The 144179-nt window shown below is 44.6% G+C and overlaps 1 pseudogene; it reads left to right on the forward strand.

Moving 5' to 3' along the window:
- The first annotated feature begins 139533 nt into the window (after positions 1–139533).
- LOC124614204 lies at positions 139534–139651 on the forward strand (annotated as a pseudogene).
- The last annotated feature ends 4528 nt before the right edge of the window (positions 139652–144179 follow it).

The following is a 144179-nucleotide window of genomic DNA, read 5'->3' on the forward strand; positions in this document are numbered from 1 at the left end:
AAGAGTTCAATACAAACTTAATTTTGTACGAGGGTAAGCCAATTATTATCCGCAAACTAGTTATAAAATTTTATTGTAATTGTAGTGACTTGGCAAGACAGCCAAGCCACTCGGAGGTAGCCGAAAGGCACGCGTTAAGCTCACGCAGGCTGGCGTGAGGTCTGGAACATTACAAGGAAATGAGAACTTAGAAAAACGGACGCAGTTGCTGTAATACTTAACTTTAATCCACAATTGTAGAACATCTCTCTTGACTGTGCATGCTTAAAGATAAATATCTAATGCTATGGCGCCTTGCTAGGTCGTAGCAAATGACATAGCTGAAGGCTATGCTAACTATCGTCTCGGCAAATGAGAGCGTATCGGTCAGTGTAGCTTCGCTAGCAAAGTCGGCTGTACAACCGGGGCGAGTGCTAGTAAGTCTCTCTAGACCTGTGTGGTGGCGCTCGGTCTGCAATCACTGACAGTGGCGACACGCGGGTCCGACGTATACTAAAGGACCGCGGCCGATTTAAAGGCTACCACCTAGCAAGTGTGGTGTCTGGCGGTGACCCCACAGTAATCAAATAGGAAACTTACAAGGATAACATTTTTCGACATAGTCTCCTTGCGTTTCAACGCACTTGGTCCATCCTTGTATAGGCTTTCTGATGCCCTCATAAAAGAAGGTTCTCGGTTGAGCTGCGAGCCAGGAATGCATCGCTTCTTTCACTGCTTCGTCCGAGGTAAATCGACGGCTCCTTAATGCCTGTTTGAGTGGACCAAACAAGTGATAGTCAGAAGGGAGAGGATCGGGACTATATGGAGGATGATCCAGTACTTCAGAATTGAGTTTCTGGAGCGTTTCAGCAGTGTGGGCAGCAGTATGCGGACGGGCGTTGTCGTGCAACAACACAACTTCTTTTAACAGCAATCCTCGGCGATTGCTTCGAATTGCAGGCTTTAGCCTGTCAGTAAGCATCTCACTGTAACGTACACTATTGTTGTGCCCCTGTCCCCATAGTGTTCCAGTACTGGACTTTGTGCGTCCCAAAAAACCGTAAGCATCAGTTTTCCTGCGGATGGTTGGGTCTTGAACTATTTCTTGCACGGCGAATTTGGATGTTTCCGTTCCATACTCTGCCGTTTACTCTCCGGCTCGTACTGATGGATCTATGTTTCGAGCCGGCCGAAGTGGCCGTGCGGTTAAAGGCGCTGCAGTCTGGAACCGCAAGACCGCTACGGTCGCAGGTTCGAATCCTGCCTCGGGCATGGATGTTTGTGATGTCCTTAGGTTAGTTAGGTTTAACTAGTTCTAAGTTCCAGGGGACTAATGACCTCAGCAGTTGAGTCCCATAGTGCTCAGAGCCATTTTCTATGTTTCGTCACCAGTAATGATCCTGTCTAAAGAAGCTGTCCTATTCGTTACCGTAGCGATCCAAATGTTTTTTGCAGATGTCCAAGCACGTTTTTTTATGCAACTGTGTGAGTTCTTTTGGGGCCCATCTTGCATAAAATTTATGAAACACAAGTTTGTTGTGGATGATTTCGTAGGCAGAACCGTGACTAATTTGCAGACGATGTGCCACTTCGTCAATAGTTAACCATCTGTCTAAGAGAATCATTTCACGTGAGCGCTCAATGGTTTCTTCATTTGTGGTGGTAAACGGTCGTCCGGCTCCTTCATCGTGCGTAACACATGTGCGCCGGCCTCGGTGGTCTAGTGGTTCTAGGCGCGCAGTCCGGAACCGCGGGGCTGCTGCGGTCGCAGGTTCGAATCCTGCCTCGGGCATGGATGTGTGTGATGTCCTTAGGTTAGTTAGCTTTAAGTAGTTCTAAGTTCTACGAGACTGATGACCACAGAAGTTAAGTCCCATAGTGCTCAGAGCCAACACATGTGCGACCATTTCGGAATTTTTCAATCCATTCGTAGACACTCCGTCGTGGCAAAACACTGTTCCCGTACTGTACCGAAAGTCTTCTATGAATTTCAAATGGCTCTGAGCACTATTGGACTTAACACCTCAGGTCATCAGTCCCCTAGAACTTAGAACTACTTAAACCTAACTAACCTAAGAACATCACACACATCCATGCCCGAGGAAGGATTCGAAGCTGCGATCGTAGCGGTCGCGCGGTTCCAGACTGAAGCGCCTAGAACCGCTCGGCCACCGGCGGCCGGCGTCGATGAATTTCGGCCCCTGATACGCCTTCCGACCACAAAAAAATGGTTCAAATGGCTCTGAGCACTATGGGACTTAACAGCTGTGGTCATCAGTCCCCTAGAACCTAGAACTACTTAAACCTAACTAACCTAAGGACATCACACACATCCATGCCCGAGGCAGGATTCGAACCTGCGACCGTAGCAGTCGCGTCCGACCACAAAAAACGGATCGAACGTTGCTCTTCTATGGTGCAAATAGACAGCGGAGGAGCCATGATTAACATCACGGCAGCGATAACGAAACTAGCCTAGCAGCTTGAAAATTGCAAAGATATAACACACAAACAAAACATGCGTCATCAACGTAAAACGACAATACTACCAAAATAACCAAAAATATAACTAAACTGCGGATAATAATTGACTTACCTTCGTATATATATATATATAGTTCATTCACCCCGAGAATCGAGAATTTCGACGATTTTTTTCCCTTTTTTCAATACCGATACTAACACGATATCTGTCTGGGAATTTCAAGCTTTGCGAGAATGTACTAATTATGAGTTTTAAGTTTTAAGTTTTTGCATGATTTCTCATTCGCCATTGTAACTTATTATTTCTTTTATTAATTTTGTAGCTGTATTGACTTGCTTTGCTAACTGACAATTGCAGATGCTTTGACTTTGTCTGATCTCGTCCCTTTTGTGATTACTGATATGATTTGACGTAAGTCGCCAGGGATGAAAACGATACAGCCGGCTATATGCCTAATGTTGTTATGCAAATGTCGAATTGTTCTGTGGAACGCTTCAACGGATATTTTATGGGATACTGGAACCACATTCCAAACTATAGAATTGCAATCGTGCATCATTTACGAGTATTGCTTTGCCTCGAAACATTACAGATGCTGTACGTGCCGTAAGCATAGCCTGTCAGGGAATGTTTATAAGGCGAGTGAGCCGACGTGGCGCGGAAGTTGGGCGGCCTTGCGCTTGTTATCGCTAGATAACGTCAGAAGACTTCACTTCATCGTAGCTCAGTCAGATGGCATGAAACATTTCAAACTATGTAGACAAAGCTTCCTCGTGAATAGCTCTACCTAATTAATGACAACCAGATCAAATCCCATTGCTATTCTTCAGGTTTTTCACAGATTACGAATGCAATGCAAGTTCGTAATTACAGAAAGACATTTTATGTGATATAATAGCAATTTCACAAATTTCTGATTTTTTTCAGTTACTTGTATTGTGAAACCTTGCTTTCTTGCAAGAGTGAAAAATAGTCCTCTCTTTTTATTGCATTGTATTAGAAGCTTAAATTTTTTCCGCCAAGAGACCGTAGACTTTAGTATGTGACAAAAAAATGGTTCAAATGGCTCTGAGCACTCTGGGACTCAACTGCTGAGGTCATTAGTCCCCTAGAACTTAGAACTAGTTAAACCTAACTAACCTAAGGACATCACAAACATCCATGCCCGAGGCAGGATTCGAACCTGCGACCGTAGCGGTCTTGCGGTTCCAGACTGCAGCGCCTTTAACCGCACGGCCACTTCGGCCGGCTAGTATGTCACATTTCAACTTTAAACCTCTAATCGTTCCTTAGAAAAAGGACACACAGACAGCCAGACAACGAAGTGATCCTACACTGAAGAGCCAAAGAAACTGGTACACCTGCCTAAGCCGGCCGGCATGGCCTAGCGGTTCTAGGCGCTACTGTCTGGAACCGTGCGACCGCTACGGTCGCAGGTTCGAGTCCTGCCTCGGACATGGATGTGTGTGATGTCCTTAGGTTAGTTAGGTTTAAGTAGTTCTAAGTTCTAGAGGACAAATGACCTCAGAAGTTAAGTCCCATAGTGCTCAGAGCCATTTGAACGCTTTTTTGAACACCTGCTTAATATCGTGTAGGGCCGCCGCGAGCACGCAGAAGTCCCGCAACACACGTGGCGTGGACTCGATTAATGTCTGAAGTAGTGCTGGAGGGATCTGACACCATGGATACTACAGGACTGTCCATAAATCCGTCAGAGTACGAGAGGGTAGAGATCTCTTCTGAACAGCACGTTGCAAAGCATCCTGGATGTTGTCAGTAATGTTCATGTCTGGGGAGTTTGGTGGCCACCGGAAGTGTTTAAACTCAGAAGAGTGTTCGTAGAGCCACTCTGTTGCAATGCTGAACGTATAGGGTGTCGCACTCTCCTGCTGGAATTGCCCAAGTCCGTCGGAATCCACAATGGACATGAATGCGCGCAGGTGATTAGACAGGATGCTAACGTACGTGTTACTTGCCAGAGTCGTATCTAGACGTATCAGGGGTCCCGTATCACTCCAACTGCACACGTCCCACACCACTACAGAGTCTCTACCAGTTTGAGCATTCCCCTGCTGACATATGGAGTCCACGGATTCATGAGGTTGTTTCCATACCCGTGCACGTCCATTTGCTCCGTGCAATTTGCCGATCAGGCAATACGTTTCCAGTCATCAACAGTCCAATGTCGGTGTTGACGGGCCCAGGCGAGGCGTAAAGCTTTGTGCCGAGCAGTCATCAAGGGTACACGAGTGAGCCTTCGGCTCCGAAAGTCCATATCGATGATGTTTCTTTGAATGGTTCGCACACTGACACTTGCTGATGGCGCAGCATTGAAATCTGCAGCAATTTGCGGAAGGGTTACGCTTCTGTGTTGTTGGACGGCTCTCTTCAGTCGTCGTCGGTCTCGTTCTTGCAGGACCCTTTTTTTTCGGTCGCAGCAATGTCGGAGATTTGATGTTTCACCGGACTTCTGATAGTCACGGTATACTTGTGAAACTGTCGTACGGAAAAATCTTTTCATCGCTACCTCGGAGGTGCTGTGTCGCAGCCGGCCGCGGTGGTCTAGCGGTTCTAGGCGCTCAGTCCGGAGCCGCGCGACTGCTACAGTCGCAGGTTCGAATCCTGCCTCGGGCATGGATGTGTGTGATGTCCTTAGGTTAGTTAGGTTTAAGTAGTTCTAACTTTAAGGGGACTGATGACCATAGATGTTAAGTCCCATAGTGCTCAGAGCCATTTGAACCATTTTGCTGTGTCGCATTACTCGTGCGACGACTACAACACCGCGTTCAAACTCACTTAAATCTTGATAACGTGCACTGTAGCAGCAGTAACCGATCTAACAACTGCACCAGACAGTTGTTGTCGACCGCAGTGCCGAATTCTGCATATTTACATATCTCTGTATTTGAATACGCATTGCCTATACCAGTTTCTTTGGCTCTTCAGTGTACAACGGTTCCATTCTTATCGACTCAGATACAGACCGTAGGAATGACATTTTGTCTCTCAAGAATGTGTCAACAATGCTGTAAAAATACCACAGGCATGAAAAATTATTATGGAAGTGATCCTCATATCAGTCGATTTCGTCCCTTTAACAACGACTTGTCCCAACACAAATCTAGTCAGATTCTCGGTAAGATCGTATTTTAATTAGTAAGCAACAGTGCGGAACTGTATTGATAGCCTTCCGAACGTCAACGATGGCATCGTCAAAACCGCGCGCCCTTGTCTACGGAGCATTGTATTCCAAGGACGGACAGAACAAACTTAGTTTCCGGAGGTCTCTGTTTACAAAACCCATGTTCATTTTTATAGAGGAGATATTCTGAAAAAAAGTCATAATGCGTGGATGTAAAATGTTTTCCACAGTTATACAGCAGACTGACGTCATGATATAGGCATATAATTACACTACTGGCCATTAAAATTGCTACACCAAGAAGAAATGCAAATGATAAACGGGTATTCATTGTTCAAATATATTATACTAGAACTGACATGTGATTACATTTTCAGGCAATTTGGGTGCATAGATGCTGAGAAATCTGTATCCAGAATAACCACCTCCGGCCGTAATAACGGCCTGGATATACCTGGGCATTGAGTCAAACAGAGCTTGGATGGTGTGTACAGGTACAGCTGCCCATGCAGCTTCAACACGATACCACAGTTCATCAACAGTAGTGACGCGTATTGTGACGAGCCAGTTGCTCGGCCACCACTGACCAGACGTTTCCAATTGGTGAGAGATCTGGAGAATGTGCTGGTGAGGCCAGAAAGGCCCGTAAAGGACCTGAAACATGCGGTCGTGCATTATCCTGCTGAAATGTAGGGTTTCGCAGAGATCGAATGAAGGGTACAGCCACGGGTCGTAACACATCTGAAATATAACGTCAACTGTGCAAAGTGCCGTCAGTGCGAACAAGAGGTGACCGAGACGTGTAACCAATGGCACCCCATACCATCACGCCGGATGATACGCCAGTGTGGCGATGACGAATACACGCTTCCAATGTGCGTTCACCGCGATGTCGCACGATTACGGATACGACCATCATGGTGCTGTAAACATAACTTGGATTCATCCGAAAAAATGACATTTTGCCATTCGTGCACCCAGTTTCGTCGTCGAGTACACCATCGCAGGCGCTCCTGTCTGTGATGCAGCGTCAAGGGTAACCGCAGCCATGGTCTCCGAGCTGATAGTCCATGCTGCTGCAAACGTCGTGAAACTGTTCGTGCAGATGGTTGTTGTCTTGCAAACGTCCCCATCTGTTGCCTCAGGGATCGAGACGTGGCTGCACGATCCGTTACAGCCATGCGGATAAGATGGCTGTCATCTCGACTGTTAGTGATACGAGGCCTTTTTTTTTTTTTAAATTCCCCCCGAAGGGGGCGGGCTGGCAGCAGCTTAGTACGCCGCTCTTCAGCCGGCAGAGTTTGTGACAAAGATCAAGAGAACAAATAATAAAAAACAGGTGATAAAATCGGAGACTTAGAGAGTAACAAGGCGAAAAGAAATCGTGGAACTTAAAACAACAACACAGGGATGATGACGCTAATAAAAATACATACGAAGTAGACAGGGAGAACAATAGACAATTAAAAAAACACGGCGACAGTCTGGATTCTGTTCGCAAAGGAAATAAAATTCACACGGAGCGACAGCATGGTTTCTGTTCGCGACACGAGAAAGACAAACAACACTGAATAGTCACTGGAACACTGCACTAAAAAGTTGGCAAATGTGACACCACAGTCGAGAGCAGGTGGGGGGAAACTGGACAGAAGATGGGAAAACAAAAAAGGGGGGGAAAGGAGAGTAAAAGCGAAGGGGGGAGCCGGGAAAGGAGCTGAAGTAGGATGAGGACCCATAAGAGGGGTGGGGGGCAGACGCGACAGGGAGTGGGGTAGGCAGAGGATGGGAATACAAAAGGACTGGGGGGGGGGGAGAAGGGAGGTAGGGAGAGGTTTAGTGGGGAGGAAAAACAGGACGGAAGGGGGGGGGGGCGAAGAGGGAGCCCAGGGAAAGGACAGAGGAAAGGAGGGGGAGTGAGGATCAGAGTTGATAGGAAGGATAAATGGAGGGAGAGAGGGCATCATCCGGGAGGGGGAGTTGACGGAAGCCACCTTGGGAAAGGAGATGGAGGGTGTAGAGATGGAGGGTAGGGGGGACACAACGGTGAAGACGTGGCAGGGGGCGGGGTCAGGAGAGGAGAGGAGCAACCAAGGGGTGAGGGGGTTCAAGACGGCGGGAGGTGTAGAGGATGCGGATATGTTCGAGGAATAGGAGCAGATGGGGGAAAGGAATGAGATCATAGAGGATCCGCGTGGGGGACGGGAGGCGGATACGGAAGGCGAGGCGGAGTGCATGACGCTCAAGGATCTGGAGGGACTGATAGAATTTGGGGGGGGGGCAGATATCCAGGCAGGACTGGCATAACAGAGGATGGGACAGATTAAGGATTTGTAGGTGTGGAGGATGGTAGAGGGGTGCAACCCCCATGTCCGGCCAGAGAGGAGTTTGAGGAGTCGGAGGCGGTTGTGGGCTTTGGATTGGATGGAGCGGAGATGAGGTATCCAGGTGAGGTGACGGTCAATGGTGAGGCCAAGGTAGGTGAGGGTGGGGGTGAGGCAGACAGGATGTGCGCAGACAGTAAGGGAGAAATCCAGGAGCCGGAAGGAGCGAGTGGTACGACCTACGATGATTGCCTGGGTCTAGGAAGGATTGAGTTTCAGGAGCCATTGGTTACACCATGCAGCAAAAAGGTCAAGGTGATTCTGGAGAAGGCGTTGGGACCTTTGGAGGGTAGGAGCGAGGGCGAGGAATGCGGTGTCATCAGCATATTGCAAGAGGTGTACTGGAGGGGGGGGTTGGGGCATATCTGCCGTGTACAGGAGGTAGAGGAGAGGGGAGAGGACAGAGCCCTGGGGCACACCGGCAGAGGGGTAGAAGGTGTGGGAATTGGCATGATGGACGGTAACATAGGAGGGGCGGTGGGAGAGGAAGGAGGCCACCAGACGGATGTAGTTGATAGGAAGGGCGTAGGTTTGGAGTTTAAACAGGAGACCGGGATGCCAGACACGGTCGTAGGCCTTTTCGAGGTCAAGTGAGACAAAAATGGCTGAGCGACGGGAGTTAAGCTGGAGATACGAGGCCGTTGGCATACAGCACGGCGTTCCGTATTACCCTCCTGATCCCACCGAGTCCATATTCTGCTAACAGTCATCGGATCTCGACCAACGCGAGCAGCAGTGTCACGATACGATAAACCGCAATCGCGATAGGCTGCAATCCGACCTTTATCAAAGTCGTAAGCGTGATGGTACGCATTTCTCCTCCTTACACGAAGCATCACAACAGCATTTCACGAGGCAACGCCGGTCAACTGCTGTTTGTGTATGAGAAATCGGTTGGAAGCTTTCCTCATGTCATAACGTTGTAGGTGTCGCCACCGGCGCCAACCTTGTGTGAATGCTCTGAATAGTTAATCATTTGCATATCACAGCATCTTCTTCCTGTCGGTTAAATTTCGCGTCTGTAGCACGTCATCTTCGTGGTGTAACAATTGTAATGGCCAGTACTGTATGCGCGTCTGAGCGATAACCCTTCTTGGAAATGGGGATTCACATGCACTTTTATTCCACTCACTATATACCTTTCGATCCTATAGTTACCTACGACACTCAGCTTTCGAGTGGCAGCAAGTTTTTTCGCATAATCTCCTAACAACAGCACACGGTTCATATCCGGTTGAGGTGCCTTTTCCGTTGTTAAACTATTTTGGATTATTTTCTATACAACGATCACTTATCTCAACATCTGCAATTTAGGCGTCCGTGTGATGATTGAAAGGAGGAACCGTAATAGGACTATCCGCGATGAGACAATTTCGAAAGACCAAATCTAGCACTTCGCTCTTATTTTTGTCGTTTTCCGTTTGTCTACGACCGAGGTAACTTCGATTTACTTATTTAGCTTTGGCTTTACCTTAAGCTCAGGTAGTTCAAATTTTTGAAATTGCACTGGGCACACACGACACCATTTATGTTTTCTATTTTAAATCTGCTCCTGTCTTTGGTCCAGTGTGCGTCTACAAGAGAAACGACACTTTCTGTGTTAACATTATGACTAGCTAGAGAGAAAAAAAAAAAAGAATTCTGCAATTTCTAGCACAATAACAAACAACACTAGATGACTGGTTGACTTGTGCACTCCACACTTCAGCTGCAGGCTGATTTTATTTCCTTTGACAGTTTTCGAAAAAGTTTATAAAATTACAAAACTGATCCCACTTTGATTTATCATTAACGCTTGCATTTGTTGGTTCGTTGATACATGTGATACTTTTTCACCATCTTCCCAAATAGGAATTCTTAAGAGCTGCATCCACTTGTATCATTCGAATTGTTGATGATGAGCATCCACTTCTGTAGATATTGAACAGCAGATCTATACACAACTGTCAGCGCTTTGCCAAAGCTGCCGCACTCCTGTGAGTGACCTCCTTTCCTTTTACGTGTCAGTACTGACTTTATTTTTAAGAGCATGTAAATCAACCTCTCAGTAAAAAAAAAATAGAGATAACAGTCTAGTTGTTGCATGGTACAACAACTGCCGGTATCTAAGTTGTCCGCAGCTCATGGTCGTGCGGTAGCGTTCTCGCTTCCCGCGCCCGGGTTCCGGGGTTCGATTCCCGGCGGGGTCAGGGATTTTCTGTGCCTCGTGATCACTGCGTGTTGTGTAATGTCCTTAGGTTAGTTATGTTTAAGTAGTTCTAAGTTCTAGGGGACTGATGACCATAGATGTTAAGTCCCGTAGTGCTCAGAGCCATTTGAACCATTTTTGTATCGAAGCTCTGAGGCGCCTTGTCATGGTTCGCGCGGTTCCCTCCGTCGAAGGTTCGATTCCTCCCTCGGGCATGTTAGTTTAAGTCAGATTAAGTTGTGTGTCAGCTTAGGAACCGATGACCTCAGTAGTTTGGTCCCACAGAACTTACCACAAATTTCCAAAAAATAATCTCCACAAAACCACAAACATTCTTTCAATTCCTCTGTACGTACGGTGTAAGTGGTAAACCCATTAGATATTATCAGACTGGATATTTTTATCATTATAAGTCTTCAACACGGACTCAAAATTATGTTGGAATTTAACAACTATTTTTGAACACACCTGCAGCTCTTCCGATTCCATCAAAACTAGTGATAGCGTTATCACCAACAAAAGATACAACTTTCTTTTCTATACCAACGTTTCTAATGCGTCCTTTATGTATGTGGCAGTTGTGTCTGATTCTTCATTAGGTGAACATTTCATTTCAATCAGAATTGATCTCACCTGCTTTGGTATCAAAGTACTGTATTATAAGAGGGAAAAATTTCACAGGACCATCGTTTCTTCCATCTGTTGCGACACCAAAGCAAGAAATATCACTCGGCACCACCTGCAGTAACGTCTTTTGAGGGTGGTGATGAAACATATGTAGCTTCAGCTTTGGTGCGAGCTCACGAAACTTGCTTAGCAATGGCAGAATCTTTGTACGGAACTGTGTGTAATTTACTTGGGCAGCCCATTGACTTAAAGCTATGATGGTGACAAACTGCATGAAAATCCGGAGTACTTTTAACTGTACACGCTAAATCCTTCTCTTGTTTGTAACTCTGGAAAAATTGCATACACCTAGTAGATACGACTTGCGTTTAGAACTTCTTTCGTGTGCTTCTAGATGCAATGCGCCTGAAAATAACGTGACGATATTAAGCTCTATAATTCTAAATGCCCGTTTAGATAAATATGATCCAGTTTTAAACCCTACAATACTCATACTACTTAACTTTATTAGCAAAAATTAACTTATGAAATTTGTGCTGAATATTCAGGCACTCTTTAATTTATTTCCTGTTACTCGTGCTAAGCAAAAATATTTTCCTACCTTCCTTAACAACAACTACTGTAATCATCGATACTAAAACAGCCTAACGGTCACTGATGCCTTTGTCTTTGTTAACTAATTCGAAAAGCTCGGATCTTTTAAGAAGAGGTCGAAGACCTTCCTCTCACAAGCTGTTACTCTGTCTGTTCGAAGTAATTTTCGGACAACACATTTAAAACAATTTAACACGAATTTCCGACTCTGACACCAGTTTAATGACATGGCTCTCCCATTGTACAATTGGCAAACTGAAGTCTCCCTTGTTACGATAGCACGATCAGGGAACTTGCTCGACATCACTGGATTTCAGTTCCCATCCAGTTTTGGGTTTCCTGTGGTTTCCCCAAATACCTTAATGCAGACACCGGAATGATGTAGATTTCCTTCCCATCCCTCCCCAAAGAACGTGCTCCGTCTCTAATGACCGTGTCGTCGACGGAACTTTAGATCCTCCGCTTCCTTCTTTTCAAAACTCTCTCAACCTAGCCTTACTCGTTAACAGACCTCTGTATCTTCGCATTTTTTGGCAATGGCGATGCTAACTTTTTCCACTGTTTAGGCTACTGCTTCGTGGCGAGATCATAAGTCACGTTTACCCTCCATCCATGTTTGACGTATCCAGAGGCTTGTGAAAGTCTGCTGTCAGTGACCCGAGACTAATGCACTCCCTCTCCGCTACTGACTCAACAGAAACCCGACTGTCTCAAAGTATCGGGCCCTCCAGCCGGGCAGTGATTCCCCGTTCTTCGTTGATAGGCGGGCGGCCACAGTTCGGCTCATCTTCCAGGCTCGACCTTCCACCTTCCCAATCTTGCATTTTGTACCTCTCTGTTTTGTAAAGTAATACCGCGGTAAAATCTGGGCGGCAAACACAACGTGTACGTGATTTATCCGCATAACAGGACGTGAAGCTGTTCTTCATTGTTGCCTCAAATAATACAAACATTGGACCGCTTCTCCAGAAAAAGAAACTACAATTTCAGACGATGCTTTAACCCTCTGCTAGGAGCGTTATGAACCGGTGACAGAGTACAAAAAGAATATAAACCATACACTTCTGAGAAGGAGCAGATTAGTGCCTAACGTTCCGTCGACAGCGAGGTTATTAGAGACAGAGCACAAGGTCAGATTAGGGAAGGAAATCGGCTGTGCCCTTTCAAAGGAACAATCCCGGCATTTGCGCGAAGCGACATAGGAAAATCGCAAATCAGGATGGCGGACGCGGGTTTGAACCAACATCCTCCCGAATCCGAGTTCAGTGTGCTAATCAGTTTCCTCGCTCGGTTGTACACTACTGAAACAAACAGTGTAAGACCACAGTTTTCAGTTTCGGGTGATGTGAAGGTCGATGGCAGCATGTCATGACCTGAAACAAATGCAGGATGCTTTTCGATCGGTACCCCTGGGATTTGCAGTGGGGTGATAGAGGCTAGCACGAGTGGCGTGGTTGTAGGAATCTGGAACATTCAATAATAATTAGTACTGGAATACTTTAGTAAATAACTTTTACTTAATTTTGTCCTGCTACTGCACTCCAGGAACATAACTAATAACAACTATTTTTCTTGAATATAAATGACTCATTAACAAACATTAACTGGATTATACCACAAGTAAGATAATACAATTCTGGTATTACGTGCGTAATACATGCGCGAACTAGAGGCTGCGAACCTAGTGAACTGAAGGTTATTCTAATCTGACTTCGCTCTCGACCTGTAGCTGACTCGGCCGGTGCGATCTGCAAGCCTCTGTCAGTGCCGTGCAGCGGCGCTGCAACCGCCAGCGAGTCCAGAGAGGTTGCAAGTGCTGGACCGCTGTCGATTATCGCAACTTTTAGCATGGTGTCTAACGTTGACACCACAGAGGGCACATCCAAATGTCGTATCATTTCGATATCCAGTCCATTCACCATACATTTTAAATGCACTTAGTATCCACTGTGGCCTAGGATGAAAGGTCTTTCCAAATGTCAATCGTTATCAACCCTGTGACTTCGGGTGCCGTGGCTACTTTTAAAGCTGGAGTTGTAAGGATAAAAAGGACGTATAGGCCTTAAAAAAAAACGAAAAATAAAAGAAAGTGTCATATATTTCTACAGGACGTAGTATTGGTCCAAAGTAGAAGAAAGCTTGCTGTAATGCTACGCCTGGAAAACAGTACCTGTTGAGGCATGGGACACCGATGATCTGCGGTTCATAGCCTGCATTTTATTTGCAGATGAGGCAGAATTCACTAGAGATAGCATAGTAAGCTATCACATTCGCACCTGTCGGCACTCGAACAATCGTGGAGGTGAGGCTTCAGGTTAGCTTCCGTAAGAGTGCATGGCCAGCAATTATCGGTGGAAAACTTATAAGGCCATATTCTTGCCAAACACATTAAAAGACACTGTGTATCACCGATATTTTCGCAATGTATTACAGCGGCACTCTTGCAGAACGACGACGACAGTGGTTTATGCCCGACAGGCCACCACCCCATTTTCTACGGATCGTGTGACAATACTTCACTACAACGTTTCATGGGCGCTGGAGTGGTCGAGGAGGTCCGGTACCAGGGCCTTCGCGTTCACCACACATGATTCCCTGTGATTTGTGGGTATGGGGATATTTAAAGGCATTGATGTATGCCCAATCCGTCGACAATGTGTAGAGGGTACAGGAGCGAGAAACCAATGCATATGACGTTATCAGAAATGAGCCAGAGACAGGAATTCAAGTTAGATTGTTTTGAACGCGTCGTCCGAAAACTGCTTCGAGCAGAGAGAGCAATAACTTGTGAGAACAAGGTCTTAGATCTCCTAGTAACACATCCGAACTTTCCGAATCAGGTAACACAGAGAAAGGCAGCAGCGACCGTATGGCTGTTAACTCTGAAGCGCCAAAGAATCTGGTATAGGCATGCGTATTCAAATACAAAGATATGTAAACAGACAGAATACGGCGCTATGGTAGGCAACCCCTGTACAGGACAACAAGTGTTTCGCGCAGTTGTCAGATCGGTTGCTGCTGCTACAAAGGCAGGCAGGCTATCAAGATTTAAGTGGTGTTACAGTCGGCGAACGAGGGATGGGACACAGCATCTTCGAGGTAGCGATGAAGTGAAGATTTTCCCCTACGACCATTTCACGTGTGTACCGTGAATATCAGGAATCCGGCAAAGCATCAAATCTCCGACATGGCTGCGAGCGGAAAAAGATACTGCAAGAAAGGGACCAACGACGACTGAACAGAAACGTTCAACGTGACAGACGTGCAACCCTTCCGCAAATTGCTGCAGATTTGAATGCTGGGCCATCAGTAAGTGTCAGCGTGCGAACCATTTAACGAAATACGAGCAATCGATATGGGCTTTCAGAGCCGAAGGCTCACTCGTGTACCCTTGATGACTGCACGACACAAAGCTTTACACCTCGCCTGGGCCCGTCAACACCGACATTGGACTGTTGATGACTCGAAACATGTTGCCTGGTCTGACAAGTCTCGTTTAAAATTGTATCGAGCGGATGGATGTGTGCGGGTATGGAGACAACCTCATGAATCCGTGGACCCTGCAAGTCAACAGGGGCCATTCGAGCTGGTTGAGGCTCTGTAGTGGCGTGGGGCGTGTGCAGTTGGATTGATATGGGACCCCTGATACGTGTAGACACGACTTTGACAGGTGACACGTACGTAAGCATCCTGTATAATCACCTGCATCCATTCGTGTCCATTGTGCATTCCGACGGACTTCGACAATTCCAGCAACACAATGCGACCCTCCACACGTCCAGAATTGCTACAGAGTGGCTCCCGGAACACTCTTCTGACCTTAAACGCCTCCGCTGGCCACTAAACTCCCCAGACGTGAACATTATTGAGCATATCTGGGATGCCTTGCAACGTGCTGTTCAGAAGAGATCTCACCCCCTCGTACTCTTACTGATTTATGGACAGCTATGCAGGATTCTTGGTGTCAGTCCCTCCAGCGCCACTTCAGCCATTAGTCTAGTGTATGCCACGTCTTGTTGCGGCAGTGCGTACTCGCGGGGGCCCTACACGATATTAGGTACGTGTACCATTTTCTTTGGCTCTTCAGTGTAGTAATAATGACTGTAGGTATTTAAGAAAGCTAGGAAATTATTTTTGCTTAGTACGAGTAACATGAAAAAAATGAAGAGTGCATGAATATTCGGCACAAACTTGCTAAGCTTGTTTTTTTGTCGCTGGCGACTGATCTCGGCCGTCACTGTAGTATGTTTGACTTTGTTGGCGGATCTACAACCTCACCTCTGCTTGCACCGCATCGTGACTATCAAAGTGAAGTCCTCGAAGGTGTTCTTTAAGTTTTGGAAGCAGATGAAAATCGGTTGGGGCCGAGTCGAGACTGTATGGAGGATGACCGGTCACGGTGAACCCAAGATGTCGCGTTGTTGCCAATGTCGCAGCGCTCGTGTGTGGTCTGTGCATTGTCATGGTGAAGGAGAGAGGGTGCACCTTCTGGAATTCGTTCTTTCAGTTTGCCGAGGGTCTCGCAGCACCTTGCAGAGTGTGTGATGGTGCCATTAGGCATGAATTCCAAAGGCGCGACACGTTGAACATCCCAGAACACTGTTGGTATGGTCTGCTGTTGCCAAGGTCTTGAACTTTTTGGTGTCAGTGGTCCTTCGTGGCAGAACTCCATTGATGGTCTCTTATGTTCGGGGTTGGTGAACCCAGGTGTCTTGTCCTGTCACGATGTTGCTAGGAAACCCATTACACGTCCGCTCAAAACCCAAAAGAAATTGTTGACAGATGCCCAGTCTCCTCTGTTTCATATCATGAGTGGTCCGCCCCGGTAGCTGAATGGTCAGCGTGACAGACTGTCAATCCTAAGGGCCCGGGTTCGATTCCCGGCTGGGTCGGAAATTTTCTCCGCTCAGGGACTGGGTGTTGTGTTGTCCTAATCATCATCATTTCATCCCCATCGACGCGCAGGTCGCCGAAGTGGCGTCAAATCGAAAGACCTGCACCAGGCGAACGGTCTACCCGACGGGAGGCCCTAGCCACACGACATTTCCATTTATATCATGAGTGAGCATTCTAGGCACCCATCGTGCACACAGTTTTCTGTACCACAGTTCTGCAACGATGGCCTGAACCTGCCCTCGTGATGTGCCACACTTACCTGAGCGCTGTGTCTGTGTTGTGCGACGATTTTCTCTGCTAGTTCAGCAACGTGAGACCAGCGAATCTCGTCGGATACCGTACGCGGTCTTCCACTCCGAGCTGTGTCACACACGTTGAGGTTAGCTTCATCGTTTCCTTCTTTACGATCACGAACAACTCAACGTCGCACATTACTGATGTCGATACAATCATCACTGCACACAGCTTTCATGCTCCTGTGGATTTCAGTTGGAGGCACGTTTTTTGTGGTCAGGATTTCAATTACAGCACGGTGTTTCTCACGTGCCGATGTAGCTACCTTACCCGCCGCCATGTTACACGCTGCAATTCGGAGCCTTCTAGCGGCAGAGGATTAGAACTTGTATCAGCGAAGGGGGAAGGTTGCCGGAGTAAAACGCATGGCATGTAATACGTCAATCGATATTGAGAACAGAATTTAAAAAATTGGAGGCATTGAGGTTAAGCATACCCTCGTCATTACTGTGATTGTTTTACATAAACATCTGAACAGCTGGCTTTCGACCAAACCAATCGACAATAGATCACATTTGCACCTTAAGACAGTTGTTTGAAAAACACTGGGAATATGATAAAGATATCTACAGCCTGTTCGTCGATTTTCAACGTGCATATGACAGCATCCACAGAAATAACCTATACAATGCAATGCATGACTTCAGAATCCCTGAGAAACTAGTGAGAACGGTGCAAGCTTGTATGGAAGGGTCAAAGGCAGCAGTAGGTTTCCGAGGAGCCACATCAGAAACATTCAAGATTGAGACAGGCCTCAGGCAAGGGGATGCTCTCTCATGTGTCTTGTTCAATGTCATCTTAGAGAAAGTAATAAAAGAGTGTAGGCAACAGGAGTGGGCTGGAGTAGAGATGGACGGTAACTTCAGTTGTCTCGCATATGCAGATGACATTGTACTATTAAGTGCATCAAAGCACGAGTTGAAAGAAATGTACCAGAAAATGGACAATTACGCACAGAAGGCTGGGCTTAAAAGTGAATCGAGACAAAACAAGAGTTCATGCAATTAGGAAGAAGACAAGAGAAGATAGATTTTCTTGAGATAGATGGCAAGAGGTTCAAGAGAGTAGACCAGTTCAAATACTTGGGATCTTGGTTCAAAAATGGTTCAAATGGCTCTGAGCACTATGGGACTTAACAGCTGTGGTCATCAGTCCCCTAGAACTTAGAACTACTTAAACCTAACTAACCTAAGGACATCACACACATCCATGCCCGAGGCAGGATTCGAACCTGCGACCGTAGCGGTCACGCAGTTCCAGACTGTAGCGCCTAGAACCGCACGGCCACACCGGCCGGCACTTGGGATCTTGGTTTACCACGGACAACAACATAAAAATGGACATCAAGGAAAGAATAGCAGTGGGAATGAAATGCATGCATTCCCTCAGAGAGATGCTCGGCTCTAAATCGATCTCAGTGAACACCAAGATGAAAATCTACAACACAGTGATATGCGCAGCAGTAATGTACGGTTCAGAAACATGGAGCATGACTAAGCGAGAAAGGGAAAAACTATAAATATTTGAAAGAAGAGTAATGAGGAAGATATGGGGACCAGTTTGAGATAACAGAGAATTGAGGAGGAGGAGGGTCGGGTTGGGTTGTTTTTGGGGGAAGAGGCCAAACAGCGAGGTCATCGATATCATCGGATTAGGGAAGGATGGGGAAGGAAGTCGGCCGTGCTCTTTGAAAGGAACCATCCCAGCATTTGCCTGGAGCGATTTAGGGAAATCACGGAAAACCTAAGTCAGGATGGCCGGACGCGGGATTGAATCGTCGTCCTCCCGAATGCGAGTCCAGTGTGCTACCACTGCGCCACCTCGCTCGGTTGAGGAGGAGGAAAAACGAGGAAATCTACCTTCTGATGCGACAACCAACTATCCTACAGAAGATAAAGAGCAAAAGAATACAATGGGTGGGCCATGTACCCCGTATGCCAGATGGAAGACAGGCGAAGATGGCACTACTGGAGAAACCAAGGCAGCGTTGGATGGACAACCTGGCGAATGACGTAGCAGCCCTGGGAATTGAAGACACCTGGAGGACTCGGGCCCAAAACAAGAAGGAATGGAGGCAGTTTGTTGAAGCAGCGCGTAGTCTGCAGGGCCTGTGATCGCTGAGTATCTATCTACTCTCTATCTATCTGAACAGTAATTTTTATGTGTTAAAATGATCGTTTCGGATTGGATTTTTTGGCAGATTATATGTATTATTAATTGTGTCCATATACAAATCTACCTTGTGTTAATAATTGGTTCCCACTGCTCAGACGAGCAAAGTGTGAGCTATGTGTGCCATTTATTTATTCAAGATAAATTTATGGATGGATACAATTACCAATACAGATAATCTACTAAAACAATCAATCCGAAACAATCATTTTAACACATAAAATATTCTGGAATGCGATCTTATTGTTACATGCAAAATTTGAGGGACGCGTGGTTGTTCCTTTGTCGTTAGCCGTCAGTCTACACACACGTGTCAGTTTGGTGTAATAGCCATACAAACCGGAGCAGGTGGACCAAACGTAATGACTGAGAGCCGCTCGAGTGAGATCAGAATTGGGAAGTCCGCAACGGAAGTGGCGATACACCTGTTCCAGCTAAGGCGGCGGAGTTTTCGCTGTCCGCTCGCTCCACTAGCGTTTATGCAAACGAATGCAAATAGGGAGTCTAGCAAGACCGGCAGCTGATTGCTATCTGCGCGGTCCTTCGCCGACCGCTCGCGGTTCCGCTGGCCTGCAGTCGACACGGAAATCCCGGCCTGGCCGGGTTATAACGCCGGAATGCGGAGGTTCGCGTCGGACGAGCATATCTCGCCAGTGAGGGAGACACTATATTTGCTGAGGAGTTGTCAGCACTGACTGACAACAGATCTGAAAGACCCAAGTGAGAAACCAGGCAGGGACGTGCGGTTGACGCATAGACAAAGGCGGTTTATGTAAAGACTCATTTTCATTCCGTTTCAAAACCCAAATTATGAAAGGTACAGGTGCGTGACTGGCGCACGTAACTCCTAGCTGTTTGGAGTTGGCTGTCTGAGAACTGGAATAAACCTTCAAAATTGGCTCGTTTGGTCTTGTGAAGGCTGTCGGGTCAGCTCTCAGCTTCCACCATCGTCCTCTCCAGTACCGCTCGCTCGAGAGAGGGTGCTGATGGTGTAAATAATCCGGCCTCCGAGGCGTTGAATATGAGGTTGTTGCTCCTACACTATCTAATCAAAAGCATCCGGACAACTCTTTGTACTCCGGCATTGACCACTAGATATCACGAGAGACGGACTCGCCAATGTAAAAGGAGGCGGGGAGTATTGTCAGTGCAGAGACAGTAACTGCGGGATTATTCGGTCAGGACAGAGTGACTTCGAACGTGGACTAGTTACTGGATGTCACCTGAGTAACAAATTACTCAGGGACATTTCAACACCTCTAAAACTGGTCAAGTCGACTGTTCGTGACGGGACTGTAAAGTGGAAACTCAAAAAGTACAACTCGGAACTGATAAAGCTGTCCCCATATATCCGTCCTTTACCGTTACTCAAACCAGGATCAAAAAAAATAAATAAATAAATAAACAAACATCAGCCTCTGGCACTAAATGTACTTGTAACAAGTACACAGTGCCAATATGTCGACTGGTGAGTATGCATCTACGTCTACATGCACATGGACACTCTGCAAATCACACTTAAGTGCGAGGCAGAGGCTTCATCGAACCACCTTCGCAATAATTCTCTATTATTCAAATGGCTCTGAGCACTATGGGACTCAACTGTTGAGGTCATTAGTCCCCTAGAACTTAGAACTAGTTAAACCTAAGGACATCACAAACATCCATACCCGAGGCAGGATTCGAACCTGCGACCGTAGCGGTCTTGCGGTTCCAGACTGCAGCGCCTTTAACCGCACGGCCACTTCGGCCGGCAATTCTCTATTATTCCCCTCTCGAATAGCGCGCAGAAAAAACGAAAACCTATATGTTTCCGTGGGAGCTCTCATTTCCCTTATTTTATTGTGATGGCCCTTTCTCCATATGTGGGTCGGAGTCAGCAAAATATTTTCGCATTCGGAGGAGAAAGTCGGTGATTGAAATTTCATGAGAAGATTCCGCCGCAACAGAAAACGCCTTTGTTTTAATGATATCCACCCCAAATGCTGTACCATGTCCGTGACACTGTCTCCCCTATTTCGCTATAGTACAAAACTTCCTGCCCTTGCTTGAAATTTCTCGGTGTACGCCGTTAATCCTATCTGGTAAGGATACCACACCGCCCAGCAGTACTCCAGCAGAGGACAGATAAGCGTAGTGTATACAGTCTCTTTAGTAGATCTGTTGCTTCTTTTAAGTGTTCTGCCAATAAAACGCAGTCTTTGGTTTGCGTTCCCACAAAATTTTCTGCGTGTTCTTTCCAGTTTAACTTGTGCATAATTGCAGTGCCTAGGTATTTAGTTGAATTTACAGCCTTTAGATTTGATTGATTTATCGTGTAACGGAAGCTTAACGGATTCCTTTCATCACTCACGTGAACGACCTCACGCTTTTCATTATTTAGGGTCAATTGCCAATTTTCGCACCGTACAGATATCTTTTCTAAATCGTTTTTCAATTTGTTTTAGTGTTGTGATAACAGTACTAGGTGATAAACGACGGCATCATCTGCAAACAACCTAAGACGGCTGCTCAGGTTGTCTCTTAAATCGTTTTTATAGATAAGGAACAGCAGAGGGCGTATAACATTACCTTAGGGAACGCCAGCAATCACTTCTACTCATATTTTACTCGCTGACTTCTCGTCAATTAGTACGAACTGTGACTGACGGGAAATCACGAATCCAGCCACATAACTGAGATGATATTCCACAAGCATGCAATTTCAGTACAAGCCACTTGTGTGGTACAGTGTCAAAAGCCTTCTGGAAATCTAGAAATACGGAATCTATCTGAAATCCCTTGTCAATAGAGCTCAGCACTTCGTGTTAGTAAAGAGCTAGTGGTGATTCACAAGAACGATCTTTTCTAATCCGTGTTGACGGTGTGTCAATAGACCAATCTCTTCGAGGTAATACGTAATGTTCGAAAACAATATACGTTCCAAAATCCTGCTGGATACCGACGTTAATGATATGGGCTTGTAATTTTGTGGATAACTGCTACTGCCCCTCTTCATTGTTGGTATGACCTGTGCACCTTACCAGTCTTTGTGTACGGACCTTTCGTCTAGCGAGCGGTTGTATACTGTTTTTAAATATGGAGCTATTGCATCAACATACTCTGAAAGGAACCTAATTGGTATACAGTCTGGGCCGGAAGACCTGCTTGCACCCAGATAAGTACTGAATTACTCAAAAAACACTGATGCGCCCGACCCATACAACTAGCGTAATATTCTATGAGGGGCAGTCAAATGAAAACAAGGCAGATTGAAAAAAGTAAGTAAACTGTTTATTAATTCAAAAGTAATCGCCATAACTGTTAATACAGTTATCCCCATTGTGACACAAGACGGCCATTGCCTTCATGGAAAAATATTTACGGTTGCCTATGAACCATGATTGTACCCAGGCGTGTACTTCCTCGTCTGAACCAAACCGACGACCGCGAACATCTTTCTACAAGTCCCACAAAATACGTAATTCCCACGGTGAGAGATCTGGACTCTACGGGGGACTTGTAAGCGGTTCCCAGCGAAACTTCTGCAGCGCGGTCGAAACAACCTTGTCAACATGTGACTCATTTTCATTTGGTTGCCCCTTATAAATAAACCAGTCCCAAATTACATGTAATGTACACCAGCTGTCAAATTTGAATATAGCGCGGGTTCCCGTTTTCGATCAATCACAAGAGAGTACATTTAAGGTAAGTTGGCGCACACGCCATATAATGGCGGTTTGCAAATTTGCCCACTACAGGGAGTGTTTTTTTTTTTTAGGTGAGAAATCAGACTCTGCGAAACATAGCAAATGCACTGAACGCGTAGGAGCAAGTGGAGCTATTATTTTCGAAGTAACAGAAAAATTGTAGGGAAGGATGTTGAGGAAACTTTATGTTTGTACTGTTGCAGTGACGATGTTGTTTTGGATCGACAAATTACAACTCGAACAGCGTTTTATTTTAAAGAGAAATCAACACACAACTTTTGTATAATTGAGCCTGATTCTGTTTAGCAATCTTTTTCAAAAAATCTTCGTTTTGGTTGCGCCTCACATCGTCGCAGGATTCTTAGAGTGTATGGTGCCGATGATACGTGATGCCAGTAATGTCTCCACATGCCTTATATATGTGTTGCAGGTAATGATAAGTGACTTAGTGAGCTTGACGTCCTGGCACTGCAGTTCCAGCTTGTACTCGTCTATACAATATCGCACTCCATGACACAAGCGAAATAATTTAATTTCTATGAGAGATACGACACAGTTCAATGTTTATTCACATTGAAGCACAGTCTTCGAAATGTTCAAATCTGTTAACGGGCACACGTATTGTTTCAACAGCAACCCACCGATTTGCGTTCGTTGCACACACTAAAACTGTCTCAGTTCATCCACGAATAGAAGCGCAGCGCACAGTTCGACGTTCACTCAGTGTTAATCACTGTATTTCTGCACTTCACGGTCATAAGGTACACATATTAATTTAAATCCTTAGTCGTGTCTTAACGCACGAAAAACCAACCAACCAGACATGCTGTCATGTCAACAGTATGCGACTCTTCTTCGTCACCGCCCCTAAAGTTCAATTCTCCAGTCTCGATTTTTTTTTTCCTTTATTGAATTTCGATTCCCCCGCGAAGGGGGCGGGCTAGCAGCAGCTTAGTATGCCGCTCTTCAGCCTACAGACTTTGTTTTAAAAAAGATGAAGATAATAAATAATAAAAACAGGCGATAAAATCGGAGACTGAAATAGTAACATGGCGAAAAAATCGTGAAACTTAGAACATAGAACAAGGGGATGATGATGCTAATAAAATACATAAGAAGCAGACAGGTAAAATAATAGACAGACAATTAAAAAACACGGCGACAGGCTGGTTTCTGTTCGCAACACTAGAAAGACGAACAACACTAAACATCCACTGGAACACTGCACTAAAAAGTTGGCAAATGTGACACACCACAGTCGAGATCAGGTGGGGGGAAACTGCACAGATGATGGGAAAAAGAAAAAAGGGGGTGGAAGGAGAGGAAAAGCGAAGGGGGGGGGGGAGGGGTGAAAGGAGCCGATGGAGGATGAGGACCCATAAGACGGGTGGGGGGTGCTGAGCAGACGCGACAGGGAGTGGGGAAGGCAGAGGAGGGGAATACAAAAGGACTCGGGGGGGGGGGGGGGGGGGGGCAGTTTCGATAGTTAACAAGCTCTCTTATAGCAAAGATGCAATGAAACGTTTATGTCCTTGTAATATTGAAATGTGTTGACAATCGTTACTAAACATAATGAATAAATCGAAATAACAAAAGGAAAAAAAATATTTATATAGGCTCCGAAATTCTGTATACAGGGTGTATCAAAAAGAATCGTCCTATATTTAAAAAACCATAACTGTTACGTTATTTGAGATATGTGCGTGAACAACGTACTGTTAGAAAGAGCAAACTCTCGAGTTTTCCGTGGTTCCCGCTAGGTAGCAGCAGTGAGCGCCCACTTCAGTACTAGTAGCAATGGTGTCGGGAGAACAGAGAGCGTTTTGTGTTCTACGTTTTGCGCAGTGCGGGTCAGTAATAACTGTTCAGCGTGTGCCGGCCGAAGTGGCCGTGCGGTTAAAGGCGCTGCAGTCTGGAACCGCAAGGTTCGAACCGCAGGTTCGAATCCTGGCTCGGGCATGGATGTTTGTGATGTCCTTAGGTTAGTTAGGTTTAACTAGTTCTAAGTTCTAGGGGACTAATGACCTCAGAAGTTGAGTCCCATAGTGCTCAGAGCCTGTTCAGCGTGACTTTCGTACCAGGTATTATGTGGATCCCCTACAGCACAGAGCATTAGACGATGGCATGAACAATTCCGAGAAGCAGGTTGTCTGTGTAAAGCCAAATCGCCGAGCCGTCCCCGGGTGTCTCACACAGACGTCGAACGCATCGGCCATAGTTCCGGGAGGAGCCCGCAAAAATCCGTTCGCCGTGCAGCTTGACAGCTCAACATGCCCCCGATTTACGTCTGGCGTCTGTTGCGTCGACTTTTACACCTGAAGCCATACAAAATTCAGCTACTGCAAGCTCTTCGTGAAGGTGACAAACAACAACGTGTCGAGTTCTGTAATTTCGTTCTTGGCAAGATGGAGGATGACAGTTTTCTTCCACGCTTAGAGTTTGATAACGAGGCAACGCTTCATTTGAATGGATAGGTGAACCGTCATAATGTGAGAATCTAGGGTACGGAACAACAACATGAAGCTGTACAACATGAGAGGGACTCTCCAGAATTTAATGTTTTTTGTACAGTTTAACGGAAAAAGGTGTATGGTCCATTTTTCTTTGCCGAGAATACTGTTACAGGAAGCACATATCTCGATATGCTTGAGAACTTTCTTTTCCCACAGTTGGAGACTGATTCGAACGACTTCATTTACAAACAGGATGGGGCACCGCTACACTGGCATCTGGAAGTGGGGGAATTTTTAAATCAAAGGATTACTGAACGATAGACTGGACGCACTGGACCGAATGATTCAGCCTTACATTACTGGCCTCTAAGGTCACCGGACCTGGCTGTATGTGGTTATTTCTTGTCAGGGTTTATAAAAGACTGTTTATGTGCCTCCGTTACCAACAACAAAGAATGAACTGAGAGATCACATAACAGCAGCTGTGGAAGCTGTAACTCAAGACATGCTCGCAGCAGTGTGGGAACAAGTTGAATACCGCACCGCATTGACGTATACCATGCTTCTCAAGGAAAAGGGGGGAGGGCATATTGAACACCTATGAAAAGGTATGAAAAAGACTTTTTGAGTTTCCCGTTCATCAAAAAACAAAATTCGTTGCATATTTTTATTAGTTTCAGAAATATAGACTTGCCAAATCGGATGATTCTGTTTGATACACACTATATTTACAAACATATCACATGCAAAACCATATCGCTTTAGTTGCCCACTTTGTCCGTGTACAATCACAGAGTCTTTTTGAGGACATCACACTGTTATTTTAGACAACTGAAGTTACCATTACTTCAGAATTAGTTTTCTAGGGCTACATACGAGCGCTACGCGGACATGCTCTCAACGATAACTACAAATACGTGGTCTTCGTTTACGCGTTTTTCTCTGTGAATCTTATCAGTTTGCTGGTACCTGGTGCTAATATGTGGTACACACGAAGAAACACGTTTCCACTGTAATGATTAACGGAAACTTGGCATATCGCACGACCATTTGTGCGGTCTATTGGATGGCTGGCAAGTTCTGCCGGCGTTTCCGATTCCACAAAGTGCAAATAATTGTTTTGTTTTGTGATTTACATAAGAATCCAAATTACTGCCAAACAGGTTTTTTGAACTCAAACTCTTATGTTGGACGTGTTGCACTTACCGTCTCGCTGTTTCTAACTCTACGTGTACCTCGATTTTCATATAAAAACCTAGCTCATTATTACCTGAACTAGGATCGTAACCTGTTTTTCTATGGAGAACGGTGTGTCGGAAAAATCTATTAATAATATTAATGAAGAGAAAAATAATAAGGGTGAATTATCTCATTACATTTTGCCACGAAATTAAGTAGAAGTGTTCGCATGATCAAGGTTTAGCTCACAAATAAAAGCGAATAAATAACTGACTTACTTTTTAGAACTGTCGCCTTTCTTCCTGAAACTGACTCTCTAGATTAACAACTCAGCACCCATCGAGACTGGATCTTATGGCATTGCTCTTTTATTAGTAAAAACTACATTTATGGCCTAAGATCTTTGACGAGTTGCAGAGCAACTTTTAAAACTCATCTGAAAGAGTTTCTCGTGGACATTTCCTTCTTCTCGGTAGGCGAAGTTTCAGTCAAAAAAAGTAGCGTGTATAATATATAAGAAAATTGTGCAATTATTTTATAAAATTTAATTACGTGTCACTAGGACCATGAGTACTGTCAGATAGTGATATATTATGTTTCAGTCTAAAACTAGTAGCGAGTGTAACACATAAGAAAACTGTGCAATTTTTTTTCTTAAATTTAATAACGTTTCACCAGTACCTTGAGTAGTGTGAGAGACTGATATATACGTTTCTTAAGATAACCAATGTGCTGTTTAGGAGTATACACCTGGCCAGAATGTTGACTTATCATATATACGTAGTTCTTGATGTGTGTTATTTAGACAGCAATCGTGCCAATGATGTATGGAACTACGAATTTAAAAAAAAAAATTCATTTGTTATAAGAATAACTCAGGTTCTGTTTTTATTTCCAGGTGCAGCACTTGCACAGCTAAGCGTTGACAAGGTATGTGTCTATTTGGACTTTCTTGCTTCAGTGCTCTCGTTGCTACTACCGTTACCCGACTCTCTCTCTCTTCCCCACCGTCATGGTTCCTAGTATCTATTAAGACTATCCTCCATCCATCTTTGTGCCAGAATTTGTGGCATTGGCGTTTCGAAGCAAATTTACTCTCACTTAGCAGTGGCGAATAGTCCCCTCTTCTCCTAAAGCATCCAGTTTTATCAACATACAGGATGATCCAAAATGTTGCGCACAAATTGAAGGGCCTGACAGAGGAGTAGAAATATAACAACTTTGGAACAAAAACTTATGGTCTTTGGAAGTGATACTTAGCCAGTGAAAGCTTTGAAATTTCGCTAACAACAAGGACACACAGTAAGTGCCATAACTTCAGCAAAGATATTGGGCGATTTGACATGTCCCGTATGAAAGCAAGAGGCAAGAAAACAAAGAAGCAGCCTCATGGGGAGAAGAAGGGGAAATTTGAGTTGGGGAAGTCGCCGCTATTGACTTGTAATTTGTTTGTGTTTGTTTGTGTGTGTGTGTGTGTGTGTGTGTGTGTGTGTGTTTTACGCTCGCGCGCACCTGTTTTTTAATTATTTTTTTACAAGGATGGAAGTGTTGACGGTCGCGAGATTTGAAGAGTTAGTGTTTAGTATGATTCTGTTCTATCTCTCACGTCACTTTTGTTTTATACAGCTCGCATGGTGAGTGAATTACTACTTACATTACTCCGTCATTCACGACATTCTTATCATTTGATGGGCTTTCTTATGGGGAAAGTTTCTTGTAACGTCAGCTTTCTGTTATGGTTTGTCAGTCTTATAACTTTTATATCTTGTTCCACTTATGAAGGTTCATGTCCATACTTTGGTAGATACTGTAAGACAGTCCGTACTGTACGGGATAACTGAATTGCAGCTGCATTACTAAAACAGACGTGGGGAAAGGACCATACGACATCGTAAGTTGAATCAAAAAATTTTAAAAGCTTCAGAACGTGTGCTACAGAAGCTAGTTTTTTTAACCTAATAGTAAGAGGCTAATGCCAAAATGACTGCTACACAGAAACGTGTTTAAAACTATTTTATCACATACCCAGCACACGCATACAGTAAGATCCAAAATATGAATTACATTTCTCTCAGGAAGCTCTAAGAATAAAAGAAAGCAAACACACGTGGCAGGCAAACAAACAGCCTTTTATTCAGTTGCATGGACATTCCTTGTTTGCTTGCTTCTGTCCTACCTTTTTCTTTTCTTCTTCTTCTTCTCGTTCTTCTGCTGGCAAGTGCTCTGTACGCAATAAATACATATTCAAACCAAGTTCCTTGTATATAAGAATGCTTCAGTTATATGTTTATAACGGTGGATTTTCCGCAGAATATATATAGACGACAAACATGCGTTATGAATATTGTGCTCACATACTTCACGTCTGGGGACACAGGTGGAGAATGTCAACACCGCGTCGGGGACTCTCCAGACCGGATCCCGAAGAACCGGTACACAGTCGTCAGGAATTTGCATCAAGTGCCAGCGTGTCGCGGGTATGCGTTGCAATGTGTACGACCTGACCCCTGTTTGTTTACATAAGAGAAATAAGCGGGTTATTTCGTCCGGTGCCGTAGTGACACTGGCGAGAAGAAAAGTAATTTCATAAAACCCCTTCGCTGCCGATTATTTCAGTTCGCTCTTTAAAACGGTAGCGTCCTCATCTCTCCCTTCCTCGTGTGATTTCGAAATTCTCGTTTTATTTCTACGTAATATAAGTCATCACGGTAAGGAATATGCCGTACACTTTATATCTTCAGCTTTCATTAGCAGTTTCCTTTTCTTCTGGGCGCCAAAAATATCAATTTTATTTTTCATTACTCATATTTGTTTTAGCACCAATAAGTCTTCATCTGGGACTCTCATTTTTTTTTTTTTTTACTATAGAAGTGTTTCAACGATTTCATTTGTTCTTTTAGGTCTTGTCTGTCATAATACGTCCTTCCATTTTTGTAGTTGTTTCTCGTCATACTTTGCGTCAGTGAATACTTACAATTAGATTTCATCGAATGGCGTTTTTTAGAAAATACACAGTTCATGGACCTTGCAAGATTTCATCTAAATAGTCACGATTCAGTGTGTTTTTGTGTAGCGTAAACAATGTTTTCCATGGAAAACTGGAAACACTAGCGGTGATTGTTGTGTCGTACTTCCGCTTATTCTCATATCGAGTTTTCTTCGAGTGTTGCGCAGGATGCAATTCGCACACGGATTTTTCACACCATTGACCACTTGCGCGAATCTGATTTCATTCAGTATGCGAAACGAAACAAAAGAAAAAGAAACTCGCTGTGCGACGTAGGCATTGAGTCTTGCCTTGTTGCCGAAAATGTTTACGCGTTATGCGTCGTGCTCTTTCTGTGCTATGTTTCGCCGTGCAGCAGTTGGGAACTGCGGTGCGGTAATCGAATGCGCGACACTGTCTTCTGTAAGGGCTCGCGCAGAGGTGTGTGTGTGTGTGTGTGTGTGTGTGTGTGTGTGTGTGTGAGAGAGTGTGAGAGTGTGTGAATGAGAGAGAGAGAGAGAGAGGAAGAATCGTGCGGTATATGTACTCTTTGATGTTTCATTTGGTGTACTTTCTTTTTTTTTTAATATCGTGTTATTTCAGGTAAAACATCCAGCCCGAGAGGGCAAGGTCGATATGGGGTGTAGAAATTCACCTCTAAGTCCCCTGAAGACTTAACTTCTAGTGGAACATTTGTTGCGCAATGCTTTTATCTTTTAGGTAATTTGTGAAGGTGGCTTTATTTATAGCTTTGTAATGGACTGAGTTGATCAGAATACCGAGCACTAAAGTTTCTGCATGTTCTGCCTATGTGTACAGACCAGCTCTTTTTCTGGCCTTCGGTCTGAAGACTACATATCATGTATAAGCCCCCTAACTTCCCCATACCAAAAACAGAAAAAAACACACACACACACACACGCACACACACACACACACACACACACACACACACACACACACTTCCTTTCATTACCAAACTGACAATTCCCTACCAACATATCCCTGCTTTTAGTCAAGTTGTGCCACACATTTCTCTTTTCTCCAGTTCAATTCACTACCTCCTATTCGATCTACCTACATGATTTTCAACACTGTTCTGTAGCGCCATATTCAAAAGTTTAGATTCTCTTCTTACGTGAAATGCTTCTCATCCACCTTTAACTTCCGCACAAGACTACATTCCTTACAAACACTCTCAGGAAAGACTTAGACGTTAGCAAATTTCTCTTTGTTGTAAGCGCTGTTCTTGCTAATGTGAGTCTGCGTTTTATACCCCCTTTAAGTCAGCCATCGACAGTTATGTTGCTGCGCAAAATCCCCTCCTTTTAGAGTCGCATTTCGTAAAGTAATTCTCACACAATCACCTGTTTTAAATCGACTACATTCCTACACCCTTGATATACTTCTCTTGATATTCATCCTACAACATCGTTTCAGTCATCGTTTCAACTGATCCTCTGCCGTATCTGGCAGGATTGCAATGGTACCGAGAAATCTCAAAGTTTTAATTTCTTCTCTATGAATTTTTATTAACTTTCTAGAAACTGATTAAAGTGGGCAATAGGCTATAAACACGTCTCATTCTTTCCTCTATTACTGCTTCCTGTCAAGTCTTTCGACTCTTGAAACTGTAATTTGTTTCCTGTACAAGCTGTAGATAACCTTTCGCTCCCTGTGTTTTTTCTCAGTCTCCTCATTATTTCAATGAGTGTATTCCTCCCAGCTATTGGCGCAGCTATAAGGATAAAATCTGAAGCGAGCTAAAAGCGAGACGCAAAGGTGAGTAATGGTGGATGCTCCAGCCGATATCGGTCAGCCGTTGAAAATAGAGATGACTGGGCCAGTGGACGGGCCGGCGGTTTCCTCCGCGGGGACATCAGAAGCCGGCGGGCGCCGGTCGGCCGCCACATTCCGGGAAGCGGCGATGGCCGCGCCCACGCCGGGCCAGATCCGTCTTGACGGGGCCTGCTCATTAATTACGGGCCGCGCGCACCACTTGTCAGCGAAAGCTCCGCGGTCTCTTGTGTCCTTCGCTCTACTGTGCGTGTTTCACCAATCGCCATATTATACGAGGGGCATTCAATACGTGAAGCAACACATTTTTTTCTCGATCACTTTCGATTGGAAAAATGCGGGATTTCTTGTGTGACATCGTGGCAGTTAAAAGAGTCGAGGGGTATGAAACGGAAGCAGTGGTTGGGAAGGGAGTGAGACAGGGTTGTAGCCTATACCCGATGTTACTCAACCTCTATATTGAGCAAGCAATAAAGGAAACAAAAGAAAAGTTCGGAGTAGGTATTAAAATCCATGGAGAAGAAATAAAAACTTTGAGGTTCGCCGATGACATTGTAATTCTGTCAGAGACACCAAAGGACTTGGAAGAGCAGTTGAACGGAATGGACAGTGTCTTGAAAGGAGGGTATAAGATGAACATCAACAAAAGCAAAACGAGGATAATGCAATGTAGTCGATTTAAGTCGGGTGATGCTGAGGGAATTAGATTAGGAAATGAGACACTTAAAGTAGTAAAGGAGTTTTGCTATTTGGGGAGCAAAATAACTGATGATGGTCGAAGTAGAGAGGATATAAAATGTAGACTGGCAATGGCAAGGAAAGCGTTTCTGAAGAAGAGAAATTTGTTAACATCGAGTATAGATTTAAATGTCAGGAAGTCGTTTCTGAAAGTATTTGTATGGAGTGTAGCCATGTATGGAAGTGAAACGTGGACGATAAATAGTTTAGACAAGCAGAGAATAGAAGTTTTCGAAATGTGGTGCTACAGAAGAATGCCGAAGGTTAGATGGGTAGATCACATAACTAATGAGGAGGTATTGAATAGAATTGAGGAGAAGAGAAGTTTGTGACACAACTTGACTAGAAGAAGGGATCGGTTGGTAGGACTTGTTCTGAGACATCGAGGGATCACCAATTTAGTATTGGAGGGCAGCGTGGAGGGTAAAAATCGTAGAGGGAGACCAATAGATGAATACACTAAGCAGATTCAGAAGGATGTAGGCTGCAGTAGGTACTGGGAGATGAAGAAGCTTGCGCAGTATAGAACAGCATTGAGAGCTGCATCAAACCGGTCTCAGGACTAAAGACCACAACAACAACAACAACAACAACATCGTGGAATATTCCCGCTTCAGTCCCTACAGTTTCATGAAGTTCTGTTAGGTGGCGGTGCAAGAAGCAGCCTTCAAAATGGCGTCTGGAACCTAGGTGCTTCCCAAGCAGAGAGCTGCCATTGAGTTTCTTTTGGCGGAAAACCGTAGCATCGCAGATAATCGTTGTCTACGGACACCTGGCAGTGAACAAAAGCACGGCGAGTCGTTGGGCGAGGCGCCTGACACCACCGTAACAAGGTCGCACACAGCTGTGATTCCTACAGTGCTGGAACTCTCGGACACTCCCATTCGAGGTGATCGGTGGATGACAACCAAGCACCTCGCTGATCAACTCGACGTTTCTGCTGACAGTGGTGACACATTAGTCTACCAATTGGGGCTCTCAGAGTTGTGTACCTCTCAGGAAATTGAAGAAACGACTCCAGCGTGTTCGTCGTCACGAAAATGCAAATGAACATCTCCATGACAACGCAGGACTTCACGCAAGTCTGCGCACCCGAGAGGAGCTCACAAAACTCCCTTCGACTCTTCTTCCTCATCCACCCTACAGCCCCGATCTCGCCCCTTCCCGCTTGCATCTGTTTGTCTCAATCAAGGATGCTCTCCGCGGAAAGGAGTACGTAGGTAGTGGGGAGGTTAGTGATGCCGCAAGACGGAGCTCCGACATCGACGAATAGAGTGGTACCATGAAGGAATGCAAGCCTTCACCGTAATTTGGCGTAAGGCCGTCACATTGAACGGGGATCATGTTGAAAAATTGGTTTTTGTAGCCAAAATACTGGGGAATTACATGTGTAAGTAGGCTGTTTAGGTTTTTATGTTGGTGACGCCACGTTGCGCTCTGTATGAAAATCACTGACTGTGCTGTGTGCAGTCTGTGGCTGGTTGGCATTGTTGGAATATTCGCTATTGTAGTGTTGGGCTGTTGGGTGTGAACAGCGCGTAGAGTTGCGCAGTTGGAGGTGACTGCCAGCAGTGGTGGATGTGGGAGGGGGGTGGGGGGGGGGGGGAGATGGCACAGTTTTGATAGCGGACGGTGTGGACGTGTGTCCATCAGAAAAAGGAAATTTGTAAGACTGTATGTGGCTATCAGTAGTTAGTGACTTCAGTAGTTAGAATCTTTTATTTAGCTGGCAATATTGGCGCTCGCTGTATTGCAGTAGTTTCAATAACGAAGATTTTTGTAAGTGATTCATTAAAGGTATAGGTTATTGTTAGCCAGGGCGATTCTTTTGTAGGGATGATTGAAAGTCAGATTGTGTTGCGCTAAAAAATAAATAAAAATAAAAATTAAAATTGTGTGTTAGTTTACTGTTGATCGGAATAAGTGAAGAGAGAAATGTCTGAGTACGTTCAGTTTTGCTCAGCTGTTTGAAAATCAAATAACGTAAGAGGTTTATCAGCACAGTAATTTATAATTTTTCAAAAGGGACGTTTCACGTGGTGTATTGGAATCTTGAGTAAAACCGACCTGTTTTCAGAAAAAAATTGTTGCATTACTTAACGAACGCTCCTCGTATGTTTACGACACCTAATGATGCGCTAACCACTGCATTCGTTTGCATCAACACTCCGCAAGCCACCTTGCGGTGTGCGATTTCCACTTGCAAAATGCCGTGATGTGAAATGTTATTGTTAGTTTTAATTATGGGCCCCGTCGCATCAGAATTACCGGAACTGGACCTATGTATGTCCAGTTTATTCATCGGCATTCATTAATTTGAGGAAAGGAGGTAATGCTATCTCTAGTTTCTCAGTAAAAGAATAGGAATGAAATTAATTGGACATTCATTCAAGGGATTGAGGCATATGAACGTTGTTAATAGAATTACAAATCCTGGACTCTGTATTTACTAAACAATGAAACTTCACATACATTATACTGCTCCGATTACACAATTATGTGTGGTTTGGGAAAGAAACAGTCTTGCTTGCAAAATAATCATTATTCAATAACGGCTTTCAGCCTTTTGGGGCATCATCGGATTATCTGCGAAGAAAGGGGGAAAATATTAATAAGAAAAGGGAGCTTGGTCCTATCATAAACCTCTACAATGGGTAAATAAGTAATTTTGAAACCTTCGGAACAGGAAACTTATATAGTATTCTGCAAATAAGAAAAACGTGGGAGGTAGGATATGGACCCAAAAGGCAAATATAGCAGTAAGAAATTTTGAAGCGACAGGTAAAAGGAACAAAAAGCGCGAAGAAGCCACAAGAGAACTGAAAATTTTATCTTAACTACACCAGCATCCGCAGAGGTAGAAGCTCAGAAATAGGACCACGAATACAAACCTGTACACATGTCATATGGTCTGTACACACAGCCGTAGATTCTTCAAAACAAATCTGTAAATATATCCGTCAAACTGACCACCCAGTGGAGTGGAAAAGATTTTACTTATATGTAGGACAAGAGGTTACAGTAGGGTCGTTGTATGACTCAATCGTTTTACGAATTTATGAAGAAATAACTGCTCTGACCTTACTGGGTGGATAAGGGTAACGTGCAGGAGAAATGATAACACGTTACCAGCAACCGATCGACTAACAGCTTGCATACGTCCGCAAGTGGTAGGCCACACAAAAGGAACACCGCGATTCAGATTCACATCCAACCGTCTGGCTACTATCCGGCAGCACAATCGCAAAAAAAATTGCGAATTAAATTGGGCACCACAAGGGAATATTCACACGCCACACGGCAAGCCAGTTACTTACCTACTTAACGTGGGTCGTTTAGTAAAGTAAACTGAAAAGAGATTAAGAAATAACAACAAAGGGAAACAATTTAGATTGCTGTTTGATTTAATCACGTGTTGGCAGTTACGAACAATCAAGATCGCGAACTATCGGAAATGCTGTGTAAACATTATACAAAGGAATATACTGAAAGACAGACGCTATACAAACCTGATAGAAGAAACCATCGCAAAAACTCACTTAACTATATATAGCAGCAATCAAAAACCCTTATCGTATAATAAATTAAAAACCGTTAAATCGAAAAAGTATCTTAATAATACTGTTTGAACAAGGGCGAGACAAGGAAATCGGTAAGTGCACCTGTCTAGCCTCACGTCCTAACATACCGAATTCACAACGTTGCTGGAACTGCCCGCCCTCACACCGCGGCAAAACTCTTCAGTGATCACTCCGAGACACGTGACCGCTGCTGTTCATGACATCTGTGGCCAGCGATATCTCTGCCTACCCACACAACCATAGAGTACAAAAGAAAAAAAACTATCGTTTTTTTAAGCCCAGTGCAAAGTGCCGAAATTTTGAACTGTTAGCTGGTAGCCTTACGGCTTCTACTACTTAAGGGAGTAGCCCACTTTGAATGCATGAAAAATTGGATACTTCCGTGATTTTTCAAGTAAAATAAAAATTGATGGTAAACCTTATGACATAATTTTTACGCTTTTGTCTTTAAGAAATCATTTTTGTATCGACATTGGGCGCTCCTTGTAACCGCTGCGCCAGTTGGAGGAACCCATAGCAGCCGGAACATTGGTTATCGGCGGAAATTCCCGAAGTCCTCCTTTTGGACCTGAATCAAAATAGTTTTTCGTAAACTATTTTTAGTATGTTTTGTATTAGTATACACAGAATAATTGAAAAATATTAAAATCTAACAAACTGATGACCTGTTGAAACAAAAGTCACTTTCTTCGCCCACAAAATCGAGACAAACAAAAGCGTGCATCGAAAATAGACTTTTGAAGATATCGCAAAACGGCTATGTGCGCCGATGGATAATTCGATTTAGAATGCCGGCATCAAATTTTGATCAAGATCATATGTATAGTTCTCAAGATACGTTATGGAAAATGCAATTTCGAGAAGAACGTGTTTAACTTTTTGGGTCACATTTTTTTGTAGTTAATTTAAACATACCTCTAGTCAGCGAACTCTGGACCGTACACTGATCCTTCCGGATCCAAAAGGAGGTCCTCCTCCATTTTCTTCGTGGCCTTGGTGGTCCTTCGGGCATCTCTGGCAGCTTCTGCCTCCGCTGGTCTGCCCATTCAATAAGCGATTTCAAGTTCGAGCACATTCATAATTTCCATATTGCCTGTTAGGCCGTCGTAGAAATCACGCGTCGACTATTATTTTCTAGCTGTGAATGGTTTTCGGAAAGACTTTTTCACAAATTGCCTTGTAGCTGGATAGCGAAGTTTCTGACGTACTTGGAATGAACACTGCAATAAAGTAGACTTTCCATAGAGAATTTTAAGCCAAAAATTTTAAAAAAGTCGACTTTTTGGATTTTTCAAAGACAACTGCTCCATTAAGGGCACAAAAGAGCGGGATATCTTTGTTAACTACTTACATATATGAGACATCTCTTCTGATCATTCAGTTTTCTACACTTCCAGAAGCAATTTCAAGCCCTTTTTGGGCGTTTGAGTGATCATGGGTCCTTTCAGACTGATGAACGTGCAAGGAGGTGTCAGGCTGTGCGTACAGCACATTTGAGGGACCGGGTTCGATAGGATATTGAGACGAATCCTAGTACGAGCTCCAGCCAAGTGGCCGATCAACACATTCGCGTGTCTGAAAGGACCTGTGATCACAGGAACGCCGAAAAAGGGATTCAAATTGTTGTATGATGTGGTTGGTGTTTGTGGGAGTACTTGTTTTGTTACAGCCGTGCTGCCTCTCGACCGTTTCCATCTGCATGGAAGTACACAGACACCCTCTTGGCTTGTTCCCAACATGAATACCGGACCGCTCTGCTGCTTACAGAACGCTGCGTCAATCACACGACCTGCAAACCTGCAACACATGGGGACACACGGCACGTGGTCAGAGGAACTGTCATTCGCCAGCGCCATATACTTTGATATCGTTGCATTTCTGGACACATGTTTATAGAACCTTTTTCCTCTATTTCCAATCGGGAATCCGTCCCTGCAATTCGTTGGTTTTGTTATATTAATGTTCAACCTGTATAGTGAGTAAAAACGGCCCTATCAACTTCCATGGGGCACTCCTGGCTATACGTCACCGCCGGGGACCACCTTACTGGGTTCTATTGCTTAAAGATTTTCGAGCCACTGACCTATAGGGGAACCTAACCGTATACTCGCACCTTGCTCAATAATCTGCACTGGGGCACCGCGTCAAATGCTTTCCGGAAGAGCAGGAGTATAAAATCCGCCGTTGCGGATCATGTGCTATGCTGTAGGGGTGTGCCAGCTGAGGTGAATGTGGCGCTGTGTTCACGACAGGCCACACCCTGCCACTCACCGCTTTCTACAAACCTCGGCATTCTAGTCGGGGTACACAAGAAATTACTTCTTGTGAACAGGCCGAGGTCACAACGTCACTACGGTCTCATTTTCTAAAAAGAAAATCGGTTTCAAAGTAATCAACATCCGTTACAGACGTTCTTTCCTAACCGGGACGGTGGTTAAGTGGTGTACGACCTGCATACAACTCACAGTGGACTTCGAGACGCGTGAAATATTTTACGCTTTGGCAAGAGAATGAAAGCTCACACAAATTTCATGTAGTGGAGAGTGTTGTGCCTTGAGGATACTGTGCCCAGGAACGTACGATGTTTCCGGTCGGTAGTTCAATTTAGTGATCAGTTATAGAACCACATGAAGGAATGCGCACTACAGACCGGCAGAACCAGTTTCCGACGATTTCTGCTGTTCCTGTTGTTGAGAGACACGATTTCCGGTTTTGTGCAGCATTTGTAACTACACTCAAAGACAAAAAATGGAGTACCACGAAGGAATTATCCGAATGGGACGGTAATCAATAGATGTGATGTATGAGGGTGAGTCAAATGAAAACCTTAAATTTTTTTTTCCTTGCTTCGTTTCCGGTTGGTGGAAGTGAACCCAGGTTTCGTCTCCAATAACGATTCTTGCAAGGAAGCCATCACCTTTTTTACTGTGCAGAAGTGGTACAAAGCTGAATCAATTTTCAACATAATCTCCCCCACGCTCAATTCAAGTCCTCCAGCGCTTACAAAGTGCATCAATTCCTTTAGAAAAAATTCTTTTGGTAGTCCGCGCAACCACTCATGCACCACGTGGCGTACTTCTTCATCAAAAAGCAACTTCTTTCCTCCCATTGCGTCTTGGAGTGGTCCACACATATGGAAATCACTTGGGACAAAGTCTGGTGAGTATGGAGAATGAGGAAGACACTCAGAATGCAGGTCTCTGATTGTTGCAACTGTTGTACGGGCAGCGTGGGGCCTTGCATTGTCATGTTGCAAAAGGACACCTGCTGACAGCAATCCATGTCGCTGTGATTTGATTGCGGGCCGCAGATGATTTTTTAGGAGGTCTGCGTATGATGCACTGGTGACAGTGGTCCCTCTAGGCATGTAATGCTCCAAAATACGCCTTTTTCATCCCAAAAGAGAGTCAGCATAACCTTCCCTGCTGATGGTTCTGTTCGAAACTTCTTTGGTTTTGGTGCTGAGGAATGGCGCCATTCCTTGCTCTATCTTCGTTTCCGGTTGGTGGAAGTGAACCCAGGTTTCGTCTCCAGTAACGATTCTTGCAAGGAAGCCATCACCTTTTCGTTCAAAATGCCGAAGAAGTTCTTCACAAGCATCAACACGTCGTTCTCTCATTTCAGGAGTCAGCTGGCGTGGCACCCATCTTGCAGACACTTTGTGAAACTGGAGCACATCATGCACAATATGATGTGCTAACCCATGACTAATCTGTAAACATGCTACAATGTCATTCAGTGTCAGTCGGCGGTTTTCCTTCACTGTGGCTTCAACTGCTACAATGTTCTGTGGAGTCACAACTCGTTGTGCCTGACCTGAACGAGGAGCATCTTCCACTGAAGTCATACCATTTGCGAACTTCCTACTCCATTCGTGCTGTGACAAACATGCATCACCGTACTGAACCTTCATTCGTCGATGAATTTCAGTGGTTTTCACACCTTCACTACGCAAAAACTGAACAACAGAACGTTGTTCTTCCCTGGTGCAAGTCGCAAGTGGGGCAGCCATCTTTATGCTGATTCTGCGACAGTATGTGTGCATCTGCACTATGCTGCAACCTACAGGCCATTCTGCACGCTGTTTGTAGCGAGCTTACCAACTTACAGGATAACGGCGCGAAATTTCGATTTGTTATTACAAATTTAAGGTTTTCATTTGACTTACCGTCGTCCATGATCGGACAAACAAATCATTGCAATTTCAGAGAAATTGGATGATTTATTTAAGAGAAAGAGCTTCACAAATTGAGCAAGTTTATAACGCGTTGATCCACCTCTGGCCCTTATGCAAGCAGTTATTAGGCTTGGCATTAATTAACGGAGTTGTTGGATATGGGGCCAAATTCTGTCTAACTGAGGCGTTAGATTGTCAAAATCCTGAGCTGGTTGGAGGGATCTGTACATAAAGCTCCAAACGCTCTCAATTGGTGAAGAGATCCGGCGACCTTGCTGGCAAAGATAGGATTTGATAAGCATGGAGGCAAGCAGTAGGAACGCTTGCCATGTGCGGGCGGGCATTATCTTGCCGAATTGTGAGCCGAGAGTGGCTTACCATGAAAGGCAACAAAACGGGGCGTAGAATATCATCGACAAATCACTGTGCTGTGAGGATGCCTCAGGTGACAACCAAAGGCTCCTTTCTTTTCTTTCTTTTGCGTGTACCGTTTTTTCCGCGGATACGCAGGGTAGGCATGGTTAATCGGATGTGACAATGTTCGTTGAAGGGGTGGCCGGATGGCCTTCCTGTCGCCACCCCGTACCCACCGGGAAGGAATTGGTGTACCCCAACTGTCTGCGACTAGTGTAATCCATGGAATAGTGCGAAGGTGTTCAGCTGTCTTTGAGCCGTGTAACTGAGGCGGGGCGTGAGGACCAGCCCGGTAGTCACCTAGGGGGATGTGGAAAACCAACCAAAGGCTCCATTCTAGGAAAAGAAATGGCACCCCTGGTTGTCGGATGGTATGGCGGGCGACAGTCAGATTGTTATCCCTCCGCTGTCTTGAACAACTGCAGGCACGTCTTTGGCCTGGAATCTCATAGACTGGAGTTCAAATGGTTCAAATGGCTCTGAGCACTATGGGACTCAACTGCTGTGGTCATCAGTCCCCCAGAACTTAGAACTACTTAAACCTAACTAACCTAAGGACATCACACACATCCATGCCCGAGGCAGGATTCGAACCTGCGACCGCAGCAGTCGCACGGTTCCGGACTGCGCGCCTAGAACCGCGAGACCACCGCGGCCGGCATAGACTGGAGTAGAATTGCCTTCAGTGATGAGTCCTGCTTCGAAGTGAGCCCTGATAACCAACGCAGGTGTGTCTGGAGAAGCACGAGACAACGGTGGGATACGAAACTGACTCTTTCCCGTTACATAGCCCGACAACGAGGAGTGATGGTGTGAGATGCCGTTTGTTTTCATAGCAGGACCCCTTACAGCACAACGATAGGTCGACTTTATTCTACGCCCCTTTTGTTGGCCCCCATGGCAAGCCATCGTGAGCTTATATTTCAGCAAAATAGTGCCCGCCCTCACACGACGAGAATTTCTACTATTTGTTTTCGTGCTTGCCGAACCCTGCCTTGGTCAGAAAGGTCGCCGAATCTCTCCCAAATTGAGAGCGTTTGGAGCCTTATGCGCAGGGCATCCAACCAGCTCGGAATTTTGAGCATCTAACGCGCCGTCGGTTGGTAAGGGCATATTCTGAGGCATCAAGGGATCACCAATTTAGTATTGGAGGGCATTGTGGAGCATAAAACTCGTAGAGGGAGACTAAGAGATGAATACACTAAACAGATTAAGAAGGATGTAGGTTGCAGTAGGTACTGGGAGATGAAGAAGCTTGCACAGGATAGAGTAGCATGGAGAGCTGCATCAAACCAGTCTCTGGACTGAAACCACCACAACAACAACGCGCCATTTCGACAGAATTTATCACGATAACCCTCAGGTGTCATCGAACAACTCTGTCAGTCAACGCCATGCTGAATAACTGCTTGCATAAGGGCCAGAAGTGGTCAAAACGTTACTGACTTCCTCATTTTGTGAAGCCCTTTCTGTTGAATAAATCATCAAATTTTTCTAGAACTGTAATATTTTTTTACGCCGTAGAGTGTATTATGTTCTAGGTACATGACACGTTGAACCTTGAATATTTTTTCAGATTTGCAAGCACCTTAGTTTCCTGGAATAAATTGTTGTAGTTTCGGAGGACTGGAGCGCACAAAGAATGCTACACTACTGGCCATTAAAATTGCTACACCACGATGATGACGTGCTACAGACGCGAAATTTAACCGACAGGCGGAAGATGCTGTGATATGGAGATGATTAGGTTTTCAGAGCATTCATACAAGGTTGGCGCCGGTGGCGACACCTACAACGTGCTGACATGAGGATGGTTTCCAACCGATTTCTCATACACAAACAGCGGTTGACCGGCGTTGCCTGGTGAAACGTTGTTGTAATGCCTCGTGTAAGGAGGAGAAATGCATACCATCACGTTTCCGACTTTGATAAAGGGCGGATTGCAGCCTATCGCGATTGCGGTTTATCGTATCGCGACATTGCTGCTCGCTTTGGTCGAGATCCAATGACTGTTAGCAGAATATGGAATCGGTGGGTTCAGGAGTGTAATACGGAACGCTGTGCTGGATCCCAACGGCCTCGTACCACTAGCAGTCGAGATGACAGGCATCTTATCCGCATGGCTGTAACTGATCGTGCAGCCACGTGTCGATCCCTGAGTCAAGAGATGGGGACGTCTACAAGACAACAAGCATCTGCACGAACAGTTCGACGACGTTTGCAGCAGCATGGACTATCGGCTCGGGGACCATGCCTGCGGTTAACATTGACGCTGCATCACATACAGGAGCGCCTGCGATGATGTACTCAACGAGGAACCAGGGTGCACGAATGGCAAAACGTCATTTTTTCGGATGAATCCAGGTTCTGTTTACAGCATCATGATGGTCGCATCCGTGTTTGGCGACATCGCGGTGAACGCAAATTGGAAGCGTGTATTCGTCATCGCCATACTGGCGTATCACCCGGCGTGATGGTATTGGGTGCCATTGGTTACACGTCTCGGTCACCGCTTGTTCGCATTGACGGCAGTTTGAACAGTGAACGTTACATTTCAGATTTGTTACGACCCGTGGCTCTACCCTTCATTCGATCCTTGTGAAACCCTACATTTCAGCAGGATAATGCACGACCGCATGTTGCAGGTCCTGTACGGGCATTTCTATTTCTGGATACAGAAAGTGTTCGACTGCTGCCCTGGCCAGCACATCCTTCAGATGTCTCACCAATTGAAAATGTCTGATCAATGGTGGCCGAGTAACTGGCCCGTCACAATACGCCAGTCACTACTCTTGATGAACTGTGGTATCGTGTTGAAGCTGCATGGGCAGCTGTACCTGTACACGCCATCCAAGCTCTGTTTGACTCAATGCCCAGGCGTATCAAGGCCGTTATTACGGCCAGAGGTGGTTGTTCTGGGTACTGATTTCTCGTGATCTATGCACCCAAACTGCGTGAAAATGTAATCACATGTCAGACCTAGTATAATATATTTGTCCAATGAATACCCGTTTATCATCTGCGTTTCTTCTTGGTGTAGCAATTTTAATGGCCAGTAGTGTATTATTTAAGACTGGTATAAAAAAGTTATATTAAACTTCTGTTGTGAGACTGGCTATAAGTGATAGTGTGAAACTGTTCCAAGTTGCAAAACCTTCCCCTACTGTTATTTTAAATAGTAATAGACATTATGCTGCACAGCTTCCACGAGTGCTAGGCTCGCTCAGCATGCAGGAGATATTTTGTGGGGTTTGAAGTTTACTAGTGGGAGTGAAGCTGAGAGGATGGATCGCGAGTGGTGCGTTGTTAAATCGCAAATCGTCGTGTTCGGCTAAGGCCGATACGACACTTGCCACAACCCGACGAACGGGCCGCAATGTATGCGGGGATCGAAGCCTGGCTACCCGGTGATGGTTCCGGGGCAACGCCAGACACAGCATTCGCCTAGTATCTCTCTGATCAAAACGCTTTGCACAACCGCCTGCCTGCTTGCACGCTGCTCTAGTATTGCGAGGTTCGTCGAAACTGATGGGTGTCAGGGTGTGTCCTCTCCTCGTGAGAGAAGTCCGGGACGCCGCAGTCGCACAGTAGTGGTCCTAGTCCTGCGGCTGGGCACCAGGAGGCGCAGCTAGCGCCGGGCTCGTTAGTGGTTGCTCCCTTCCGGGACTGGACTGCCGTTGTCGCTGACAGCTCGCGTCTCATTCTCTCTTCTGCTCCGGTTTCCCTCACAGAGTTCGGTCCGGTACGTCCCATTAAAATTCCTTTTGTACTCAGTTTCTTACCTTCCAGATCCTGCTGCTTATCCTTGTCGTGAGGACTGACTTCTTAATAACTCAGCCATAAGTGACGTATATTGAATCAGCCGGTAGCCACTAGAGACACCGAGCAGCATTCCCCGCACGAGCAGGTTTTTTTTTCTCTCTCGATACTGAACCTTGGTGTGTGCAGTAATGTTGATCTGCGGTGTGGGCCACTTGATCCGCCAGCGTGTCGTTTATTATGACAGGGAAAGTGCAGAAAACGGGTAGCGAGTAAACGGGCTTGCTGCTGTAGCGATAGAGGACATGAGTTAAAACCCGTGTCCCCGTACTATGTTTCCGCGAGTTTCAGGGTGAAGCCGGTTCACTTCGTTCAACAGTGCGCCGGCTTTAAGTGAGGAACCGAACCCCAGCAGAACGACGCGGACACTAGAATACAATGCGCGAGGCTTTTCCCGTCTTCTGAAATTTTGCAGCGAATCTTACTCTTCACAATTATTACCTTTATATACTTAAAATAAACATTCAGCGTGCTGTATATCACACCTTTCCAAAAATAAGCGGGAAAACGAACTGGGAACTCTCAGCAGAACGTAATTAAGAAATGGTACCACAAAAAATGAATGTGTAATTGTAAATACCATAAATAATAAAGTAATTGGCAAAATATCTAGGCCGCTAGATGTTAAATAATACTGTAGAAAGTCCGCAGCTCGTGGTCGTGCGGTAGCGTTCTCGCTTCCCGCGCCCGGGTTCCCGGGTTCGATTCCCGGTGGGGTCAGGGATTTTCTCTGCCTCGTGATGACTGGGTGTTGTGTGATGTCCTTAGGTTAGTTAGGTTTAAGTAGTTCTAAGTTCTAGGCGACTGATGACCATAGATGTTAAGTCCCATAGTGCTCAGAGCCATTTGAACCAATACTGTAGAAAAATCTGTCTGCTGTGTAGCTAATTTGAATTTTTTTGTAGTTAGAGATGGAGAGAGTGTAGAGCGGAAGGGTCATTTTGACAGAAAAAGAAATAGTCATATTCCTAATATTAACTGTAGAATGAAATAAGCAGTAACAATCCTTCGATTAAGCGTATACTGAAGTGTCCAGTATTTGGAGGAGTCATTTAATATGATAAAGCTTACTAATGTCCATAGTATGTAACTAGAATAATTTTGAAAACTAAGATACATATTTCAAGATGTACGGGGCATTACTGTAAAATCTCGTCCATAACAACTGGGCAGTAAATATTCGATCTAGTGGCACCACACGCCACACATGCATCCCTGCTGGGTGGTTCAGTAGCTCTCACGGCAACCGATCCCGTTTTGGATAAACTGTGCAAAGGCCTCGATCAAAAATGACCCGTTTTTTAAGTGCTAACAGCATCCGTGTTCACATGGTAAACTCTCGTTTCCTTCTCTGTTGCCGTACTTGCTTCCGAAATTACAACGTCAGTATCTCCCCCATTTTATTTCATGCTATAACGGTGAACGGTGTGGCTCTGTGGCTAAGTGGGCAAATGACAAAATACGAATAAATAGGTCTATAATATTTTTTCTGTCACCTATCACTTATCCCATCTCTGGCGATAATTCGTATACGTGAAAAATGCTATATAGTGTCGTGGATCGAAATCCACATTAAACTGTAGATTCTCGGGTCACTGGCTGGTTAAGTCAGTTCAGAGGTTGGAGGAAGGCAAATATGTACCACCTCCATTAGGAACACGTTGAATAAAGAACTGTAGTGTTTGAATATACCTAAGGTTCACGTACTTTACACGAGTGTTAAGAATAATGAAAAGGTGGGACGTTAATTCAATCAACATTACCTCGAAAGGGCTGAAGAACAGTGGAAAGCTTACTGTATGTTGCACACAACAGTGTCCACAATAAATAACCAAAAAAACATACTAAAACAAGGAAACTGTAAATCGTAACGATACCGGAAATCACTTCCAGGTAATTTCGGAAGTACCCCAAGGGAATAATATAGCGCCGCTATTATTTACAGTTATATTAATGATCTCGTAGGTAACGATAGAGACTCAGTGAGGCTATTGACGGATGATGCTGTTGTCTACGGCTATAGAAGGCTGTAACCGCAGCAGACTGTACCGAAGTGCACGAAGACGTACAGAGGGCTAACGATTAGTGGAGGGATGTCGGTTGACCCTGAATGTACAAAAATACAAAGTATCGCACTTAAATACGCAATACTGTTCGATTACGATACTGACTACAGTTGACTGGGAACAAGAAGTCTGTCACTGCATACAGAAAGTACCGTAAAGTACCCAGTGGAAACCATCCGGAGCGAGCTAAAATGGTGTGAACACACAAAGCAAAGAGTAGCAAAAACAGATGCCTGACTGAAATTCATTGTGAGAATCGTAAGGAAATGTAATTCATCCACCAAAGAAGGGGCTCATGAAACATTCATTATACCGATTGCTGAATACTATTGATCAGTCTGGTGCTCTTACAAAAAAGGATTAATACAGGGTCAGTCAAAAAGGACTTTACAACTTTGGAATGATATCGAAGTTTATTGAGGTAACTTACAGAATCGGCAGATTTTTTTTTGCAGACAATCTCAAGTTTCACAAAAACAGACAAATTAGGTATCAGACGGCGCTTTACCGACATCCGTAGTCTGCCCCCGTAGCTGAGAGGTAAGCATGGCTAAATGCTGTGCGAAGGGCCCGGGTTCGATTGCCAGGCGAGTTGGACATTTTCTCAGGTCGGGGACTGGGTGTTGTGTTGTCATTATTTTTTCTTTATCATCGACACGAAAGTCACCGAAGTGGGGGCAAATAAAAGACTTGCACCAGGCAGCCGGACTCCCTGAAAGGGGACTCCCCGGCAATGCCATACTCTCATTAGATTACTCGCCCGCATCTCGTGGTCGTGCGGTAGCGTTCTCGCTTCCCACGCCCGGGTTCCCGGGTTCGATTCCCGGCGGGGTCAGGGATTTTCTCTGCCTCGTGATGGCTGGGTGTTGTGTGATGTCCTTAGGTTAGTTAGGTTTAAGTAGTTCTAAGTTCTAGGGGACTGATGACCATAGATGTTAAGTCCCATAGTGCTCAGAGCCAGCCATTAGATTACTCGCAATCATTCTTCACGCGCGCCATTCCTGAAAGGAACAGGAACGGCAGTTATTAATACCAGAAGTACCTTCCAGCTCACACCGTAAACTGGTTTCCGAATTATATGTGCAGATATAGAACAGAACAAGTAACAGTGAATGTGATTACCGCTAGTTGTCACACGCACTCCTCTGTGAGACGGTCCAAGTAACCCTGCCGGCAGTCGATCCAAATCCTGAAGAGTTGTGCGAAGCTGTGAATCAACCCTTAGTGGCTGACGAGCTGCAGTTCGCCTCAGCTACCATGGTCCCTAACCACGCCCTGTGGGATCTGGAGGCTTTTCTGGCCAGTTCATTTGTTGGATATGTTCACTTGCGAGACAGCTATTCACATGATATTTCATTTTCTCGGAAGGCTTACTGCTACACAGATTCTTGTGCTGGTACACCTCGGCTGCCCATCGCTCACGCTAACAAATGGATCACCGTACTGTCTCCCCTTGGAAGCATTTGCTTCGATCGTATTTGCAAATGTCAATCATAAAATCATTCTGAACACTGATTAGTCGACACTAACCTCAAGGATGTAGGTCGGCGGTTCCGAACCTTTTTTGCTTCAGTATCCCTGAGTGCAGTCAGATATTAGCTAGTACCCCCTCCCCCCTGCTGCCCCCGCAGCGCTCCCGCCATCCTCACAAACTTTAGCGCCTAACTAAACTTTAGAATGAAAAAGTACTTTCTTTTGACACTTTTATTTTCCAAATGATGAAATATTAAAAATATTTCGTTTTTCTACATCTAAATCTACATTTATACTCCGCAAGCCACCCAACGGTGTGTGGCGGAGGGCCCTTTACGTGCCACTGTCATTACCTCCCTCTTCTGTTCCAGTCGCGTATGGTTCGCTGGAAGAACGACTGTCTGAAAGCCTCCGTGCGCGCTCGAATCTCTCTAATTTTACATTCGTGAGCTCCTCGGGAGGTATAAGTAGGGGGAAGCAATATATTCGATACCTCATCCAGAAACGCACCCTCTCGAAACCCGGCGAGCAAGCTACACCGCGATGCAGAGCGCCTCTCTTGCAGAGTCTGCCACTTGAGTTTGCTAAACATCTCCGTAACGCTATGACGGTTACCAAATAACCCTGTGACGAAACGCGCCGCTCTTTTTTGGATCTTCTCTATCTCCTCCGTCAACCCGATCTGGTACGGATCCCACACTGATGAGCAATACTCCAGTACAGGTCGAACGAGTGTTTTGTAAGCCACTTCCTTTGTTGATGGACTACATTTTCTAAGGACTCTCCCAATGAATCTCAACCTGGTACCCGCCTTACCAACAATTAGTTTTATATGATCATTCCACTTCAAATCGTTCCGCACGCATATTCCCAGATATTTTACAGAAGTAACTGCTACCAGAGTTTGTTCCGCTATCATATAATCATACAATAAAGGATCCTTCTTTCTAAGTATTCGCAATACATTACATTTGTCTATGTTAAGGGACAGTTGCCACTCCCTGCACCAAGTGCCTATCCGCTGCAGATCTTCCTGCATTTCGCTACAATTTTCTAATGCTGCAACTTCTCTGTATACTACAGCATCATCCGCGAAAAGCCGCATGGAACTTCCGACACTATCTACTAGGTCATTTATATATATTGTGAAAAGCAATGGTCCCATAACACTCCCCTGTGGCACGCCAGAGGTTACTTTAACGTCTGTAGACGTCTCTCCATTGAGAACAACATGCTGTGTTCCGTTTGCTAAAAACTCTTCAATCCAGCCACACAGCTGGTCTGATATTCCGTAGGCTCTTACTTTGTTTATCAGGCGACAGTGCAAACTGTATCGAACGCCTTCCGGAAGTCAAGGAAAACAGCATCTACCTGGGAGCCTGCGCGTGCTCTCTTGATTTCTAGGCTCATTTCTTCTGCACTGCCGCAAGTTAGACTTTAGACTGTTAATGCTTTGTATCTGACCACTCTAATATTGATAATACTGAGTAGAGAACCACAGCAGCCCTTATGTAGTTACTGTTGTGTCGTTCTGTCAGTTCATTTATCTATTTTGAAGTGAGAAATGAAGCAATTTCTAGTCTTTATTTACTATCAAAAACAGTCTTGATTACAATTTATTTATTACGGTGACCGGTTTCGATCACTAGTGTGGTCATCTTCAGACCAATGAGTAAGAACCTCCTTCTGGTGGTAAATCACTACTGAGTAGTGATTTACCACAAGAAGGAGGTTCTTACTCATTGGTATGAAGATGACTAGTGGTCGAAACCGGTCACCATAATAAATAAATAGTGATCAAGACTGTTTCTGATAGAAAATATTTGTAACACGTTGATCACTGTTCACTCCTACGATGTATTCAAAAGTAATTAATTTCTAGTCCATTGCAGGAACTATCTTCAAGTTTGAGAAGGCATTATCATGAGATGTTTAACGTTTGTTATGTATATGTTTCACTTTTACTGTCATCGATGTATCGTACAAAGCACAACGAATGTGTGTACTGCGTCAGAAATATGTAGGTAACCTACACTACTGCACAGTTCAAATGGTTCAAATGACTCTGAGCACTATGGGACTTAACTTCTGAGGTCATCAGTCCCCTTGAACTTAGAACTACTTAAACCTAACTAACCTAAGGACACCACAAACATCCATGCCCGAGGCAGGATTCGAACCTGCGACCGTAGCGGTCGCGCGGTTTCAGACTGTAGCGCCTAGAACCGCTCGGCTACTGATTCGGAAAAAAATAATTATCGATAAGTTATATAATCAGTAACAACGGCTTTGCCGCAGTGGTAACACCTGTTCCCGTCAGATCACCGAAGTAAAGCGCTGTCGGGATGGGCTAGCACTTGGATGGGTGACCATCCGGTCTGCCGAGCGCTGTTGGCAAGCGGGGTGCACTCAGCCCTTATGAGGCAAACTGAGGAGCTACTTGATTGAGAAGTAGCGGCCCCGGTCTCGTAAACTGACATACGGCCGGGAGAGCGATGTGCTGACCACATGCCCCTCCATATCCGCATCCAATGACGCCTGTTGGCTGAGGATTACACGGCGGCCGGTCGGTTCCGTTGGCCCTCCAAGGCCTGTTCGGACAGAGTTTTATATAATCAGTATTGGAACCTTGCAAAATTGTGATGATAATATTGATGTTTTAAAGGTAATTTAGTATCATGGGTGAAACACAATCACATCTTTTAGGTTTTTACTCTCGGAAAATTTAATTTAACCCGTCAGACTCTAATTACTCGCAGGCTGGGAACCAATGATGTAGGCGAACAGAAAGGGCAGTTGCACAATCATAACAATGGAAAGAGCCCTAATCCGAATCCTTAATTGCGATATATTCTGTACACAGACTTAACAAAACAACAGGAAACGAATGTTGAGAACTGAAATCGGGAGGAAAGAGCGCACTGGCGTACAATACCAAGTTTATATTTTGTTAAGCAGCAATTAAAATAAAATGAACAAAAATGTAAGGAGTAAAGCCCCTTTAAGCTTGAAAGCTTGAGACGAGCGAGAGAGAGAGAGAGAGAGAGAAATACTAACAATGAAGAGCAACAGTGAAACATGATGGCGCGTCACCTAGCCTTTAGGCCGTAGCATGTCGATGTGTTGTACCGACTGCAGTTGTCCAGGAGGACCTCTGTGATGGACATGGACGCTGCGTGTTGACTGTTCCAGGACATCGACAAAAGTGAGCTTGCTGAGTCCCATTTAATAACTCGGTCCCAGCTCACGCTCAGGGAAGGCACTGTTTCCTATTGCCAGCCGCGCGGGGTAGCCGTGCGGTGTGAGGCGCCTTGCCACGGTTCGCGCGGCTACCCCGTCTGAGGTTCGAGTCCTTCCTCGGACATGGGTGTGTGTGTGTTTAGTTAGTTCAAGTTAGATTAAGTAGCGTGTAAGTCTAGGAACCGATGACCTCGGCAGTTTTCCCATAGGAACTTACTACAAATTTCCAAATTTTTCTATTGCCACCATAAACCCTACGTGACTGCTGCAGGAACCCTATAAATCTTTTAGACTGCAATCACTTGGCCGGTCCTAACCGCCAACTACCTCACAGGAATATATCCGTGCTCTCCTGACATCCTTCTTCAAATCAAGTATCTTCTGTAACGAGGTCCCGAGTTCGAGTCTTGGTCCGGCACACAGTTTTAATCTGCCATTTTGGTGACCATCAGTAATTACAGAATGAGATTTTCACTCTGCAGCGGAGTGTGCGCTGATATGAAACTTCCTGGCAGATTAAAACTGTGTGCCGGACCGAGACTCGAACTCGGGATCTTTGCCTTTCGCGGGCAAGTGCAGGAGAGCTTCTGTAAGGTTTGGAAGGTAGCAGACGAGGTACTGGCAGAAGTAAAGCTGTGAGGACGGGACGTGGGTCGTGCTTGGGTGGCTCAGTTGGTAGAGCACTTGCCCGCGAAAGGCAAAGGTCCCGAGTTCGAGTCTTGGTCCGGCACACAGTTTTAATCTGCCAAGAAGTTTCATCAGTAATTACAGTTTGAAAGGTGTGACATTAAAATTACTTGTACCGAAGGAATAACGTTTAGAAATTTCTGTCTCACTCTCGTCTCGGGGACACACAGAAAAGCGGGAGACAAGATTTCTTAATTATAACAAAATTCCCTAATAAAATAAATGTCGTATCACAGTTTCTTGATCCCCATGACATATATGTTATCAGTGTCTGAGAAGCACGTAAAGAACGCGCCCCATAAGACACTGAGACGTGTGGTTTAGCCAGTTACTTTGGACATTTTCCGTCGTCCGTGCTGATCTTGTGGACCCCCAGTTTCCTTGTCTGTTTCCGTACTTGGTTCCCAAACGACCATACCTCTGCGAGCCTTTGTTCGCGTCGTTAACAGTGCATTTATGAGCTACATTAATTAGGGCTGCGGCAGAACCGGATGCTCGGCGCGGACACCACTGATGGGGAGGGAGTGGCAGCGCGCTAGGCATGCTAATGCCACGCTTGGTCCCTCCCTCCCTCCCTCACAACCTCGGTACGTACGTGCTGGGACCTGTACGTGCCGAGACCTGCCCGGGCCTCGTTACTTACCGTAGCCAAGGCTGCCCGAGGCACAGAGCCGCTCCGGAAATCCCAGGGCACGGCCGCCCGGCGAGGCCTCAGGCCTCTGCGAAGCGGCTTTCATCAAACAAAACTGTTTCCCAATTTCATTCGCCGTAATCGAAGCTTTGAGAAATCTCGGAAGAAAACACGCCTCTGTCATCTAACGGAGACACCACTTTCGTCGCAGACAAGCATTCCAGGCTGGAGAAACGCCTCCTGCATTGCTACATTGTTGCATCTATAATGTCTTGCCCTCTTTCCGCGAGATCAAAAGTCGTCCACAGGCGTTGTCCACTAGGTCCGGCCATTGTAACTGCCAACCCCAGAGTCGCTACCAACAGCAGATGTTAGGCAGACCTCCGTAGCCTTTCTGTACTGCTATCATCATCATCAGCCATTTGACATCCGCTGCTTATAAACGTCACCTTAGACTTTTGCATGCATTACGCTTTCTGAGAATGCGATTCCATGTTGCACCTGTATGTTTCCTAACGTGAATACCCACCTTTCATCAGGTTGTCATTTCGGTATTTGCCCAGAGAGATAGTCTGTATCGCAATGTACCGGGTGGCAGTAGTTAAACTTTCGCTACCTGAGAGGACCACCTTGAGAAACGAGTGATCGTAAGGCAATGAAAGTTGGAGAAACGTTTGTAAGGAAACACGAAAGGTACATAACGAATAAACCATCGAAAGAAAGGCATTTTAATTTCCACATGACAGGGTAACATTTGTTAACTGCCTACAGTATTTAAGTTCGAGGTTACAAATATTGCTCAATGTGACGACCATCTGCATACACAACAGCCTGGAACTGCACTAGAGATTCCTCTACTGCTGCAAGAAACATGAGCCACGGAGTGTTCGGCTGTCGTGACACAGCTCGTGCAGCATTCTCAGGCATGTCAAGAGTAACTTGTTCAGCAATTTGTAGCGGAACGGGCCGTCGACCTCTCACAGGAGCCAATGTCAAATCGCCAGCTACAGCTGGTGCAGATTGAGGATCTCTCCGTACTCCTTTAACACGTCGATACTCACGGAGAGCAGCAGCACTATTGCTCAAAAAAAATAAAAAATAAAAAATAAAAAAATGGCTCTGAGCACTATGAGACTTAACATTAGAGGTCATCAGTCCCCTAGAACATAGAACTACTTAAACCTAACTAATCTAAGGACATCATACACATCCATGCCCGAGGCAGGATTCGAACCTGCGACCGTAGCAGTCGCGCGGTTCCAGACTGTAGCGCCTAAACCGCTCGGCCACTCCGGCCGGCAGCGCTATTGCTGATGGTTTGTTAAAACAGCTTTAGGAGTAAGGCCCTGCTCACCTCGCCCAGACCCATGATGACTGCAACTGTAATGTACATTTATGCTTGTGGTTCAACCCTACCTCGCCGTACGATTACCTGTGCCTAATAACAGATCATGACATTGACGCTGCTAACAACGCAAATCCTGCAGCACACAATCTGAACATCATTCCTATAAAGTCGGGTACCCACACAGTAAATAGTTTTCCGTCTACACAGGCCCAGGTAGCGAAAGTTTGACTCTAACCACCCTGTAATTTAATTCCTCATTTCTGTGGGAATATGCATACACTGTGTGAACAAAAGTATCCGGACGCCCCTCAAAACATACGTTTTTCATATTACGTGCATTCTGATGCCACCTACTGCCAGGTACTCCATATCAGCGACCTCAGTAGACGCTAGACATCGTGAGAGGGCAGAATGGGGTGTTCCGCTGAATTCGCGGACTACGAACGTGGTCAGGTGATTGGGTGTCACTTCTGTCATACGTCAGTCCGCTAGATTTCCACACTCCTATACATCCCTAAGTCCACTCTTTCCGATGTGATAGTGAAGTGGAAACGTGAAGGGACACGTTCAGCACAATAGCCTACAGGCCGACTTCGTCTATTGCCTGGCAGAGACAGAGACCGCCGACAGTTGAAGAGGGTCGTAATAGGCACACATCTATCCAGACCATCAGGATCCACTGTACTATGACACAAATACTATGACAGTTAGGCGGGAGGTGAGAAAACTTGGATTTGATGGTCGGACGGCTTCTCATAAGCCATATATCACGCCGTAAATGCCAAACGACGCCTCGCTCGGTGTAAGGAGCGTAAACATCGAACAATTGAACAGAGGAACAACGTTGTGTGGAGTGACGAATCACGGTACACAGTATGGCGATCCGATGGCAGTCTGTGGGTATGGCGGATTCACGGTGAACGTCATCTGCTAGCGTGTGTAGTGAAACAGTAAAATTCGGAGGCGGTGGTGTTATGGTGTGGTCGTGTTTTTCATGGAGGAATCTTGCATCCCTTGTTGTTTTGCGTGCCACTATCACAGCACAGGCCTACATTGATGTTTTAAGCACCTTCTTCCTTTCCACTGTGCCGGCCGAAGTGGCCGTGCGGTTAAAGGCGCTGCAGTCTGGAACCGCGAGACCGCTACGGTCGCAGGTTCGAATCCTGCCTCGGGCATGGATGTTTGTGATGTCCTTAGGTTTAACTAGTTCTAAGTTCTAGGGGACTAATGACCTCAGCAGTTGAGTCCCATAGTGCTCAGAGCCAACCTTCCCACTGTTGAAGAGCAATTCGGGGATGGCGACTGCATCTTTCAACACGATCGAGCACCTGTTCATAATGTACGGCCTGTGACGAAGTGGTTACACGACAATAACATCCCTGTAATGGAACGGCCTGCACAAAGTCCTGACCTGAATCCTATAGAACACATTTGGGATGTTTGGAAGTCTGACTTCGTCCCAGGCCTCACCGACCGATGTGGATACCTCTCCTAAGTGCAGCACTCCGTAAACAATAGGCTACCATTCCCCAAGGAACCTTCCAGCATCTGACAGAATGTATCGCTGCAAGAGAGGAAGCTGTCATCAAGGCTAAGTGTAGGCCAACACCGTACTGAATTCCATCATTACTGATGGAGAGCGCCACGAACTTGTAAGTCATTTTCAGCCAGGTGTCCTGATACTTTTGACCACATAGTGTAATTGATATACAGTTACTTAAATAGTTGGAATTCGTCTATACACTTACAAAAATGGCTCAAATGGCTCTGAGCACTATGGGACTTAACATCGGAGTTCATCAGACCTCTAGACTTAGAACTACTTAAACCCGACTAACCTAAGGACATCACACACTCCATGCGTGAGGCAGGATTCGAACCTGCGACCGTAGCAGCAGCGCGGTTCCGGACTGAAGCGCCTCGAACCGCTCGGCCACAACGGCCGGCTCTACAAAAATGTTCTTATTTTTGCGCATTTTTATTTGTGTTAATATAGAACACCAGTGTTGGTGGTATTTTACATAGATTTTTGCACACATCAGGAAGTGTCGTCTGCTTTTGGGTTTTTTTGGGGGTTTTCGCCTAATGTCACAGCGGCTGCAGTATTACACACATCTTGTCGTCAGATGTAGAGACAATAATTGTTTCACGTCGCAAATCAATGTGAGATGAGGCAAAAAGCACTAGTACCAAACGCGCAAGTAGACGACATTTGCTGATGTGGACGAAAATCGGACATAAAATACCACCACCTCTGAAATATCGTATCGGTAAAACAAAACACTTTTGGTAACAGAAATATGCAAAAGTGCACTCTTTGTAGCAGTAGCATGCACGGATTTAAAATACATCTTGCCTGTTGGCTTCTGTCTCAGGTTCTCAGATCGACGTTTCATTAACGATTTTCATGACGGCTCGCCAGCAAGAGTGGCTGTTATTATGAAAGCCTCATCCGTCCTTGGTTGCGGCTACCATACCACCATACCAGGTGACCGCCATATCAGAGGTTCACGCACCATTCCAGGTGGGTGCCACCAGCAATGGGGGGGGGGGGGGGGGGGGGGGTGAACCTCTGACAATCCCAGCCACTCCTCCTCCCGAGACGTCACGAAAATTTTTAAAGAAACGTCGGGCTAAGAACTCGAGACAGAAGCCAACACAGTGGCCACGAAAGGCTCTACAATTTTGATTTAATATACCTTCAACAGATCGCAGAATGTTTATAACTCCTTCGATGTTTCGGCCACAGCCATCATCAGATCACAGTAAGAACAAACGTAGATACCAGATATCTCGTCAAGAACTGCACTGAACTTTACAGTGACAAGTGCCGGACCCAGTCAATTAGCACTTCACACTACCTGTCAAATGGTTCAAATCGCTCTGAGCACTATGGGACTTAACATCTATGATCATCAGTCCCCTAGAACTTAGAACTACTTAAACCTAACTAACCTAAGGACATCACACAACACCCACTCATCACGAGGCAGAGAAAATCCCTGACCCCGCCGGGAATCGAACCAGGGAACCCGGGCGCAGGAAGCGAGAACGCTACCGCACGACCACGAACTGCGGACCACTACCTGTCAGTGGCATCTCCCACACAGCTGTGTACAAACCCTAACTGAGGCCTGAACAACGTAGCGATTTTTTTACAGACAGTTACATTTAGGTCGGTCTTCTAATTACATATATGAACCATACAACATCATACTAAACAATAGTTATTCTACAGTTATTTCAAGAAGATTATGTATCATGTTATAGGCTTACTTAGTCTTGCTCGGCTACTCACAGCTGGTTACCGTCCGTAGGGAATTGCCCGGGGCCGCTACAATCTGCGTAGAAACCAATGTCTTAAGTTTCTATATTTACTTTATACATGATGTATCATAATTAATGGCGTAAACGCCTGCAGTTGAAGGTACACCATGCTAGAACCAAAAAAGTCTTAGCAAACATACGTCTGCAGAAGACCGTTTGCGAGATGATTGATTGCGACTTCGTGGTTACCAGCCACCAGTGACTTCATTCTATGTGTACGTTGTCCCAGTTCGGGAAAGGTAACAATACTGTACAACATTAAGAAAAGATATTAGAGATGGAGGTGTTTTGACTGAACACAAGTTACATGACTGTATTCATAATTAAAGGAGGTGTCCAAAGTGTCGTCCTTGTAGCCGATCGCAGGTCTGGTACCAGACTTCGAAATGAGTTTCGAATTCTTTCAGACACGCCCGGATCATTTCGAAACTCTTGATTAGCACTGACATGTCTGTGCTCCAATTCTTCAACCGTACTCACCGGAGTGGCATGCATTTCACTTTTTATGTTGCTCCAAACACACAACTCCATGTGGTTCATCAGATCAGGTGATCTTGGAGGCCACGGTACAGGCCCTCCTCGCCCACTTCATCTTTGACCATATCAGCGCGTTAGGTGTAGTCTCATCATAGCTGCAGAAGGCGCCGGTACTCCATCATGCATGCACCCAACAACATCCCCTGGCTTTGCTGTAAGGTAACACACTCAATCAATCCTGCAAGATGATACCCCAGAAAACGAAGGTAATTCCATCCCTTGAATTTGTTTGATAACATGTAAGGTCCAACAAGACAGTAACCTAGTACCCCTGACGACACATTCAATGAAGAATGTCGGTGATGTAGAGACTCATGCACGGCATGTGGGTTGGAGCCTAGATGACTCCGAATTTGAGAATTGTGATAATTAAATACACCATCACGAGGGAATCCTGCTTGATCTGTAAATAAAATATTATTCTCAAACCTATGGTTGCCTGCGGCTTCTTGTTGCATCCACTAACAGAACGTTAGGCTATGGCCAAAGCCCACCTCACTAAGACACTGAGTCTCCAAAGATTACTGTGGCTCATCCCAGGAATATGTGTGGCAAGTCTTCTTGGAGAGTGCACGACTATTTCCAGCACCTGATCTTCAAGCACAAGTGTAACCCCTGCAGGCCCACCCGCTCCCGCAGAATGTGCAAAGCTCCTAGTTTCTCGGAGCTGCTGGTGCACCCTTGTAAACATTCGATTCTAGGGGTGCCGTCGGACAGCATGTGCTTCTTGGTCCAGCCTCCCGTGTATTGACTTTAGTCCTATTATACGTGAAATGCATATCCGCATACTCCTATACTATAATGTTCCGTGTTACCACAAACACTCGTACAATACAAATGACGCCCCGCAAACAACTGACGTGATCTGTACTCAGACCGTAGGATTATATCCATTCTGTTTACAACTCCACTTCTGGAAAATGTAAACAAAGACCACACCAACGACCAGCATGCGCTGGTTGCACAGAATCACGTCAGTAGCGGCTGGTAACCGCAAGGGCGCTGTTATCTTGTGAACGGTTCGTTTGTGGACCTATGTTCATTGAGACTTACTTGCTTCTGGTGTCGGGTACAATCAACTGTATGCGTTTACGCCATTTATTATGACACACCCCGTATTTCTACAGCGTTCCAACTACTACAATGTCTCGCGTCTATTCCTGCTTTCAGAACACCTTCTAACGACTGCTTTCCCCTGCAAGAAGGGCAAACAGCATCCAGCACTCCTGCCTCCTTCTCCAACTTACGTCATAGTCGGGTTGCACCAGAGGCAGACAAGCCAGTCAGGCTCAGCACTGCACTTCCTAATAAGCGAATTTGCTCCAAGTATTGATTTTTTGCATGATCTGAAATCTAGCTTGTCTAGTACTGGTTGTATTACAGGGTCATGTATGAATTATGTCATTACTCGACAGTAGACCTCTTTCATTCGCAGCTATTTGGGCAAGAGCAGGACTTTCAGACAGTTTAGTCTGTGGGGTGCCCTGATGAACACCACAATATCACCTCACTGAGTCTCTCCTCCTTGTCCTCGCGTGTGACAAGATGAAGCAGACCTTTGTTCGGTTCAAAGTGACCTTATTTAAACCTTTCCCTTATACTTTGGAAGATCGCGTGTGTCCTTTGAGCAGTGATTAGGGCATAGCACTGCTCTTGCCGTGTGTTAATAGACATATCTTTAATTTATATCTTGTGGGCCAACTAGTTACCGAATTATGTCAAAATCCCTTTTTATTAACCAGTAGTCTGCCGCTCGTTGATCTTATTAGCAAATCTAGTCGTCTTAAGCCCCATTCTACCACTATTCCATCAGTTGGAGAAGTTCCAAAGACTTCGACTAACCGATTCAGATAGAGTGAGGTGACAGAGGTCATGGGATACCTCCTAATATCGTGTCGGACCTCCTTTTGCCCGGCGTAATGAAGTGATTTCGACATGTCGTTGGAAGCCCCTGCAGCAATATTGAGTCATGCTGCCTCTGCAGAAGTCTATAATTGTGGAATTGTTGAGAAGCAGAATTTTGTGCACGAACTGATTTCTCGATTGTGTCCCATGTCGGCGATGTGGGTGATCAAGTTATTCACACGAATTGTCCACAGCGTTCTTCAAAGCACTCGTGAACATTTGTGGATCAGTGATATGTAGGACTGCCATTCATAAAATTCCATCATTTTGGAACGTGAAGTCCATGAATGGCTGCAAATGGTCTCCAAGTAGCCGGACATAACCATTTCCGATCAATTATCGGCTCCGCGTAAAGTAAACACAGCCCGCATCATTATGGAGCCACCACCAGCTTCCACAATGCCTTGTTAACAACCTACGTCCACGGCTTACTGGGATCTGCTCCACACTCGAACCCTACCATAAGATTTTATCAACTGAAATCGGAACTTATCTGACAAGGCCACGGTTTTCAAGTCGTCTAGGGCCAAACCGATACGGTCACGAGCCCAGGAGGGGCGCTGCAGGATATGTCGTGCTGTTAGCAAAGGCACTCGCCATAGTACATTAACGCCCAATTTCACCGCCCTGTCCTAATGGATACGTTCGTCCTACGTTCAAATGGCTCTGAGCACTATCGGACTTAACATCTGAGGTCATCAGTCCCCTAGAACTTAGAACTACTTAAACCTAACTAACCGAAGGACCTCGCACACATCAATGCCCGAGGCAGGATTCGAACCTGCGACCGTAGCGGTCGCGCGGTTCCAGACTGAAGCGCCTAGAACCGCTCGGCCAAACCGGCCGACCGTTCGTCTTACGTCCCACATTGATTTCTGCAGTTATTTCACGTAGTGTTGCGTGTCTTTTACCACTGATAACTCTACACAAACGCTCCTGCTCTCGGTCGTAAAGTGAAGACCGTCGGCTACTACCTTGTCCGTGTTGGGAGGCAACGCCTCAGATTCGGTATTCTCAGCACACTCTTGACGCTGTGGATCTTGGAATATTGAATTCCCTAACGACTTCCCAAATGGATGTCCCATGCAGGTAGCTCCAACTACTACTCAGCGTTCAAAGTCTGTGAATTCCCATCGTGCAGCGCTAATCACGTCGGATACCTTTTCACTTGAATCACTTGAGTATAAATGACAGCTGCGCCCATGCACTGCGTTTTTATAACATGTGTACGTGATACTGTCTCCTTCTGTATATGTGCATATCGCCATCCCATGACACCTCAGTATACGGTTGGTAGACAGGTCTGCAACGCAAATGGCTATTGCTGGCTGTGCATCACGGAGAGTTTGATAGTGCAATGCTGTTTCTCTGGTAAAGAACTGCTGCAGTTATATGGGTATGTGGACGCGCTACCAAGCGATAGACCATCTGTAACGTTGTCCGAGCGGCAGGACGTCACGTGGTGAGTGACCAGGGTCTGCTGAGGGGAGTACTAAGTTCCGCACAAGCGGCGCGACCCCGCAGAAAGCGCTTGCGTCGTCCGAAAGACACCCTCTGTTTTGTTATGTACAGGTACAAACGAAAGGGACGGTTAGAGGAGGATTGAACAAGCAAATTATCCTAGATGATGATGATGATGATGATTCGTTTGTGGGGCGTTCAACTGCGCGGTCATCAGCGCCCGTTCAGAGTCCCAATTTTTACACAGTCCATTTTTTCCATACGATGAAGTGAAGAGGACAACACAACCCGGGCAGAGAAAATTCCCAACCCGGCCGGGAATCCAACCCGGGACCCCATAATTATCCTAGAAAACATTCCTTCGGAAACAAATCGCTTTTTCTGTACGACGTATCTCGACCGCATACATTGACATCTTGTAACAGTGTCCCTGAGGATCCAGACTGCATATGTCCAATCGAGGACAACCTCATTACAACAAGCCCGACTTCGGCTCCTCTCCTCCTCCTGGCCCGCACACGTTCAAAAATCCCAGTTCCGAGTGCATTGACAGCCAAAGACAATGCGTTCCTGGAGTTCATCGACACTTTCAACAGGGCTTGAGAACACAAAAAATTTTAAATATCAACACACAAAAGAAAAAACGAGTTAAAGTTTGGGGACCTGAGAGGCCATGGCATAGCTGTCGAAGATTCGTCCAATGTATTTCCTAACATCCACACAGAAGTATGCCGGTGCACCACCATGCATGTACCACATATGCATCCTTTCACCGTAAGGGACTTCGTCCAAATCGTAGTCTTGGACATTAACAGTTGAAAGGTCTCTGTTGGATTCCTTTCATGTTAATTTCTTAAATCTGTTGTCATTTACTGCATAAATTCCTCTTCTAAATTTACTGTGGCGTTTCTGACTATTTGGGAGGAGACTGAGTAGTGGAACGTGTTACTTTTACACATAAACAAGAACGATCTGTCACACTACTACACTTTAAAACACAGTTTATATGTAATTCATGTCACACAGTCTCATACGGAACCTACATCCGCTTTCTTTCATATACTGTATATGATGAGATACTGTCATCCCCCTTCCCCTCTGTGTGAGAGGATGAATGAGCAAATGTATTTCTAGTTGCATGCTTGATGGTAGCAGACAAGCCTGTCCGCTAGAGGACAGTAGGACCAACGTCGGAACAGGTAGCTACGCTTTCTAAAAGCAGAGAGGTTTCTATTCTGAGTATGGTCCTGTCCGTCCCTTGTCATGTTGGTATAGGAAGCTGCCTCTCTGGCCACTTCCGTTTGTATTTGGGAGCCACCCTCAGGAAGGCAGTCTGTCCGCGGCGAGTGGTAAGATCTCCTGCTAAGCGCGTGTCTGCTAAGTCCGTAGGACAATGGATTTCTTAAGTTCAGCCTAACTGAAAATTTAATCACCTTTATTTCAGGTTTAGCTCTAAAATATCTAATGTTATCTTAAATTGCAACGCAGTGTAATTCGAGTGTGAAGTTCAGAATATCTTCCGGTAGTTGCTTCGTCACTACGTTGTGAGTGAAGTGGAACCACGTGTTGATCAGTAACTCTAAGATCATCAATCTTAAATGCGAATGTGCGTGAGATTATAACGTCTCGTCTTGACAATATTTTTCAATATAGCAACTTTTCTTTATGTTAAACCCACGTGGGGTGTACTTTGTGAGGCCAGTACCACGTACTTATACAATTGTTTGACCCATCAGGTTAAAAGTAAGACGATAGTAACCAGTTCGAGGTTTTTCTTTTGTAAATTGCGTTTCGATGTAATTTATTTTAATTATCAAAATAATTGTGGAGTTATACTCTTTGTGTAAACCAAGTTGACCACGTGAATCATGTGGTGTCAGCATCAAAGTAGCCCTCAGCTATTCTTTTCGGGAAGATTTCACAGAGAGTTAGTACGCATTTGGTATACCAGTGTGTGGTGATTTCATGACGGACAGGATTGTGCTACGAACGTAACTTCTTTGGGCGAAAATTGAATCGGTTGGTTGCGGTTAATTTCCTCTTGGATATGTTTCAACGTTCTTCGTGTATTATTTTATGAATGCAGTGTTGTATGTAGTCTCCCAATCTTGGCTCCCTATTTGATGTGTTCCATAAGATTAAAAAAATCACATTTTCATAATCCTAAATAAGGCACCAGCTTAGTTATGATTCAAGTTTAATATGCTGAAATGTCAATGATCAATGTTAAAATAAATTTCCAAATGTAAACTGATTTATTTCTTTTTATTTAAATATATATATCACCGGTTGTCGTATGACTATTAAATGATTATAATTAATGTTAGTCTGGTTGCGAATTTGGTAAGCTAGTCTGGATACCTGGTGAAACAGTTGCTCAGTAATGCAAGGTTAACTTCCCCAGACAGCTCACAGCTTTTAACCCGCTTTTATTGTCTATCAGCACCGCTTTAATAGCAAATTAAAGCAACAACATTACACAGTGTTGTGATAATGGCGTGACTGCACCTGTGCGTACGTCGTATCGGGAAAACAGTTGGCTTTCGGATCTGCCTCTATAATGATTAGCTGTCTGTTTCATTGTAATCTGCTCCCACCTTTCGTAAATCAGATCCCTGTATACTTCTTGGTTTTAAAATCTTCATAAATGTTTGAGTATGAAACTTGTTGTGCAACATCACGGGAAATTCGTAACTGCAGGTGTTGACTGCAGGACTTACACAATTTCATTCCATTACCGCATATCAGAGGTCGCCATCCGTTTAAACCTTGCGTGAAGTCGATATACATATGAGTAAGGGCAGTTTTTATCTAGCACAGAGGTTTCATGCGTAAAAAATCCGCATTATTTACATGTCTTGGTCACAACGTGAACACCGCCAGGTTGGCATTTTTTCAAACAAACTAAGTTCATAAAAAATTTTAATTTTCTTTCGAGTAGCAGCTTCTACGATAGCGTATTCTTTCCTGTTACGCTTCGAACGACCTCGTTCTTACCATTTTTCGAAGTAGGTTAATTTTGTACCCTGCAGCTTTTGTATTCATAGCTTTATGTAATAATGATTGTGCGGTATGTGTCATCGACATGCGCAGTTGGGAACTGAACACCTGACGTGGTAAAGTATAAAGTACTAGACTCTGTGATAGGTTGAGAGATTCGTTTCAAGTCGGGATCTGCAGCATTCTTTCCACGCTCTAGCGTGTGTGTCTACCACCACCTAAAGAGGCGGTGTTCGTGTGTGTGTGTGTGTGTGTGTGTGTGTGTGTGTGTGTGTGTATGTGTGTGTATTTGCCTGTATGAATCGAATATACGTTCACTTCGCCGGCCGGAGTGGCCGAGCGGTTGTAGGCGCTGCAGTCTGGAACCGCGCGACCAAATGGTTCAAATGGCTCTGAGCACTATGGGACGTAACTTCTGAGGTCATCAGTCCCCTAGAACTTAGAACTACTTAAACCTAACTAACCTAAGGACACCACACACATCGATGCCCTAGGCAGGATTCGAACCTGCGACCGTAGCGGTCGCGCGGTTTTAGACTGTAGCGCCTAGAACCGCTCGGCCACTGCGGCCGGCAAAGTGAACGTATATTCGACTCATCCAGGCAAATACACACACACACACACACACACACACACACACACACACGAACACCTGCCTTGGGAATGTATGTGTGTGATGTCCTTAGGTTAGTTAGGTTTAAGTAGTTCTAAGTTCTAGGGGACTGATGACCTCAGATGTTAAGTCCCATAGTGCTCAGAGCCATTTGAACCATTTTATAAGTTCACTTCGCCTCTGTTCATTCATCCTTTACTAGTAGAGTTATTTTTAAAGTTTTCCAACGACTGCTTTAGGCTGTTACGCTTGTCATTATGTCAGGTGTTTTCGAGATAATTCTTAACTACCCTCTCTCTGTGCGTCCCTATATTTTTATCCACCTCTTCTCCCTCCTCTCTACCTGCCCATCATCTCCACCCCTTCCTCTCTCTGTCCATCTCTACTGCTCCCTCTGTCTGTCCACCTCTTCCACTCCCTATCTCTGTCCATCTCCTCCTGCCTCTTTCTCTCTCTGTCAATCTGCTCCTCCCCCTCTGCCCATTTGCTTCTTCCTTCTCTGTCCATCTGCTCCTCCTCCCACTAATTTCATTTCCTCCACCCCTCTCTTTGTCAATTCCTCCTCTCCTTTCATTGTCCCTCTCCTCCTACCCCTCTTCCAGTTCATCTCTCTCCCTTTCGTTTCTGTGTCCATCTCTTCCTCTCCCCTCTTTATATCTCCTCCTCTTCCCTTTCTCTGTCGATTTCGTCCTCCCCTACGTCTGGTCATCTCCTTCTCCCCCTCTCTCTGCCTGTCTCTTCTTCCCCATGTCTCTGTCCATCTCTTCCTCTTTCTTTTCTCTGTCCATCTCCTCCTGTCTCCTCTCTTTCTCCATTTTTGCCTCTCCTACATCTGCCCATATCCTCCTCGTCTTGTGACAATCTCCTCCTTTCTTTTTGATGTCTGCCCATCCCCTCGTCCTCACCTCTCCCTCCACGTTATCATACTCGCCCCAGTAGGACGCTAGTGGTTCTTATCCACACAGTATTTCTTTCCAGATTGTAATTAATATATGTACTAAATTTGACTGAAATCTTCAAGGGGTTTAGGATGAGCCTTTCACCCGTGACTTTTCTCACATGTCAAATATATTTTACACATAGTTAACATATTTCAAGCTTAGTTGTGCATATATTTTACCTGTATGGCTAGTGAATTTCGCTGTGCAGTTTCATTTTGCCGCAGCTTAATGTATATGACGTCGTATCTCCTTAACTATGTGCTGTACATTGACAGTATATTGCAGCTACATCCAGTGGTATATTTGCCTATCGTCTGCGAAATTTGTTTTGAATGGTATTAGTACTGAAGAAGTAATAAATTAATACGCCATGCATGATGCAGCAATTTCTCACGCGTCAGTGATTATGACGTCATAGCTCCTGAACTATGTGTAGTACAAAAATATATTTTTGTAGGTACATTAAACGACATATGTGGATGATGTCTGCGAAATGTGTTGCGAACAGCGTTAGTAGCAAAGAAGTAATAAAATAAAATGTAGTACATGATGTGGCAGTTTTCTTCTCGCACATCAGTATTCGACATCATATCTCCTGAACTACGTACCGTACAGTGATATATATTTCTGTTTGTACATTGAGCGGCAAATGCGGATACTGTCTGCGAAAAGAGTTAGGAGCAACTAAGTAATAAATTTAAACGTCTTGCATGATGCGACCGTTTTTCGCGCATTCAGTGATTTTAACGGCGTATCTACTGAACTAAATGTCGTTCATTGATGTAATTTTTCTGGAACATTCAGGAGTATATGTGAATACTCTCCCTAAAATATATCACGAATACAATTAGTAACAAACAAATAATAAATTAAAACGTCATGATTCATGTGGCAGTTTCATCGCGTGAACAGCAAAATGTGGTAAACGACGAAGTTTTTTCCTTTCATCACTCTACGGGGGTCGTCAGCGTGAAAAATTATCGTAAAGGTTTGAAATTATGTGTAACGTTTACTGTAAGTCTGTAAGTGCTCCCATTCTCAAATACTGGATAACTGAAGTATGGGTATTCTCACTTTGTGGGCTACGCTGATTTTTCACCCCCCACCCTATCACCACCCTTTTTTACATACATAGTGATTCTTCCTGGACAGTAACAAGTTTGGTTCAAATTGTTCCAGTGGTTTAGGAAATGCGGAACATACATATCCTGAGCTCTATTGGATTTTATTAGTCCATCTATAAATTGGGCAACTTGACGTTTCTTCAATACATGAAATGGATTCTCTGTGGGTAATATTGACAACTGTCGGATGTGTAAGGGAATTACAATGAAAATTTGTGCCGCACCGTGATGCAACCCCAGAATCCCCGCTTATCGCGAGCGATAGCCTTGCCATTCGGCTACTCTTATCGATCTTTCGTCTTCTTCTTCCTCATTTTTTCCGTCACTCCTCTCACTGGTTTAGTACCGGCCTCCACGACTTCCTCTCTTGTGGCAACTGCTTCATCTCAGTAGCACTTGCACTCAGCATTCTCAATTATTTGTTGAACACATTCCAGTCCCTGTCTTCCCCTACATTTTTACCGTCTACAACTCCATAAAGTACCATGAAAGCTATTCCTCGATGTCTTAGCAAATGTTCTGTCTTTTTCACATGTCCCTCTCCTCGTCGATTCTGCAGAGAACCTTCTCATTCTTCATCAATTCACAAAATTTTCAACATTCATCTATAGCACCGCATCTCAGTCACATTGATTCTCTTCTTCTCCTGTTTTCCCACAGTCCGTGATTGACTACTATACAATGCCTTCCTCCAAATGTTCATTCTCAGAAATTTTTTCCACAAATTAAGGCCAATGTTTGACTTCTTTTGGCCAGGGACGCCCTTTTTGTCTGTGCTAGACTGCTTTTTATGCTTCGTCCTTCATGTGTTATTTTGCTTCAATGGAAGCAGAATTACTTCACTTATTCTACTACTTGGTCCCTAGTTTTTATGGCAAGTTTCTCAGTCATTACATTTCAGCTTTTTCTCAATACTTTCGTCTCGGAATACTCTCAGTCCATAGTGTGTACTCGTTTGATTCCTCTTTCCATTCAAGAGACCTGCAATTCCTCCTCACTTTCACAGTGCACAGTAGCGTCATCACTGCATCTTATCATTGATATCTTTGAACCCTGAATTTCATTCCCTCTCCTGAGCTTGACTGTATTGTATTGTATTTTAACCGGGGGCCTAGAAACGACGGAGAGGCTCCGTCCCCACGGCAGCCGCAGTGGTCCACAACCCCACGAAATGGTGGTGTACGCCTACGTGGAGAACTTGTTTGCGCAGCAATCGCCGACATAGTGTAGCTGAGGCGGAATAAGGGGAACCAGCCTGCATTCGCCGAGGCAGATGGAAAACCGCCAAAAAATCATCCACAGACTGGCCGGCTCACCGGACCTCGACACAAGTCCGCCGGGCGGATTCGTGCCGGGGACCAGGCGCTCCTTCCCAATCCGGAAAGCCGTCTCTCCTGAGCTTACTTTTATTTCCACCATTGCTTCTTCGATTTATAGACTGAACACTGTGGGCGAAAGACTGCGTCCCTATCTTACACACTTTCAAATTCGAGCATTTCGTTCTTAATGTGTTACCATTCTATTCCCCTCTTGGTATTTGTAGATATTATACTTATATATTAGCCGCCTTACCCTACAGCTTACACTTACTTTTTTACTAATTTCGAACACCTTTCACCATTTTATGTTGTCGAACGATTTATATAGGTCGAAAAATCCTATGAATTTTCTTCTCAATTTTCTTCTCCGGTATTCTGTATTTTATTCTTTCTCGCCACTTCAATGCATGTCATATTAAGCTGATTGTTCGTTGTTTCTTTTACTTATCTGCCCTTGTTATCATCGGGGTCGTGTGGATGATATTTTTCCGAAAGATTGATGGAATGCTTCCAGACTCACAGATTCTGCAGACCAACTTGAATAGTTGTTTTGTGGACACAACCCCCAACGATTTCAGAAATTTCAAAGGTATGCTACCTATGTCTTCCGCCTTTTATCTAAAGATTGCAAAATTTCCTCATTTGTCGTTGTCTCGAAATTCAAATGGCTGTGAGCACTATGGGACTTTACTTCTGAGATCATCAGTCCCCTAGAACTTAGAACTACTTAAACCTAACTAACCTAAGGACATCACACACATCCACGCCCGAGGCAGGATTCGAACCTGCGATCGTAGCGGTCGCGCGGTTCCAGACTGTAGCGCCTAGAACCGCTCGCCCACCCTGGCCGGCTGTCGTTGTCTCGTTTCACATAGAATGACATACATAAAGAAACGTTGCTCAGAGCTCCGTACGGATAGAAACAATATTGCATACTTGTCTTGTCATTTTACATTATCGCTACGACATTTCTGAAACAGCAGGTATCGCACATGAAAATTAATATTAAGATTTCGTCACCTACGTGTCGCACACACTGTCAGACTTGGCTTGGAGAAGTACGTGCCGAGTAACACGACATAGAGCGGTACAGGCCTCGCACAGTTTAACGACAGCAACGGGAAAGTACCGTCAGTTCTCTGGAACGATGACCGGCCAGAAGTTTATACAAAGTCGTGACTCTGCAAGACAGGTATTGAGGGAGACATCCACGACCAGAACCCTGCGAGAAATTTTTCTCAGAAAACTAGGAAATCTTAGACACTTGTAGAATAATTTACGGATGGGAAAACTTGTGCCCCCACAGCAGTTACTGTACTGCCGAAACAGATGTTTTGCTGCGGAATTCGCACTTGGCTATCACCAAGAACGTGGATGAAAACGACCATCGACACTGCAGTATAAGTATATCTATTCTTTCGGATACATCCCCTGCAGAAATATTGAACAAAACTGCCTCTATTGCCGTCAATAATTTCGGAAGTGTTGCCAGTCCAGGATTTTGTGCACAAACTGACCTCTCCATTAGGTCCCATAAATGTTCTGTGGGATTCATGTCGGGTGATCTGGGTGGCCACACCTCTCGCTCGAATTGCCCAGAATGTTCTTCAAACCAGTCGCGAACAACTGTGGCCCGGTGACAAGGCGCATTGTCATCCATAAAAATTCCTTCATTGTTTGGGGTCATGAAGTCCATAAATGGCTGCAAATAGTCTCCAAGTAGCCGAACATAACCATCCGCAGTCAATGATCGGTGTAGTTGGACCAGAAGACAAAGGCCATTCCATGTGAACACACAACTAACTAAACTCCGCCCCAACAGGCCGTGAAGGCGTAACGGTATCGACCGGCCACCGTGTCATCCTCGGCCCACACGCGTCCCTAGATGCGGATATGGAGGGTCATGTGGTAAGCACACTGCTCTCCCGGCCGTATGTCAGTTTACTTCTCAATGAAGTAGCAACTCTGTTTGGCACACAAGGACTGAGTGCACCCCGCTTGCCAACAGCGGTCGGCAGACAGAATGGTCGCCGGCCGCGGTGGTCTAGCGGTTCTAGGCGCTCAGTCCGGAACCGCGGGACAGCTACGGTCGCAGGTTCGAATCCTGCCTCGGGCATGGATGTGTATGATGTCTTTAGGTTAGTTAGGTTTAATTAGTTCTAAGTTCTAGGCGAGTGATGGCCTTAGAAGTTAAGTCGCATAGTGCTCAGAGCCACAGAATGGTCACCCATTCAAGTGCTAGCCCAGCCCGACAGCGCTTAACTTCGGTATTCCGACGAAAACCGGCGTTATCACCGCGGCAAGACCGTTGGCTTCATGTAAACACGGCCTACACCATTATGGAGCTATCACCAGCTTGCACAGTGCCTTGTAGACAACCTGGATTCATGGCTTCGTGGGATCTGCGCCGCACTCGAACCCTACCAGCAACTCTTAACAGCTGAAATCGCTACTCTTCTGACAGTGTCACGCTTTTCTATTTGTTTTGGGTCCAACCGACATGTTCACGAGCCCAGGACAGGCGCTACAAGCGATTTCGCGCAGTTGGCAAAGGCACTCGTGTCGATCGTCTGCTTCCATAGCCCACTAGTGCACTGTTCTACGTCGTACGTCCCGCATTGATTTCTGCGATTATTTCAAGCAGTGTTGCATGTCTGTTAGCACTGACAACTTTAACCAAGCGCTGGTGCTCTCGGTTGGTAAGTGAAGGCCGTCGTCCACTGCCTTGTCCGTTTTGAGAGGTAATACCTGAAATGTGGTATTCTCGGTACAATCTTGACACTGTGGATCTCGGAATATTGAATTCCATAACGATTTCCGAAGTGGAAGGTCTCATGCGTCTAGCTCCAACTACCATTCCGCGTTCAAAATCTGTTTATTCCCTTTGTGTGGCGATAGTCATCTCGGAAGCCTTTTCGCAAGAATCACCTGAGTACGAATGACAGTCGCGCCAATGGACAGCCCTTTATACATTGTATTCGCAATACCACCGCCATCTATACCTCTGCATATCGGTATCCCAAGACTTTTATCACCTCATTGTAATAATAGGCTGATATTGCTGATGCTTTGACAATGCCAGCCACTCGTGCAGGTGGAACTTCAGAAAAACTATCAAACAATCGGCAGCCAAAGAACCCAAGACAGAAGCCAACAGGCACTTTGTCATCAAGAGCACTGTCCACCGAGAAGCTACATGGCGCCTGATGGCGTAGTGGGCATGTGATTTAGTAAGGAAAGTGTATGTGGACGTGTTCCCATGTTGACCCGGCTTGATCGCCAATTACGATTATAGTGTGCACGTAATCATCGATTCTGGACCGTAGATCAATGGAAACGTGTCACCTGATTGGAGAAGCCCGCTTCTCATTACATTAGGTCTATGGTGGTATCAGAATACGCCATATTCCAGGCGAATGCCTGCTCGAAATATGTTTCGCACCCTAGAAGCAGAGTGGTGGGAGCAGTATTACTGGACAGAGAGGGGAGGGGGGGGGGCGACCACCTGCACTTCCACAGGACCACTGGTAACAAACGAAGGTACCAAGAGAACTGTGGGCTAAATGAAGGTTGTTGCGGACTACCTGCATCTCCTCGTGTTTGATGTCTTCCTCGACGGCTACAGCGTCTCCCAGCAACGTAAGTATCCTTCCCACAGTGCCAAAATTCTGCTACGAGGGTTTGCGGAACATGATAGTGAACTTACGTTAATATCTTTGCCACCATATTTGGGTGACCTGGATCAGATGGAACACATCTGGGACGGTATCGGACGCCATCTCTCCGTCCACGAATCGCCGACCATTAATTTACGGTAATTGCGCGGCCTGTGCATTGACATATGGTGCCACGTACATCCGGAAACCTACCACGGAACAGTCTAATCCCTGACATGCGGAACCGCTGCCGTATTGCATTACAAGGGTGCATATGTTAAGCAGGTGGTTATAATGTTTTGGCTCACTGGTTCATTGCGGCGGATGTCATCCCCATGCACCTTGTTAGATGTCATGGTCTCCTGACCTTCATTGCTTACATATTCCGCCCTCACAATCATATTCCGCACATGAAGACGCTTCATTTGAACCCACACTTGATAAGATAAAGTCAATGTTGTATGAATTCATGTAAACGATATGCAATTAACAAGTAAGCGCACCATGGTTGAAATACTCGAGGCTGGCGTACACACATACATTCCAGACATGATGGTCACAGAAGCTTTTAGTTCGGGAGAGAAACTGCACAACGGGACGCTGGTCCCTTCAGAGGATGACCCAGCCTATGTCGGCCGGTGACCATCTGTGTAGTGTACAGCGTGGGCCTGAGTGAAAGGGGGGAACAACCATGTGTTTGGCTTAAAAGCAAATTCCGCTACATTGTGTGGGAGCGGCCAGCCTATGCATTCTTTACACATAGCATGCAGTTTCAGAGATTTTCACAGGGAGACGGCAAACGCCAAAGCTACAGGTTTCCGGATGGGTCGCCTTAAAGGAAACGTCATTCTCCCGTTTTAGAAGAGCAATGCTGATTCGCAGACGATATTTCTGACGCCTTGAGCTGAAGGAATAATGGAAGAGACCGAAAGATATACCCCTTCACGTCTGGCGTGGAGAGCCGCCGTTCCGTTGTCACTTTTGGAGCGAGGAACAAGTCTCTCCTCAGTACTTCACTGGGAGAGCACCTCTGTCGAGAGCAAATCGAAGTGCTACTCCATATTGAATCCTTGCGATTAAGCGTTGTTCACTGTGTTGGCCGACACACTTACTGAGCAGTGTGAACGGTAGAGTTATAGTTAAACGCCTGCGAGCGAATTTTGAGTGGACTGGTTATCTGACCAGTGTACTATGCCAATAGTTAGACTAGGGGCGAATAGGAATCCTTGACTTCATCAAGGCATAGGGAGGGTTGGATTGGCGAAGGTCAATCCAGATAGAACGAGAGTTATCTTATTTGTTCAGCAGCGAGCGGCGCAGACAGCAGTCATCGTAGCTTACGGTATTGTGCGCTACAGCTATTTTCTCCACAACAGAACACTTCCATGCATTTTACACGCGACAGCCTCGACCGTACTTAGCAACTTTCAAGTTGAGTAGGCGCACCTCTCAGCCATTCTGCCAAGTCAGCAACCATCTTAAACTTTGTATAGAAATTTCATTAGCGAATCCTATCCTTGAGAAGTGAACTTCACATTCCGAAAAGAACCAGGATATAACTTGTTCAATTCATAATTAAAAGTGCCATTGTGATTTTTCAGAATTTTTGCAAAATAAAAAATAACTTTCGTTAGTTTCATGTTTGTCTTACACTAACTAGCACTACTCCAGTACCCAAGTGTCCCAGTAGTTACGTAAGAAATTTTGTGAATTTTTGTGTCATTTCCTTACAGCGGACGACTCCAGTAGATATTTATTGCTGAAAGTTTTTCAGGCATTTTTCTGTAGAACGTTAGGAGCGTCTGTCTGACTTCTGTAGTAGAGTGGGGGTGGAAATTGCATCTTGAAGGAGCCACAGGGTAAAGGGTACATCTCAGATTAATCCGTTGCGCAGAATAACAGACCAACCCCACACCTCAGAGCCTTGTACTTCCACGTGATTTTCTTTCGATACGGTAACATATAGCCAGACGTTTCTTCTCAATACTTGGACCTAGTAAGGGAGATGAGCAACTGTGGCCGCATGTGTATGAGAGACTTTAATCTCTGTTAGGAGATGGAGGTCTCTGAGTTTTGAGTGGCAGCTGGTGTGCTAGCTGCCCCGCTCCGGAGTGGGACGACGGCGCGCCCCGCCACAAGAGACCGCATACCGCGCTGGTCGCGGCTTCCGGAGGTATATAGCACAACGCCTGCCTGCTATCGCGTCCTATCTCTATCTGCCGCCTAACCTTTCACACCGACAGCGGCCGCCGCGGGATCTTCCGCCTCGCTTTTCGCTCACCGCAAAGTCATGCCGCGGCGAACTTTTACTGTTGCTGTAATGTCAGCAGGTGTTCGCACGTGTGAGTCGCACCATATGAAGCTCTTCCTGTGGTTTGTTGTGGAAAAGCTTTCTTACCCAGAGCCAAATAAAACACAAGAGTAAATATTCCAGCATGCTAACTAAGAACTGCCTACATGAGTAACTTAAACGTAGATATACTCGGTGTAGCGAAGCAGCTTAAAGCACTTAATAAAGGCAAAGCCTCCGGCCCTAATTGTGTACCAGTCAGGTTCCTCTCCGAGTACGCTTGTACAATAGCTCCATATTCAGCAACCGTACTGAACCGATCGCTTGTTGGATGATCGGTACCGAATGACTGGAAAGTTGCAAAAGTCATACCAGCACCTAAGAAAGGAAATAAGAGTAATCCGCTAAATTTCAGACCAATATCACCAACGTCGATTTGCAGTAGGATTTTGCAACATACACTGTGTTCGGACATTATGAGTTATCTCGAAGAAAACAATTTATTGACAAATAGCAAACACGGATTCTGACGCGACCGCTACGGTCGCAGGTTCGAATCCTGCCTCGGACATGGATGTGTTAATGTCCTTAGGCTAGTTAGGTTTAAGTAGTTCTAAGTTCTAGGGGACTGATGACCTCCGATGTTAAGTCCCATAGTGCTCAGAGCCATTTTTGACGGATTCTGACAATATGGTTCGTGTGAAACGCAACTGGCTCTTTATTATCACGAAGTAATGAGTGCTATTGACAGCGGATGACAAGCTGATTCCTTATTTTTAGAGTCTAAAAGGCTTTTGACACCGTACCCCACAAGCGACTTCTAAACAAATTGAATGCTTATGGACTATCGTCTCAGTTGTGCGAGTGGATTCGTGATTTCGTGTAAGAAAGGCCACAGTCCGCAGTAATTGACAGAAAGACATCAAGCTACACAGAAATCGTATATGGCGTTCCCCAAGAAAGTGTTACAGACCGTCTGCTGTTTCTGATCTACGACAAACGATTTAGGAGAAAATCTGAGTTGCACTCTTAGATTGATTGCAGATGATTCTGTCATTTACCGTCTTATGGAGTCATCAGATGGTCAAACCAAATTACAAAACGATATATACAAGAAATCTGTGTGGTGCGAAAAGTGGAATTAACTCTAAATAAAAAAAAGTGTGAAGTTATCCACATGGATACCACAAGGAATTCGCTAAATTTCGGTTCCACGGTAAATCACACAAATCTAAAGGCTGTAAACTCAACTAAATACTTAGGGATTCCGAATAACTTAAGTTGGAACGAGCACATAGATTATGCTGTAGGTAAAGCAAACCAAAGACTACGATTTATTGGCAGGACACTGAGAAAATACAACAACTCTTCTAAAGAGACTGCCTACATTACACTTGCACGTCCTCCCCTGTAGTACTGTTGTGCATTGTGGGACCCGTATAAGATAGGATCGACGGAGGACGTCGAAAAAGTTTAAAGAAGGGCAGATCGTTTTGTATCATCGCGGAACGGCAGAGAGCACCACGGATATGGCACGTGAATTGTGATGCACTCATTAAAACAAAAGTGTTTTTCGTTGTGGCAGGATCTTCTCATGATCTTTCAGGCACCAAAGTTCTCCTCAGACTGTGAAAATATTTAGTTGGCGCCCACCTACACAGAGAGAAATGATCATCATAATAAAATAAGAGAAAACAGAACTCGCACAGAAAGATTTAAGTGTTCGTTTTTTGTGCGAGGTGTTCGTGAGTAGAACGGCAGAGAAATTGCTCGAAGGTCGTTCGATCAACACTCTGTCAGAAACTTAATAGTGAAATGCAGAGTAATCGTATAGATGTAGATTACTCTCCAGAACTTAAGGACCAGATAGATAAAGTAACATAACTACTCGGTGGAAACGAATGAAAGTTCGGGAACATGTTCCCAGAGGTCTCCCAGTCGTGCACAGAAATCTGGACGTTGCATGGCGTGAGGTGAGCGTGACTGTAGCGCAAAATGGGCCTGACCCCTCAACACGAGGCCGTTGGAGGGTCGGGAACAGACAGTGCCAGCCGCCGAGTAGTTACGGTGCACTGCGGTGGTGGTCTTCATTATAGCATGGCCCGGAGATACATCAAATGGCTGTCAGCACTATGGGACTTAACATCTGACGTCATCAGTCCCCTAGAACTTAGAACTACTTAAACCTAACTAACCTAAGGACATCACACACATCCATGCCCAAGGCAGGATCGAATCTGCGACCGTAGCGTGGTTCCGGACTGAAGCGCCTAGAACCGCTCGACCACAGCGGCCGGCTGGTCCGGAGACAACATTTGGATGACTTCACACAGGGAAGAATCATCGAGGAAACTGGAAGGAGAACGAAGTGTGAAGAGTGTAGCCCCGATGTTTGGTGTTGCTAACACTATTGTTTCACTTGCGTGAGGAGCGTTCCGAAGCACAGGATATCTGGCCGAAGGAGAGGATGTAGTTGTGCATGGTCAGCTGCGGCAGTAGGGGACTGCTACATTGTGCAACGAGCAAGAAGGGACCCACGTCAAACAGTGGGTGCAGTTCCAACCACATAACTGAACTGAAAAATGCGCAACCTAGCGCTTCACAGTGGCATGGCGACTGCATGGGGGTGGTCTCTTTGGCCGAAGACGTCAAGTTGTGTTCGGTTGACACCCTCAGGTTGGCGGAACGTTTGCGATGGTGCAAAGAGCTTAGGGACTGGACCAGTGAGGATTGGGGTCGCGTGCTCTTCTCGGAAGAGAGTAGATCCAGACTGAGTAGTGACTCTGGACAAGCTCCTCATATGGTGAGAGGTGCGAAAACGCTGTGCTTACAGGAACACTGTCGAACGCGATCGTATTGGTGGTCCGGGTGTTAAGGTGTGAGGAGACAAAACGTTGCATGGAAGTACTAACACTCACGTCTTTCAACACAGTACCCCCACCTGTCAACATTATTGTGACACTGCACTCCGTCCCAAGATGCGTCTTTTCAGGGGGGGGTTTGGTCCTGACCTCATTTGCTTGTACACTACGTGATCAAAAGTATCCGGGCACCTGGCTGAAAATGACTTACAGCTTCGTGGCACCCTCCATCGGTAATGCTGGAATTCAGTATGGCGTTGGCCCACCCTTATCCTTGATGAGAGCTTCCACTCTCTGAGGCATACGTTCAGTCAGGTGCTGGGAGGTTTCTTGGGGAACAGCAGCCCATTTTTCACGGATTTCTGCACTGAGGACAGGCATCGATGTCGGTCGGTGAGGTCTGACACGAAGTCGGCGTGTTCCATATGATTCAGGTCAGGACTCTGTGCAGGCCAGTCCATTACAGGGATGTTATTTTCGTGTAACCACTCCGCCACCCATCCCCGAATTTCTGTTCAACTGTGGGAAACAAGCAGGTGCTTAAAACATCAATGTAGGCCTGTGCTGTGATAGTGCCACGCAAAACAACAAGGGGTGCAAGCCCCTTCCATGAAAACACGACCTTACCATAGTAGCACCGCCCCCGAATTTTACTGTTCGCACTACACACGCTAGCAGATGTTCACCGGGCATTCGCCATCCCCACACCCTGCCATCGGATCGGCACATTGTGTACCGCGATTCGTCACTCCACACAACATTTCTCCACTGTTCAATCATCCAATGTTTACGGTCCTTACACCAAGCGAGAGGCGTCGTTTGGCATTTACCGGCGTGATGTGTGGCTTATGAGCAGCCGCTTGACCATGAAATCCAAGTTTTCTCACCTCCCGCCTGTCTTAGTACTTGCTGTGGATCCTGATGCAGTTTGGAATACCTGTGTGATGGTCTGGATAGATGTCTGCTTATTACACATTACGACTCTTCAACTGTCGGCTTTCTCTGTCAGTCAACAGACGAGATCGGCCTGTACGCTTTTGTGCTGTACGTATCCCTTCACGTTTCCACTTCACTATCGCATCGGAAACTGTGGACCTAGGGATGCTTAGGAGTGTGGAAATCTCGAATACAGACGCATGACACAAGTGACACCCAATCACCTGACCACGTTGGAATTCCGTAAGGTCCGCAGAGCGCCCCATTCTGCTCTTTCACGATGTCCTATGACCACTGAGGCCTACCTGGCAGTAGGTGGCAGCACAGTGCACCTAATATGAAAAATCTGTGTTTTTGAAGGTGTCCGGATACTTTTGATCACATAGTGTGTGACAGTCCACGATCGTATCGAACAGCGGAAGTGGAGGAGCTCTGGGAATGAGAGGAAATTCGGCGCGTGGACGGGCCTGTCCGTTTCCCATCTTAAAACCCATCGAACACCACTGTGATGCATTGGGGAGACGAGTAGCAGCACTTCCACATACACCAGCGACCATACAGCAGTTGTCCACTGGTGGAGGAATCGAACGCTCTGCCACAAGAACTCCTTACCAACATTGCGACCAGCATTGAAGCACTTTGCACAGCATGGTTTGCCGTCTGTGGCGATCACAAACCCTATTTCAGAACCATGTCCCGCCTTTTGTAATGTCTGGGAGACTGTCATAAATCGCGATGATTTCAAGTGTAATTATTGTCTTTGAACAAAAATTATTTCTTTCCGTCTCACTGCGTATTACCTTCTGTACTGTATTGTACTGTACTGTACTGAAGTGAACCAGGTCTTTTTACGTATAGTCCAAGTTACTTTCGTCCGTAAGTTTTGCACACCATTGTATGCCCCATATTTGCCATGGATGACACAGAATTAATCTTTAGGCAGAAACTGCAGATAATGGTGCGCATTTCTATATCGGATAGCGCTAGGATTCGTTGGACCACTGAAACGAAGCTGATGCTTCACCGAAGGGAGAGCCGAGTAGACTGTCCCTTACGTTGGGAAGGAATAATCAGATGAGAATTAAAAAAAGAATTGCACCATCTGTACATCCGAAGAGAGCACGTGGGCTTAGAATCCAGGAGAACAAGTAATGAAATAATAAGCGCTACTCGTCCCGAGAGAATTCGATAACAGTGTTGATGTTTAAAAATTTAGATATCGTTTATTTTCCGTCTTAATTGTATTTTTTACAATACGATTAGTTTCGATCACATGTGATCGTCTTCAGATCTTTGTAGTTGCGTAAGCAACCCGTCGTGTCACACAGAAACTACGCAGTATTCTGATGTGTAGTTTCTGCCTGACACGACAGGCTGCTTACGCAGCTATGTAAATCTGAAGTTAATCACTTGTGAGCGAAAGTAGTCTTGTCGTAACAAAATGCTCAACAGGGAAAGAAAAATAAACGACGAAAAATTTTTTTTAGTAAAAAGTCCTATCAAATTAATGCAAAATAAGTTTAATACGGAAATAAACGCAGTCGGTTCTAAAGTACAAATCTCTGCACATCTGTGAAATCTGAAGCTACTACTAGGGAACATTCAAAACCGCGTTGCTCCACCACACACCTTGTAACATGCTTGCGTGTTTCTTGGCATGTTGTCGAGAAGGTGGCTAAGAGCCTGTTTCTCATGCTTTGGAAGGCGGTCCTCCTGTTCGAGGGGTGTTCCCCGGCGACGCTCTGCTAGGTTCAGCTGGTCCCGAGTGAACCAGTCGGGCTCATGCCAGCAGGTACCTCAGGGCATTGTATTCGGCTCATCGCTACCTCCTGCTACAAAGTGATCACAAGATGGCCGCGGCGAACTTGTGCGTTATCGTCTGGAATGACGAACCCAGCGCCGAAATTTTAGCAGCAGGGTGGCACAGTAGGTCCAGTGGTCTGTTCCAGACAGTGAACAAACTCAAATTACTCTCAATCGCGATGAGACGCGTGCGACATCGGTACATGATACCGGCGCGTAACATGAACGACCCATCATCCTGCTGAAACCCGTCGGACTGCATGCCTAAGAAGTACACTGATACTCGACCCATCCACACTCTTCTTCACGGAGCATGTAAATCCGGTTGCCAGGACAGAGATTTATACGTCTGCATCTACATAGATATTCCGATACTCACTGTGCGGGGTCATATTGCAAGGCATCTAGCCAAATATGTGACATACTGGTATAGATACGTCTGTGATGTACTGTATATGCAGAAAGAAGCAGCCACGCAGCAATTCTTTCTGGAAAATAAGGAAAAACAACACAAGAGCATTCCGTCCATCATGGAACAAGTAAGCACAACCATTAACTACCTCTACACTAGTACTGATATAAACACAGAAAGCCACGAAATTAAAATATAGAGAAAAGACACAGGACCTTTAGAGACGCCTCTGTGCAATATAATTCCCGCAAGCATGCCGATTTTCATTTTAGGATCCACCGTTGGCTCTCAGTTCGAACGTCTACCATTGATTTCGAACAGTAAAATTAGCACCATAAATACACTAGCTGTAAAAAATGGCCACCAATCCCAACGCGTTCCCATTGACAAAAAAACTAAAGGATCGAGCTGAAACACTATTTTATTTGCGAATAATGCCCCGAACGATCACCAGAAAACGACATGTACTACCGATTTTGGTATACTGAATACCATAATAGACAATAACTCGAAAAAATTCACAATATACATAAATGACCTTGTGGATGACATCGGAAGTTCACTGAGGCTTTTTGCGGATGATGCTGTGGTATATCGAGCGGTTGTAACAATGGAAAATTGTACTGAAATGCAGGAGGATCTGCAGCGAATTGACTCATGGTGCAGGGATGGCAATTGAATCTCAATATAGTCAAGTGTAAAGTGCTGCGAATACATAAAAAGAAAGATCCCTTATCATTTAGCTGCAATATGGCAGGTCAGCAACTGGAAGCAGTTAATTTCATAAATTATCTGGGAGTACGCAATAGGAGTGATTTAAAATGGAATGATCATATAAAGTTGATCGTCGGTAAAGCAGATGCCAGACTGAGATTCATTGGAAGAATCCTAAGGAAATGCAATCCGAAAACAAAGGCAGTGTGGGATCCGTACCAGATAGGGTTAATAGAAGAGAGAGAGAGAAGATCCAAGGGAGAGCAGCGCGCTTCGTTACAGGATCATTTAGTAAACGCGAAAGCGTTACTGAGATGATAGATAAACTCCAGTGGGAGACTCTGCAGGAGAGACGCTCAGTAGCTCGGTACGGGCTTTTGATGAAGTTTCGAGAACATACCTTCACCGAGGAGTCAAGCAGTATATTGCTCCCTCCTACGTATATCTCGCGAGGAGACCATGAGGATAAAATCACAGAGATTAGAGCCTACATAGAGGCATACCGACAATCCTTCTTTCCACGAACAATACGAGACTGGAATAGAAGGGTGAACCGATAGAGGCACTCAAGGTACCCTCCCCCAAACACCGTCAGGTGGCTTGCGGAATATGGATGTAGATGTAGAAAAAGAAATATTGTTCTGAAAAAGCTGTTTAACTGAAAAGACGAGCAATTCCCAATGAACGAAGTATAAGACCGGTTGCAAAAGTTGTGCCTCATGTTACATAGGAAAACATTAAGTCAGCACGCACCAAGCTTAAAGAAAAGTACAGAAGTCGGAAGTTCCAAAAACCAGAATCTATTATCTCACATCAATGTCTCGAAACCAGACAGTCATGCAGTAGATACAGAAATACTACAATCTGAACGAAATGAACAGACACTGTCCCTGCTTGGAAAAGCAGCACCACAAAACCACCATAAACAACTACTAATTCAAAAAATATACTTCATTTACATTATATTGCCAAAATAGCTAGCGAAAGATCAGGTTAATTACCCATTCCGTCTTTGTTAAAATGTGTCTCCTTATAAAATGTATTTTCTCGTAATTTATTTTAATATTCTACGGTTTTGAATATATTATTTTGTGTGCATGTATGTATGCAGTGTTAACAGTTACTTTATTTCCTGTTTGCAAATTCATTGGTTTATGTATATCTGCACAAGTGTGCGCTGTAACAACTTTTCCAGTAGCACAAGCCAGTGGGCTAATAACCAGAAACCTATGCTCTGTACTAAAATACAGGGTGTACATTAAGTCCGGGAACACTTCCAGTTATTTATTGCACAAGAACCAAACATTTTGTAGATCTCATACATATTGCATTTTGAAGAGAAACTCTGAAAGTTTTTTTTACAAACATTCGATATGCGAACCACGAGTGAACCGGCAGTCGTCAGTATGGTAACAGAATTCTTTTCATACCCATCCCAGCATTTCATCGTCGACTGTGGTAGTCGCTTCCTGTATTCTCTCCCGGAGCTCTGCTATATATCGTGGTAGAGGCGGTACATATACCAGATTTTTAATGTGTCCCCACAGAGAAAAGTCACACGGAGTGAGATCTGGTGATCGGAGACGCCATTTCATGAAACAGTTGTCCCCTTCTGCAACACGGCCGCTCCATGGATGCGGCAGCTCCGTGTTCACGTGTCCACGAACTTCACGATGGAAATGGGGTGGAGCCCCATCCAGCTGAAATATGAACGGAGAGTCCGATTGCATTTGAGGCATCAGCCATTGCTGCAACATGTCCAAGTAGGAATATCCAGAGTGACAGAACTCTCGGCAAAGAATAATGGCCCGTACAGTTACCGATGTGACAAGGCACAAAAAACATTTACCTTTGGGGAATCACGCTCAAATTCAATGCATTCGTGTGGATGCTTTGTACCCTAGATTCGACAATTATGACTGTTCACTTTCCCATCAGTGTGAAAAGTGGCTTCGTCACTAAAAATTAAGCGATCAACGATGCCACCCCCATCCTCATTCAACTGTTGCAACCGCGAACAAAACTCAAAATGCTTGTCTTTGTGCTTCTCCACTAGCTCCAATTTGAATGGTTTCATAGACAGCTTCTGTCGCAGGACTTTCCACACTGTCATAGGAGCTATTTCAAGTTCACGGGATGGACGGCCTACTGATTTCTTTGGACTCCTTATGAATGTCTCTCGTACGCACTCCACATTCACTTCACTCACACTGGGAGGTCCCCTTCTCTTTGCCGGGCACAAACAACCCGTGGTAGCGAATTTGTTGTGCCAGTGGTAAATGGCCTTCCTTGTTGGTGGCTTCTTACCGTACTTGGTTCACACGTCCATTCAATGGCTGTAGCACACTTGTTTTTGTCGAACTCCAACACACAGAAAGCTCGTTGCGCATCTGAACTCGCCATATTTGCGATTATCGCTGCCTATCGACAAATTACCGAACTACACTGTGGAAGTATTCATGAAGAAGAAAAAAAAAAACATTCAGGGTTTCTCTTCAAAACGACATGTGTATGATATTTGTACAATGTTTGGCTTTGTGCAATAAATAATTGAAAGTGTTCCCGGACTTTATGTACATCCTGTATAATAAATTATTAGCGAGAAGCTGCAAAAATGTGATTTTTTTTCTTTGTAAATCAACTGTCGCAAGTGATAGGAGGATTGCCAGGACTAGGGCGTCCATTTGTTCCTAGATTTTACCATTTGAGCAGAAGGTAAATTGAGGGAATCACAAACAGGAATTGTTTTACCATCGCGACTACTTATTTTACCCCTCATGAAATTTATGAATTCGTCCAGTGGCATTCTGGCGGTGAGAAAAATCAAATCGAAAGTGTTATCCAATCTCATTACCAAAAATTCGTGCAGAACACCCAAGAATAATTTTAAATTTATAGCTCCGGGAAAATATTCGATCTTATCCGATGACTGTCGTGGGAGAGGTACTGGCAGAACATCTGGTAGTTGTTTGAAAATAATAGCAGGAAACATTACCGACAATGAAAGTTCAATTCGGGCATGCAGATGTGCTCAGAGAGACTAAAAGGTACAACGAGTTCTCGCCGAAAACTTGGTTCAGTTGCTGGCGCGGCACAAATTTTCGTCAGTCACGCCATAGTGACTCCATCTTTCTTTCAACCATATAGTGAAGCATACACACTGTGGTCGTCTTTCACGGTTTTCCACACTACATACTGCAACTGCTTTTTCTTCGCTGCCCCATGAAGAAGATTCACGATGAAACACTGTGCTCTTTCTTACCGTAACAGATCTGTCTTATGCAGCCAGTTGATACATTTTCTCGACTACTTGTCCATTCTCTGCCACTTTGCCTGACTTTTGCACTCACGCGGGTAGAGTTGTTGGTAACTCTGCCTCGGCTTCCGTAGCACCGTGCCACAGACAGGGCAGTGATCAGGCGACGCAGGCCGCCCGTGAAAGTGGCTCTCCCCAGAAGCGGCGAGCCCGTGCCCCAGATATTTGTTTGGTCCAGCTATTTCCTCAGGGGCTGGACGCGGTGACGCACCCGGCCTTCCACGAACTCCGCCGCCAGTCTCCGCAGCGCACGGCCCCGCGTTTGCTCACAGAGACCAACCAACAGGTGTGTCGGCGGCTGCAGTGCCAGTTATGTAACGTATTGCACTGTTGAGAGGGCTCAGTATCACGCTTTGCTGGTCAGAGACGGCAGAAGGCGGTGGAAGAATCGTTTACAACGACTCCCAACTCAAGACGCTTTCCCAAACCGATTTATGATCACCATGTCACGCCGCTCCGGCTTTTCGCGATCTCTGGTTGAGCCATTCTCACACGGGACCGCGTTTCTCATCGTATAATGAGCCAAATGTGATGGCCATCGTGGTTGTGCACGCTGACAAACGAACTTTCTATCCAACCGCATGTCATCGGATAGACTTTTTTTTTTTTTTTTGTAAATAATAGAGATGGGGCCCCTCCACGCCCGCACCAACGTGGTGACCAAACCAAAAGTTGTGATTCTTGAGTTTCTCCCGGCGTATTTGATAATCATAATATCCACGGGTGTACTACCGGTCTACAGTGTCCAAGGGGCACAATATTTCGGCGATCATACATGTCGCCATGATCAGGTGAACTGACGGACTGAGTTCTACTGTCACCTCGGTAAACATATTAGTGATCTAGTTAGTGGATCACAGGATGCTGGGCTGTGATGTTATCCGTGCGTCTGGGTAAGACTACGCATTAACACGGTCCATCAGGTGATAGATAGTGGACAAAACGCGAGTGAGGGTAGCGATTTGAAGAGCAGAGGGAAAAAAGTGCCAAGGCTCGTGCCGTGGGAAAGAAAACCTCTGCGACAGTGGGATGGGTAGTAAGAGCAGTAGTGGCTTACTAGCTGCGATAGTTCATCCAAGGTTGGGTTTGTTAGTATGGGTACCATGCATCATTACCGTGGTAAGCGATGGCGATGTATCCCAGTTGCTGCAGCCGCTACATTCCTGGAACAATCAAGATCGTTATACAGTAGTGGGAGATCGGCCATAGATCATCTCACTGCATCATCCCGCGTCCGGCCATCCTGATTTAGGTTTTCCGTGATTTCCCTAAATCGCTCCAGGCAAATGCCGGGATGGTTCCTCTGAAGGGGCACGGCCGACTTCCTTCCCAGTCCTTCCCTAATCCGATGAGACCGATGACCACGCTGTCTGGTCTCCTTCCCCAAAACCAACCAACTCACTGCATCGGATAGACCGTAAGCGCGCACTTTTTGGAGCAAGCGACATTGCGGAACTGAGTGGAACACCTTTCGAAAGTCGAGGAATATGGCATCAATCTGGGAGCCGGTATGTATGCACAAAGAGGGCCAGCTACGTCTCGCATGACCACTGTTTCCTTAAACCGTGCTGGTTTCTGCAGATGAGCTTTTCAGAGTCTATAAATGTCATTATGTCTGAACACAAAATATGTTCCATGATTCTACAACAAATCGATGTCAGTGAAATTGGCCGGTAATTATGTGCATCCGATTTTCTACCCTTTTTCTAGACTGCTATGACCTGAGCCTTCTTCCAGTCCCGTGGAACTTTCCACTGTTCCAATGACCTCTGATAGATGAAGGATAAGAATGGCGCTATATTTGTAGCATAGTCAACATAAAATCTTACGGGGATACCGTCCGGGCCAGATGCCTTCCTGGCGTCTAAGGATCTTAACTGTTTTACAATTCCAGATACACTAAACACTATGTCAGCCATCCTTGCGTTTGTTCGATAGTTGCAAGGGGGAATGGTGCTGCAGTCCTCTATCGTAAACGAGTTTTTGAAAGCTACATTTAGAATTTCGGCCTTCTGTTTATCATCATCCGTTACATTACCGGTATCGTCAGCAAGAGATCGTAATGAATTATTTGTAGCGTTCATAGATTTTAGGTACAACCAAAACTTTTTGGGGCTATTTTTAGAATCTGCAGATAAAATACTGCTTTCAAATTCGTTAAAAGAAACTCTCATTGACCTTTTGACAGCTGCTTTCATTTCGCATAATTTGTGTTTTTCAGCGTGGCGGTGACTACGTTTAAAACGACTGTACAACATTCTCTGCTTTCTCAGAAACTTCCTAATATGTTTGTTGAACCATGGTGGATCCTTTCCCTCCCCTATATTTTTGCTAGGCACATATTTCTCTAGCACTTGGTGGACAATACCTTTAAATTCCGACCAAAAATGCTTAATATCTTTGTGTCCTGCGGTGAATGCTTTATTTGCTTTCCCAAACAAGAAAACTCTACGCTATTCCTTTGGTTTTTTTGCTGCTTCCACTGACATAGAAGCCACAACGGCATTATGGTCGCTAATACCTTCTTTTAGATAAACTTCCTCAAAAAGATCAGGTCTGTTTGTCGCCAAGATATCCAATATGTTCCCATTTCGAGTTGGTTGTCCAACCAATTGCTGAAGGTTGTATGTTGAGGGCGCTCCTTGAATAACTTCACACGAGTCTTTGCTTCTGCCCACTGTGATAAACGCTAGACGCTAGATCAAAGTCTCCACCTAAACTAACGAATAATTTCGATATTTATATTCTATGCACTCAAGACTTGCTGCGTCGTTTGTTGCGGATGCTGGTGGTCTATAAAAACATTCTAAAACAATGGTCACTCCTTGTCTGATTGACAGCTTTATCCAGACTATTTCACAGTCCGACCCAGTATGGATCTCAACTGAGTTTAAACAGCTTTTAACTGCAATGAACACACCACCTCCCATAGCATCATTCCTATCCTTCCTAAAAATTTTCCAGTCCGAGTTCAAAATTTCACTGCTATTTATGTCTGGTTTCAATCAGAGCATTGTCGTCCATCAGTACGACGTCTCTGCCCACAGCACCTCGCAACAACCGCAGGTGAGGGCCCAAAACCTCGTCACGATACCTGACAGCAGTTAAACCTTGCCGATTAACCTGTACAGTTTTATGAAGAGGGGTTCGAGTGGTCAACATAATCCCTGCCCACACCATTAGGGATCCTCCTCAATATCGGTCTCTTTCCACAATGTTTGGGTCCCGTAATCGTGTTCCACGTTCCCTCCAGATGCGATTCCATCGAGGACCACTCGTACGAAAACAACGTTGGCCTACTGTTCGACCACCCAGGTGGCATACTGATTACTCCACTGTAGACGTTCCCTTCTGTGAAGACACGTCAGAGGTACACATACAGCAGGTCTCCGACAATAAAGGCCACTCTGCTGAAGCCTTCTGCGCACCGTTTGCCTCGATACAACAACGTCCAGAGGATGCTGCGAGCTCACACGCCAGTAGCCGTGCAGTACTAAGGCGGTACTGTCGTGCCTTTACAGCCAAATAACAGCCCTCTCTCTCTGATGTCACGCGTGGTCGGTCCTGCCTTGGTCTTCGGGATACAGTTTCGTTCTCTATACACTGCCGTCATATCCGAGAAACAACATAATAATTCACGCTGTGCTATCGGGTCACATCAGTTTGCGATTGTCCTGCTTCCATTCTTCCTGTGACCCTACACCGTAGAGAGTCTGGTGGACGTCTTCTCTGTGCTATACTGCAACGTCTGTGACTGTGAAAACAGCAATTGTGGATATGGGGCTATCGGCAAACATTACCTCGTTCATAGGTGCCCTGACGTCATCGTTAGCATGATTGTACGTTGATGGGATGTTATCTTCCGTGCAGAACACGATCGTAAGGTCATCTGGTTGACAGTTTGTATGACTACATCGTGAATTAGACACAGGATGGGGACATAGCGGTTTCTTGCTTCATGTTTGGGCACCATGCGTGCTTTTTCGAAGGAACGTTTCACTGCAATTAGGAATAACACAGGCACTGGAGACTCACGTCAAGGATCTTCGGCACTGTCTCTAGAGGGAAAGCGACTTACACAAAGTGGGTAAGACTAGACGGGAAAGACACTGAGCAATAAAGAATTGACCGTTTGTGTTCACCAAATACTCTTGACGTCCAGCATAAACGTGGCGGGAAGAGAAACCTCTACCACGGAAAATAGTTTCTGCTACTGAGGTGGCTTGCAAGCAGGCAACAACTAAACACACTCGTCACAAGACCAACTAGGTTCTGTCAAAAATTGACAAAATTAAGAGTCGTTAAAGGTAACAATAAAGTATTAAAAGAGCTTAATCTCAATATGATGACGCGTGGCGATGATGGTAAAAGTTCACTTCCATGAGCACTGGTGTAATCCTGAATCCAGTGAACCATGACTGACTTAACTAGCAGAATGTCCCGCCGCAGTCTGCTGGCGATGGCGATAAATGAGTCCCGATAGACGCACACTGAGTGACTTGGCGAATACTGCGTCTGCCGGCGGATGCTGCGACACTGGCTGAGTGGAGCTTTGCGTCTGCTTATATGTGCGACTGGCGGATGAATGTTCACTTCAGAACGATTTGCGTGACAATACGCCGAAGAATGATATAGTCTGTGTTTTGTGCGTCGGCTATGGCGTCAGTCCATAACTATGACGGACGGCTCGTACTATTTGAGTGATGTATGGCGGAAGCAAAACATATTCCGTACAATGAGTGCGCCCTATGACATCTGACTGTAACTACGTTGCGCCACACTGGAGGCTGGCAGGGCCGTATGGCACCCTTCGCGTGTGTATGGCTGTGTGTCGTCTGTGCTGGCGGACACAGCAGACCTTAACGACGTTCACGACACAGAAACGTAGAGAATGTTTATCAAACCATCGGATTCTTTCTGTTCATCAGCAGTATAAGGTTGCTGTTTTAAAATGTACAAATGGAATACCAGAAGACCAGTGTAAGTGGATTCTTCCGTATAGGAATAATCGGTTCAGTGCACGTGTAAAGGCAATGTATACAACGATCCTTGCGTCAGGGAACATTAATGTAACTCGATTCTTCCTTTTACAAGACTGATTTTATTCCTCTCGTGTAAGCGACTTCAGCACAGTAGCTCGAGAGTCAGCTTGAGCTAACAATTCTAAGCAACAGGTGTGCATTCGACCAGTCAGTTGTGAGCAATAAAGTGCTCAAGACATTCTCCAGAATGTTTTGAAAAGGAGAAAAGCGTATGCAAAATTTTATCCATATACTTTGATTCGTAAACGAAAACAACGAAGCGTGGTTACCTGCCGCTGCTTAACTGAGACGAAAAACGCTGACAATATTCACCACGAGCGACGGGATTTAGTGTTATCAGTCCGAACCTACGACAAGACGACGAACTGCAGAATGGGTTTCTCTTGGTTCGCAAATACCGAAAAAGGTGTAAATGTGACGGGCAAATTGAATAACATCCGGAAGAAGGACTAATCCGAGGGTTTTATATGGTTGTATGAACGATCTATGCGTTGTACTCAAATGGAGGGAGCATTAAAGCAACCATCACAACTTTTTCCTATTTTTTTGTGTTACAGTCTCGAAACGAGTATCAGAACTGACGGGAATTATCCTTGCAGTGCACGCGTGAGTGCAATCTGTCTAACATGCAGATCTATGTGAATATATCTTCAAAATCAGACAAATAATAGGAATTCGTAATGGATTGCGTATTATAACCTAGGCCTAATTTATTCATCAGCTGAACTGAGGCGTTTTGAGCTCAAAGGTTTGTACAGCGTGTGATCACTGGATGCACCGCTGGTTCACTCAGCTTGTGGGCTGAAAATTACTGGTTATCGAGATACTTACAGTTACCCAGCTACTAATGCAATACATCTCGAAAGGAAAGGACAGGTAAACTGGTTCATATACATAGCTCCGATTGTTATAAACTTAATGGAAGCACAGGTGGTAAGGGAGGGAAAAAATCGCGAGAAAATTATTCGCATCTGGACGAGATCTGTTTTAGTTTCACTATATTTAGTTCGTAGACTTTACAACCCGGTATCACATAAAGAAGGACTCGCAAATGAACGTTATACAAAGTCCACTAAGGGAATACATATATCTACGACCTGTGGAGACATTAAGGTGTAACAGCCTACGCTGTTCATAATCCATTAGTTCATATAGCATGAATGTGACTATACTTATAATTCATACACATGAAATTTGTTTCACAAAGGAAGACAATCTGTGACATGTATATTCCTTAACACCTGGTAGTAAGACTAAACAGAAAGCTGCTAAAACATTTGAGAACATGCCTATAACCGAAAGAAGCTTCACGTGCCTATACAGGTACGGGTTATGCAAGATTGGGCGATTCTCCTAGGCTACATGGATATGAAGCTCACATCCCCTCGCGAAATTTCGAATTCCGATTCATACATGCATTAAATAAATTGAGTGTTTTATTCACACACATCAGAAACATCGGAAGCACAGTGGAGTTAGATGCAGAAAATTAGAATAGGAATGCGTTCTTTGTGCGCAAAATCATTGTGAGATCTCATCAACCAAAACAGCATGCGGCTCCGTCTAAATCTGCATCTGCCCAGCACTGAAGGTACCCATGAGTATTAAGGCTATAAGCTGACCCATTCAAACTTTTGCTACGGAAAACGAGAAAAAGCAAGTATCACTGGAATCTTGGGCAGAAGTGACATTAAAATGGCGTTCACTCGATGCGGCCACCAAAGGCGACAGCAGTCGACCCAATAAGCTGCGAATAACGCTAGTTTCTTCCCAGTGTGAGAGTGGATCCACGGAAATTGCGACCAAAAAAAAAAAAAAAAAAAAAAAGAAAAAAACAACTAAATATTTTTGACACGCAAGAATATAAGTTCCTGCCTAACCATAGTATCGGAAATAGCGATACATTTGTAAATAAACAGCGAAATATTTGACAGTCAAGAATATAAATGCCTACTCGCAGGGATTTCATCTTTCATATTCTAATCAGATCGATGTCACAAAACTGAAGAAAACTCATTTCTAACTGAACTCATGACATGTAAACATATAAATAACATCGAATACTGCAGAACATACGTCTATGACATTAATAAAAAAAAGTCCCATAATCTGTTACAAATACAAAATGAAAACAAAAATTTGCATATGCCAGGAGAAGAAACTACTATCTTTAAATCTGTAACACGCTGCTTATAACGAAAACACCACTATGAACTGATGCAGCTTCAAACAATAATAGCATTCGTCGTAGGATCTTCTGGAGTCTTTTACTACCGATGTATCATAAACTGGCATTTAATTATAATGGACTGTACCAAGAGTGAGGTGTTTGTGACAAATCTTCAGTGCATCGTTGCCTTGGAACAGCATACTGTCATAACATGCAAGTTATAATGCAAAAACTGAAACGTCCCTTAGAAAATTAAGAATGACAGTGCTGCAAAAACTCTTACGTTATTTGATTCTCAAACAGCTGAGCAAAACTGAACGTACTCAGACAGTTTTCTCTTTACTTATTCTTCGCTAAACTGACGCACGATATATTTAGCGCAACGCAATTTGACTTTCAATAATGCCTACAAAAGAATGGCTGACTAATAACCTATACCTTTCATGAAATCTTCTTTACTGCAATACGGCGAGCGCCAATACTGCCAGGTAAATAAAAGATTCTGACTACTGAAGGCACTAAGTACTGATAGGCATAGTTAGCAAATGAAAGATTTTGATAGAGAACAAACAATGTATTTAAGTTAATAGTGTTCTGTGACATCCAATTAAACAAATTTCCTTTTTCTTACGGACACACGTCCAGGTCGTCCGCTCATAGTGACCTCTCAAAACTCTGACATACCTCTCCCCACATCCACCACTTGTGGCGGCTCACCTCCAACTGCCCAACGCTACACGCTGTTCACATCCAACTGCCCAAAACTACACTAGCGAATACTCCAACAATGAGTCCAACCAGCCACAGAGTGCACACAGCATAGTCAGTGGTTTTCATACTGAGCGCTGCGTGGCGTTACCAACATAAAATCCTAACACAGCCTACTTACAACTTGAGTTAAGTGAAATACTGAACGGTTATTTTCAACAAGATGGTGCAACGGCGCACACTGCTCGCGTTTCAATGTCACTACTTACAAAACAACGAAATACGACTAAATCCAATATAGGGTCTCCAAAGTTGTCCTTCTACAACTGCCATCGACTTCGGTGGTCGCATCGAGTGACTCGTCTTTTTGACGTTACTTCTGCGCAAGATTCGAATCGTACTATCTTCTACTGCTAACGCGCGGTTGACCACCACCTCAAAGAACTCCGCGAGATGGTACTATCAAACAGCCCCGGCCGCCCCAAAGACAGTGGCGCAAGAGACACTGTCTGTGATCGAAGCGTACTCTTTAGAGTCACACTATCGTTCGGGGAGGGACGGTATCGAGTCTGCTGACTGGCTAACGTTCATGATGTAAGAAAGGCAGCTTGGTCGGTCAGTACGAGCCGGTAGATGTACCTGCTGTCTTTGCAATTTGATCGCGGTACTGTGTCGCTTTGTAGCGGTAATATTCGAAATGAATTTCTTAGTGAAATGTTGAAGGAGTTGAACAAATTATCAAACACAAACGTCGCGTATTAAATGGAGCCACGAAAATTCTCGTTGCTTCCCAGAGCATCGATTGTCATAAAAGTTTCCGTTGTGCGTTTTATTCGAAGCGTCATGCTTTTATCCTGTTTGAGGAAGAGAACGCCTGTGAACGAATTCATGGGTCCAGTTTGCGGCTGCAGATAACATTGAAAAAACGCTCTGTAACATTGCCAGTAACAAGGGCTACTATGGAGATTTAGACAGTGGAACTATCGAAAACATGCAAGATGCGAACTGAAAAGAAACCCAAGTCTAGATTTGTAAAGCGCGATGTTCCAAAAGCAATTAAAGAGGACGTCTACAAAGAGGACTGCATATGAGGCACTTGCGCATCTCTGAATATTTCTCAGGCATATGGAACGCATACAAAATAGGACTAACGGGTGATATTGACCTAACCTTAGGACTAGTTTATTCAGTTTAATGTGTACTCCCTGCCCTGGTGCAACTTTGCGTCTTTCACAGCAACAAATCGTTGCGAGAGAGAAATGAAACAATAAGTAAGGAACAAAAATATCGTATATTCAATGTGGGATTGGACCCTGGACCTGAAGAGTGGTACAGTACTTACTATCTGAACCACCGAAATCGAACCCCAAACTTTCAGAGAAGAGTTAATCATAAACAGAAATACAGCACCACGTGGGATTGAACCCAGAGCTGCAGAATAATAGTTCAGTACTTACTGGCTATGCCACTGAAGTCGACAGGCAGCGTCGGTTCAACATACACATACAGTAGCTTACTGGCTGAGGGAAGCTATTTCTTTCTATAACTTCAGTTAAGTAGCGAGAATAAGGTTTTCTCAGTTACGAAGAAAGAAAAGACAGCACTAGCTTTTAGAATTGCAATAAGAGTGAAACATGAAGTTGTAACGAGGTGTCGCTTTACTTATTCTGCTAAAATGGGTACAGTCGTGTACGATCTCGATACCGTGGCTGCAGGGACGTCTATCGGTGCGTGCGAGATCAAGCCGCCTGTCTTGTGGCGCATGAACGGTAGCCAATGACCAGCCCCGATGCCTACCTGCCCAGAAACGCGTCTCTCTTAACAGAAAACTGAGACCGGCTGATGATACTGCAGTGCACTAAATGATTGCATGACATCACTGGCCAGGAGGAAACGTCTGAAGTTGCTCAGACGCCTGCTGCACAAGTCCTCCTCTTCGACGTCTTGCGAGTCGACAAGGATGAGTTATTTAGGGGGGCCATATATGTTGCAGGGGCCATATTACCACCACTTCCTGCATATTTCTTAACAAACACTGCAGAGGGCGAAATATACACCCACACCGAGCGAAGAAAATCTTCGATGAGGCCGGGAAGAGAGCCTGGGACCACGCGATCTAAAAGCAGCAAAGATAACCACTTACACTACGATCTGTGTACAATATCGCAGTTTCAAGCAGAGATGCGGAACAATTTATAGCGATGCTGGCCCACATGACAACCACATTCAGCTCTTCCTATTAATTAGCGTGAAACCAACGATTTTGTTACAAGACAGAGACATCTAGTGGTAAAGTGAAGTACTTCTAGGAAAGCAGTGCATTGTAGCAGTCACTTCAGAGCATTGTAGCAATCACTTATATTCTTATAACGTTCAAAGCAACAGTCGGCGCGGAGATTTTTTTCCTTGTTATAATGGCCATATTGAGGACATCACTGACAGTGAAAGTAAGTCTATGGAGTGTTGTTGGATCGTGAATTTGAGTATAACTGCTTTAATGAGTTTTTCCGAAATGAATGCACTGGGCAGTAGGGAGTTGTAATACAATTTTTTTTCACTTTTAGATCCATTATTGCTTGTTATTTAAAACTGTAATTTGTTTTAATCATTATCAGTTCAGAGAAGTTTCAAGATGTGGGATTGCATCCAGGGAAAAAAGCAAATTTGCTTCCAGATACATGGGATGACGGATGACTCAAAATTATCCTAGTGGGTCCAAAGAGAAACTACCTCCATAAAACAATTGATAGTTTCATTTTTGTCAATTTCTTCTTGTTTTCGTCGTTTAATTTTGTGAAAATTTTAAACTTGTGTTTCAACATATTGTTGGGTTCAAATGGCTCGAAGCACTATGGGACTTAACATCTGAGGTTATCAGTCCCATAGACTTAGAACTACTTAAACCTAAGTAACCTAAGGACATCACACACATCCATGCCCGAGGCAGGATTCGAACCTGCGACCGTAGCAGCTGCGCGGTTCCGGACTGAAGCGCCTAGAACCGCACGGCCACATATATTGTTGGGACTGAAAGGGTTAACAAATAAGGACTGGAGACAGTCTAATCCTTCGCCTACTTAGGGAGGAAAATTACATGAGATGGAAGCTCAAAGCAGGATACACAGTCGAATCTACCAGGCAAAGCCTACTTTTAACGAGAGAAGAAAGCTTTTCACAGGCAGCTGCATAGACAAACATCTCAGGAAAGACCTTATAAAGGCGTTTGAGTGGAGTGTAAGGCTGTACGGAACCGATACACGGACACTGGGAGAAGCAGGACACAAAATAACAGCCTTCGAGTTGTGATGCTACCGCAGAACGTTAAAGATCGTCTGGGTATCAAGTGAAGAGGTTCTCTGCACGGTGGAGGAAGAGAAGCAGTGTATTCGGAAGTTTATCCAGCATAGGAGGGTCACGCGGAGGGCGACCTGCTGAGATATTATGATATCATCAAAAGTATCATCGACAGGGAAATAGAGGGGAAGAACACAAGAGACAGACCGAGATCGGAATACATCGACCAGACTGTGGAGGAAACCAGTGCCACCACGTACACCGGACTGAAGAGGGCGGCCGAAGACAGGAGCGTCTGACGGGCTGCAGACAACCAACCTAAAGAGAAGAAGGAGAAGGATACATACAGTCATCTGTGGAACTCATCGCGTACAGCAACTTAAGCTATGCAACGAAAACGAGGCGAAATGACAGTCACGTTTCAACAGCAGCAAAAGTGCCTTCGCGAACTGGAGGGAAATTTACTCAGGAACGTAAAAAAACACTCGTAGCTTCAGGTCGAGGGAGCACTGTGATAAGAGGAAAGCTTTACGTAGTTAAGAACTACGTGGACCAGTGCAGGCCTACACGCAGTGTGACGAGGAAGCGGCGGACGCAGGAGGTATTGCGCTGGTGTGTGGTACTGTGACTGTAAGTGGGGACGGGGGCGCCCTTCAGGTGGTCCGCGGAGGAAGAAGTGCAGCATGGGATACGCGCACTGCCGTCGAATAAGGCTCCGGGATCTGATGACATTGCAGGTCGGGTCCTCAAAAAGCTACCTTGGACTGCAGTAGTGCGATTAGCAACTATCTTTAACTGGATTCTGACCACTGCGACCTACCCGGCGGCGTGGAAGCACTCAGTTGTGGTACCTGTACCGAAACGTGGCAAGAATCGACGCCTACCGACGAGTTACCACCCGATCAGCCTCTTACCACAAGTTAGCAAATTGTTTGAGCGGCTTCTCCTCCAGAGACTACAAACTATCATCACTCTCAGAGACATTTTTCCTCATGAACAGTTTGGGTTTCGTCAAGGACATTCCACCAGTCAACAAATTCTCCGACTTGTCAACGGCATCACCACTGCATTCAACAAGAAGGAGTTTTGTGGGGCAGTTCTCCTCGACATCACTAAAGCCTTTGATAGCGTGTGGCATCAGGGGCTCATCTGGAAACTTAACTCGTTCGGCCTCCCTCGAGCCTACGTCAAGCTGGTAGCCTCGTACCTTAGCCATCGCACCTTTGCAGTTCGGGTAGACGACGCACTCTCCACGGCAAGACCAATCTGTGCAGGAGTGCCCCAAGGATCGGTACTAGGACCGGTGCTTTACACTCTATATGCTTCTGATCTCCCCACACCACCGAGGGTCGAGAAAGCAATTTATGCAGACGATACGCTGCTCTTAACCAGAAGCCACTGGTGCGACGTGATGCGGCCACGTTTCCAGAGTGCCTGTAACGCGCTAGAAGAATGGGCTGCGAAATGGCGTATTCGTTTTAACCCGGCCAAGACGCAAGCTATCGTCTTCACGAAGAGACGGACTATACCGACACGACACCTGCGCTTGTATAACACTGAACTGGAGTGGCGGTCGCACGGTTCCAGACTGTAGCGCCTAGAACCGCTCGGCCACTCCGGCCGGCTGGAGTGGCAAGACACGGTGCGTTATCTCGGAGTGACTCTCGACAAGAAGTTAACCTGGAAGCAGCACGTGGAAGATGTCCGCAACACGGTGGCACAACGACTGGGAGCGTTGTATCCCATCGTCAACGAGGGCTCCGATCTTTCCGTAGCTAACGGCCTCCTCATTTACCGCATGTACATTCGCCCACTCTTCGACTAGGCGTGTGAAGTTTGGGGCAATGCAGCGAGAACGCATCTCCAGCGATTCCAGGCTGCTCTGCAGAATAAAATTCTCGGGCGGGTGTTCCACGTTCATCCGCAATTCCCTCACAAGTACCTGCACGAAGCGGCTGAAGAACAGGAAGTGCTCCAGCGGCACCAAGAGATTGCACGGCGTTTTTACCACAAAGCAAGAATATCAACTAACCCCCTCATCAGAGACTTGGGGCAAGCACCTGATCCACAAGAAAGGTATCGACGGCCGATCGTACTGCTTGATCGATGAAGAAGCACTGCCCATCAAAGAAAATTAGCTCCCTATCATCTCATGACCTCACCCCGTGTCCGCACACACACAAGGCACACTGCAAATAAAGATGACAAAACTTCACACAAAGCTCTCAAGTAGTAGGAAATGCCGAAAGGTAATCCCTAAACCACGCAGCTAGAAGATTAGCCTCAAGAAGCGGGCGGCGCGGAGACGCGGATGCGGCGGCAGCGCGCCCGGCCGGCCTGTCGCAACGCGGCCCGGAGCGGCAGGCGGCAGGCGGCATCCGCAGAGTTCCCACGGCGAGCCGCCCCTGGCCGTGTTTCCCCAGACACAAAGGCGGCGCCCGGCGATCGTGCCGCGGCCTGTCTGCCGCTAACAGCTGCATTACGGCCGCCTCTGGATTAACATACAACACGGCGGCTGGAAAATCCCTCCCTGTACCTCCCAATATGACGCCTCACGGACAGCGCGAAGATGCACGGCACACCTCCCCCGGCTTCACGCCGCAGACAGGGAAATTCGGAAAGTGACCTGTCACACTAACCCAAAGGAAGACTATGTCTCCTGACACAGAGAAAGACCTCCATTCAGTTCCGCACCATCGCTGGTGAATAATGTACACTATTTAATGTATAGCATCCGGCCACCCCAATGTAATCCGGAATTGTGTTAGCAATAGAGCAGCGTTAACAGCAGACTCAGTTGGTCAGGCGATCTCAGTGGCTCCGGATGTCATTGGATGTCACCAGAGTAACCAATCCGTCACGAGCATTTCAAATATTTCACAATGAAGCGGCAAAAGTCACGAGATAGCACATATACAGGATGGTCAATTGATAGTGACTGGGCCAAATATCTCACGAAATAAGCATCACACGAAAAAACTACAAAGGAAGAAACTCGTCTAGCTTGAAGGGGGAAACCAGATGGCGCTATGGTTGGCCCGCTAGATGGCGCTGCCATAGGTCAAACGGATATGAAGTGCGTTTTTAAAAAAATACCAACCCCCATTTTTATTACATATTCGTGTAGTACGTAAATAAATATGAATGTTTTAGTTGGACCACTGTTTTCGCTTTGTGACAGATGGCGCTGTAATAGTCACAAACATATGGCTCACAATTTTAGACGAACGGTTGGTCGCAGGTAGGTTTTTTAAATTAAAATACAGAACGGAGCTACGTTTGAACATTTTATTTCGGTTGTTCCAATGTGATACATGTGAACTTATCATTTCTGAGAACGCATGCTGTTACAGCGTGATTACCTGTAAATACCACATTAATGCAATAAATGCTCAAAATGATGTCCGTTAATCTCAATGCATTTTGCAATACGTGTAACGACATTCCTCTCAGCAGCGAGTAGTTCGCATTCCGTAATGTTCGCACATACATTGACGATGCGCTGATCCATGTTGTCAGGCGTTGTCGGTGGATCACGATAGCGAATATCCTTCAACTTTACCCACACAAAGAAATCCGGGGACGTCAGATCCGGTGAACGTGCGGGCCGTAGTATGGTACTTCGACGAACAATCCGCCTGTCATGTTTTTGTTCTTGTGGTCTTCAGTCCTGAGACTGGTTTGATGCAGCTCTCCATACTAATCTATCCTGTGCAAGCTCCTTCATCTCCCAGTACCTACTGCAACCTACATCCTTCTGAATCTGCTTACTGTATTCATCTCTTGGTCTCCCTCTACGATTTTTACCCTCCACGCTGCCCTCCAATGCAAAATTTGTAATCACCTGATGCCTCAGGACATGTCCCAGCAACCGATCCCTTCTTCTAGTCAAGTTGTGCCACAAACTTCTCCCCAATCCTGTTCAATACCTTCTCATTAGTTACGTGATCTACACACCTAATCCTCAACATTCTTCTGTAGCACCACATTTTGAATGCTTCTATTCTCTTCTTGTCCAAACTATTTATCGTCCATGTTTCACTTCCATACATGGCTACACTCCATACAAATACTTTCAGAAACGACTTCCTGACTCTTAAATCAATACTCGATGTTAACAAATTTCTCTTCTTAAGAAACGCTTTCCTTGCCATTGCCAGTCGACATTTTATATCCTCTCTACTTCGACCATCATCAGTTATTTTTCTCTCCAAATAACAAAACTCCTTCATTACTTTAAGTGTCTCATTTCTTAATCTAATTCCCTCAGCATCACCCGACTTAATTCGACTACATTTCATTATCCTCGTTTTGCTTTTTTTGATGTTCATCTTATACCCTCCTTTCAAGACACTGTCCATTCCGTTCAACTGCTCTTCCAAGTCCTTTGCTGTCTCTGACAGAATTATAATGTCATCGGTGAACCTCAAACTTTTTATTTTCTTCTCCATGGACTTTAATACCTACTCCAAATTTTTCTTTTGTTTACTTTACTGCTTGCTCAATATACAGATTGAATAACATCGGGGATAGGCTACAACCCTGTCTCACTCCCATCCCAACCACTGCTTCCCTTTCATGCCCCTCGACTCTTATAACTGCCATCTGGTTTCTGTACAAATTGTAAATAGCCTTTCGCTCCCTGTATTTTACCCCTGCCACCTTCAGAATTTGAAAGAGAGTATTCCAGTCAACATTGTCAAAAGCTTTCTCTAGGTCTACAAATGCTAGAAACGTAGGTTTGCCTTTCCTTAATCTTTCTTCTAAGGTAAGTCGTAAGGTCAGTATTGCCTCACGTGTTCCAACATTTCTACGGAATCCAAACTGATCATCCCCGAGGTCGGCTTCTACCAGTTTTTCCACTCGTCTGTAAATAATTCTCGTTAGTATTTTGCAGCTGTGACTTATTAAACTGATAGATCGGTAATTTTCACATCTGTCAACACCTGCTTTCTTTGGGATTGGAATTATTATATTCTTCTTGAAGTCTGAGGGTATTTCGCCTGTCTCGTACATCTTGCTCACCAGATGGTAGAGTTTTGTCAGGACTGGCTCTCCCAAGGCCGTCAGTAGTTCTAATGGAATGTTGTCTACTCCCGGGGCCTTGTTTCGACTCAGGTCTATCAGTGCTCTGTCAGACTCTTCACGCAGTATCGTATCTCCCATTTCATCTTCATCTACATCCTCTTCCATTTCCATAATATTGTCCTCAAGAACGTCGCCCTTGTATAGACCCTCTATATACTCCTTCCACCTTTCTGCTTTCCCTTCTTTGCTTAGAACTGGGTTTCCATCTGAGCTCTGGATATTCATACAAGTGGTTCTCTTTTCTCCAAAGGTCTCTTTAATTTTCCTGTAGGCTGTATCTACCTTACCCCTAGTGAGATAAGCCTCTACAGCCTTACATTTGTCCTCTAGCCATGCCTGCTCAGCCATTTTGCACTTCTTGTCGATCTCATTTTTGAGACGTTTGTATTCCTTTTTCCCTGCTTCATTTACTGCATTTTTATATTGTCTCCTTTCATCAATTAAATTCAATATATCTTCTGTTACCCAAGGATTTCTACTAGCCCTCGTCTTTTTACCTACTTGATCCTCTGCTGCCTTCACTACTTCATCCCTCAGAGCTACCCATTCGTCTTCTACTGTATTTCTTTCCCCCGTTCCTGTCAATTGTTCCCTTATGCTGTCCCTGAAACTCTGTACAACCTCTGGTTTATTCAGCTTTCCAGGTCCCATCTCCTTAAATTCCCACCTTTTTGCAGTTTCTTCAGTTTTAATCTACAGTTCATAACCAACAGATTGTGGTCAGAGTCCTACAATTTAAAACCTGGTTCCTAAATCTCTGTCTTACCATTATATAATATATCTGAAACCTTTCGGCATCTCCAGGCCTCTTCCATGTATACAACCTTCTTTCACGATTATTGAACCAAGTGTTAGCTATGATTAAGTTATGCTCTGTGCAAAATTCTACCAGACGGCTTCCTCTTTCATTTCTTAGCCCCAATCCATATTCACCTACTATGTTTCCTTCTCTCCCTTTTCCTACTGTCGAATTCCAGTCACCCATGACTATTAAATTTTCGTCTCCCTTCACTACCTGAATAATTTCTTTTATCTCATCATACATTTGTTCAATTTCTTCGTCGTCTGCAGAGCTAGTTGGCATATAAACTTGTACTACTGTAGTAGGCATGGGCTTCGTGTCTATCTTGGCCACTATAGCTTTGTAGTAGCTTACCCGCACTCCTATTTTTTTATTCATTTTTAAACCTACTCCTGCATTACCCCTATTTGATTTTGTATTTATAACCCTGTATTCACCTGACCAGAAGTCTTGTTCCTCCTGCCACCGAACTTCACTAATTCCCACTATATCTAACTTTAACCTATCCATTTCCCTTTTTAAATTTTCTAACCTACCTTCCCGATTAAGGGATCTGACATTCCACGCTCCGATCCGTAGAACGCCAGCTTTCTTTCTCCTGATAACGACCTCCTCTTGAGTCGTCCCCGCCCGGAGATCCTAATGGGGGACTATTTTACCTCCGGAATATTTTACCCAAGAGGACGCCATCATCATTTAACCATGCAGCAAAGCTGCATGCCCTCGGGAAAAATTACGGCTGTAGTTTCCCCTTGCTTTCAGCCGTTCGCAGTAACACAACAGCAAGGCCGTTTTGGTAGTGGTACAAGGCCAGATCAGTCAATCATCCAGACTGTTGCCCCTGCAACTACTGAAAAGGCTGCTGCCCCTCTTCAGGAACCACACGTTTGCCTGGCCTCTCAACAGATACCCCTCCCTTGTGGTTGCACCTACGGTACGGCTATCTGTATCGTTGAGGCACGCAAGCCTCCCCACCAATGGCAAGGTCCATGGTTCATGAATGAAATATGCTATTCAATACCGCTTCAACCGCACGCGAGCTATGTGCCGGACATCCATCATGTAGGAAGTACATCGCCATTCTGTCATGCAGTGAAACATCTTGTAGTAACATCGGTAGAACATTACGTAGGAAATCGGCATACATTGCACCATTTAGATTGCCATCGATAAAATGGGGGCCAATTATCCTTCCTCCCATAATGCCGCACCATACATTAACCCGCCAAGGTCGCTGATGTTCCACATATCGCAGCCATCGTGGATTTTCCGTTGCCCAATAGTGCATACTATGCCGGTTTCCGTTACCGCTGTTGGTGAATGACGCTTCGTCGCTAAATAGAACGCGTGCAAAAAATCTGTCATCGTCCCGTAATTTCTGTTGTGCCCAGTGGCAGAACTGTACACGACGTTCAAAGTCGTCGCCATGCAATTCCTGGTGCATAGAAATATGGTACGGGTGCAATCGACGTTGCTGTAGCATTCTCAACACCGACGTTTTTGAGATTCCCGATTTGTCTGCTACTGATGTGCGGATAAGCCGCGACAACAGCTAAAACACCTACTTGGGCATCATCATTTGTTGCAGGTCGTGGTTGACGTTTCACATGTGGCTGAACACTTCCTGTTTCCTTAAATAACGTAACTATCCGGCGAACGGTCGGGACACTTGGATGATGTCGTCCAGGATACCGAGCAGCACACATAGCACACGCCCGTTGGGCATTTTGATCACAATAGCCACACATCAACAGAATATCGACCTTTTCCGCAATTGGTAAACGGTCCATTTTAACACGGGTAATGTATCACGAAGCAAATACCGTCCGCACTGGAGGAATGTTACGTGATACCACTTACTAATACGTTTGAGACTATTAGAGCGCCATCTATCACAAAGCGAAAGAAGTCGCCCAACTAAAACATTCATATTTCTTTACGTACTACATGAATATGTAATAAAAAATGGGGGTTCCTATTAAAAAACGCAGTTCATATGCGTTTGACCTATGGCAGCGCCATCTAGCGGACCAACCATAGCGCCATCTGGTTTCCCCCTTCGAGCTAGACGAGTTTCGTTCTTTGTAGTTTTTTCGTTTGATGCTTATTTTGTGAGATATTTGGCCCGGTCACTGTCAATGGACCACCCTGTATAGATGGCGTAGTTCACGTACAGAAGGTGTAAAACAGCAGTGCATTGGCGGAGCTGTCATTTGTACTCAGGTGATGGAAAGGTTTCCGGCGTGATTATGTCCGCACGACTGCAGTTAACAGACTTTGAACTCGATGTGGTACATTCATGCTCATAAATTAAAGATAATAGCAGAACGTGGTGCCACACAACGTGGCACTACACAAAACTGGCGCTAATAGCACAGGCACATAGGGAACACACACGACACAGATCTGTAGGTCCGCGGTATTGGTGATAAGTTGAGAAAACCGTCTCGAAACACATGTGCTTCAAAACGCCACGGTTTCCTGCGCATGTGCCCCGAAACCAGTATGGGATATGATCACCACGTACACGTACACAGGCCGCACAACGGGCTGGCATATTCTGTATCAGGTGGTCGAGCAACTGCTGGGGTATACCCTCCCATTGTTGCATCAGTGCCTGTCCGAGCTCCTGAAGTGTTGTAGGGTTTGAAGACGTGCAGCGATACGTCGACCCAGAGCATCCCAGACGTGCTCGATGGGGTTTAGGTCTGGAGAACAGGCAGGCCACTCCATTCACCTGATATCTTCTGTTTTAAGGTACTCCTCCACGATGGCAGCTCGGTGGGGGCGTGCGTTATCATCCATCAGGAGGAAGGAGAACCCACTGGACCCCTGAAAAGGCGGATATACTGGTGCAAAATGACGTCCCGATACACCTGACCTGTGCACACTTCCTCTGTCAAAGACATCCAGGGGTGTACGTGCACCAGTCATAATCCCACACCATGAAACCACGACCTCCATACAGGTACCTTTCAAGGACATTAAGGGGTTGGTATCTGGTTCCTGGTTCACGCCAGATGAGAACCCGGCGGGAATAACTGTTCAGACTATACCTGGTGTCGTCCGTGAACATAACCTGGGACCACTGTTCCAGTGACCGTGTACTGTGTTCTTGACACCAGCCTTTACGGGATCTCCTGTGACCAGGGATCAGTGGAATGCACCTTGCAGGTCTCTGGCCGAATAAACCATGTCTGTTCAGTCGTCTGTAGACTGTGTGTCTAGAGACAACTGTTCCAGTGGCTGCGATAAGGTCCCGAGCGAGGCTACCTGCAGTACTCCGTGACCGTCTGCGGGCACTGGTGGTGAGATATCGATCTTCTTGTGATGTTGTACACTGTCGTTGTCCCGTACTGTAGCGCCTGGACACGTTTCCTGTCTGCTGGAATCGTTGCCATAATGTTGAGACCACATTTTATGGCACACGGAGGGCCCTTGCTACGACTTGCTGTATTTGGCCAGCCTCCAGTCGCCCTAGTATTCTACCCCTCATGACGTCATCGATATGTGATCTTTTATCCATTTTCAACACACAGTAACCATTAGCACGTCTGAAAACGTCTGCACACTTACTCGCTGCACCGTACTCTGACAGACACCAACACACCTCTGCGTATGTGGACTGCTGGCAGCGTCACCGTGCGACGACCGCAGGTCAAATGCACCGCATGGTCAAACCGCGAGGTGATTTAAACCCGCAAACCGCCCACCAGATCGTTGTTTCACCATGTATCAGCATTATCCTTAATTTATGAGCATGAGTGTAGTTGGAGCTAGATGCATGGGACACTCCATTTCGGAAATCTTGAGGGAATTCAGTATTCCGAGATCCACAATGTCAAAAGTGTGCCGAGAATAGCAGATTTCAGGCATTAACTCTCACCAAGGACAACTAAGTTGCCGGACGACCTTCAATTAATGACCGAGAGCAGCGGCATTTCCGTAGAGTTGTCAGTGCTAACATACGAGGAACATTGCGTGAAATAGCCACACAAATCAATGTGGGACGTACGACGAACGTATCCGTTAGGACAGTGCGATGAAACCTCGCGTTAATGGGCTACGGCAGCAGACGACAGACGCGAGTGTGTTTGTTAACAGCACGACATCGACTGCAGCGCCTCTCCTGGGCTCGTGACCATATCAGTTTGACCGAAGACAACTGCAAAACCGTGGCATGGTCGGATGAGTCCCCATTTCAGTTGGTAAGAGACTGATGGTAGGATTCGAGTGTGGCGCAGACCCCACGAAGTAACAAGGCACTGTGCAAACTCGTTGTGGCTGCATAACGGTGTGGTCTGTGTTTACATTACGCGGAACCGATCGTTGGCAGGAAGTGGTTATATTTGGCTACTTAGAAACCACTTGCAGACATTCATGGACTTAATGTTCCCAAGCAATGACTGATTTTTTGTGGATGACAATGCGCCATGTCATTGGGCCACTATTGCTAGCGATTGGTTTCGACTACATTGTGTACAATCGAGCGAGTGATTTGGCTACCCATATCGCCCGACATGAATCCCATCGAACACTTTTGGTAAATAATCGTCAGTTCAGTTCGTTCACAAAATCTTATACCAGCAACTCTCCCGCCATTATGGAGGTCTGTAGCGGCACCATTTCTGAATGGGACGTCCAGCGACTTGTTGAGTCCACGCCACGTCGAGCTGCTGCACCACGCCGGGCAAAAGGAGGTCCGACACGATGTTAGGAGGTATCCCATGACGTACGTGACATCAGCGTAAAACTGCCCAAGTCGACCATTAATGATGTCATTGTGAAGCGGGAAAGCAAAGGAATCAGTCACAGCTAGACCAAGGACAAAGTGACCTCATGTAATGTCGGGTCGGGACAGTTTAGCATTGCGGAGGGAGGCTGTAAAAAATCGCTCGAAGTCAGCGAAGGAAATCGTTCGTGAGTTTGCTACTAGCAGTACAGACAGGACAGTGACTGTGTGTAGGCAGTTAAAAAGGATGAGGTACGGTAGTCGAGCAGCTCCTCATGAGCCACACATATCTGAAGTCGCGCTAAGCGACGCTTGAAGTGGGGTAAAGAGCGACACCACCGAACAGTGGATGACTCGAAACGAGTGATGAGTCACGCCGTACCGTTTGGCAATCCGATGAAGGGTTTGGGTATGGTGAATAATTGGAGAGCGTTACCTGTCATCGGGTATAGTGCTAATAGTGAAGTACGGAGGAGCTGATGTTACGGTATGAGGGTGTTTCATGGTTGGCGTGTGGGCCACTTAATGCGATTAACAAAAGGCGGAATGCGGAAGCATGTGAACTCGTTTCACAGCATTGTAGACTGCATAGGCCATTATCTCTGATTGCAATCAGATATTAGCTGGTACCCGCACCCGCCCTCTTCTCCAACCACTGTCGTAAACATTAACACCTAAATAAACTTTAGAATGAAAAAGAATTTTCTTTCAATACTTTTACTTTTAAAATAAGAGAAGCTAAACGATACTAATCTTTTGTAGATATTTTATCAAACCACAAACTAATGACCCATGAAATTGCTGGTACGGCTTATTTCTAACTACCCTTTTTTTTTTTTTTTTTTTTTTTTTTTTTTTTTTTTTTTTTTTTTTTTTAACTGTTGAAGCAGGTGTCAGTGCATCACGAGTGCTACCTAAGCCACCTGAGAAAAGAAAGCTAACTATTCACATGGAGGGTAGACGCTTGTTACAAAAGACGCTGTGTCTGCACCACTCCTCCCCCTAGCGACACTTGCTACACCTTCGCCTTCCACCGACACATCGACACGCAAAATCAATCAACTTAAAATGTTTATACTGTACATACTGTTTGCAAACCACTTGATTACTGGGTTCCTTACTTGTCAAATGGCGGAAATTGCAAGACTTTAGGCTGCCATTTCAGATCGTTCAGTTAAGCGCTGTCGGGCTGGGCTAGCACTTGGATGTCTGCCGAGCGCTGTTGGCAAGCGGGGTGCACGCAGTCCTTGTGGGGACAACTGAGGAGCTACTTGATTGAGAAGTAGCGGCTCCGGTCTCGGAAACTGACATACGACCGGGAGAACGGTGTGCTGACCACATGCCCCTCCATCATCCGCATCCAGTGACGCCTGTGGCCTGAGGATGACACGGCGGCCGGTCGGTGCCGTTGGGTCTTCATGGCCTGTTCGGGAGGAGTTTTAGGCTGCCATTGTTTTGTGTCTGATCACAGCGAAAAATAACAATAATAATACTGTGTAGGCCCTGCAACATTGTAGTGTCTGTTCAATACTTACTATTGTGTTCTGCTTTCAGCTTTTTCGTTATTGTTGCGAAGTGAATAATGAAGCAGTTACTGGTCATTTGCGGTAACTGCCTACAACTCGGAGAAGGCATTTTCGTGAGATTGTCCATCCAAAACGTTAGCGAGACTGATTTTGTTTCTGGCGTACAAGCGATGTCAGCACAGTAGCTATGACAGCAGCTCGAACTAATAACTCTAAACAACAGATGTACGTTCGACCAGTCATTTCTGAGCAGGCAGCGTTAAGTGGTGGACGTTCGTCCGTAGGGTGTTAAACGTTGCTCTGTCAAAATTCGCAGTGAAGCAACGTTTCTAAATCAACTGTTCAAAACATTCTCGAGGATGTTTTGAAGAAGAGGAGTGTATGCACAGGTTATCCCATACACAATGACTCCTGGAAAGAAACAACTTCGCCTGAACGCCTGCCGCGACTTGATAGATTGATTTTGGGGGAGAGGACCAAGCAGCGAGATCATCGGTCCCATCGGCTTAGGGAAGGATGGGGAAGGAAGTCGGCCGTGACCTGTCTAAGGAACTATCGCGGCATTTGCCAGAGATGATTTAGGGAAAGCACGGAAAACCTAAATCTGGATGGCCGGACGCGGGTTTGAACCGTCGGCCTCCTGAATGCGAATCCATTATGCTAACCACTCCACCACCTCGCTCGGCAACGACTTGAATGAAACGCAAAACGCTGACAGTTCTTTCCTGGAAAAAAGCGTCACGGGTAACGAGACTTAATGTTATCAATACGAACCTGCCACAAAACGGCAGAGTACAGAAATGCACGTGAAGGATCAACACTTTGATGACGTAACAGACGTTCAAATCAATTAGACATTTCTGACACAAATGGTTGTATAAACGTTTTCTGCGTTGCATGCAAATGGCAAGAGATTGTGTAGAATTCCTGAAGCATTAAACCCGCCATCTTTTCTCTTCCGTATTTTTTTAATATATACATCCAATCTCGAAGCTTTTTGGACTGACAGGGTGTGTCTTAATTTTACTGTTATAGACGCATGCTACAATGCACGGAGTATGTTTTTTGTGGGTAAAAAATAACAGGAAGTAGTTCATGCAGTCGTTTCACAAGCTGCAACATCCACCACGTTGTGTCACGTGTTGATGATTCTACTGAGAAAAAGTAATTAGTTGTAATTTATGTAAACAGTACTACAGTGTTACAGAATAGTTACCGTAATAAAGATCTTTTAAAAATAATTCAGTTTTGTTACAGAAACGTAACTGAAACCTTTTTTTAACGCCTCATAAAATTTAGTTTTAATCCTCAGAGGAGAATTACCCGCAGCTTGGGATCCATTGCAGTCGTGGAACAGCTCGAAGACGATGATAGCTTGTATCAGCATGATAGTGCAGCCTATTATAAAGCAGCATCTGTGAGCAAATGGTTTGTGGGAAGTAACATTCCAGAAATGGACTGAACCCATTGAAGCACCTTTGGAACGGATTAGAACGTCGACTTTGCTCCAGGCCCCTAGCATCACCGACTTCTCTGGTTTCGTTTCATGAAGAAGAATGGACTGCCATTGCTCCAAAGACACTCAGATATCTCACTGAAACTGTTCCCAGCAGAACTGAATGGTGGGCATGCCCCCTATTAATGTCCACTGATTGGTGTCCGGATACTTTTGACCAGATAGTGTATGTGCATCCCAACAGATATGCGATTGGATTCAAAGCTTCTTAACAGGCAGAACTCAGGAAGCTCACCGGACATAATATTAGTCCCACGCTTAAAAGATCCCACTGATCACTTTGGAGCGCTGTAGATGGTGAAGTGTACCAGGCGGTCATATGACCCTCCACCACTGACGTCATTCAAAGAAATGAAGTGGTAGCTACGTGCCAGTTATAATCAGATCAGCATGGTGGGTCGACGTGACAGAACGGCAGGAGCAACTGTCGCGTTAGGACGTGCCCATGGTCACTTGGCGAATAAAATTGCCCGATCTGTTTGTGCATCGACGGGGGCCCTCGGCCGTGACCGCAGGCAGCGGCGTGCCATTCGCAGACATGCAACGCGGCGTAAGAACAGTGGTTGTAAAATGATCGTAACAGACAAGCGCCGCAGACGAGTGGCACGTTTTGTCGATGACATTCGGGTTCAAACATGTCAGGAATTGACGGTTTTAGCGAATGTAGATCCATCTCAACCAGTTTCCGAGGCAACATTGCGAAAGGAACTGGAAGCAATGCCTCTCTTCAAACGACGGAAGTCGTCGAGTGGACCGATAGATCCATGGGGAATTTAACCCACTTTGTGTGGAGGTTTACCATGCTCACTGTCACCTGCACACAAAAGGCCAAGATTGACGGCCCTAAAGAACAAGAGGCGTGGAAAATTAAGCAAAGGCATTGTTCTCCTCTGGGGCAATGTAACACCCCACTCGACGTGCGCAGCGCAAGCTTTGCTCGAACGTTTTGGATGGGAGATTTGGAAGCATCCGTCGTACAATCCAGATCTTGCACTGTGCGATTTCCATCTTTTCGGCCAACTGGAAGGACATGTATGTGGAGGGAAAGAGATTTTCCAACGATGACGGCTTTCTCTCGAGTGGCTTCGTGACCAAGTAACGGATTTCTGTAGTGTAGGAACTGAATGGTTTATAGAACATTCTGTCCGTTGGTAATAGAGACTTGGTGACCTATTTTGAAAAGTAATGTCATGTGTCTGCGCTACTTCGAAGTGTAGTCAAGCGTTCAGTAAAAGTTAGTTGGCTCGCCAGAATTATGTATAACTTACAGGGTGTACATATAGTCCGGGAACACTTTAAATTATTTATTGCAAAGAACTAAACATTGTACAGATGTCACACATATTGAATTTCGATATGCGAACCATGAGTGAGCCTGTAGACGTCAATACGGTACTCGAATTCTTGCCATAGCCGTCCCAGCATGGCATCGTCGACTGTGGCAGTCGCTTCCCGTATTCTCTCCCGGAGTTCTGCTACATCACGTGGTAGACGGTACATGCACCACATCTTTGATGTGTCCCCACAGAAAAAAGTCATACGGACTGAGATCTGGTGATCGGGGAGGCCATTTCATGAAACAGCTGCCCCCTTCTGTACCACGGCCATGTTTGCGACTAGCGCTGACTATCGGCAAATTAGCAAACTGCGCTGTGGCGGTATACATGAAAAAAAAAACTTTCAGGGTTTCTCTTCAAAATAACATGTGTGTGATGTCTTTTCAGTGTTTGGTTCTTGTGAAATAAATAATTCCCGGACTTTATGTACACCCTGTATTTTTGGAAGCCCGCTCGTAGTTTAGGCCGGATTTGATTTTGTGGTGTTTTTGGTACCATGACTTGGGACTACTGATTTCGATTACCATTAACGTCAACCAGGAGGTTTATTTCAACATTCTCGATGACCAAGTGATGCTCATTCTTCTACATCTATAGATGGGCATTCTGTGGAGACCCTTTTGACCCTTTTGACAAGCCTGGGCACTTACGTTCACAGTTTGACGGACATTTAGGCAGCCTATCACACCATCAATTGCCCGCTAAATCACCCGATATTAATCGCATAGAAAATGTCGGTGTCTATTTGGAACACAGGTGAACCGAACGCATCAGTATCCCCACAATTTGGTTGTTCCAAAGGACCTAATCGTGAGTGGGTGGCTTCAGATTGATGTGGCATACCCCAAGAGATTTAGGGACTCTAGTACTCATGGAATTCAGCCCACTATCAAAAGTCAGAGGCAGTGTTGCTTAGCATTAACATGATGTCTCTTCTAGGTAATTTTTTATTTGGTATACTTCTTACGGAATATCCGAACAGTTACGCGATTGGATAGGGCTCCTAGCAGACCAAGGTTTGGCGAAAGTTTGGTTAGTAATAAGCGTCGTCGTTGAAAGTTATCTGTTTCGGTTTGGTTTAGAAAGTGAAAGTGAATTTGAAACTGAATCTGACTCTGTAGGTAGCTTAACACCAACTATTGGTGACAACGTTCAACAGAGAGAACGCATAGATAAATCTAACTGCGAGAATCACGTCCTGTCTGAAACTTATTGTAATCCCAAAATCTTATCATGAACTTTGATAAAAGGAAACTGATTATTTTGAAAGTAAAGTTGGCCCCTGTGAAATTTAATTAAAGAAAGAATCTCTTCCCTACACAATTTGTCTTGTTGTGCGCGAACTGCTCTCATAGGTACAGCGCGTCTCCGTAACAGAGGTGCAAAATCTAACTACACAGATTCGCAAAGGTGGAGTGTGTACTCTAAAGATATTGCTATCACTCTTGGCACTTAATTTTTTGTTAATGGTTTTTTATAATAGAAAATCAACTGACTCTTGGGATGTGGACAGTGACACTGGTTTAAATGAACTCAACTTCAATTTCATTTCCTTAGACCTAATAACATTTAATTAAGCATCAAAAATACTTAAGCTTTCTCTGAAATCACATAGAAATAATTCAATAATTACAAAAATTGAACTTCGCATGTGCGCTCTCTTCTTAAACTAAACTCCAAAGTCTAGTTCTTAAGTCCATTTCTTTCTCAAAGATCGATAAATTCTAAGAGAAAAATGAAAAGCAAAAAGATTGCTGATCTGGATGCCTGACGAACGAAGAATGCTGCATTATCAAACCGATGCCGCAAGTAAAACGAACTTGATCATTACCTGTAATCCATTCTTCACCAATATCGAACCAATGTAAAAAGCTACTCCTTTTCTCTCCGGAATAAATCTGCTCCTGGTTCATAATATAAACCCAAAAATCTCCATTGTTTGTCCCTTGCTGCTGCTAAACCAATATTCGATTGTTCACATGTAAGACCAAAGCTCAACTGAGTTGTCTCCTTTCCTCAGCAGTTAAATCTGACGCGCATCTTCGCAGAGCAAATATCATCTCTGACTCATCTCTGCAAGGTGTAGCATCTCTGTCGAGGCTGCGAGCGAATTTCTAAGTAATTCAAACCTTAGCGAGTGCGATTTCAGACATCCAAAAAAAGAAAAAGTCCTACAAAAATTAACACACACACGCCTTTCAACGTATTTTGTTTACAGGAACTTCCTGTGGCCGGAAGAGGCGTTCACGCGCGGATGTCGGATCAAGTAGTCATGCGGAATACTTACCGGATCGTATAGACAATACGTGGTCGTGGAGGAAAAATATGTCACACTTGCTCGACAACATTCGCCAAGAGGCCATGCCGGCCAAGCCTCGGGGACGTACGGCTTTACCAAAGTTACAACCCCCTTTTGCTTGGCTCGTTACTGAACTGTATTTTGTGAAAAACATGCTTTGCTAGAACGAGGCAGTTCTTTAAAACCAGTAAATCCTCCTCACCGCCGAATCTTTAAAAGGTCGAACTCCCACGTATAAAACAACTCCTATTGTCAGATTACCTTAATTTACGTATACATCAGTACTCCACAAACCAACTGACGGTGTGTGGCGGAGAGAACTTCTGGTACCACTACTTGATTCCAACTGCCTTCCTTTCCATTCACGAATGGCGTGTGGGATGAACGGTTGTCGGTAAACCTTTATATTGGTTCAATTTTTTAGAATTTTTAAATCTGCTGATGAGTTAATGTACTAAATATTTGACATTAAGCATGTAAGCCAGAAAAAGTTAAGAAATCGTGAAAAATTATATTTGAAGCTCTTTTGTAAGTCGCTATATGTTCCCACTATCGAACACTGGCTGAATACAGTCTGCGTAATTTGGGCGGGGTTCTGTGAAAAAGCTAGTTTTTCAAGCGTCTCCCTGTTTATGACGCCTATCACCTGAACTAAGTGTCGTACAATGATATAATTCTGCAGGTACATTCAATGGTATACTGTCGGGAACATGTGTTGCGAATAGAGTTGTTAGCAAATAAATAATAAATTAAAACTTAATGCCTGATGCCGAAGTTTTAATGTATAACAAGCGGAAATTTAGTAAACGATAAACTGTCTTTCTTTTATGATTTTGGGACGAATGTCTGCGGGAGACAATATATTGTAAAGGTTTGAAATTATTGTGAAGTTTATTGGAAATGGCTAACTGTTCTCATTATCAAATACTGGATGAATATAGTCTGAATATCGTCTACGTGACTCAAGAAATATACGACGGCGTGCACAGTTTCTAACTGTAGTACTTATATTACTGCTTTAAACATGTAAGATTTTACCAATTAATGAGCAGATTAGACGGCATTTTAATTTTTTAAGTTATGTCAGTAATTATATGAAACATTGAAAACGAAATTTTTGTTGTCCCTGGAAACGGACAGACAGCCTGCAATTAGGAGCCGGCCGGTGTGGCTAAGCGGTTCTAGGTGCTTCAGTCTGGAACCGCGTGACCGCTACAGTTACTTAGGTTTAAGTAATTCTAACTTCTAGGGGACTGATGACCTCAGCTGTTAAGTCCCATAGTGCTCAGAACTATTTTTTTCAATTAGGAATTTGCACCGTACACCAGGTTAGCCGTTTAGTAATGTAAATATTTTTAAGTAGCAATACCTTCCTCTCCCCTCCCTTCCGCGCCATCTTCGCACAAGTAGCGCTATCTACCGCTGGACGACTTATTTATAATACGAAGTGATACACAAACCTTCCTCGTGAATCACTCTGTTGGTGGAAACCATGTGGAAATCCATAGAGTAGTCCCTGAGATTAGCCCGAACTGCTAATTAATATGTGTAGATATTAATTTAAGTTACCCAGAGAGTCGAGCGCGCTAAGACGTCCGATTCGAGGATGGGATTTTCCACATTCACCTAGGTAAATACCGGTCTGGTTTCCACGTCCCGTCTCCAATCCACGGTGCGCTAACAATTGAGATACTACCTCACGTTCGACCATGCGATCACATTAGAGGCAGGAAAAGGAGTTCACGGATTCCTAATCCAGGGAAGGCTGGCAGTAGGTTAAAATGCCATCGTAATAATACAGGGTGTTTCAAAAATGACCGGTATATTTGAAACGGCAATAAAAACTAAACGAGCAGCGATGGAAATACACCGTATGTTGCAATATGCTTGGGACAACAGTACATTTTCAGGCGGACAAACTTTCGAAATTACAGTAGTTACAATTTTCAACAACAGATGGCGCTGTAAGTGATGTGAAAGATATAGAAGACAACGCAGTCTGTGGGTGCGCCATTCTGTACGTCGTCTTTCTGCTGTAAGCGTGTGCTGTTCACAACGTGCAAGTGTGCTGTAGACAACATGGTTTATTCTTTAGAACAGAGGATTTTTCTGGTGTTGGAATTCCACCGCCTAGAACACAGTGTTGTTGCAACAAGACGAAGTTTTCAACGGAGGTTTAATGTAACCAAAGGACCGAAAAGCGATACAATAAAGGATCTGTTTGAAAAATTTCAACGGACTGGGAACGTGACGGATGAACGTGCTGGAAAGGTAGGGCGACCGCGTACGGCAACCACAGAGGCAACGCGCAGCTAGTGCAGCAGGTGATCCAACAGCGGCCTCGGGTTTCCGTTCGCCGTGTTGCAGCTGCGGTCCAAATGACGCCAACGTCCACGTATCGTCTCATGCGCCAGAGTTTACACCTCTATACATACAAAATTCAAACGCGGCAACCCCTCAGCGCCGCCACCATTGCTGCACGAGAGACATTCGCTAACGATATAGTGCACAGGATTGATGACGGCGATATGCATGTGGGCAGCATTTGGTTTACTGACGAAGCTTATTTTTACCTGGACGGCTTCGTCAATAAACAGAACTGGCGCATATGGGGAACCGAAAAGCACCATGCTGCAGTCCCATCGTCCCTGCATCCTCAAAAAGTACTGGTCTGGGCCGCCATTTCTTCCAAAGGAATCATTGGCCCATTTTTCAGATACGAAACGATTACTGCATCACGCTTTCTGGACATTCTTCGTGAATTTGTGGCGGTACAAACTGCCTTAGACGACACTGCGAACACCTCGTGGTTTATGCAAGATGGTGCCCGGCCACATCGCACGGCCGACGTCTTTAATTTCCTGAATGAATATTTCGATGATCGTGTGATTGCTTTGGGCTATCTGAAACATACAGGAGGCGGCGTAGGTTGGCCTCCCTATTCGCCAGACGTGAACCCCTGTGACTTCTTTCTGTGGGGACACTTGAAAGACCAGGTGTACCGCCAGAATCCAGAAACAATTGAACAGCTGAAGCAGTACATCTCATCTGCATGTGAAGCCATTCCGCCAGACACGTTGTCAAAGGTTTCGGGTAATTTCATTCAGAGACTACGCCATATTATCGCTACGCATGGTGGATATGTGGAAAATATCGTACTATAGAGTTTCCCAGACCGCAGCGCCATCTGTTGTTGAAAATTGTAACTACTGTAATTTCGAAAGTTTGTCTGCCTGAAAATGTACTGTTGTCCCAAGCATATTGCAACAAATGGTGTATTTCTATCGCTGCTCGTTTAGTTTTTATTGCCGTTTCAAATATACCGGTCATTTTTGAAACACCCTGTATCTTCGTCTGCATAGATACTCCACAGGCGGAGCGTGGCGGAGGGTACCCTGTACCACTACTAGTTATTTCCTTCCTTATTCTAGTCCCCCCACTCGCAAACAGAGCGAGGGAAAAATGACTATCTATATGCCCGTATGAGCCTTAAGTTTTCGTGTCTTATCTTCGTGGTCCTTAAGGTGCGTTTACACTGTCATTTGTATCGGCACATGTATGAGATACATGTATATGCGACTTTGCGACATGTATCGCGACTTGTATGAGTTGACAAGTATCAACCTCATACATGTATGAGCGTGCGTTTACACTGGTTGATATGTATCACTGTGCGATAGCTTCCGACGACGATTTGGAAGATTTCACGTTTTTATGTGCTGATACACTTGCTCTTTTGGAAGATGATAGGAAGAAAGGGCGGAGGAAGCGTAGATGGTGGCAGAGTGAGTTTCTCGCGAATTAACGCTAAAGGATGGCGCATATTTTAGAAATTATGTTAGGATGAGTATGGAGGATTTCCGCGGTTTGTTATCACTTGTGGCTCCTCTTGTGTCCAAAACCAACACACACTTTCGGGAAGCGATTCCACCAGAGGATCAGTTGGCAGTAACACTCCGTTTTTTGGCCACTGGGGATTCCTCTTGAAACGAAGATTTCATTACAAAACATTTGCATTGTCGCGCGATTGCTAATGCCAACGTCTCACACACGATTGTCGGCATCCGTTGTCAACATTATCACGCGAGGCCGCCGGAATAATAGCAAAAAATTGATATACGTGCCAGATGCATGAAAAAATTATAGAATGTATTACATACCGTGATATATATAAAACTTTTACCTTCACGTCTTGGAATAAAACTTGCACAATGGCCTCGCAAACACGAAGAATAATGTTGCATACGGCACTTTTTGATGTTCTATGCAGATACATTAACGTCGAAACGATAGTCGGCACCTCCAAAACTCAAACAGCCGCCAAAGAGCCTGGTACTACGCATGCGCTAATCGTCAAAATAAGCGGCAGGCGACAAGACGACAGGAAATGATAGTACTGCGCATTCGCGAGTTCTTCAAATGTCGCTCATACATGTCGCGTATATGGCCAAAAAGCGATATACAAAATGTATACGCGACATGTATGAGCTGGAGGGTCCGCATACAAGTTCCGTGAATTTTTGTGTGAGGTGATGTATCGCGACATGTCAAATTGACATGTCGCTCATACATGTCGCAACACATGTATCCCAGTGTAAACGTACCTTTACACGCAATGTATGTTATTGGCAGTCAGCTTCAAATGCCGGTCCTCTAAATCTTCTCAATAGTGTTCCTCTAAAAGAACGTCGCCTTCCCTGCAGGGATTCCCATTTGAGATCCCGAAACATCTTCGTAACACTTGCGTGTTTTTCGAACCTACCGGTAAGAAAACTAGTAGTCCGCCTCTGAATCGCTTCGATGTCCCCCTTCAATCCGACCTGCTACGTACCCGGAACACTCGAGCAGTATTCAAGAACAGGTCGCACCAGCATCCTTTATGCGGTCTCCTTTACAGATGAGCCACACTTTCCTAGAATTCTCCCAATAAACCGATGATGACCGCTCGTCATCTGTACCACAGTCATCACATGCTAGTTCCATTATATATTGCTTTATCCCGTTACGCCCAGATATTGAAACGACGTGACTGTCAAGCAACATTATAGGTTTGTTCTTCCTAATTATCAGCATTAACTTACATTTTCCCACTTTAGAGCTTACTAACGTTCCTCACACCAACTATAAATTTTGTCTAAGTCGTCGTGCATCCTCCTACAGTCATCCAACTTCTTCACCTTAGCGTACATCAGAACATTATCAGCAAACAACCGTAGATTGCTGCCCATTTCGTCTGCTAAATCATTTATGTATATAGGGAACAACAGCGGTCCTATCACCCTTCCCTGGGGCACTCCTGACGATACCCTTGTCGCTGATCAATATTCGCCGTCGAGGACAACACACTGGGTTCTATTACTTAACAAGCCTTCGACTCACTCACATATCTGTGAACAACAACAACATTCCATATGATCGTACCTTTTTTTAACAGCTTGGAATGGGGCACTGCGTCAAATGCTTTCCGGAAATTTACAAATGTGGAATCCACCTTTGCCCTTTATCCATAGTTCGCAGTATGTCATACGAGAAAAGAGCAAGCTGAGTTTCGCCCGACCGATGCATTCTAAAACTATGCTGATTCGTGAACATAGGCTTCTCAGTCTCAAGACAATTTTTTATATTCGAACTGAGAATATGTTCAAAGATTTTGCAGGAGTCAACTGCACTTCTTTTTAAGTCGTTTGGGACTTTGTGCTGGGCGAGAGATTCGCGATAAATGCAAGCTAGGTAAGGGGCCTAAGCCGTAGAATACCCTTTGTGAAATCGAACTGGGATTCCATCCTAACCTGCTGATTTATTTGCTTTCAAATCTTTCAGTTGTTTCTCTGCGCCAGGGATGCTTATTACTGTGTTGTCCATAACGGAGTCTGTGCAATGGTCAAATGACGGCATGTTTGTACGATTCTCCTGCATGAACGATTTCTTGAACGCGAAATCTGAAAGTTCGACTTTCGTTTTGCTAAATTCGCCTGCCACGCAGACTGGCCAATGAGGGACTGAATAAAAGCCTTAGATCCGGTTAGAGATTTTAGATAGGACCAGAATTTTCTCGGGTTGTCTGCCAGATCTTCTGCTAAGGTATCATTGTGGTAGTTGTTGTATGCTTCCTGCATGGATGTTTTCTCTTCTAAACTTAGCTTGTCGTCGTTTGTGCATCCTCTTTTGAACCTAGAGAGCAACAGCCTGTGCTTCCTTGGCATCTTCCGAATTTCGTTATTAAACGATGGTTCCCCTTCCCCATCCTTTATTCACTTATTAGGCACATAACTCTCCAAAACACGATTTGCAACCTGCTTAAACTTTGCCCGTAATCCCTCTACGTCCATCTTATTGGAGCTGAGTGACGTCAGTTCACTCTCTAAGTAACATGCTAACAGCTGCTTATCTACTATGTCTAGCAGAAACACTCACCTAGGCTTCTTGACTGATTTATTAACTTTCGTAACCATAGTTGCTATAATGACATCGTGATCGTTAATCCTCGTTTCTGTACTGACATTGTCGGTAAGATCCGGTATATTTGTTGCTACAAGGTCTAAGATACTTTCGTTGTGTGTGGGCTCCCGAGACAGTTACTAAAGACAGTTTTCAGAAAACATGTTCAGAAGTACTGGGTGTTCAAAAAGTCTCTCCGCAGTGCCGTATGATTGTTAGACGCGCGTGCGGTATGATTGTTCTGCGGCTTGGAAGGACTTTGGCCTCTACGATCGCCTGACCTAACACCACTTGACTTTTTCTTCTGGGGTGCAGCGAAGGCAGCTGTCTATAAAAACCATCCAAAATCCATCTATGAACTGAAAACTGCAATATCCACTTTCATTGCTTCCGTTACAGAAGAAATGTTACAGCTTTTGTTTGGAAACGTGATTACACGAATTGAATTCAACATTTAATGTGAAAATTTGTAAGTAAAAATGAATACTCAATAAATTAATAACTTGTATTTCACTGACTTTCATTTCGATATATTCACTGCGGCATACGGCACGCGCGGCTAACAGTCATACTTTTTGAATACCCCGTATTTCGCACGATTGTCTGTCTGTACCCTCCGCAGTGAATTCATAGACATTCCAGTCTATACGTGGTAGGTCAAAGTCGCCTATATCTAATATTGCGTGTTCGGGGTATTTGTACGCTACTGACCGTATACTTCCTTTGAATGATTCTAGAACTATCTCAGCGGAATTGGGTGGCCGGTAAAAATATCCAACAATTAACTTGGTTCTACCTACATCTGTTATCCGCGACCAGATAATTTCACAGTTAGAGTCAACCCGACCTCATTAGGGACAATATTTTTGTGAACTGCAATGAACGCTCCCGCTCCTACGGCCTCTAATCAGTTTTTCCGATATACTTTCTAAGACTCGTTAATACCTCAGAGCTTTCCACTTTGGGTTTCAGCCAGCTCTCGGTCCCGAGAATAATTAGAGCGCCAGAACTTTCCTGGAGGGCAGTAAATGCGGGAACTTTGTAACGAGTACTTCGACAGTCTACTAATAAAATTTGGGCAGTCAAAGTGTCTTTACTCTGAACGCGGTCTGACTTCCTTGCTGTATATCGATTGGCGGATGTTCACCAGAGTATCTCAAATTACCGTAGAGCCTAAAAGACGCTGATGTTAACTCGACAAGTACTGTGCTATCCGAGTAGCTGCTTCCTTCATGTAGTGCATCCCTGAGCTGTCAAAGGGAGTCCTGCAAATTCTCGCTCGATAGCTCAGGTCTAGAAATCTGCAGCCAAGACCGTTACGGAGTCGACAGATCCTTTGGCTGAGATCCTCAAATGGCTCAAATGGTTCTGAGCACTAAGGGACTTAACATCTGAGGTCATCAGTCCCCTAGACTTAGACATACTTAAACCTAACTAACCTAAGGACATCACCCACATCCATGCCCAAGCAGCATTCGAGCCTGCGACCGTGGTAGCAGCGCGGTTCCGGACTGAAGCGCCTAGAACTGATCAGCCACAAAGGCCTGCTTGAGATCCTCCACTCGGTCCCAAACCAAAGGGCTCCGATAGACTCTGGGAACAATGCTGCAACTTGTGAGCTCTGCTTGCACCCGGCGCACGAGGCCAGCAGTCCACCACCTCTGTTTGAACTGGGGATGGCTTCAGTAACCACGCGAAAGACGTCGTTGATGCCGACGTGAGCCACAACTTGCACACTACCGCACCCTCCACACTCGATAGCCGCAGGCAGGGCCGCCTCCACATTCTGGGTTGAAGCCCACCCGTCAGACATACCGGTGTACACTGGCTCTCTTTCCAGCACTGAACGCTATCTATCTAAGAGACTTCATAACACGCCTAAAGTTGGAGATTCCGATAACTAGTAAACCATCTCCACCCGTGTGCTTGCTCGAACCCTGCTGAAGCAACCTAATAATTTCTGTAAATAGTCGTAAAGGCGGCAGAACAACCTCTTTTGGTCTGTCAGCCAACTATGTCATACGATTCTTTCTGTTCTTTACGTCTACCTCTATCTCTCTCTTTCTCTCTCTCTCTCTCCATCCCTCCCTCCCCCCCCCCCTCTCTCTCTCTCTCTTACTCCCCATTAAAATTGCTACACCTCGAAGATGACGTGCTACAGACGCGAAATGTAACGGACAGGACGAAGATGCTATGATTTGCAAATAATTAGCATTTCAGAGCATTCACACAAGGTTGGAGCTGGTGGCGACACCTACAACGTGCTGACATGAGGAAAGTTTCCAACCGATTTCTCATACACAAACAGCAGTTGACCGGCGTTGCCTGGTGAAACATTGTTGTGATGCTTTGTGTAAGGAGGAGAAATACGTACCATCACGTATCCGACTTTGATAAAGGTCGGATTGTAGCCTATCGCGATTGCGGTTTATCGTATTGCGACATTGCTTCTCGCACTGATCGAGATCCAATGACTGTTAGCAGAATATGGAATCGGTGGGTTCAGGAGGGTAATACAGAACGCTGTGCTGGATCCCAACGGCCTCGTATCACTAGCAGTCGAGATGACAGGCATCTTATCCGCATGGCTGCAACGGATCGTGCAGCCACGTCTCGATCCCTGAGTCAGCAGATGGGGACGTTTGCAAGACAACAACCATCTGCACGAACAGTTCGACGACGTTTGCAGCAGCATGGACTATCAGCTCGGAGACCACGGCTGCGGTTACCCCTGACGCTGCATCACAGACAGGAGCGCCTGCGATGGTGTACTCAACGACGAACCTGGGTGCACGAATGGCAAAACGTCATTTTTTCGGATGAATCCAGGTTCTGTTTACAGCATCATGATGGTCACATCCGTGTTTGGCGACATCGCAGTGAACGCACACTGGAAGCGTGTATTCGTCATCGCCATACTGGCGTATCACCCGACGTGATTGTATGGGGTGCCATTGGTTACACGTCACGGTCACCTCTTGTTCGCATTGACGGCACTTTGAACAGTGGACGTTACATTTCAGATGTGTTACGACCCGTGACTCTACCCTTCATTCGATCGCTGTGAAACCATACATTTCAGCAGGATAATGCAGGACCGCATGTTGCAGGTGCTGTACGGGCATTTCTATTTCTGCACACAGAAAATGTTCGACTGCTGCCCTCGCCAGCACATTCTCAAGATCTTTCACCAATTGAAAACGTCTGGTCAATGGTGGCTGAGCAACTGGCTCGTCACAATATGCCAGTCACTTCTCTTGATGAACTGTGGTATCGTGTTGAAGCTGCATGGGCAGCCGTACCTGTAAGCGCCATCCAAGCTCTGTTTGACTCAATGCCCAGGCGTATCACGGCCGTTATTACGACCAGAGGTGGTTGTTCTGGGTACTGATTTCTCAGGATCTATACACCTAAATTGCATGAAAATGTAATCACATGTCACTTCTAGTATAATATATTTGTCCAATGAATACCCGTTTATCATCTACATTTCTTCTTGGTATAGCAATTGTAATGGCCAGTAGTGTATATATATATGAAACTGCTGCGAACTGCATGGGAGAGAGTACCTAACATATGGAACCTCTAGTTAGGTTTTCTTTGCCCTCCAGTAGCGTATGGAGCATGGACGAGTATACGGTGGAAATTAGTATGAAATGACCGATAAAATACCGTTAGGTTCGTCAGTATCACCAGCCGTAGCTACTTTCGTAGAGGATTTCGAAGAACGAGCGTTGAGTAGCCGCCCCTCCCCCCCCCCCCCCCCCCTTTCCGTCGTTCCTGCTTCTTCAGGTCTGCAGACCTGCTCGCATGACCGTGGATCGCTGCTGCGGTTCGTCGACCACATGAGTGGTATACATTCAAAGGTAAGATTAGCAGCGGAAATGGAGAGGGACGGAAAGTTGTCTGTCTTATGTGTGTTGCTCGAAAGGGAAGTAGATGGACGACTCGGCCAGTCTGTCTATCGAAAACCGACGCTTAAACACCTGTATCTCATGGACCGTAGCTTTCACCATCCACTTCAAAAGAGAGCTGTGATGAACACCTCAATACATAGTGCAAGGACTATCTCGGACGAGGAGCACTTCGGCTCCGAGATTCAGAATGAACGGGTATTCAGTCCGTGTTGTTAGGTCAAAGCCGTTCAACAAAGGAGTATGAACACAGTGTGGCTTCCATTCTGCGGCACAACTTCTAAAAGATAAGGGCCATCCAAGAAAGCAAAGAAAATGTCGCGACACGTTGAAGATTATCGCCACCTGGGAGTACCAGGAATTTATATAAGGGACGTTCAGTAAGCAATGCAACACATTTTTTTCTCTGCCAGTTTGGGTTGAAAAAATGCGACATTTGTTGTGAGACAATATTTTATGAATTTCAGATAGTTGGTGGCGCTGTACGTAACACCCAGACTGTCATCTGTAATAGCGGTGTGTTCTAAACAGAGAACTGTCAGAGTTTCCGTTGGCGGAAAACCAGAGCATCGCAGATATTCATAGGGGTTTGCAGAATATTTACGGACACCTGGTAGTGAATAAAAGCAGGGTGAGTCGTTGAGTGAGGCGTCTGTAATCATCGCAACAAGGTTGTACAAACCTGTCCGATCTCCTGAGTGCCCGTCGGCCGCACACAGCTTTGACTCGTGCAATGTTGGATCGTGTGGACACCCTCGTCAGAGGTGTCCATGAATCACAAACAAACATCTCGTTGCTCAGCTCGTAGTCCTGACGCACTCGTCTACCAGTTGGGGCAGTTGGGGTACTCAAACATATGTGTCCGCTGGGTTGCTCGACGCCTAACAGGCTATAAAGAGCAACGGAAGACAATCTGTGCGGAATTGCTTACGCGTTACGAGGCTGATCGTGTCAATTTTCTGTCTAACTGTGTCACGGCCGATTGAACGTGGGCTCATCGCTTCGAACCAGAAACAAAACAGCAGTCCATGGGGTGGCGCCGCACTAACTCTTCCTCGAAGAAGTTCAAAGCCGCAACCTCATACAGTAAAATCATGTCGAGGGTCTTCTGGGACTCTGAAGAGGTTATTCTGTTTGCTGTCTTCCCTCATGGTGCAACAATCGACTGGGAAGTGTACTTGTGCTACCCCACAGGAAACTGAATAAATGAATTCAGCGTGTTCGTTACCACAAACATGCAAACGAACTCTTTTTCCAAGACAATCCAAGTCCGTACACAAGTCTGCGTACCCTAGAGGAGCCCACGAAACTTCGTTGGACTGTTCTTCCTCATCCAGCCTACAGCCCGGATCTCGCACCTTAACGAATTCCATCTGTTTGGTCCAGTAAAGGATGCATTCCGTGCGAAGCAGTGTGTTGGTGATAGGACGGTTATTAATACAAAAGACGTTGGCCCCGACGTTGACAAGTAGAGTTATGTCATGCGGGCATACAGGCCCTCTCAGTAATGTGGTTGTAAGGTCGTCACATTGAATGGAGATTGAGTTGAAAAATATGGTTTTGTATTCAAAAGAGTAGGGAATAATATGGTGTGTTGGAATCCTGAATAAAACCTGTCTGCTTTCAGAAAAGGAAGTGTTGCGTTACTTATTGAACGCCCCTAGTAATATTTCATGGAACTGTGGCAGGGAGTGCGTCGGACAATCTGTACAGACTATTGCTGGGCACTTTGTTGAACGTCAGCGTAATCTTCAATACGTAATCTTCAATACGCGAATTCTGGGAAATGAGCAGTATCCGAGTACAGCCTGTTAAATAAACACAATATTATGTCTGAATATACGAAAATTTTTACGCACGCTTGGAACTATTGGGAGAATGTTATTATAGAAATAGTGGAAATTAGACTACACGATAAAAACTTCGATAGAGACACCGGATATGCGCTTAGCATTGGATGTAAGCGTGCTCCTGATGAAGAGAGAGCACAGAGGGAGGTTTCTCGTAGTTAAACGCCTGGGTAGAGAGCGCAAACGTAATCTATGGACGTCTCTTAAGGCAGCCAACCAGACGGCTTCCTCCGGCATAAAAGTGGGAGCCTGGCCACTTTCACGACTTCAGACATTTCCCATGACGACGATGATGGAGGAAGTCATCGAAATATTAGGATTTTATCAAGATTTGACTATTTTATTTACGTATTTAACGTTTGTTTGTAAAATCTCTGTGAAAAACTGAGTATTCCGTTTTGCAACCACGAAATATTTTAAATGTGGTCGCTATTACATGTCACTATCATTTATATTACTGCCAACAACAGAGCAAATCCACGAGAATCACCCCATAATGGATCTGTGGAACGAACAATAAGTATCTGACGTAATTAACATTCAGCCTCTTCCGCACGGGGTAGCCGCGCGGTCCTAGGCGCTTTGTCACGGTCCGCGAGGCTAGCCCCGTCGGAGGTTTGAGTCCTCCCTCGGGCATGGTTTGTGTGTTGTCCTTAGTGTAAGTTAGATTAAGTAGTGTGTAAGCTTAGGGACCGATGACCTCAGCAGTTTGTTCCCCTCCCCCCCCCCCCCCCCCCCACACACACACACACACATTCAGCCTGTGATGATTAGTTGCCTTCTACCCTAGAGAACTGAACAATATACACGGTCGATATAAAATCCTATTTATTCTCCAATGCTTGTTTTATTCCACGATAATAGGAGGACTTTCCATTCAGATAACTTTATTTTATGAATACTGCTTTCAGTAATTTCTGATGATTGATGATTTAAACATGGAAAGCCAAATGATGAATTCGTGACTCTAAAATGCATAGCTGTGCTTTAACATTGCTTTACTGTGTGTGTTATGTGCTATGTAAGTATAACGAGCCAATTTACCAACCTCCAACTCAGTGAAGACCATCAGATGAGTAATATTAAAAAAAGAATTAAGGATAAGGAAGAGGGAGCAGATGAACGTGAGATGGGGGATGCGATATTGTGAGAAGAATTCGGCACAGCACTGAAAGATCTAAGTCAAAACAAAGGCCCCTGGAATAGATTACTTCCCCTCAGGGTTATTAAAATCGTTGGGAGAATCAAATGAGACAAACTGTTCAACCTGGTATGCAGCACTTATGAGACAGTCGAAGAACTTTTCAAACTTCATGTCGAATGTTAGAGGCCCAATACCAAAAGAGGCAGTTGCTGACAGGTGTGAATATTACAAGAACATCTGTTTATTAAGGCATACTGCCAAAATGGTAACAAAAATTGTTGCAGGCGAAAGGAACGACTCATATAAGTCTACCTGGGGAAAAATCAGTTTGGTTCCAGATAAATGTAGAAACACGCAAGACTAGCTTTAGAATATAGAGTGCGAAAGACAATTACGGCAACACGTTGGCGCTGCAGCGATTTCTTTTATATAGGAATAAAAATTAGCAGTTTAAATCGCAATTTATTTTTTTACTACTGGTGGTCACCTGTATCGGTTATAATAAACATCATCAGATCAAAATTAATTTATTCAAACCACATTAGGAGCAGATGCTTGGAGTCGCTGCGTGCACCAACTGCTCTGGGTAAATTAATTTTGATCTGATGATGATTCTTATCGGTCACCAGTAGTAGTACGAGAGTAGTTCGCAGTTTTAGAGTTCTACTTTTTGTTCTTAAAGGTCGACGAGTAGGTGGATATGGAAGGAAGTGAGACAGGGTTATAGTTATTCAGTCTGTACGTAGAGAAGCAACAAAAAGTAAAGGGAAAAACGAAGAAATTTGGGAAAAAGAATTGAAGTTTAGGATGACGATAGAGAAGCTGTGATGTTTGTAAAGTAGTGGGCCAATACTGTTAGTGAAGGGAAACATGGAAAATCAGGTGAATGGAATGGACATGTTTTGAAAAGAGTTCATTAGATAAACGTGAACAAAAGGGAAACGAAGGTATGGGAATTAGATTAGGAGATGAGGCACTGAAAGTAGTAGACGGGTTTTGCTGTTGGGACAGCAAAATAACTGACGATGGCATAAAATGTAAAATTCAGTATGGCAAAAGCAAGAAAAACTTTTTCGAAAAAGAAAAATACGTCAACGTGTAACATAAATTTGAGTGTTTTCTGGAAGCATTCCCGTACGGAAGTGAAACAGGAGTGATAAGCAGTACAGATAGGAAGTGAATAGAAACCTTTGAAATTTGGTATTAGGGAAAAATGCCGAAGGTTAAATTCGTAGATCAACTATGTAAGAAAACATTAAGTTTTTAATCGAATTGGGAGGAAAAAGAGTTTTTGAATTCTTTCGGCAAGTAGATGTTTTGGAGGCTCTGTCTCCACGTAGAACATTTCAGAAGAGCACTGTTAACAGAAATTGAGTTTAAGATTATTTATTTTCAACGTCTTCATTTAATAATATGCTCCAATCGTCTGATTTTTGTTGTCCGATTGCACAAGAATATTGCTTGGATAATGTTTTATTGTATTAGATGATGTACAACGCATATATATCGACGCACGTCGTCAGATTCCAGTTTTTCGCTGTTAATACGTTAACGGTAATTTCTTTTACGGCTACCCCTCGTTTTAGAGCGTTTCATAAACTTAAAAATGTAGAAAAATGAAGGAGTTTTGTTAAAAGTTACTAAGCAACATGTGTTTTATGTTTGTAACAACGTCAAAGATAGTACTGCGACTGGCGGATTCCGCGAAATTCTCCACTGCTGTAGCAGTTACAAAGTGTTCGTACAGGTGGCAGCACGCGTTGTCAGTGTTCTCTCTCTTGCCAACGCCGGTTACGATTGTTGTTCCACATACGGGCTGCACAAAAATGGCGCGATGGCTCTAGTAGTAGTGTCTCCTCGTCTGCCACGATTAAGTAAATTAGTGTGACGCGTATTCATTTTGCAGTTTCTAATAATGAAACGTATCAGTATTTTGTCTTGTCGTTCGTATTGTTGGATTCGGTACTTCAGATTTTCTACTGTGATGTGGATCTTACAGTTAAAACTTCTCTGATATTAGTTGAATTTTACCGGCGTGTATGTGAAGATACGTGAAGACGAATTCGTCACGCTGGTGATTAAATGATACAATGGAGCTGGTTAAACATTACAGGTAAGACAGCAGGTATTCACTACCGTATCATTGGACATATGTTGCTAGAAATGTGTGTTTTTTAAAAGCAAAAGTGCATGTATTTTTTAAATGCAATCTCTTTCTGCCTGCGTCGGGTGCCATTTTGTTGTAATGCTTTTTGTTGCAATGTTGCCCTAGCTACACTCCGCAAACCTTATCTGTTCGTTCATAATTACATGGATGAAAAAATTACGTACACCAAATTTTTTTTTCGTATGTAGTCGCCTCTTTTAGTTTCCTTTTCCAAATGCGAATTGTTTTGTCGACTTCTTTTCAAGTTTCGGTGAATAAATGCGGTACGGAGTTGTGGCCGTAATTTACTGGAAAGTATCCATAAGAGAATAGGGCTGAGCTGCGTTGTGAATGTATCGAATGACTTGCTTAAGCGTTCACATACGCATATTGTCCTTAACTCCGATTACTTCTATATACGTCTTCAAAACCACGACTTCCTTTGCATGGGCGGTGTGCTCAGTTCTGAGGTGATTTGTTTCGTAGAAAAACTGTTTGAAAACCGACATTGCTGGTCCCACCGGAATTATCACAGGCAGAAAACGATTGTTGAAAGGCAGCGGATCTTACTCTTTTTTTTTTTTCGAATTACAGACCGACATGGAGCTTCATTTATTTTTGCGACACGACATTGTACATTAATTCTGTGTACCTCATTTTCTCTTTCTGTGACTATGTGTCTCGCTCCACTTCTTTTTCAACTGCAGACTGTAAAATAAAATATGTGAAAAAACGCAATACGTTCGCAGTATAATTACAAAAATGTATAGAATATCATTCAGGTTGACAAGGCCAGAGAGACATGTTTTGAGATTATTTTACTTTCATTTGTTTACTTACGTTATGGGATAGATCATAAAACTGCGTTTTATCGAGGTACCACTAATTAGATGTATGAGACGACTAATAGCTCACAATAAATATATAAATTTTGTAATGCATACTCATATGCAAATTACGCAAAATGTAGAACAGCAAACAAGAAAGGCAGAAAGCCATTAATGTAGTATTAAAGATATTTAGTGAACGTCACACATATTGAATGGTGAAACATTACATTTGTCAAACAAACTGACGCAATATTATGAAATACAGTAAGAGGACAATAACCAAATTTCCAGCTTGTGAGATGGCTTTTGGCCGCGTCTTTTCTCATTTCAGTGCAATCTGTTGATCGTCACCTGTGTTAATTTTCGCCACATCGAAGTTGGAGATTGAGGAGTTTGCCTTTCAGTTGAACTGGCTGTACACGTTGCAGTTAAAACTTTGTCCGTCGTTTTAAAATAGTGCTCTACGTATAACGTTTTTCCATGCTCCGGTACGTTTTCTTTTTTCACCTTTATTTCTACGCTTACTTCAAGACATAAAAAATACTGTATCAACAAGTACAAAAAATAAAATGAAAAATAATCGTAGTAAAAACAAAATACCATTTCATATGCATTGGGTAAGCAAGATAGCTGTTAAAATGGCGAAAAATTTGGTTTCTGTACAACTTGTATCGCAGCAGTTTCGCTATTCAGCAAAAATATTCAGTATATTTAATTTCTGGGCAAAGGACTGTAGGTGATATGCACAGTTCTTGTAATGATAGGGTCAGTCTATTGGTATGTGATTACTGACAAGCAATTAACTCTGCAGCATTTGTTTGTTTCACATTAACTTTAAATTATGATTGCATGTATGTTAAGACGGCGTTAGCACTAACTCGATGTTTGTGCTTTTGAGGAAGCAACAAAGCGAACAAATATTTGCATTACTTCCACCGGCGGTGACTTGACTGCTCGTAAGTGCCTCTACGATATTCGCACCAGGAGCTTTCCGTAAAGATTTGCGCTGTCTCTCTAATTCCAGATACTCTATAGATACGAAATTTCTACACGTGCTTCTACTGTTCACCTTTGAAGTACAGTATATTAGAATAATGAATATCGGCGAAGTTCTTCGAAAGTAATTCTTCTTTGAGGCCACAACGATCTCAGTGGTCTTCGTAAGGAAACACCAAATATTAATGCAGAAGTAATTGTACTCAGGAAAGCATTAAAATACAACAGAGAGAGAACACGAAAATCTAGAGTGATATTAACAGATTTTTTAAGCGTGTAGTTGAGGGTTAAAAAGCTCATATGGAAGAGTCTCTTACAGTTTCATTTAAGTGTTGCTAATGGTAGGCAGGCGAGTATAATAACAAAGGCTTAAGAGATTCGTGTTCAGAGTACTGTGGCATCTCTTATTATGAAAAATTTAGAAGTTTAATCGTACGAATATAAACTAGGGTCAAATCCCAGGTGATAGACTTACTCCTCATGAAATCCTCAACTTAATAAAGAGTAAAGGAATGAACGTCTGGTCCGTACAGAGGATCCATTAAATGTCATGAGAGGAGAGCATTATAGTCTACCACAAAATAACATCTTCGCCAGATTTTATACGAGGCGTTATAGCAGGCGATACATAACGACGATTGCGCAGGTACTATTAAGTCACGGTAGATATCTTATTCATCTCTCCCTAATAGATTGTAAAAACCTTCGGTACATGATAAACATAATGAAAAAATATGGTATGACCGAGCGAGGTGACGCAGTGGTTAGCACACTGGACTCGCATTCGGGAGGGCTACGGTTCAAACCCGCGTCTGGTCATCCTGATTTAGGTTTTCTGTGATTTCCCTAAATCGTTTCAGGCAAATGCTGGATGGTTCCTTTGAAAGGGCACGACCGACTTCCTTCCCTATCCTTCCTAATCCGATGGGACGGATTACCTCGCTGTTTGGTCCCCTCCCCCAAATCAACCAATATAATATGAGAGTGTTCGAAGTTTTTACAGCCCAGGTACGAGAAAAAATTCTTACACCTATCAATCCAAGAGTTCTTTTCCTTCATCGGTTGCAATTTAGCGTACTTTATTCGTATGTATGTGCATCTGAAGATTAGTTATTTTACTACCTACGAACACTGTATTCGCAATATGTTGTTCTTTCGTATAAATATGTGTGTTTTTTCCGGGATTTTTATGTATATAAACTCTTTCTAATTTCACGATTGTAATACTTACGAAAGATGCATTTTCGAAGAAGTAAAGTATTTTTGAGATGCAGTGAAATGTGCGTTCGTAGATTGTGAAAAAATTCTGTCCCATGTGCGCGTCGTCTTTCTTTCACGTATCCCATAGCAGTCAGTTAAGCATTTCGCCAGCGTTCTCGGGTTGCATGAACAAAATTGTTGAATTGAGCAGCTCCCTCTTTGAACTTTCTCGATAGCGTAGCTAAACAAAGATTGGTAAGTGACGCAGACAGACGAATAGTATCCAAAAATAGGTCGATCAAGGCTTTTGTAAGCGAGGACCTGAGCATTCTTTAGATGAATGTGTGCATCTCACAGCCAGGTTATGGTAGTCGTTCCACCTCTGAGTCACTCTGGGCAGATGCTCTCGATACTTGGTGATTGTGACTATACGCGCATTTTATATTTGTCTATGTTGGGCGTCAAGTAGAAGACTCTGCATTAAGCGTTGATTATAGGCAGTGGATATTGCCACCCTAGTGACAGTAGCGTCACATGGATATTTCTATTATGTGGGCGTCCTGGGACACGAAGGCCGGTTCATTATATTTCATAATTCAGTAGTAATCACGAAGAAACTAATCTATTTCGTGTTTTCAGAAACACTCTGTATTACGTAGACTATATATGATTGGCGATTTTGAGGGGAAAAAAATCGTTTAAAGAACTGTAATCATAAAATATGAAACTGTGATGTTTCACTTTTTTTCTCGGAGTCAGTTTGGTCAGAAAACCTGTAAAAGGCGACGACACGATTTAAGTGATACATACTCATACGTTGTATATACGTATAGAAAACATTTTAGATATTTATTAGTGCAACGTCCTCAGAGAAAGATGATGTCATTGAAACAAATTAATATCGGGAGGCTTTCCTTGGTTGAAGGTGAATACCGGAATTGGTAAACCCATCCCATGGGGTCCCATATGTGCCCCACTATCAGCTCCTCTGATACTTGGCATCTAGCGGTCAGAACCAGGGTGGCAGGACATTTAAAACACTTTACAGTACATTGATCATGGATTTACGGGCCTCACAACCTCCGCCTGCTGATACTGATCAGAGGGAAGACTTTCTGTTACTGCAGGATTCTAGGGATACTCGATGACTTGTCTTTTCATCTCATTATTTGCGATTGACAAGCATAAGGCAAATAATACACAGCAATGAGACGTACCACTGGACACAGAATCGGTGCAAGGTGTGGTTCAGGGAAAGAGATACATTGGACAGGGACAGAGATATATTGCTATCCTGCATCATAAAAATAGAATATTTAGGCTGCAACTATGATCACTAGCCATGGCACCTTCAACTGCTTCATACCTTTGATAATTGAAGAAAACCCCTAACTACCACGTTTTTTTTTTTACTTGAGCAACAAACCTCTTTGAAGCTTCCTTCTTTGAGTCATCATCGCCCTTTAGGGACACTACGATGAAAGAATTCAGATTGAAATTGTGAAAGTTTGGAAAATTCATCATTACTGGCCTCAATTATTTTTGAGTGAGTATGAACTATTTCTGGTTGTTCGAAATTCCCCAATTTGGATAAGCAGTTATAAGAAACAGTTTAAACAAGCTCAGCTTCATATTTTTTAGCATCGTGGGACGGATTGTGCTAGAGCTCATTCTGCAGCCTATGTATTCTATTTTTATGATGCAATATGAGAATAAATTCGTATTTTTGTCTGAGGAGTGTCTGAACCACATCCTGCTCTGGATCTCTGACCAGTAGTGAGTCTTATTTCTGTATAGTATTTCCTTTATGCATATAAATCGCAAATAGTGAGGTGGGCAGACTTTCATTGGATATCAACAGAAATATGCGGTAATAGTAAATGCCTCAAGTCAGTGTCACCAGGCAGACGTTTGAAACCCGAAATTCATGATTAGTATAAGGAAACAATCTGTATTATGTCTCAAATGTCCAACCATTCTGGTTCTGATCGGTAAATGTTGGAAAAGATCTCATGGCGTTGCCATTTACATATTTTCTATGAAAACTGACTGCAAGAAAAAAGCAAAACATTACATTTTCGTAAATACCGTTTCAAACGATTTTTTTCAGTTTCACCACATCACATATAGCCTATATAATACGTGTGTTATAAGAACAGCTTAGTTTCTCCATGATTATTTCTCTATTATTAGGGCTAAATATAATGAATGCATCTCTGCGGCCCAAGCCGCTCACAATGTGGAATTAGCTATTTGACGTTGGAACCACCCGAGTAGCAATATCCATTGCCTTGATCATCTTAATGAACAGAACTTGCTGAGTTTCACATGACCGCTGTCTCCGGAATTCGTGTTGATTATGATTCTTGATTTCTAATAAAAGTTCTCTCGAGGCTAGGGGATCCAGTGTACTCCCCTGTATTTAAGGTATTATAAAACACCCACAGACTGAACAAGAAATTTTTATTATATTTCTTTAAAAAATGGATTCTTTATAATTTTTTTTTTACTTTTTACGCGAAATAAATAAATATACGCTGTGTTTTAGAATGACTGGGTGATGAAAATTTGAAAATGTGTTTTAATTCGGAATTGGTAATATTTTTCAGCCAGTTTCAAGTATTTTTTTTTTAAATCCGGCGCCAAACCCGACAAATGTGTTTGCAACATATCCGCCGAGAAAGTCTGGAAAGTCACTTGAATGCCAACTGTGAAATGAAAGTCATTTGACATTTGTGGCTCTCTGGCTCTGGGTACTATGGGACTTTACATCTTAGGTCATCAGTCCCCTTGAGCTTAGAACTATGTACACCTAACTAACCTAAGGACATCACACACATCCATGCCCGAAGCAGGATTCGAACCTGCGACCGTAGCAGACGCGCGGTTCTGGACTAAAGCGCCAGAACCGCTTGGCCACCGTGGCCGGCTGACATTTGTGCAGAGGCTACAACATAGCATCATGGTTTGGTATGTACAACAACTGTGCTTATTTGAGAAGATACTCCCAAATTGCCAACCACATTTAGTTTTGTAACAATTTTCTCGAGGTGTAAGAACGGTAGATGCTGCTGCTTGCTCTTTGCACAATGTTTCTCATAGCTAAGTCGGCATAAATTGATCCTTGACAGTTGCAGTGGGCTGGGCGTAGCAGCTTCGCGCGCCACGCTCAACCAATAATCTAATGCGATTTTGTAAACGTCTACGTGGCAATGTCTCAGTGTTGTCACAGCTGTATAGACGGCTATTGTTTTCCCCTGCAGCCGTTGGCACTTCAGAGGTGAAAGCTTTTAGGTACCTGCTTACACCGTCTCGACTGTGAGAGCCGTTTATTTTTGATTTTATCAGTACGACAGAGACTGAGGGAATCGACCTTGCTTTTGAAACAACTGGAGAAAGTTCTGCACGGGGCTGGGCGTTATCGTAAGGTTTTCGTGTGATGCCCCGTGTAAACATATGCGCTGATGAAAACAGTAGCGACCATTGCAGAAGCATAACAAGGAAGAGATTGAGAGCTTCCGGCGGCTGTTGACGAAGAGGTGTGGGCAGTTAGTCATCCACGTCAACAGCTGCAAACACGCCTTCTGTCAGGCTTCACAAATCGTCAGTTGGTGTATTCCCATGTGTGACTTTCTACAGAAGTTCCGCGAAGTGCTTCGCCAACGTTTCTCGAAGTTGCAGAAGAAAGCGTGCAGCCAACACGTCGACGTATACACCGTCTGTGGTCCGCATTGCCGTCCAATGCCCCGAGTCCACATTAAGATTCTTCCGCAGTGTTGCAACAAGCGACCACCCTAGTTCATCAGAAGACCCGAAATGAATTTTTACTCACTTGCATATAAAAGAGGCGGATACGATAAATTCTGTCGTAGGTAGAATATTATCCTTTGTATTATCAGTTATGAATCGTGTGCAAAGCCACTGAATTTCCATGGCTGATGTATATCGGTCACTGCAAATGTCGAGATGATTTTGTTAAAAAGGGACACGACCATTTTTCTTGACAGTGATTTCCCCAATCCTTGTTTGTGGTCTCTAATAGTCCCGCCGTCGACGACACGTTAATTTCTAATTTTCCTCCCCTCATGAAATTTCAGTCTAAGCGTTTTGAGAAACAATTTCTCATCCTAAGGTTCTTCACATACGATTTTTGTATACTTAACGTAAGGATGAGAAATTGCGTATCGAAACGGATCGTTAGACATCATATTTCTAATTACATGTGGACGAACCAAAGCTTAAAACTCCACTACCATGACCTGCCACTAGTCGTAATGAGAAAATCTAGAATTTTAGGTATCAAACGTTTAGTGTAATTTGTTCATGCACCATACTATTCAGTAGCTTACATCAATTGTTCTAATTATTCTATGCTTTACAAAGTTTGAAAATTCACATATCCAGCTTACTCACAGTTTTTGGTACCGAGATAAAATTGATCCTCAGGCAGCCTAGATGTGAATACCGTTCGAAGTATTTTATTTGCTCCATTTCGCGTTGCGCAGCAGGACCTCCAGCACGCATTCTTCTACCTTCAAAATTAGGGTAAAGAGGCATCATTCTGCTACGTACAGAGGCACTTTTGGAATCCATGGCAGTAAGACAGCAGATGGAGCATCCACACATACGCTTCAAGCAATCCCTACCTCTCAATCGGCCATCTCCTTGCGCTTCGCTGTGTTATTGTGGAAGATAGTATCAATTGTTGCAAAATTATTGTTGTTGCGCTCTTCCCTCAGAAGACTCGTTAGATGCAGCTCTTCACGCTAATCTATCCTAAGCAATGCTCTTCATCTCTTCAAAATTACTGCAGCCTAAACTAATTTGACTCTGCATGCTATACTTTCAAGGTGTTTATCCACCAAACTTCCCTTCATTACCAAACTGACGATTTGCTGATGCCTCAAGATGTGTATTATCAACGATCCCTTTTGTTACTTATGTTGGACCGTAAATTTGTTTTCTTCCTTATTTAGTAACCCTCCAATAGTTATTCTATAGTGACTTGTCTAAAGAGTGAATTAGCTCCGATTGGTTAAACAGCCACCCGATCATTACAGTCCCGTAGAGAAAATGAGGAAATATTGCTTCTCCTCCTTGTAACTGCCTTATGTAAGAGCTTACTTCTCCATAAAAGAGAACCACCAGTGTGTGATACCAGAGAAGTGCCGCACATCTTGACGGAATGAACAAACGGCAGCAAATCTGTTTGGAAGAGCACCTACTCTCTGTTACGGGCAATCCCGTCGGCAGTGATACTCGCCTGTTCACTTTCTGTGAGCGAAGCAGTTTTGGGCCTCGACTACTAGAGACCCGATATGTAGATTGTATGGATATATTTATATGTTTTGTATTCAAGTTCGGTATCTTTTTACATTTATCAGCTTACTATTTTACTCTTCTCTGTAAAAAATGATATATTCCTAATTGAAGTGCTTTGATATCTGGAAGCTCTTCAGTGCCCACACCCGACTCTGAAAACTAAGTCTTTCCTTCTTTCGAATCTCAGCAAAGGGAGACTTTTCATCTCCGAATATTGGTCGGTAAGAGAACAGTATAGTATTTCAATAATCGGATTGCGCTTCAGCGTTTTGGCGGATGGGTAAAGTTGGGTTTCGATCTATCTTTGCTTCTCCAAAGGAGTATGGCGGCGTAGGAGTATAATATTGTACATTTAATCCATTGAAATAAAATGAAGTGATCGTATGGCACTGTTGGCCGGGAGTCCCCACCCAAGGGAGGTGCGGCCGCCGAATCGAAAGTCTTTTCAGTTGACGCCACATGGGGCGATTTGTATGTCGATGATGGTCAAATGATGATCAGGACAACACACTGTCCCCGAGCGGAGGAAATCCCCGACCCGGCCGGGAATCGAACTCGGGCCCGCGGCATGGCAGTCAGACACGCTGACCACTTTTATTTTCAGCTGAGTGGCGGACACGCCATCTATCAGTTTCTTTTTATGCATTTTATCCTCTTCATTACTTTTCACAGTCGTGTTGCAGCGGTCGCATTACAGATCATCGCAACCATATTACTGTTTGTCGACTGTCGCACTTTGTGACTCATATACGCAGATTTTGCCATCTCTACATGTGTTGCAAGATTTTTCCTACATATCTGTACAAAGGATCAAGCGAAACGTCTATAATGTCCTTAACGTGGAACGAAGTTTAAATGTTAAAACAATCGTAACTTGGTGTCAGAGTTCAGCGAAACCCTTTGCATTTGACGAGTATCATAGCGTAAAGGTGTGGGCGAATAATGTTTTCGTAACATTTTGCCACATGACTGCTGGTGACGCAACTGCAAGGTGCCTTCTACAATTTTGACGTTCACACTGCAGCAGGGAAAGGTGCGACACTTGCTCACTGTAACATCATTGCACGACGCTCAGTGGTAGAGAAAAAAAATCCCTGTACACAACAGGAGCTTGCAGATTTCAGAGAGCATCGGCCACCTTTTTCATTACTATTCTACCTCTTCTTCCTCTGAGCGTGTCTGTGCCAAGTTCTGTCACCCATGTGTGAAGCCAGTTGCTGTAGTAGATTTCTCTACTTGTTGTTGTCGTGGTCTTCAGTCTGAAGACTAGTTTGTTGCAGCGTTCCACGTTAGTCTGTCCTGTACAGGCCTCTTCATCTCTGCGTAGCTACTGCAGCCTACATCCATCATAACCTGCTTACTATATCCAACCATTGGTCTCCATATACAATTTTTACCTTCCCATTTCCTGCGAGTACCAAATTGACGATTCATTGTTATATCAGGCTGTGCCGTATCAATAGATCCCTGCTTTAGTCACTTTATGCCAGAAATTTCTTTTTTTTTCCTTTTTAATTCAGTACCTCCTCGTGCGATCTACCCATCCGAATTACAACATACAGCACTACATTTCTGTTCTTGTCTAAACAGCTTATCGTCCGCGTTTCACTTTTGTACAGGGCTACGATCCATACAATATCTTCAGAAACGACTTCGTAACAGTTAAATTGATATTCGATGTTAACAAATTTCTGTTTTTCAGACACGAGGTTTTTCTACTATTGCCAGTAGTCATATCCTCCCTATTCCGGCCATCGTCAACATTTTTCCCAAATTGCAAAAATCACCGATTACCTGTAGTGTTTCATTTCCTAATCTAATTCTAAAAGCATCACATTATTTAATTCGACTACATTCTATTACCTTTTATTACTTTTGTTGATGGTCATCTTATAATCTCTTTTCAAGATACTATTCGTTCTGCTCAACTCATATCTGCTAGGGACAGTATAGCCTCGCGTTTTCCTACATTTCTCCGGAATCCACAGTGATTTTACCCGAGGTCGGTCTCTGTCAGTTTTTCCGTTCTGTAAATATATTTTAACTAAAGTTCAGTCTTGATCACAACACTTATGTCTCAATAACATAGGTGACCGGTTTCGGTTATATTTATATTTATTTTTGTATCAGTTGACTTCGTAGCAGCTGAGGAGAGCTCCGCCTATCATCCTCCAAGGAAGCCATGGGTCTGAAGATGGTTATATAAATATAACCGAAACCGGTCACCTGTGTTATTGAGACATAAGTGTTCAAAATGGTTCAAATGGCTCTGAGCACTATGGGACTTAACTGCTGTGGTCATCAGTCCCCTAGAACTTAGAACTACTTAAACCTAACTAACCTAAGGACATCACACACATCCATGCCCGAGGCAGGATTCGAGACATAAGTGTTGTGATCAAGACTGAACTTTAGTTAAAATATAATAATCTATTGATCACTGTATTCCAAAAATGTTTACCAAAATTATACTTCTGTAAATAGATAGTGGCATTAATTTGGAACCAGCTTATATCAACATCCCACCTCTTTGAATCTTAACGCGGCAGGACCTTGTTTCCGCTTTGCGGAAAAATACATCTCGTACCCATTCATGGATAAAAATGACAATTCACATTGTCTTTTCGTTGCAGTCTTGATGATATATCAGCTGTCACTTGGATCGTAGCGTCTTTTCTAATTTGTGCGATGACGCAGTCCAATGCCAGACGCGTGGTTGGGTCATCATTACGTCTCTCTCTCTCTCTCTGTCCGTTCTCTCTCTCTCTCTCTGTGTGTGTGTGTGTGTGTGTGTGTGTGTGTGTGTGTGTGTGTGCGTGCGTGCGTGCGCGCGTGCATGCACATGTGTGTGTCTGTCTCGAACGTGACTTGCCGCTTCGCCTTTTGCCTTTTCCACGACTCGTTGCAGCAGAATTGGGCGCGGTCTCGTATGTATGTAAACATTGCAGCTACAGGCCATTGACGTCAGCCGCAGCACAGCTTCTTCTCAATGGAGGGGAAACCATCCTCGAAATTTATTTGAGTTGTTAGTGCGTCAGAGCGCCATTCGTAGGCACCGTGAAATCACTACGCGACGTGACACACGCAGTGACGAAGCGGAATGACAGGCTGGTCGTGGCTTTTACCCCGCGATAAACGCCGGGAAGTTGTGTCCTGCCGACAAGGAAACCACTGTGCTCGCACTTATCGGACGGATCAAAGTGTGTCACCTTTAGTAACATGAGAATGACATCTCTGTTCTGGGGTATCGTATTCGCGATTCATATTCGCTTTTTCTTATCTAATCCAACTTCTGGTACTCTGGAATTACATCACTAGAAACTCAGATTGTACCATTTCCTGCTTCGGTGAAAACTACGATTGTTGTATCTGAAATAATGCGTAAGTGACCGTAATTTCTTGATTAACGAATGTAGAACTTGTGAACTACACACGTACTGGCAGTAACTCTCCCTCTATACAACATGAAACGAGCTCCTAGTCTCCGCCTTGGAGGCCCAAGGCATCCCGACCGGCCGCCGTGTCTTCCTATGCGTCATGCAGACGCGACCTGGAGGGGCTTTTGGTCAGTACATCGCCCTCCCGGCCGTTTTGTCGACTTTCCAGACTGTGGAGCCGCAACTTCTCGTTCAAGTTTCTCCTCAAATGGAATCACGAGGCCAAGTGCATCCCGCATTTTCTTTCGTTCTATATCTCTACCTGTTTCTACGTCATATTTCGTCAGCCGCTGATTTGAGGATTTCGCATTATACCTCTGGAAACAACATCGACGAAAACTTCATTCAGTTTTTTATCACAGAGGATGCCAATCCCCTGACCTTCACAGGCAGACTATACAGCATTTATACCACTAAAAGCTAGTCAGTTGCATCGTCGTTTACCATGTATCTAGCACCGTCTTGAAAAAGTATGTGCACTGTCGCATCTAGGCAACGGCCTTACCGCAGTGGATACACCGGTTCCCGTGAGATCACCGAAGTTAAGCGCTGCCGGGCGTGGTCGGCACTTGGATGGGTGACCATCCAGGCCGCCATGCGCTGTTGTCATTTTTCGGGATGCACTCAGCCTCGTGATGCCAATTGAGGAGCTACTCGACCGGCTTCGGTCAAGACTACTATCTTACGACCGGGAGAGCGGTGTGCTGACCCCACGCCCCTCGTATCCGCATCCTCCACCGAGGATGACACGGCGGTCGGATGGTCCCGGTAGGCCACTCGTGGCCTGACGACGAAGTGTACTGTCGCATCTACTTGTCTGTTCCCCAAAGACGTACGGACGCTCATCATGTTTGATTCCATGTAATTTGGACTAATGCTTGTCGCTATAATTACGTTAAGACTACATGATTACTTATAAGGCACTGATGATAGCTGCACTGTCAGTTGATATCTAGATCTGCAATGCAATAAAGACAGATGATATTTCGACCGATGCTGACATCCTTTCTTTTCTGGAATACACTCGTGTCGCCCGTTATAGATTAAAATCACCTTGACTTAATCATCTCGACGGCCGCACATGTTTCCTGGTATTCGTTCCAATGCAGTGTCTCCCACTATACTTTTGCTTTTAACACTGGTCTCCCCGTCTGGGAACGTCCTTAGCCACCTATTGTAAGGTGTCGTCTCTGCGCAAATTCTGTAGCTACTGCACAGCTAACAGCTTGCGCTCCTCCTGCGCCAGATAACATGTTGTTACCACTTTTAATCCATTACTTTGCTGCAAGGGAAGAAACATATCGTGATACAATAATTCAAAATAAAAGTGATTCGACGCTCCCTTCATTGATCTCTGTAATCTCATATTCGCTTCGTTCAGCTTTTGTTTGTCAGGTAGGTTGCGACTTCTCTTAAACCTGTGATGAAATCTTCTTCGTTTACGTAGAAGTTTTCTAACAAGGCTTTTAAACCATGGTGGGTTTTCCCCATCTCTTAACACCTTGTTCGGAATGTAAGGTATATTGGTCACCGAGGCTTTTGAAATTCTTTACATTTGTGATCTGCGTCGTCGTTCTGAGCACTCAGTATTTGATATTGACTACTCAGATATTCAGAAATTTGTACCCTTTCACTTTTGCGAAGCAAAAATATTTTCGCGTCTTTCTTAAAAGTATTTATGACACCTGAAGTCATTGATCCTATAACATTGTTACTGTAACTGATACTCTCCTGTGCTTTAAATAATACGAAAATTTCAGGTCTGTTGCTAAGAGGTCTAAAACTTTACCTTCACGAATTAGTTCTCTATCTGCTGTAAGTATTTTTCGGGTAAGAGATTCAGAATAACGTCACACGAATCCTTGTCTCTGGCATCAGTTTGCAATGACGTGGTCGATACTGTTACCGGATGCCCGTAGCGGTGCCCGTCGATTACGATTTTGCGGCCACTTTTAAACTTTTCTACCCACGCGTAAAACCTCGCACTGCTGTGTTGTTTGTTCATCAGATATAATATTTCTGACGGTTGGATACTTTCCAGAAGTAAAAAAGGATCACAGCACGCTGTTCTTTCTCGTCGAGCGAGTCCGACAACAAATACGATAGCGTAAATGTTAGTCGAGCTAATGACAAGCACTCTTCTCAAGGTTACCAAACACCACTTAACAGAAGTTACAGTTCCCTTCAGGAGGCGTTGCCCTAACTATACATGTTTTATTGAATTACTGAATGACCACATATTCTGGTAGCAACTGCCACACCAACAAATTAAATTAACCGCGACGAACTTACGCAGCAACATAATACATACCGTATTGACCGCTGCAGTTACCCCGTTAGTTCTGTTACTGCTTAGACAACTTAATTTGACATATGTGCTTCATTGCATTGTCACTGACATATTTCGTGCATGTTTGTAAACATGCACGCGTGTCATTAGCCGCTAAGGCATACTGGGTGGTGGCCCGCAGTGTTTGCGTCCTCGACAGAGACAGGCACGCTCCGTTACTGTAGAACGCAGTTACAAGCTTCTGTAACGATTGCTAAGCTGCTACGAGAAAACAGGCAGGATTGACATTTTTCTCTGCTGCTCACGACATTTCGTTAGCAGTATACCTCATTCGGTTTATATGGCAATGTCTCGATCTTCGTCAGCTGTGTTCATAGAACTATTTTGTAACGGGTCGATTGTGGTAATTGAAACCCCTATGCATCCTATCTGTGACTGCGGTGTGTTGAGTATATTCGTGAAAGCATGCCCAACAGCACTCACCACACATGATTTATCGTGGTACACCCATTTTTACTTCAGTGTAAATAGGAAGACTACCTCAACTTTCCAAAGCTTAATAAAAGTAAAAAAAATCGAAATACTGTCTTCCTGTCTTCATTCAGGGTAATACAGCAGCTTGGTTAAAATAAATTTCTTGCAAAGTATGTTTTAGATACACAAGAGAAGGTACAATTGTCAGGGAGTGACGAGCCGTCCTATGAAATCAACATTAAAGCCTCTACCAAAACTGGCAGTCTGGCAACTTGCCATGAGGTCGTTGGAAGAAGGTATGGGCACTGTTATTAGCTTCGTGCTTCAAGGAGTTATTATACTGGCACAGTATGTTCCTGAAATTTATTATCGTCCGCTAAGCTATAACTTAAAACTATAGAAGTGCAGAACGGTGGCTGCATTGACGTTAGCTGATATCCGGCAAAAGAATCTTCAATAAGACAATTTCCACAAAACGAAAAAGAGAAACAAGACTGTAAACTGCTATTGGTGACTCATGATTCCAAATTAGATTGCACGGAAGCGCATCATTAATGTTCAGAATATTACGCTTAATAGTTCCACATTCCAAGATAATTTTGACCCGATGAAGCTTACACATACGTTCAGAGCTAGTAAACCCGTGAGTTAAAAAGTCTAAAGTAGCTTCATTCAAATCAAATGTCAATTCCAGGAAAAATGTTAAGATCTTAATAGTGTGTATCTAAAAATAATTCGTTCTACATGACAGACTACAATGATCACGTTTACATGCGACGCAACTTGCGGAGACAAAAATCGGTTTTCATAAACCGTTTCTCACTGTCGTGTTTACATGTCAGGTCTGAATTGATTTCGCTGGTCCGAACAGGTATCGATTTTCAGAGCGCCATTTGTTTTACTCGAATGGTGTCCGTAAATCAGCTGCTCCGATTTCGTCGCCACGATTAATTGAAGTTATAAGTAGTTACCAGTACTGACTAACATTTTTTATAGAGAGAGTGTAAGGTTTCTATTTATGTCTCAGTGAACTCTGAAAGGAGGAGGGGAAACAGCTCATGAAAAGATGTTTGAAAATCTTATTCTCGCCAATTAATGAGTGCGAAACATTTTTGGCAAAAGTAAGAAGTGATTTTTGGAGGAACGTTACTCCATTCCAAGGCTTTGCAGATTTCAAATTGCAAGAAAACTTGCTAATGAGGTAAAGAGACATTCTGAATCCTGTGCACAGAATTAACAAATATTTTTTCACAAGTCGTTGACTGTGTTCGAGATTCCTTGCCACTAAAAGCGAGAATGGGATGGAAATTTGCAAATTATCTAGCTAAGCAGGAAATAGAGTTCTTGGCAAGCAGTTAGATTTGAAACTTTATGGCAGGTTAAAACTTTGTGCCGTATGGGACCTTTATGTCTTTTCATCTAATAAGCGTAAAATTTGCTTCTCCAATGCAAATAAAGGAAATGAGTGATTTCCTGCAACCTGACAATCCAGTGACGACTCAAATCCTATAAAGTGTTAACATGGCGTGAACACCGCTGGTATAAGCTGAAATCCGGCTGCCAGAACAGCATTTCCAGAATCTGTAATGAAGTGCTTACATGATCAGCCTGAAGCGGAATTCAGAAATCGATGTACGGAAAACCAGGTTTGGGACTCCATGTCAACGTAGACTCTCGTGCAAATTCCATGTCCACGAACGCCCACGAGATGGTGGTATCTTGTGTGTCTTGCATCGGGATATTTACCATTTTTATAGTCACACTTTACGAAATTATGTTACTTTTCACTCCTTACAACAAGTGTGGCGAACTGACGCAACTTCCTCTTCCTTGCACTCAAGACAATGTCATTTCGGGTCTTCGAGGTCTTGGCGGAGAGAATACTTTGCATCCTCAGTAGCCGCGTCGCTAATACACACCTTTGCGGTGACACTCGTTCGAATCCTGGGGAATATATAAATTTTAATCGCCAGTATTTGTTGGCAAGAGGAGAAAGGTGGTGGCGTAAATTTCTTGATCATCAGATTTCGTGTCAATGTCTTCGATTAAATTCCAAAACTATGTGACTCCGTTGATAGTGATCCATCTGTCGGATTGAGACGTTAAACATAGCGATCCCCTTGGTGTTTTATTTTTATTTTTTTTCCTTTCACAAAGGAGGCACATCACTATATACACATCCGTCACAGGCACCCACGTTCAGTAGATACATTTAAGACTCAACTCTCAGACACTGCGTGGAAAACGGCCATTAAGTGCGGAGGAAGACAACCGTTTCCGGTTGGATGCTTGAACAATCCTTTGGAGTCTCTCAGCCAACGACGATCTCGTTGATCCAATACTAGCGGCTTCTCTTCTTACTATCTTCTCTGG

The sequence above is a fragment of the Schistocerca americana genome, chromosome 4 (assembly GCF_021461395.2).
Source record: "Schistocerca americana isolate TAMUIC-IGC-003095 chromosome 4, iqSchAmer2.1, whole genome shotgun sequence".
Taxonomy (NCBI): domain Eukaryota; kingdom Metazoa; phylum Arthropoda; class Insecta; order Orthoptera; family Acrididae; genus Schistocerca; species Schistocerca americana.